The sequence below is a fragment of the Castor canadensis genome, chromosome 3 (genome assembly GCF_047511655.1).
Source record: "Castor canadensis chromosome 3, mCasCan1.hap1v2, whole genome shotgun sequence".
NCBI lineage: Eukaryota > Metazoa > Chordata > Mammalia > Rodentia > Castoridae > Castor > Castor canadensis.
In genome coordinates this window covers 147,556,673-147,700,851 of record NC_133388.1, presented here as the reverse complement: position 1 = coordinate 147,700,851, position 144,179 = coordinate 147,556,673, and the positions used below count along the sequence as shown (strand labels likewise).

Sequence of the window (144,179 nt, the reverse complement as noted above, 5' to 3'; positions counted from 1 at the left end):
GTGGAGCTTCCATTAATGGCTGAATTGAAGGTGATGAAAAGGAAGGATTCCTGGCTCATGCCACAGGCTTTTGCTGTTCTGAGATTTGAGGTTTTGTTGAACATGTTTTTTCACTTGCTGTCTGCCATTAGGATAATTTCTAGAGATCTTAAATGTTTGTTTTGCTCAAGAAGCAGGTCTGCAAATCTCATTGAGTTGCCATTCCAGAAGTGGAACCTCTATTGCTGAGTTTTTAACTGCATTTTTTTGTTATTTTTTAGTGGCTATTCTAGTGACCATATTATGCATTTTAATTTAACAGTCATCTTTAGCTTAATACTAGTGTAATTCAAAAATACATAAAATTATTCAATATAGCAATTTCATCCCCCCAAATTTGTCATTTATCTTACATCTATGGTATATATTCAACAAGTTATAATTACTGTTTTATGTATGTGTCTTCTAGTTAAAATTAGTCTTATATAAAAATTTATCCCCCAAATTGACCTTTTATAATACTCATCTTCCAGGATGTGAGTTACTTCCAGGTGTAATTTCCTTTAGCAATTCTGTTAGAGCAGGTTGACTAGCAAATTATTTTCTGGGTCTTCATTAATGTAGGAATCTTCACTTTGCATTTGTTTTGAAGACCAATTTTTGCCAGATGTAGAATTTTTGGTCATTTTCTTCCAATTACATCAAACACATCAACCATCTTCTGGTCTGCACTGGTTCTGCTGAGGATTTTCTTGTGTCTTTTTTATTTTGGATTTTATTGAACATTGCTTTTATCTGTAGGTTAATCATTTTAAATCAAATTTAGGAAGTTTCCAGCTATTGTTTCTAAAGATATTTTTTATCTCCCTTCAAGACTTCCATTTCACGTGCTGGTATGTTATGCTGTTTCCAGAACAAAGCTTTCTGGTTCCATTTACTTTTAAAAACTGAGTTCACTATTGATATTAGTTTATAAAAATGTGGTATTTTCTTCTCAGAAATAGTAGGGTGGGAAGATTCCAAGATGGCGGCTAGAGGGAGGAAGCAGAAAGCAAGCCTCCTATAGTGAAATCTTGGAGAGACGCCGGAGACACACTTTGCAGGCATAATCACTGAGAAGGGGCATAACTTTGACCCCTCCACACCTCCAGCCGGCGCAGAGAATCTCCACTTCACGTTAAATGGAGAAACAAGGAGGGCCGCCGGTGCCCAGATGGCTTAAGACGTGGACCAGGTAACCTTTGCGGTACTGCGGTACTCCCACAGACAAGCCTGGGCCAGAGCAGCATAGCCCCCTGGACAGACTGACCTCCCCCTGGGGAAAAAAGAGAAACTGAGTAATAAGCAATAAGAACAATAAAGACACACAGGAAAGAGGGTGGGGCGCACTGAGCGCCGAAGATTGGGGGAAGGGAATCCTTCCCGGGACTGTAAATAAACAAGCCGGGTGGGCCAGAGAGGCTCTGGCGGGAGCAGGGGCGGGGCGCAACCCAGCAATCAGGAGTGGGAAAGCTGGTGAGAGTGGTGGAGGGAGGAAAACTCCACAGGAGAGGAAGGAAGATCCACTTCCCACACGAACTGTAAACAAACATGGCGGCTGGCAGGAGCAGCAGCACCGCACAGTAATCAGGAGCAGGAAAGCTTGTGAAAGTGGCAGTGGGAGGAAAACTTCACAGGAGAGGGGGGAAGACCCACCTCCCACATGAACTGTAAATAAACACGAAGGCCTGACAACACGGGTGCAGTGTCATCTTTCCCAGTGCTTGGAAAGGGGAAAGCTTGTAGCAGAGGCTCCTGCACAGGAGGACTCTGAACAAACAAAGCCTGTGGGGGCCAGGTGAGTGCTAAGCTCACCCCAGAGATCTGCATAAATAACGCCTCCAGCAACAGCAGGCTGACAGCAGTGGGCAGGCAAGCCACAGCTGCAGATACCATTCTCAGAACTGTCTCCAGACTATTTTTTTTCTTTTTCTCCCTACCTTTGATGAAAGAACAACCGAATTACACCTGCAAGTGGAAAAACTTACTGAAACTGTATTGCATTTGAACTTGGGACACTTGGTGGGTTTTTGTGTGTGTGTGTGTGTGTGTAGTTTTGTTCTACTTTATGCGTCCCCTTTGATGAGACAACTACAGAACAACATCTGAGGCACCATCTCCAAGATTGGAGACTGAGACGGACACCCAAATTATTAAGACTGAAACTTCATTGCATTTGAACTTGGAGGTTTTTTGGGTTTTTGGTGGTTTTTTTGTTTTTTTTTTAATTTTCTATTTTATTTTAATTCATTTTTAATATAGATATTTCTTTCATTTACTTATTTTGTGTTTTTATTCCTATCTTAATTTTTTTATTTTTGATTTTCAATCCTATCTCTGTCCCTCTAATGTCTGTTCAGCTTACTGTCAATTAGTACACTAAAGCTCCCTATTTATACCTTTGAAACTTTCTTGTCTGAAACCTTGTTCTGCTTTCTCCCTCTTGTCTGTGTATTTTTTCCCCTTTTCTTTAACTTCTTGCTTTCCATCTCCTCTCACCCTTCCATTCTAAATATTACCATTGTTATTATTACAAGCAAGAAAATACTTAATTGCACACAGTACAGGGACAGTAACAACACCAAAGACAATGATGGGAAGACAGAAAAAACAGGGAAGCCAGTTTCCCCACAGCAAAAAATTAGTACAGGAACCAGAGGGAAATGAAGAAAATAGAAACTCAGATGCAGACTCCAACAAAATGAAGATAAACTATGCCAAAGGACCCAATGAAGCACACAAGAATAATTTAAAAGAAGAAATACTACAAGTACTCAATGAGAATTTTATAGAGATGATACTGGAAAGGGTCAACCAAAATGTACAGGAGACACTCAAGAAATTCCAAGACAACAAAAATAGAGAATTTGAAAAAGTAAAAGAAGAAATAAAGGAAACCATAGAAGCACTGTATAAACACCAAAGTGAAAGAGAGAACATGATGAATAAACGGATAAATGAACTCAGGACAAAAATAGACAAAATTAAAGAGGAAACCACCCAGGATATGGAAAACCTCAGAAAAAAGAATGAAACACAACTGCAAAACAAAACAGAAAGCCAATCCAGCAGAATAGAACAAACAGTAGACAGAATCTCAGAACGTGAAGATGAAACGGTAATTAAAGGACAAACCGAAGAACTATTAATTAAACAACTCAAGACCTGTGAAAAGAAAATGCAAGAACTCACTGACTCCATCAAAAGACCAAACTTGAGCATCATGGGCATCAAAGAAGGAGAAGAGGTGCAAGCGAAGGGAATGCGTAATCTATTCAACAAAATAATAATGGAAAATTTCCCAAATCTAGAGAAAGATATTCCCGTAAAGATGCAAGAGGCCTCCAGGACACCAAACAGACCAGATCAAAATAGAACTACTCCATGACATATCATCATTAAAACAACAAGATCAGAAACTAAGGAAAGAATATTGAAGGCTGTAAGAGAGAAAAAACAAGTAACACACAAAGGTAAACCCATCAAAATCACAGATTTCTCAACAGAAACATTAAAAACAAGAAGGGTATGGGGTGAGATCTTCCGGGCACTGAATGAAATAACTTCAACCCCAGGATACTCTACCCAGCAAAACTACCATTCAAAATAAATGGAGCAATAAAAGTCTTCCATGATAAGCAGAAACTAAAACAATATGTGACCACAAAGCCATGACTACAAAAGATTCTGCAACGATTCTGTACACAGAAAGTGAAACCCAACTTAACCATGAAAAGACAGGCAGCACCAAACCACAGGAAAAGAAAAAGCAAGACAGTAGAGAGTAACCTCAAATTAGGTACACACAATCAAACCTTCAAACAACCAAGACAACTAAATGACAGGAATCACCACATACCTATCAGTACTAACGCTTAATGTTAATGGACTTAATTCACCCATCAAAAGGCACCGCTTGAAGAAATGGATTAAAAAGGAAGATCCAACAATTTGTTGCTTACAGGAGACCCATGTCACCAACAGAAATAAGCATAGGCTTAGGATGAAAGGCTGGAAGAAGATTTACCAAGCCAATGGCCCCCAAAAACAGGCAGGAGTAGCAATACTTGGACAAAGTAGACATCAAACCTACATTGATCAAATGAGATAAAGAAGGACATTCCATACTAATAAAAGGGGAAATAGACCAAAAGGAAACAATAATCATCAATCTGTATGCACACAATGTCAACACACCCAATTTCATCAAACATACCCTGAAAGACATAAAAGCATACATAAACGCCAACACAGTGGTTGTGGGAGACTTTAACACCCCATTATCATCAATAGATAGGTCATCCAAACAAAAAATCAATAAAGAAATCCAAGATCTAAAATATGCAATAGATCAAATGGACCTACTTGATGTCTACAGAACATTTCATCCAACCTCTACACAATATACATTCTTCTCAGCAGCCCATGGAACCTTCTACAAAATAGATCATATCCTAGGGCACAAAGTAAGCCTCAGAAAATATAAGAAATTAGAAATTATACCGTGCATACTATCTGATCACAGTCAGTAAAAGAACTCAACAATAAAAGTAAAGACAAAAAACATGCAAACAGCTGGAAACTAAATAACTCATTACTTAATGAAGAATGGATCATCGCTGAAATAAAAGAGGAAATTAAATAGTTCCTGGAAGTCAATGAAAATGAAAACACCACCTAACGGAACCTATGGGACACAGCTAAGGCAGTCCTGAGAGGTAAGTTTATAGCCATGAGTGCATATATTAAAAAGACTGACAGATCCCAAATTAATGACCTAATGATACATCTCAAACTCCTAGATAAACAAGAACAAGCAAATCCTAAAACAAATAGAAGGAGAGAAATAATAAAAATAAGAGCTGAAATCAATGAAATAGAAACCAAAAAAAACCATACAAAGAATTAATGAAACAAAAAGTTGGTTCTTTGAAAAAATAAACAAGATCGATAGACCCCTGGCAAACCTGACTAAAATGAAGAGAGAAAAAACCCAAATTAGTAGAATCAGGAATGCAAAAGGGGAGATAACAACAAACACCATGGAAGTCCAGGAAATCATTAGAGACTACTTTGAGAACCTATATTCAAATACATTTGAAAATCTTAAAGAAATGGACAGATTTCTAGATACATATGATCATCCAAAACTGAACCAAGAGGAAATTAATCACCTGAATAGACCTATTACACAAAATGAAATTGAAGCAGTAATCAAGAGTCTCCCCAAAAAGAAAAGTCCAGGACCTGATGGATTCTCTGCTGAATTCTATCAGACTTTTAAAGAAGAACTGATACCAACTCTCCTTAAACTGTTCCACGAAATAGAAAGGGAAGGAAAACTGCCAAACACATTTTATGAAGCCAGTATTACACTTATCCCCAAACCAGGCAAAGACACCTCCAAAAAGGAGAACAACAGGCCAATCTCCTTAATGAACATTGATGCAAAAATCCTCAAGAAAATAATGGCGAACCGAATTCAACAACAGATCAAAAAATTATTCACCACGACCAAGTAGGCTTCATCCCAGGGATGCAGGGGTGGTTCAACATATGAACATCAATAAATGTAATAAACCACATTAACAGAAGCAAAGAGAAAAACCACTTGATCATCTCAATAGATGCAGAATAAGCCTTTGATAAGATCCAACACCATTTCATGATAAAAGCTCTATGAAAACTAGGAATAGAAGGAAAGTACCTCAACATTATAAATGCTATATATGACAAACCTACAGCCAGCATTATACTTAATGGAGAAAACCTGAAACCATTCCCTCTAAAATCAGGAACCAGACAAGGATGCCCACTATCTCTACTCTTATTCCACATAGTGCTGGATTTCCTAGCCAGAGCAATTAGGCAAGAAGAAGGAATAAAAGGAATACAAATAGGTAAAGAAACTGTCAAAATATCCCTATTTACAGATAACATGATCCTATACTTTAAAGACACAAAAAACTCTACTGAAAAGCTTCTAGACATCATCAATAGCTACAGCAAGGTAGCAGGATATAAAACCAACATAGAAAAATCATTAGCATTTCTATACACTAACAATGAGCAAACTGAAAAAGAATGTATGAAAACAATTCCATTTACAATGGCCTCAAAAAAAAATCAAATACCTAGGTGTAAACCTAACAAAAGATGTGAAAGACCTCCACAAGGAAAACTATAGAGAAAAATCAACTTTTCATGATTAAATCCCTCAAGAAACTAGGAGTACAAGGTTTATACCTCCAACTTCTGAAGGAAGAGATTGAGGAAGACTATAGAAAGTGGAGAGATCTCCCATGCTCATGGATTGGTAGAATCAACATAGTAAAAATGTCGATACTCCCAAAAGTAATCTATATGTTTAATGCAATTCCCATCAAAATTCCAATGACATTCATTAAAGAGATTGAAAAATCTACTGTTAAATTTAAATGGAAACACAAGAGGCCACGAATAGCCAAGGCAATACTCAGTCAAAAGAACAATGCAGGAGGTATCACAATACCTGACTTCAAACTGTATTACAAAGCAATAACAATAAAAACAGCATAGTACTGGCACAAAAACAGACATGAGGACCAGTGGAACAGAATAGAGGACCCAGGTATGAAGCCACACAACTATAACCAACTTGTCTTTGACAAAGGAGCTAAAAATATACGATGGAGAAATAGCAGCCTCTTCAATAAAAACTGCTGGGAAAACTGGTTAGCAGTCTGCAAAAAACTGAAACTAGATCCATGTATATCACCCTATACCAATATTAACTCAAAATGGATCAAGGATCTTAATATCAGACCACAAACTCTAAAGTTGATACAGGAAAGAGTAGGAAATACTCTGGAGTTAGTAGGTATAGGTAAGAACTTTCTCAACGAAACCCCAGCAGCACAGCAACTAAGAGATACCATAGATAAATGGGACCTCATAAAACTAAAAAGCTTCTTTTCATCAAAAGAAATGGTCTCTAAACTGAAGAGAACACCCACAGAGTGGGAGAAAATATTTGCCAGCTACACATCAGACAAAGGACTGATAACCAGAATATATAGGGAACTTAAAAAGCTAAATTCTCCCAAAATTAATGAACCAATAAAGAAATGGGCAAGTGAACTAAACAGAACTTTCTCAAAAGAAATTCAAATGGCCAAAAAAACACTTGAAAAAATGCTCCCCATCTCTAGCAATAAAGGAAATGCAAATTAAAACCACACTAAGATTCCACCTCACCCCGTTAGAATAGCCATCATTAGCAACACCACCAACAACAGGTGTTGGCGAGGGTTCTGGGGAAAAGGAACCCTCTTACACTGTTGGTGGGAATGTAAACTAGCACAACCACTCTGGAAAAAAATTTGGAGGCTACGTAAAAATCTAAACATTGATCTACCATTTGATCCAGCAATACCATTCTTTGGGATATACCCAAAAGACTGTGACACAGGTTACTCCAGAGGCACCTGCACACCCATGTTAATTGTGGCACTATTCACAAAAGTCAAGTTATGGAAACAACCAAAATGCCCCACCACTGACGAATGGATTAAGAAAATGTGTTATCTATACACAATGGAATTTTATGCAGCCATGAAGAAGAACGAAATGTTATCATTCACTGGTAAATGGATGGAATTGGAGAACATCATTCTGAGTGAGGTTAGCCTGGCCCAAACGACCAAAAATCGTATGTTCTCCCTCATATGCGGACATTAGATCAATGGCAAACACAACAAGGGTATTGGACTTTGAGCACATGATAAAAGCGAGAGCACACAAGGGAGGGTTGAGGATAGGTAAGACACCTAAAAAATTAGCTAGCATTTGTTGTCCTTAACGCAGAGAAACTAAAGCAGATACCTTAAAAGCAACTGAGGCCAATAAGAAAAGGGGACCAGGAACTAGGGAAAAGGTTAGATCAAAAAGAATTAACCTAGAAGGTAACACCCACGCACAGGAAATCAATGTGAGTTAATGCCCTGTATAGCTATCTTTATCTCAACCAGCAAAACCCCTTGTTCCTTCCTATTATTGCTTATACTCTCTCTACAACAAAATTAGAGATAAGGGCAAAATAGTTTCTGCTGGGTATTGAGGGGGGGAGCGGGAGGGGGTGGAGTGGGTGGTAAGGGAGGGGGTGGGGGCAGGGGGGAGAAATAAACCAAGCCTTGTATGCACATATGAATAATAAAAGAAAAAAAAATGATTTCCAAGGTCTTCTGGACAATAAAATTCTATTATCCTAAGACACTAAAAAAAAAAAAAAAAAAAAAAAAAAAAGAATTAACCTAGAAGGTAACACACACGCACAGGAAATCAATGCGAGTCAATGCCCTGTATAACTATCCTTATCTCAACCAGCAAAAACCCTTGTCCCTTCCTATTACTGCTTATACCCTCTGTACAACAAAATTAGAAATAAGGGCAAAATAGTTTCTGCTGGGTATTGAGGGGGTGGGGGGGAGAGGGAGGGGGTGGAGTGGGTGGTAAGGGAGGAGAAATGACCCAAGCCTTGTATGCACATATGAATAATAAAAGAAAAAAAAAAGAAATAGTAGGGTGGACACAGAATTAGATTTCTGCTTTATATACACAGCATAAGCAGTGATAGAAGTAAAATAGCAATATATGACTATATGAAATGGTATGTTTCTAGTTTCAAAGGAATAACTCTATAGAGGGAAAAAGGGGGAGTAAGAGTGGAACAGTATTATTCTTCTTCTGGAACAATGCTTATAAAATCTTAAATGTAATCCTTAAGGAAAAGTCATGCAGTATAAAAAAGGGGTAACTGTGAGTGATGGATACATTATGCTTTATAAGAATGCCACATCTTGGGGCAGTAGGAGGCATCTGTGCAGTAAAGGGGGCTTTCGGGCTGAGTTCTCATTAACCATGGTTGCAGAGGCCACACCATGGGCATGGGATAGAGGGTGGGTGGGGGAGGAGTGAGCAGGGGCACATCCGTGGCATTTAAACACAGACCTACCAGGAAGCTGCCTTGACTGGCCTAGACATGGAACCTGACACCACAGCCACCACCATTCCAGCTTCTGTTAAGGAACAGAACCTGCCCTAGGACTCCCTCTTTCCTGAAAAGCATTGGAACATTCTGTAGTCTAAAAATAGTCTTGTGATTATTCTGAAAGAGCTCTCTGCTGGATTCAAGAAGCCAATGATTGTTTTGCAACTATAGCTGTGATTAAGTACAGGGGTAGGTTTGGATCAGTCTTGGATGCCATGGAAGCAATCCATTATGTTCTAGGTATTGATACCCTCATAGGACAGAAGGGATCTTATTTAGTTTCCCAGGCTAACCTTAACCTCCCAATCCTTCTGGGGCAGTCTCGCAAGTAGCTGGGATTACAGAATAATGCTCTCCTCCGCAAAAACATGATCCCAATGTCTGGTGCCTGTCAATGTTATCAGAGGATCTTTCTAGATGCAATTAAGGATCTTGAGATGAAGAGATTGTCTTGGATTATCCAGAAAACAGGAATGGAGATGGAATTATACAGTAATGATCCATGAAGAAATGCACAGCAGACCCACAAGACTTGAGAATCTTACATGAATAGAAAGACTTCTGACTTGAACTGAAAGAGATAAAGACAGGATGAAGTATCAAAAGGTTGTTGGATTTCCAAAATCTCAATGTCTTTTTTCTCAGAAATAGAAAAATCAATCCTAAAATTCATATGGAAACATAAAAGACCTCAAATATAAGAGCAATTCTTTTTTTTTTGAGTTGATAGATTTTTTTATAAGAGCAATTCTGAGCAAAAAGAGGAACTCTAGAGGTATCACAACAGTGGACTTCAAATGTACTACAGAGCCATAGTCACAAAAACCAGCATGGTACTGGCACAAAAAAAGACATGAAGACCAAGGGAACAGAGTAAGACCTGGAAATAAACCCACACAGCTAGTCATCTGATTTTTGACAAAGGAGCCAAAATAGACATTGGGGAAGACAGCCTCTTTATGAAATGGTGCTGGGAAAACATTATCTACATGGAGAAGACTGACACTAGACCCCTATCTCTTACCCTATACAAAAATCAATTCAAAATGGACCAAATAATGTAAGATCTGAAATTTTGAAATTACTGCAGGAAAACACAAATAATTGCCTACACCTCTGTCTTCCATAGGTGTAACTGCCTATGGAATAGGGCTCTAATTGCCCAGGAAATAAGAGCAAGAAATGACTGAGCCTGCATTAAATTATAAAGCTTCTTTACATCACAGGAAACAATTACTAGAATGGAGAGACAACCACAGAACAGGAGAAAATAAACGCCAGTTATTCAACAGGTAGAATTAATATTCAGAATATACAAAGAGCTCAAAAAATTGAACACCAAATGAATAAACAATCCAATTAATAAATAGGCAAGAGTATTAAACAGACAGTTCTCAGAGGAAGTATGAATGACTAATAAAAATATGAAGAGATGACATCCTTAGTCATATAGAAAATGCTAGTCAAAATTACACTGAGAGTTTATCTCACCCTTGTCAGAATCACAATCATTAAGAAACCTAACAACAAATGCTGGGAAGGATGTGGGGGAAAAAGAAACCCCCATACATTGCTAGTAGGAATATAAACTAGCCCAGACACTATGGAGGTGTGGAGGTTCCTCAGAAAACTAAATATAGACATATCTCATGACTACACTCAGGCATATATTCTAAGGAGTATAAAACAATATACAATAGCGATTCCTATATACCCATGTTTATCACAGCTCTCTTCACTATAGCTAAGTTGTGGATTAGTTCAGGTGCCCCAAAACTGCTGAATTGATAAAGAAAATATGGTATATACACACAATGGAGTATTTTTCAGCCATAAAGAAGAAATGATGTCCTTTGTAGGAAAATGGATGGAACTGGAGACTATCATGTTGAATGAGCTAAGCCAACCTCAAAAAGTCAAATATCATGTCTTCAACTCATGTGGAGTCTAGACCTAAGATAACGATGATTATGATAATGGGAAATTAGTGTAAAAGTGTCTCAGCGGGAGCGAGAGTGGGGGTGGGGGCGGAAGATCAGTGAAGGGATGGGAAGAAGCAGATACAAGGGCTGACAGATATCAAAGTATTTTACATATGTAAGTGTGTATTTATGTGTATCTTCTTATAGAAAGAAATCACCAAATACTGTTTGAAAAAAGGGGGAAGGAGGGAGAGGGCGTAAAAGTAATATAATAAGAGGAGGAGAACTTGTTCAAAGTACACTGTATGCATCTATGGAATTATCACAATGAAACCTCCTTATACTATTAATTTATGTTAAGAAATAAAAAGGAAAACAGTCTGAGAAAAAACCCAAAAAGAATGCCACATCTTTCAAATTCTAGTACTATTCAAAAAAGAGTGCCACATCTTTTATCGGACAGCCTTCAAATACTTTTTGGCTACACCTTATAAGCACTTTAAAAGAATGGAGCTATGTTAACTAAAGGACAACCAATAAATATAATTAGTTCTTCATCAACACAATAAGGTTAATAACAATGATTAAAATATTTTCCCTCATATAGCCAAAATATTAATCTTCAGTTACAAATTTGTAGGCAAATTTGGTAATTACCAAAGTATATAGAACAGAAACAAGAAAAAGTGTTTTGAATCTAGTTATTATGATAGGTTTTTCTAATAGAAATAATTATCAACAATTTATTATAAAAACCTACATATACAATAAATTTGATCAAAAGTCTCTAATATATATTCATGATGAAATGTGTAGAAAGAGACATTTCAAAGTCGTGGCAGTTACTACTATTACAATATTTAATCATTTTTACAATAGGTCTGCCGGTCCGTTTCAATTAAATCCATTTGCAGAACCATCACACTTCTTGCTGAACATCTTTTAGAGCATAAGCAAGTTGTTTAATTTTTTCTTCCATTACTTTTTTGTTCTTAGATGTTTCTTCAAGAAGTTCACGCATTTCCTCTTCAACTCGATGAACCTAAGTCAATGTGTAAATTTTACATTTTAATTTTCTAAAGAAAAGATATTTTAAAAATGCATTCTGGAAGAAAAGTCACAATTTATTCTTATGCATTTTGTAACTGTGATTCATTTAATACACAGTAAGGTTAGTAAAGTGTAACTTGTTCAAGTGCTAATGGGAAAAAATATAATGTTTATAAAGTATACAAAGTATTTTTATGGATATGTTCTCATTAGACTCTTCTGGAAAGAGACAGAGCAATGTATTTTAGCTATACTTTAGAGCTTAGAAAATTTGCTTAAGGTTGTGCAATTTCTGTGTATTGCAGTGAGCACAGAAACCCAGCTTTCTGACTGTATCTTTCTATTGTCCTGTGTTGCTTGTAAAAGTCCTAAATTCAACTTAAACACAAGTTCCTTATAGATTTTCAAAATAGAAATAACCTCCTTACCCAAAGAAATCTTTTCAATGTAACCTCTGCTACATTTTAAAAAATGTTGATGGTTAAAGATTGCCACCATTTTGATATCATTTTATCATTTATTCCTAACCTTATTTCCCTATGATATCTGTATGTGATATTGTTAACTTTTGCTTGAAACACTTCCTCCTATAATACCACAGCATTTCTAATGCACCACCACTGTGATCATACTTTTCTATTTTATTCTTCCTAACCCCAAAAACAGGTTTCCTATCTCTTTTTCCTTTGAAAACTACGATTTATTCTAATTCCTAACATCTGTTTGTGATTTCTCCAAATTCCACTCCCCCCATACATATCTGATTATTGTATTCAAGCTCTGGTTCTAGTTTCCAACTCCTTAACAGATACCCCAGGAGGTCCAACAAAGAACTCAATAACCTTTCAGCGAAGGGCCTTTTTTTACACTTCATTTGGTATCACCTGAGGTATACTTGCTAAGAACTTGGTACATATTAAATAAAACACCTGAAATACCTGTTGACTTGACACTAAATAACTAAATTTTGGATAAATTATACTTTTCTTTTTTCAAGTTTTAGCAAAGACTCATTTCAGTGTAATAGGGTAAAGTATGTAGAAGCTGGGTGGGTGGGTGGGGGGAGGGCAGAGAAAGACAAAGAAACAGTTCCTGTTTCCCCACACAGAAAATGGGATCAAAGACCTCTATGTTTCTTATTCATTGTGATTACTGTCTTCTTTAGTGGTACTGGAGTTTGAACGCAGGGCTTCATGTTGCTTGGCAGGTGCTCAACCACCTAAGCCACACCTGTAGCCCTTTTTGCTCTGGTTATTTTGGAGAAAGGATCTTGGTTTTTGCACAGGGCACCTTGTACATGATCCTCCTGTTTAACACTTCCAGCTCTGCTCTTGCTGGGATGACAGGCATGTGCCATCCCATTGTTTTTCTGTTGAGATGGGTTATGCAAACGCGCAGGCCAACCTGGAACTGTGATAGTCCCCATCTCAGTTTCCCAAGGAGGATTACAGGCATGAGCCCTGGCGCCTGGCTCACTGTAATTATTTCTTAAGAGACTTGAAGGAAATTTCATTTGAACACACAACTTAAATTGCATTGTAGATGGAAATTACTCTGCACTTTTTTTTCTTTTGCTTTTTTGAGTTAGGGTCTCACTCTGTAGCCCAGGCTAGCCTTCAGCTCTAGATCCTCTTTCCTCAGCTTCTCGAGTGTGAAAGTTACAGGTGTGAACCACCACATCCAGGTACATTGTCTTTCTGTCGAATTCTTTTCCAGGTGCTCATTTCTGAATATCCAGTCTTAGATACCTTAGAATTTTTTTTTTTTATTACCACTTGAAAATCAAGGAAAAATGGATATTCACATGTATCCTCAAATCTAACAGAGCTCAATAGAGGGCTAACATCAGAATCATCTGCAGAATCTTAAAAATATGGTCTCTGAGGGGAAGTTCATTAATGTATATTACTAAAAAGTTTAATAGATAATTCTGATGTTTTCCTTTGATTTAGCATTACCCGAAACTCATTTTTTTGGTCAATATTATCAAGATAAAAAAGCTGATATTCTTAAGGCCAAATTAATAATGATCTCTGAGAAATTTTTTAAGGTAGTGATAGAGTATCTGAATACATTCACATTCTCACCTTGGGCATTATGTGTAACCAGAGACTTCCATATGACGTTGGTTAGACATGAACATTTTTATCCGGGGATCATGGAGCAGGTGCAAAGTTGGAACAAATTTAAATTTTAGGTTTCATTAGAACTATATTTCACAATGAATCTAAGTGTTACCAGGCCTGGTTTCATGATAGTTTTGGAAACATCTTTCATATATCCATTAGGTCATAAAATCATGCCAAGTTTTCTAATTTCCAAAGATCTAATTTATGTAGCTACAATAACTCAATACTGATTATCACAGTGAATTTTATTTTAGTACCTTTAAATTTGCACAATCAATACATTTCTGCTTTTCACTTGACAGTTGTATCATTTCAGCTTGATGAGCTTCAACAATTGCATCAACTTGTTTTTTAAAGGCATCGTCCATAGTAAGAAGCTTTTCCATTGCATCCCTTTAAAAAAAAGAAAAAAAAAAAAAAACCCCAAAAAAGTCAACCAACAAATTAAAAAAAAATATACACACATTAGTTTTTTTTTTTTGACTATCCATTTGCCATGCTATTGATAACACTGTAACTTGACATGAAAACTGATGACTAAACTATATTACTTATTTTTCAAGGAACTTCAGCCTTATAAATTGTTTCAAGAAGGCTATTTACATATAAGATAAAACCTTATTTCCTCTTGACTATTTTATAGAATACACAAATGACAATGGCAGCCAAGTATACATTTTTTCCCCTCTATTTAAAATCAAAATCAGCTCTCATCCTCGGTTTGTGCAAGCTGACTGCTATCTAATTCCGTTTAGACTCTTTTGGAGCTCACTGTCCTTGACAGTCAAATTCAGGAGCTCACCACACCTGTCAAGTGACTTTCTTTTCTAAGGAGAAGTTTAAGTGTAAATTAACAACACCCAAAGATATTACAAGCTCCTTTCATTCAAAGTTTTAAAACAATACTGACAGCAATGAAAACAATGCTCATATAGCAATTACTACTTAGTAGGTACTATTCTAAGAATTACATATTTCATATAAGCCATACATATTCATAAATAAATACGTATGTCAACTTCGTATCTAACACTGAAGGTGGGAACTATTATTTCACTTACAGCTATAACGGAACTACAGTTCTTAGCAAATAATTTCTATGTCCCACATAGTTTTGGCACTTCTTTCTTTACACATCTTTCGCTTGCCCAAATTCAGTGATCATGTTTAAAGAGATCCCATGTCCTTCAGGACTTAATGCTTACTTTTGTAGTTCAATACTTTTGTCTCTTTCTGCTTTAAGTTTTCTTTCCTTGGTTTCAAATTTTTCTTTCACTTCTTTTACTTGTGTTTCAAGATGACATAGAAGTTCTCCTTTATCATGCCATTTCTGATTAAGTGTACTAAGAAAAGTAATTTTAAAAGTAAATTAAGTATATGAAATTTTTAAGACATATTTTGGTTTTTTGGTATTGGGGATTAAACCCACAGGGCCTTGCATAAGCTAAGCAAACATTCTCTCATGAAGCTCCACTCCCAGACTTTTTATTTTTATTTTTTAAATTTTGAGATAGGGTCTAAGTTGTCCAGGTAGGCCTTAAACTAACAATCAAAAGTCTCTGCTTCTCCAAAATCTGGGATTACAAACATATGCCACCATACCTGGCAAGCCACATTTTTTTCTCCCCCAGTGGAAAGTAGTATAGAATACCTGTAGGCTTTTCTAATTTCCTCAAGTTCTACTTCCTTTGATTTCAGCTGCTGTTTCAGTTTTTCCTTTCTTTCATTGTGCCTTTCCAATTTCTCCATTACATTATCCAGTTGTAAAGACTTTTCCTCAAGTTGTTGTTGAGCACATTTTTCTACTTCAGTGATCTTTTCTTGTAACATTTTGATTTGTTCATCTTTTTCTTGTAAACACTTTAAGAAGAAACATCAGTGTTTTATTTTTATTAACCTCAAATGTTTCCTATCTGATTAATTAGATATGTTTTAAATGATTATTTAAAGGATATTAATATAAAATGCTAAATTTTTTTTTATGACTTCTAATCCTTTATTGACACTGAGTATGTCAGGTTATTTCAAAGGCCATAATAAAATTTTTCATAAAATTGTGAAGTAAATTCAAGTTAATAAATATCAGGTACCACTTTCAATTGCATAGGGGAAAACATTATAAAAGGGAATACATGATGTTAAGTTTTAAATTCTACAACTGTTGGGAAACATGCAGAAAAATTATTTTTTAGATACTTTGATTCACAAATTTTTAAACTTGTATTTGCTCTTTTCTCAAAATAAAATGTCAAACTTACACTTTTTAATTTTCTAATTGTTTCAGTTTGGTCTTCCATGATTTTACTCTTTACTCTTAATGTATCCTTATCATTTTCAGTTGCTTTTTTCAGAGATTCATTCTCTCTACATAAACTTTCAATTTGGGCCTCTAATTTTCCACGATTTTGGGCTAGGGATGACCCTATAAAAATAAGCACCATCAGTTAGAAACTTTTATACCTTTGAAGGTGTTGTATTTTATGAAAACCATGTAAGATATAGTAAACTGAATAAAAAACTAAAGCACATAATAATACAATATAAAGAACAGAGGGGAAGCAAACAAAAGCCTTCTAAATAGCTGGGCTATTTAAAAGTCTAAAAATCATGAATAAAATCAAACAATCATATTAAAATTTCTATAGGGAATGGATAAATGAGCAATGTTCCATTAAGATCAACAATTAGCTATTCACACTTTTTAAGATATCTATAAATGACATGAAACAGTGTATTTTCCCTTGTTTATATAGTGATTGGAAAGAGAATGAAATTAAAGGCTTACCTAAGCCTAGTGGTTATCACTAACACACTATTTTATATTTCTGCATGCATGATAGAATATATATATTATAAATATTTCAATAAAAAAGGAATACTGCATACCATACAAATAATTTAAAATCATTATATAAGAATTATTTTTAATGATTTATTTAGCTGCACCACTTTAAAATATACAACAAAGTGGCCAAATTACATAGGAAAGAAAACAGTCAAAAATAATGGTGATAATGCATTTTGGGTATTTTCAACATAAAAAGCTGATAAATATTTGAGGATTCACTTATTTTTACCCTGATTTAAACATCAGGAAATATATACATATCAAAACATCATGGTATTCCATGAGTATAATTTTTATGCTTTTACATCTTTATTAAAAAAATAAATTTAAGATGGGTATAGTAGAGTTCACCTGTAATTCCAGCAATCAGGAGGCTGAGACAGAAGGATCAAGTTCAAAGCCAGCCTCAGCTACATAGTGAGACCCTGTCTTAACAATCAAACAAAAATAAATAAATTTAAATAAAAAATTAAAGTATCAGAACTATCTTTTCTGAAAAAAATTTTGCTTTTTTTGTGGGACTGGAGTTTGAACTCAGGGCTTCGCACTTGCAAAACAGGTGCTCTGCCTCCTGGGTCACTTGCCACCTGTCCTGTCCATTTTTGCTCTCATTATTTTGAAGATGGGGTTTCAGTCTTAAAGAATTATATGCCCTGGCTGGCCTCAAACAGGATCCTCCTGAACTCAGCCTCCCAAGTAGGTAGGATGATAGGCATGAGCCCCCAGCACCCAGTTCTTTTTGTTCATATGTTGCCTAGGCTGGTCTCAAACTCCTGGACTCAAGTGATCCTTCTGTTTCAGCCTTCTGAGTAGTTGGGACAGGCATATGCCTCCATGCCTTGTTGCTATAACTTCTTAACTAATGTAATAATTTCCAGTTCCCTATGAGGCTTTCATTCCTGTTTGGCTGCCAAATGCCTACTTATCTTTCCAGACAAAGCATCATCTTTTTTCTTGGCATATATAGGCAATTAAACCCTTTTCCCTCCAATGCCCAAACCGACTGGTTTTTATTGATGGTTATTATCCCTTTGAAAATTTGAGAATTTTACCCTGTTTTGCCAGTTCATGTCCCCATACTTTTCTTTCTGTTCTTAAACCATAAATCAGTGATTCCTTTGCTGCTAGCTCGGAAATAAGCTGGATTTTTTCATGCTTGAGGAGTTCTATTTGAATACTCTTCTGCTTGTCATCTTCAATCAAAATTTCAAGAGTGTTGATTTTATTCTGTATATCCCACAAAAAATTTTAAGAAAGTAAAATAATTATCTATTTAAGTATTTTGCTATTTTTTCATTTCTGCTTCTTATAATGAAAAAGATGTTATCTAAGCAAATAGAGTACATTTTATCAAATTTTGTATCAGAAGTTTTGTTTTATTAATGACAGTTAAGTATAGAATATAAAATAAATATTCAAATTTTAAGCGACTCCTTCAAACTCTGAATTTTATTCTAAAATTATAAAAGAGAAACTGTACCTATAATATTCAAAATTTTTCATGATGCATTTCTGTCAAAGGTCTAAAGGTTACTTCCCGGAAGTTAATCTTTGACAAAATAGTACAAGTGTTTAAAAGTGAGACAACAGTAATGAAGACACTATTATTTATTTTTTTGGGGGAAGTACTGAGGTTTGAATTAAGGGCCTCATGCTTGGTAGGCAGGTACTCTACCACTTGAGCCACTTGCCAGACCTGTTTTGGGTTATTTTTCAAGATACTATCTTGTGAACTATTTTCCTGGGCTGGCTTAGAACTATGATCCTCTTGATCTCTGCCTCACAGTAGCTGGGATTACAGGCATGAGCCACTGGCGCCCAGTAAAGACATTAATTTAAAAAATATTATAGTTAAGCATATTTAAAAATCACCACCACCACACCACACCATCACAAAATTACTATTGACAATCCAAGCAGTGTTTTCTAAACTTCAATACGAGTATCATTTTTCTAATTTTTAGATTATCACTGTACAGTTGTTATCTATTTAACGTTTAAAAAAATGCATTTACTAATTTTTTTACTTAAATACTATTTTAATGTAAGCAATACAATTTGTGATATTGTAAATTTAATCTCCTTAGCTGTACTTTTCTCATATACATCAAAATACCTAATACAATCTAAAAGTTCATTTTGTATACTTCCTAAAATCATTATGACACTTGAGGCTATCTATATAAAAAATTCAACGGAAACATGTTATAAAGTATCACCTGTAAATTTGCTGCTGTTTCCTGTTTCAATTTGGAAACTTCTGCAAGTTTTGTTTTTTGTTCCTTCACCATACAGGTCAGATCTTTAATTAAAGAGGAAGATTCATTTTCTTTTCGTTGAGCCCAAATAAGAGCATGTTTGCTCTTGGCTAACTCAGTTGCAACATTTTCAAAACCATCTTTAACCTGTATTTTAAAATTGCATTATAAATGGCAGTTTTATAAATAATTAGAAAATATCTGCTTATGGAAACAGTTTGTATCTTTCATTTTTAGAGAGTTTTAGCAAAATAATACAACTTAGAGATAGTTTATCTCAATCTACAAATTTCAGCAATGAAAAAGACACAGGAAGGTTACTCATTGGTCTAAAGTTATCCAGGGAATTAGTGAATCTAATTCATTCATTTGACAAATAATTCTTGAGTGCCTATTGTGTGCGAGCCATTTTTCTAGACATTGTAATATATCAATAAATGGCGCAGACTAAAATCTCTTCCTTTGTAAAGGTTATATTCTAGTGGGTAGGGACTAACAATATAGCAATAAGCATAAATTATGTTATCATGTTAAACACTACGTGCTTCAGCACAAAAAAAAAAGGTTAGAAGCATGTGAACTGTTAAGGGAGATAGGTTCAATTTTAAATAGCGTAATTATTGAAAACCTAACACTACAGTAATGATTGATGGAGGTAAGGAAGGGAGCTCTACAAATATGTGGGGAAATATTCTAGGGAGGAATGTACCTGGCAAGTTGGAGGAAAAGCACAAAGGCTGATGTCACTGGAGTGACAGTGGGTAAAGGGAGAAGATAATAGATGAAATCAGAGGGTAAAGTTACAGAGAGTTTTGATTACTCTGAGTAAAACAGAGGGATAATAGAGGCCTCTGAGAAAAGGAATTATGTATCTAACTTACATTTTAATAGAACATTGAAGATGCTGTGGCCAGCATAAACAGGAATTGGTGTGTGTAGGCCGGGGAGTTCAAGGATAGTAAGAGGAAGATCAGTTAAAAGGTTCTTAAAATAAAACAGATGGTAAGAAATGATCATATGTATATTAAAATAATGGTGATAATTTAAGCACTGGGTATGAGGTGTCCAGAGAAAGAATGATGCTAATGATGACTATTTTGGCCTAAGCACTTTAAAAGCTGGAGGTGTTGTTAACTGAGATGGGAAGACTGTTGAATGAAGTTGTAGAGAAAGTCAGTAATTAAGCAGAGATACTAGACAGAGGGTTATACATATAAGTTTGGAATTTTGGTGAAAGGTCCAGGCTAAAGATATAGTAAATGATGATAGAAAACTACCAAAAGACTGAGTGTGTCTAAAAGAAAAGGAGTTCCAGGAATGAAGTTTCAGAGAAAAAGAGTCTTGAGGGGAGGCAGAGATCAACTCTGTTCCTAGGCTGATCTTAGGTCAAATCAAATGAGTACTAAACTGATGACTTTCACCAGTGTGGATGTTGCTGCTTTTGATTACAGCAGTGCTATTAGAGCAGTACAAACAAAAGTCTCATCAGAGCATGAGATAATACAGAAGCAGAGAAATCAGGGACAGCAAATGTACATATTGACAAGTTCTGTTGTAACTGAAAGCAGAAAAACAAGCTAAATGGGATCAGGACAGTTTTCTTAAGATGAAAGAAATCACGGCATCTATGTATCCTGAAGGAAATGGCCCAAAACGGAGGAAAAACTGCTGATATAAGAGGGAAGATTTGTTGAAACCTCATACTTAAGTAGGTAAAAGAAATGGGATCTAGTTTATACTTGGTGTGACTGGCCTCAGGAGCAAGACTGCTTTTTTACAGCAGGGGTTGCCAAATTTTTTCTGTCAAGAGCCAGACAGGTCAGGCCACATGGTCTCTATGATAAATACATACTCTGCACAGATAATATAAAAACAAATGAGCATGGCTCCTTTCCAATAAAACTTTATTAAAAAAATAGGTGGTGGGCCATATTTGGCCCTGGAGATTTTTAGTTTTGCCAACTCCTGCTGTACAGCAATAGGAGAGAATTCAGATTTCCCAGTTCCTATTCCAGCACTCTCTTTACTTCACCATTTGTAACTAACTAGTTTCTGCCACATTTTTTATTTATGTGAATAAACCAAGGATCTAAGGTTTTATGTAATTTGTTTAAGATCATATAAGCAACATAAAAATAGAGCCGGGATTCTCAAATATAGTCCTCTTAACAAATTAATATTTGGCTAATTCTATTTCCATTAAAGACACAGATGCCAATTCTTACATCTCTAAATCTTCTGGCTTCAACAGTTAAAGCAATGCGAAATTCATTTTCCAAATCCAAATACTGTTGGTTTAATACATCAATCTTTTCTTGGTATTCTTTTATTTCTTCCTCATGCTTTCTCTCTTCTTTGGCTATTTCCTTAGCTAAGGCATCCTGGAACTCAGCATCACTAAAAAACTCCTTTGTTTCAAGTTCCTTCCTGGAATGAAAAACAAATACAAAGAATGATGCCCAAGTAAGAAGACCGGAAGGTCTTTAAACAGTTCTTAGTATTTTACATGTCATATATATATATATATATATATATATTTTTTTTTTTTTCTTCTTTTTTTGGTGATACTGGGCCTCATGCTTGCTAGTCAAGGCACTCTTACCTCTTGAGCCACTCTGCCAGCCCTTTCTAATATTAAGGTCAGTTCTTCGCTTTAAAATAGAAATTGGGCATGGGTACGTACAGAAAAAGTATGAGTTTTTGTGTATAATTTCTATGTGGTCCTTTACATAAAGAGTTCACAGACCCCTGCGCTTCAAGAGGAAGAAATAATATTGATTAAATTAACAAGTAGTTACTTGGAGGCCTATTAAACTAGTTTCCTCTGAATACAAGGATCAACTTTTGGTTGTATTTGGAGAAATGCAAAATCAGATTCATTGTTATAAGTCTGTATCTCAAATGGTGACAATAAAGTCATTTGTTTTTTAGCTACTGATTCTTTTTATAGAATTGATTCTAATGCATACATAAACATGGTACTTTCCTTGAGTTAATTATGTTAAGACTTCATTAATAGTCAATTACTATCTTTAAATAATTGGGGCGGGGGAACCTAGTAGCTTTCTTTTTCTATTTTTAAAAGTTATTATTTTTCTGATGTATTTTTCACTTACCTGTGTTCCTGTTCTTTCAATGCCAGAAGCTGATGAAGCTGTTGCACTTGTTCCTTTTCTTGGTGCAGGGAAGTTTGAAGTAAGCTTATTTCTCTATCAGCAGCTGAAGCTTTGAGTTCTGCCTCTTGGATAAGTCTCATCTGAGTGAAGTACACAATTACAGTACTTAGATAATAATCTCCCCTGCTTCTATTTTAATGCCAGTTTCCATAATAAAAGTGCCATCTAAATGACAGGACCTAGAGAATAAGTTGGTTTTCAAAATTTATTTAATTAACAATACTATGATCACATAAGTCTTGGAAGCACACATATACTGGCATAACTCCTGTTTATTTGCGTAACAGATTTTGATGAGAATTTTCATTCAGAAAGAATAAGAATGAAATTCCTTTAAGCAGTCCAAAGACTCAAAACCTAGCTCTCTCTAAACACAAACCTAGCTACCTGCAATACTTCCACTTGTTTGTATAAGTATTGGTAACCTTAATTTAGACACTGCTCAAAATGCCACATGATCGTTCTGTTTAAACTAACAATAATTTAATTTTTGCATATAGCCTAACATCTTTTAGGTTCACTATATGGTATAATTTGTTTCAGGATAGAAACTATGAATTTGTATTAACCCATGTCATTGATATATTAAGAATAGAGAAATACCTGTGCCAACTGCTGCTGCCCTTTTTGTCTCTCCATTTTTTCTAATGCTTTTTCCAGGGTTCTTAAGTGTCTAATGTGATCCTCTTGTTGATCTCTTGCTTTCATTAATTCAACAGTTAGTTTTTTAATTTCATTTTGAAGTCTGTGAACCATAACTTCAAGTTGTGCCTTGGAATTTCTCTCTCTAAAAATAATGTCCTTTAGTCTAAAGCAGAAATTACACATGGAGGTAAGTACATTATACACATAAAAATGATAAAAATTATAGCCAATGTTATAGCTTACAGCAGAGAGGAAGGTAAGTATAGCTAATAAGTAGTATATGCCTTATCTGAAACTAATATTGTGCCTACTACTTAGCTAAATATGACAGTTAAGGAGTTGGCTCAAATCTAGTTTTCAAAAAAGACAAAGTCATATGAAGGAATTACTGAGCCAGGCAGCTTCCCAGTGTGTTGCTATTGTAATTTTCAGGCCATACAAAAACAACAACATACACAATCAACTTCTATATTATGGTCATTTCTTGTCCTTACCATCTCCCCTCGTCTTTAATGGGAGTAAAAGTCTTTGTTTACTCTCAACTACAGTTTGACATGTTATATGAGAGAGTGCTAAAGAGTTTATTATCTTTGGACTATGTGGGATTGAGGCAGAGAAGCTACAGATAAGTAGAACAGCAATTAATCTAGGCAAGAGATAAGGCCTAGATTAAAACAACAGTTTTGGAAAAGTGAAGGGACAGTTCATCTTCTGAGAAGTAGAATGAAAATATTAATGTTGATGGCTGTAGGATATGAGAAAGACTACAAAAAAGCCAAACAATTATTCCTGGATTTCTTATTTCAATGGCTGACTGGGTACAAATTTATTAGGGCAAACAATATGGAGTAAAGAGGCAGGATATGTCTGTCAAAGGATATGCCAACCTTAAGGGACTTATGAGAAATATAGATAAGCATTTTCAGTTGGCAATTAGATAAACTCATCTGTCTATCAAGGAGTCCTGGACAATAAAGATATCATACTAGATAAGATTTATTTTTTGATATAACAAATATGCATAGTTTAGCACCTAGATGCCAGACCCTATACTAAGTACAGGTATATAGAGTTTATACCAAGGCACATACAGAAATTTTCAAGATTCCTGAGTGTCTAATCTCAGGAAGTGAGTGGTGGTGATATGACCAGAAAAGCACAATGTGTCATAGGTTGCCTAACTTACACAGAGGTTTTCACAGTGTATGTTAGGTATCAATAGTTTTCTTTATACAACATAAGTACAACATATAAGAGAAGGTAGAATGTAGAAAATACTAACTCAGTATCACAAAACGTTACCAGATAAATGCTTAAACTGAGGACTGGGCTGGGAAATGTGCACATTAACTTACTACTCAAATAAGATCTTATGAGAATTATCTTACTGTACAGACAAAACCTGTGTTCCTTCAAGGGTAAGTTGAAACAATTATAAAAAGAACTCTGTGGAAAAACCTTACAGTCATTTGAAGAAAGGTATAACTTTAAAAACAATTATAGAAAACAGAAGGGAAAATTACTTTTAGAAAATTGTCATTTTTCTTAGAATGGAGTAAGACAGACTTGTATTAAAGAATGCCATTCAGGGGAAAAAAAAACAAATAAAATGGGAGATGGTATGGAAAAATAAGAACAGAAAAAAGAAACCCAGGCTATTTGGTACGAAAGGTCATTGCAGAAGACAAGTATGTCACAAGAGCTTGGATAGGACCCAAAAAACTTTAAACCCCACCCTTTATAGAATCCGGCTCTTTACGGAAAAAGCTTGCCAATCCCTGCTCTAGTTGCTTGTTTTTCTTTACTTATTATCTACTTGATACTTTCCAGTTTGAAGGCTCACATAAATTTATTCAGAATTCTTTATTTATGTAATGAAAGAACACGAAGACATCAGATCAAATTTCACTACAGCAAACTTAAACTAATGTATTTCAATTATAAATTCAGTATTCTTTATGCTACAAGATATTTTAGGTTTATATACTTTTGCTTTACCTGTCTGTGGTAAGTAGAGCCAGGCTATGAACATCTTTTTTTTCACTCGCTTGTTTATGCAGTTCATCAATATAATCCATGAGTTTCTTTTCAGCTTGTTCGGCTTTCCATCTCATCTCTCTCTCTTGGTCTAGTTGTTCAACAAGGGACTGAAAGAAAACAATGTTACACGAACTTGGAAGTTTCTCACTGCCCCAATTTTTTCATTTATATATAGAAATAATAGTATCTATTTCAAAGAGCTATGGTGAGAATTAAATTAATAGATGTAAAGCATACAAAACAGTGCAGAACATAGTGCATGGCACATAACTACTCAATAAATGTTAGCTGCTACTATTATTGTCAAAATACTTTGTATTTTTTCTCAATATTAAACTCTCCATAGTTGAGAATAAGGGGAGAAAACCAGTAGCAAAAATTGTGTGAAGGCAACTCTATTACTGTAATTCTATTATTTTCTGAGACTTTGTAGCTGTAATTAAGGTTTTTCGCATACATTTTTTTCTTAATTTCCTAAATCATACCCGGTAAGTGTTGTCATCTGAGCCGCTTTTGTCTACTTTAATTATTCCAGTCTTCTGTTCTTCTAATTCTGGTAATATATTGCAGTTTGCTAAAGATGATCTTACATACAGATCTTTAAAGTAAGGTTGTTTCATTTTACGATTACAACTGCAGAGAATAAAACACAGGGATACCAAACAAAAGTACATTATTTATACTGTTTTCTAATATTAACGTTTTCAGTACTATATGCAAATAGCTTTGAAAAAAGGTATTAAATTAAGTGATGTAACCTGGAAACACTGCTTCATGGATTTTGTAATGGGTGTGCTTTGTTGATTAATGCCAACCTCAAGATTGAAAAAAATAATGATTTTATAAATGTTCAGTGTTCAACATATTCAGATGAGGTATAAGCCTTCCATACAATAGAATAATTTAAAAGAAACGTCAGTACCCGGGACTATGGTAAGATAATACGGAAGAACTGGAAAAATGGTAAATATAATTACCCTATGAAAGTTAAAAATCTAAAATTAACATGTAATAGAACAAAATAAACACATTACATCACTATCTAGAGACTGAAGAAATTCTAGGGTATGCCCTGACTTAAGTGAACTGATTGACTTTATACATAAAAGTGTAATTGGATAGCTATGGAAGAATTAAAATAATAAAAGAATATTTTTTTTAAAAAGGAGAACAGATAAAAAGTTGATCATGCCCATCCTAGTGTAGCTTTTTAACAACTGTTATGGTAAGTTCAATTATGAAAATACAGACAGGAGATGCCCTTATCCTCATGGCATTAAACACAATCATCGTATTCACCTTGGATTCTAAGCTTAGCAGGTACCACTTAAGGAAGGCTTGGCTTCTCATCTCGATCTGCATACACAGAGAGAAAAGGGTAGTCATATAGACTCAAAGTTATCAGTCTTACTTCCTACTGTTAAATGAATAGAGTGGAATTTTGGTTTTATAAATTAATTTCTCAACTTCAGAAATAAGACAGAGAAAATAATCCTTTACATGAGTGTACAGCTTTCCACGTTTTTGTGGGTACTGGTTCCAGGACCCCTTTAGAAACCAAAATCTACAGATTTTCAAGTCTCAGCATATAATGTATGCATATCCTTGAGTATACTATAAATCACTTCTACATTACTTATAATACCCAGTACAATATAAGTGCTATGAAATAATTATTATAGTGTATTATTTAGAGAACACTGACATTCAGTATGGTGAGCCATTATAATAACAATGCAAACTTTTGTAAAAAATATTTTCCATCAGAGGTTGATTGAATCCATGCATGCAGAACCTGTGGATGTGGAGGGCAGGCTATATGACAATCTGAGACAACAAGGCTGAAAAGGAAACTCTCTAATGTCAATAAACTGATAAATTTAACACTATGAGACAGCTTTAAGGAAGAAGACAACCATATTAACTTCGATTTTTGTGACTTATCTGGAATACTAAAACAAATACCTTAAAAAAGTGTTGTTGTTTTTATTGTGGTGCTTAATAGTTTGAATAGTTCTGGCATAATATGGAACTTTTGATCTTCTAGGAACTTTTTTATTGCATTCTTTTCTGTTTCCATAGTCACTTTCAGAAGTTATATCTGTGTCTCTTTTTGGTCTGAGGTCTTTCTCAGGAACATTATCTATTAAAGAATTTGAAGTCTAGGAAAAAAAGTTTGTTACAAGTTCAATTCAGTATAAAAGTATAAATTTAAAATTTTCTTAACTATTAAAATATAAGATTAAGAATAATCTAGATATGTGTGAAATTAAAGATAGGAAATTCAGTTTCTAGTATGGACAAGCAGGCTTCTATCAAGTTGACCATGTAGCAGACAATTATAAACTCGAGGAAAATACAAATGCAGCAGCAAAAAAAGAAATAACTTTCTCCCCAAGAAAAACAAAAACAAACCAAAACACTATCTCAAGGTCTTCAAAAGTGAATAAAGTAGGATTATTCCAGATAGGAGCTGACACTTGGTAAAATGGACCGAGTGGGATCAATTTTAGCTGACACTTGGTAAAATGGACAGAGTGGGATCACAATCATACAGGAAGTCTAAATCTCAGGTAAGAGAAAAAACAGACTTTTGGGCCTGAAAAACCACAGGCCAATATGGGGCAGATGACAAGTAGTTCAGTGAAGGATAAAGGAAATGAAATATCAACTGGTACCTAAGAGACAAGAATATTGTTTAAGTCAAATCAAATTAATGCTAAAACAAAAATGTAAACACTTTTTGGAAGACTGTAAAAGAATCCAGTCTCCACAATGTAACATTTGCAATGCCTAGGATACATTCTGAAATTATTCATCATAAAAAGAACCATGAAAATAACCTATTCTCAAGAAAAAAGGTAATCACTGGAGACCAAACCCAAGATCCAAATGTTTGAAATAGCACACAAGAAATTTAAAATAGTAGGCATAACTGTGTTCAATCAGATAATAAGAAAATATACCTGTCATAAATGAAAAGAAAATTCAGTTTAGAAACAGAAACTGTAAAAAATAAAAATTCTGTAGTCAAAAAATACAATGTATGAAGTAAAAACTAGCTGGGATTACTGCAGCACAATGAGGCAATATAGAAAGTATAAGTGATCTTGAAGATAATAGTGCAGTGGAAATTATTCAACATGAACATTACAAAATAGAGAGAAATAAAGATAAAACGTACAGAGCCTTCAGAAATTGAGGGGGAATACTGAAATGTCTAAGTAGAATCTGAAAAAGAGAGCAGAAGACAGAATGGGTAGAAAACATATTTGAAGAAATTATGTTCAAAAACTTCCCAAATTGAGAAAAGACATAAATTTACAGATTCAAGAAGCTCCGAAGAACCGCAGTTAGGATAAATATGAAGAAAATTATCCTTAAGGCACATGTAGCCAAACTTCTGAAAACCAAAGATAAATTCTAGACAGCAACCAAAGAAAACTGACATTATTATATGTAAGAAATCAAGGATGTGAATTAATGCTGTCTGTACTCAAAAGTATGAGGCCAGGAAAAAGTATGGAAAGAGAAAAAGTTGTCAATCTAGAATTCTATAAGCAACAAAAATGTTCTTCAAGAGTAAACGTGAAATAGAGACGACAGTCCACAGATATACATTATAAGTGTCAGGCTGGAAATCCTGGCTGAAGGAATTAATACCAGAAGGAAACTTGAATTATCCAGAAGAAATAAAGAACACTGTATATTATTTATCCCCAGGTTAAAAAATGCAGTTTAAATAATTTTTCTCTTAATTTCCTTAAAGCAAACATTAAACATTATTTTGTGGAGTGTATAATGCATCCAATAAATGCAACATACAGATGACTACAACAAAGTAAAACAGATGCAGATTTCTACACTTTACATGAAGCAATAATAGTATTAACTATAAGCAGACTTATAGTTTTGTTAGAGAAACCAAAAAGCAAAACAAAAAACAAAAACAAAACCCACAGAAATATGACTAAGAAATTAATATGTAAATTGAAACTGAATTCTGAACAAATATTGAGCCCATAAAGAAGAAACAGAAAGAAAATAATAAAGTAGTAGATCTCAACTCAACACCATCAATGATTATGGTACATTTTAACAGGCTCTTAAAAGGGAGTGATGGCCAGATAAAAGTAAAAAACAAGATCTACCTATACATCATCTGCAAAACTCTCCTTAATAAGAAGAAACAAATAAGTTAATAGTAAACACATTGAGGCTGGGGATGTAGCTTAGTGTGACATAGTGCTTGCCTAAGATGTGCAAGGCCCTGGGTTTCATAGCACAAAAAAAGTAAACTGATGCCTCAATAAAATAGCAGTTTATACCTATGAGGATGACTTATAACCCAAAGTTGGGCATGGTAGTATACACCTGTAATCCCAGCAGTTGGGAGGTGGAAGCGGGAGGATTTTAAGTTCAAGGTCACCCTGGGCAACACAGAGACCCTGTCTCAAAAAACCAAAAAAGCAGATAACAAGAAGTCAGTGCGGCTGTGGAAAAACTGGAACCCTCATGAACTGCTAATGGGGATATAAAATGGTGGAACTACTTTGGACAAGTCTGGCAGTTCCTCAAAAGGTCAAACATAGGGCCCAGCAATTACTCATCTAGGTATACACCAAGACAAATTAAAACATATGATTATAAAAACTTATATATGAATGTTCATAGCAGTATTAGTCATAATAGCTAAAAGGGATACTACTCAAATGTCTATAAATTGATGAGCAAACAGGTAAAATGTGGTATTTTCATACCATGAAATATTGATACATGTTATAACATGGATGAACCTTATAATTACCATGCTAAGGGATAGAAAGCAGTTACAACAGTCTACATATTATAGTGGTCCTTTTATATGAAATATTCAGAGCAGGCAAATCAGTAAGGACATAGATCACCTGAAAATACCATCAATCCTCCTAACTTCCTTGCAGAGTACATATTCTTTATAAGTATACAAATAGCCACCTACACAGATCATAAGCTTGGCTATAAAATAAGTCTCAATATATTTATTTTTTATTTATTTATTTATTTTTTACTTTTTTATTTTTATTTTTTATTTTTTTCATTTTTCTTTTATTATTCATATGTGCATACAAGGCTTGGTTCATTTCTCCCCCCTGCCCCCACCCCCTCCCTTACCACCCACTCCACCCCCTCCCGCTCCCACCCCTCAATACCCAGCAGAAACTATTTTGCCCTTATCTCTAATTTTGTTGTAGAGAGAGTATAAGCAATAATAGGAAGGAACAAGGGGTTTTGCTGGTTGAGATAAGAATAGCTATACCGGGCATTGACTCACATTGATTTCCTGTGCGTGGGTGTTACCTTCTAGGTTAATTCTTTTTGATCTAACCTTTTCTCTAGTTCTTGGTCCCCTTTTCCTATTGGCCTCAGTTGCTTTAAGGTATCTGCTTTAGTTTCTCTGCATTAAGGGCAACAAATGCTAGCTAGTATTTTAGGTGTCTTACCTATCCTCACCCCTCCCTTGTGTGCTCTCGCTTTTATCATGTGCTCATAGTCCAATCCCCTTGTTGTGTTTGCCCTTGATCTAATGTCCACATATGAGGGAGAACATACGATTTTTGGTCTTTTGAGCCAGGCTAACCTCACTCAGAATGATGTTCTCCAATTCCATCCATTTACCAGCGAATGATAACATTTCGTTCTTCTTCATGGCTGCATAAAATTCCACTGTGTATAGATACCACATTTTCTTAATCCATTCGTCAGTGCTGGGGCACCTTGGCTGTTTCCATAACTTGGCTATTGTGAATAGTGCCGCAATAAACATGGATGTGCAGGTGCCTCTGGAGTAACAGTCTTTTGGGTATATCCCCAAGAGTGGTATTGCTGGATCAAATGGTAGATCGATGTCCAGCTTTTTAAGTAGCCTCCAAATTTTTTTCCAGAGTGGTTGTACTAGTCTACATTCCCACCAACAGTGTAAGAGGGTTCCTTTTTCCCCGCATCCTCGCCAACACCTGTTGTTGGTGGTGTTGCTGATGATGGCTATTCTAACAGGGGGGAGGTGCAATCTTAGTGTGGTTTTAATTTGCATTTCCTTTATTGCTAAAGATGGTGAGCATTTTTTCATGTGTTTTCTGGCCATTTGAATTTCTTCTTTTGAGAAAGTTCTGTTTAGTTCACATGCCCATTTCTTTATTGGTTCATTAGTTTTGGGAGAATTTAGTTTTTTAAGTTCCCTGTATATTCTGGTTATCAGTCCTTTGTCTGATGTATAATTGGCAAATATTTTCTCCCACTCTGTGGGTGTTCTCTTCAGTTTAGAGACCATTTCTTTTGATGAACAGAAGCTTTTTAGTTTTATGAGGTCCCATTTATCTATGCTATCTCTTAGTTGCTGTGCTGCTGGGGTTTCATTGAGAAAGTTCTTACCTATACCTACTAACTCCAGAGTATTTCCTACTCTTTCTTGTATCAACTTAAGAGTTTGGGGTCTGATATTAAGATCCTTGATCCATTTTGAGTTAATCTTGGTATAGGGTGATATACATGGATCTAGTTTCAGTTTTTTGCAGACTGCTAACCAGTTTTCCCAGCAGTTTTTGTTGAAGAGGCTGCTATTTCTCCATCGTATATTTTTAGTTCCTCTGTCAAAGATAAGTTGCTCATAGTTGTGTGGCTTCATATCTGGATCCTCTATTCTGTTCCACTGGTCTTCATGTCTGTTTTTGTGCCAGTACCATGCTGTTTTTATTGTTATTGCTTTGTAATATAGTTTGAAGTCAGGTATTGTGATACCTCCTGCATTGTTCTTTTGACTGAGTATTGCCTTGGCTATTCGTGGCCTCTTGTGTTTCCATATAAATTTCACAGTAGATTTTTCAATCTCTTTAATGAACGTCATTGGAATTTTGATGGGAATTGCATTAAACATGTAGATTACTTTGGGGAGTATTGACATTTTTACTATGTTGATTCTACCAATCCATGAGCATGGGAGATCTCTCCACTTTCTATAGTCTTCCTCAATCTCTTTCTTCAGAAGTGTATAGTTTTCCTTGTAGAGGTCTTTCACATCTTTTGTTAGGTTTACACCTAGGTATTTGATTTTTTTGAGGCTATTGTAAATGGAATTGTTTTCATACATTCTTTTTCCATTTGCTGATTGTTAGTGTATAGAAATGCTAATGATTTTTCTATGTTGATTTTATATCCTGCTACCTTGCTATAGCTATTGATGATGTCTAGAAGCTTCTGAGTAGAGTTTTTTGGGTCTTTAAGGTATAGGATCATGTCATCTGCCAATAGGGATATTTTGACAGTTTCTTTACCTATTTGTATTCCTTTTATTCCTTCTTCTTGCCTAATTGCTCTGGCTAGGAATTCCAGTACTATGTTGAATAGGAGTGGAGATAGTGGGCATCGTTGTCTGGTTCCTGATTTTAGAGGGAATGGTTTTAATTTTTCTCCGTTAAGTATAATGCTGGCTGTAGGTTTGTCATATATAGCTTTTATAATGTTGAGGAACTTTCCTTCTATTCCTACTTTTCTTAGAGCTTTTATCATGAAATGATGTTGGATCTTATCAAAGGCTTTTTCTGCATCTATTGAAATGATCAAGTGGTTTTTGTCTTTGCTTCTGTTAATGTGGTTTATTACGTTTATTGATTTTCGTATGTTGAACCACCCCTGCATCCCTGGGATGAAGCCTACCTGGTCGTGGTGAATAATCTTTTTGATGTGTTGCTGAATTCGATTTGCCATTATTTTGTTGAGGATTTTTGCATCAATGTTCATTAAGGAGATTGGCCTATAGTTCTCCTTTTTGGAGGTGTCTTTGCCTGGTTTTGGGATAAGTGTAATAGTGGCTTCATAAAATGTGTTTGGCAGTTTTCCTTCCCTTTATATTTCATGGAACAGTTTAAGGAGGGTTGGTATCAGTTCTTCTTTAAAGGTCTGATAGAATTCAGCAGAGAATCCATCAGGTCCTGGACTTTTCTTTTTGGGGAGACTCTTGATTGCTGCTTCAATTTCATTTTGTGTTATAGGTCTATTCAGGTGATTAATTTCCTCTTGGTTCAGTTTTGGATGATCATATGTATCTAGAAATCTGTCCATTTCTTTTAGATTTTCAAATTTATTTGAATATAGATTCTCAAGTAGTCTCTGATGATTTCCTGGACTTCCATGGTGTTTGTTGTTATCTCCCCTTTTGCATTCCTAATTCTACTAATTTGGGTTTTTTCTCTCCTCATTTTAGTCAGGTGTGCCAGGGGTCTATCGATCTTGTTTATTTTTTCAAAGAACCAACTTTTTGTTTCATTAATTCTTTGTATGTTTTTTTTGGTTTCTATTTCGTTGATTTCAGCTCTTATTGTTATTATTTCTCTCCTTCTATTTGTTTTGGGATTTGCTTGTTCTTGTTTTTCTAGGAGTTTGAGCTGTATCATTAGGTCATTGATTTGGGATCTTTCAATCTTTTTAATATATGCACTCATGGCTATAAACTTTCCTCTCAAGACTGCCTTAGCTGTGTCCCATAGGTTCCGGTAGGTTGTGTTTTCATTTTCATTGACTTCTAGGAACTTTTTAATTTCCTCTTTTATTGCATCGATGATCCATTCTTCATTAAGTAATGAGTTAGTTTCCAGCTGTTTGCATGTTTTTTGTCTTTACTTTTGTTGTTGAGTTCTACTTTTACTGCATTGTGGTCAGATAGTATGCATGGTATTATTTCTATTTTCTTATATTTGCTGAAGCTTGCTTTGTGCCCTAGGATATGATCTATTTTGGAGAAGGTTCCATGGGCTGCTGAGAAGAATGTATATTGTGTAGAGGTTGGATGAAATGTTCTGTAGACATCTACTAGGTCCACTTGATCTATTGCATATTTTAGATCTTGGATTTCTTTATTGAGTTTTTGTTTGGATAACCTATCTATTGATGATAATGGAGTGTTAAAGTCTCCCACAACCACTGTGTTGCCGTTTATATATGCTTTTAGGTCTTTCAGGGTATGTTTGATGAAATTGGATGCGTTGACATTGGGTGTGTACAGATTGATGATTATTATTTCCTTTTGGTCTATTTCCCCTTTTATTAGTATGGAATGTCCTTCTTTATCTCATTTGATCAATGTAGGTTTGAAGTCTACTTTGTCAGAGATAAGTATTGCTACTCCTGCTTGTTTTCAGGGGCCATTGGCTTGGTAAATCTTCTTCCAGCCTTTCATCCTAAGCATATGCTTATTTCTGTCGGTGAGATGAGTCTCCTGTAAGCAACAAATTGTTGGATCTTCTTTTTTAATCCATTTTGTCAAACGGTGTCTTTTGATGGGTGAATTAAGTCCATTAACATTAAGTGTTAGTACTGATAGGTATGTGGTGATTCCTGCCATTTAGTTATCTTAGTTGTTTGAAGGTTTGATTGTGTGTACCTAACTTGATGTTACTCTCTTCTGTCTTGCTTTTTCTTATCCTGTGGTTTGGTGCTGCCTGCCTTTTCATGGTTAAGTTGGGTGTCACTTTCTGTGTGCAGGATCCCTTGCAGAATCTTTTGTAATGGTGGCTTTGTGGTCACATAGTGTTTTAGTTTCTGCTTATCATGGAAGACTTTTATTGCTCCATCTATTTTGAATGATAGCTTTGCTGGGTAGAGAATCCTGGGGTTGAAGTTATTTTCATTCAGTGCCCGGAAGATCTCACCCCACGCTCTTCTTGCTTTTAATGTTTCTGTTGAGAAGTCTGCTGTGATTTTGATGGGTTTACCTTTGTATGTTACTTGTTTTTTCTCTCTTACAGCCTTCAATATTCTTTCCTTAATTTCTGAACTTGTTGTTTTAATGATGTTATGTCGTGGAGTAGTTCTATTTTGATCTGGTCTGTTTGGTGTCCTGGAGGCCTCTTGCATTAGTCTCAATATATTTTAAAAGACTGAAATTCAGAATGCATTCTCTGAACAAAATGGGAGGAAAATGAAATAAAATATTAATAACAAATCTATAGAAGCACAAATATCTGAAAATTAGTAAAGGCATTTCTAAAAATCCTTGGATCAAGGAAGAAATCACAAGAGAAATCAGAAGATATTTCTAAAAAATGAAAGCAAAACATATAAAAATTTGTGGAATGCAGCAGAAGGAGTACTTAAGAGGAAAACAGATTGCTTTGAACAATTACATTTGAAGATAGGTATCTGGGGATGATGGCTCCTTGGTAGAGAACTTGCCTACCATGTGTGAGGTTCTGGGTTTAATCCCCAGCTCGTAAAAGTGAAACAACCCTCAGTCCCTGAAACCTCTACTGAAGTATAAAACTATGAAGCTGGGTATGGTGATACATGCCTGTAACCCCAGCACTGTGCAGGCTAAGGCAGGAAGATTACAAGTCAGCCTGGACTACATTGTGAGACCCTGTCTTAAACCGCTCCACCCCTCCAAAAAAAAGGATAGGTCTAAAATAAAATGACATACACACCTATTTTAAGAAGCTAGAAAATGAAGACCAAAGTAAACTCAAAGTAAAAAAGGAAATGATGAAAAACAGAAAACAGTGATGTAGAAAACAAATAGATAAAATTAACAAAGCAAGTTAGTTCCCCTTAAAGATCAATGAAATTCGTAGCTAAACTGATTGTGATGAGAGAAAGAAGGGATGGGAAGAAAAGAGACAGAGAGAGGGAAGGGGGAGGAAAAGAGGAGGAAAAGGAGAAGACACAGATTTGGTGATACTGGAAATACGGCAATGTTCACAAACCTTGAATAACCTAGTAGTTCATCAACAAGATATGAAAAATAAAACAATGGTGTATTCACACAAAGGAATACTACAAAGAAATAAACTATTGAAAGAAAAAATACAGATGAATTTCAAAAACATTAACTGAGTAAAAGAAGCCTTATACTGAAAAGTACATATGGCTGGGATTCCATCTTATTGGTTCTAGAACAAATATTAAATGATTTATGGTGGAAAAAAAATCAGAAAAGTGATTTCTTCTGAAATGGGAGGAAGAACTACTTGTAGAAGGAAGCACGAAGGAAGATTACATGTTTGTCACAGTCTGGGTACCAGGTAGATGCACTGCCAATTCGGGAACTCCATCTGCATTTTACATAAGAAGGAAACACTTAAAAGTGTTTAGAAAGAAGTACACTGATGTTTGTAATTGAAATGTGGCATAGGACAGTTTGATAGGCAATTAGATGGATAGATCTGTAGGATGAAATAAGGGTAGTAAAATCTTAATGGAAGAATTCATTGGTGGGTATCATGGTATTTACAAGAAATTCTTTAAATTTGCTCTGTGGATGAAAACGTTCAAAATGTAATGTTGGGAGAATATTTAAAAGTAAAAGCAAAACAGCTTTTCATAAACAGAATTTCACAAATCAATGGGAGAATTATGATTTCAAGTCCCATGGTTAAGAAAAAAATTCCTCATTATACTCTATTGAAATAAAATTATTTGAACTTCAAATTATACATTTACTCTTTATACCAAGTAAGCAGTAAACAAGAGGTCATTCTCTTACACATTTTAACTATGCAAAGCATGAGTCACTTTTTTTCTCAGGATGCTAGACTATTTTCATAACTGATTAAGAAGCATGACACTGGAAAAAAAGTGCAACTGGATACCAGATTTGGGTTTTTAGCTCAATCCTGTCTTACAAATGAAGTACTCTAGGTAAATGATTTTTAAATGCCTGGGTTTCTTTTCTATATAGCCAGGATAACAATGCTGAAGGGTTTTCTTTAAATTTAAGTTATTAAGCTTAAATCTAAACAATAGTGGTAGAAGAGTCAGCCATTAGATAAGATAGAAAACAAAAAAATCTGAGGAAATGGAGAAGTCTAAAAGTTCATCTATATTATATCAGTAACATCAAAAAATGTACAGGCCAACATTCTTGTCCTAATTTTATTACTATCTACCTATGTGGCTGAAGTTAGGTATTTTTTTTTACACAGTCCTCATATCCTTATATTCACTCTCATTTAAATAAAGTAGACTTCTTGTTTACCCAGTACTACCGGTGTTATAGACAGAGTAATATAGTTCAGGATTATTGAAAACCTGCCTAAACCAGTCATCCAAAAGCATTTTCTACTCCTTCCCTCCCTTCCCCATTTTGAGAAAAAAATTGAAATTTAGTTACAGTCTGGGAGTGGTGGCACATGTCTGTAATTCTAGCTCTGTAGGAGCAGGGGGATACCATCAAAAGAAAAGAAAACAAAAATACCATGCTCCCTAAAAACAACTAACAAATAAAATTTATTTACAAATTCCTAGTTAAACTGACATTGAATTAACAGCCTGTATCAAAATCTATTCTACATCTAGGTAGAAGACAAACAAAGCAGTAATTCACTGCATTCAGGGAGATATAGTATGGTGGGGGTGGGGAGCCACTGGGGGAAACCACCACTGTGGATCAGTACAAGAATGCTGCCCTGAGGGCTGAGACCTGAATAGCAGTAAATTCTATGAACTGTAATTCATTCACTTAATTCACAGATTTTAGAATTATTAGCTGGGGCAAAAAGTGATTAACAGCTTAGGAAAGTAGAGATTAGGTGATGGTCTTCTGAAAACCGAAATTGAAGCAGAAACGATCTAAATTAATTTGCCATTCAGCTGTGAATTCTAGAAGTGGTCTTGACCAGTAAGCAACTTAAGAGAGAACAGAGGCTAAAAGTAGCTCAGGTATACTTTATATTAATAAACACTGAGTCCAAAGAATTCTTAGCTAACTTAAAAGTTGAAATACAGGGTGAGTGAATGGAAGCCATGTGAAGTACTACAGAACAAGACAAAGGAATTATATAATGAAATTGTGAAGGAAGGCAATAAAGAAAATGAAAAATGTATGGCAATGTTTTCTACAACTATTACTATATATAATCCTATTTCTGTAAGGGAAAAAAACTGCATACAGTGATACAGTCAATTGTTTATGACTGCTAGACTTTGTACATAATTTTTATTTTATATGTTCTTGACTACTTTTTCCTCAATCAACATACAACAGGCTTTAGAAAAGTAGGAAAAAGTTACTTCATCGAGAAGCTGTAAAATTTGACCATCTAACTTCTTTAGTTTCATTTCATTCTGAAAATCATTTTCATGATTAATTTTTTCTGGCTCAGAGGATGGACATACAGATAAAAATGACGTCAAAACAGTATCTGTTGGTGTACTTGCAAACTGCTCCAAGGGAGGTAATACATCGTCGTCGACAGGTGGTGCTATCACTGGCATATTATCAATGACCTATGACACAGAAAAAAACAAACTCCTTTTAAATTTACATTCATTTGCTAATTAAAATTTGAAGGTATATTAGGAAAAATAACCGATATTATACCTCATCTTCACTTATATTTAGGGGAGAATCAGGAGAAACTAAATTATCCAAAAGACCTTCTAAGCACTGCAGGCATGATGTATTTATTTCTTCCAAATTTACTGGTTCACCAAATATGTTCTTGCAATCTAAAATTCTCAGCTGTGGCAAAGTTTGGAGAATAATTGCTCTGTACCCTTAGAAACAAATCATTCAAAATGAAAATCTAAACATTTTAAAAAGGAAGCTAATTATTTCTAAAGCAAACTAAGCTATATCACCCAAATGACAAAATTAGTCCCAGAATATAACTAATAAACTTGTAATAAACATGCTTTTTCAACTTTTCTAGCTTGTAATATTACATACAAAAGAAACAAAGCACCCTCTTCAGCCTTCTCAAACAATTCTTCTGATGAAGGTCAGAAAGTTAAAATCATCAGCTCTGAAAAATTACTTTAAAGCTACCAATGCATGAAACTAACAGCAATTTATCTCAGGAAGGTTGCTAAACAGGTCTTTATTTTTAATATGAATAGCATAACATAAATCACTATGATGTAATGATGACCAAAGTACCAAAGTTTCCTTAGTGAGATATTAGTGAAAAATCTTCCTTTCTCCTCTTAAATTACACATAAATAATACTGAGATGTGGATCAATCAATATTCAGTTATAATGTATTTATCTTATTTTTCCTAAAAGCAATTAAGTATGAGAAACCTGACATGTTAACATTAATTTGATATTTAAACCAATCCAATTTTGCTCAAGTAATCTTAAAACTAGATATTGCTCACAAAGACCAATTAAGTGGTTTGAAGACTTCAAAAAATAAGAAAGAAACCTGGCAAATCAGTATTAGAACTTTTGAGGGGGGAAAAGTAATTTCAGTAGTAAGTTTTCCTTTAGTCCTGGAAAGGGGACAACTGGTTGAGAGAAGTCCTAAATTTAAAAAAGGAAGTGAAACACAAAGATTCAAACTCTAGAAACTTGAGATTCTTGAAACAAAATTATTAGGAAAAAAATTCTAATCTTAAGGTTAGAGAAGAAATATGCAAAATTTCAGAAATAAAGTTTTCTTTTAAGAAAAGGGTTTCCCCCCCCAAACTCTCAAATCTGTTCTGATTTTCAGGCAGACTTTATTATTACATGATCTTAGAAAAAATAATTGTTAGGTACATTCTCTTCTGAAATAATCAAAAGAGGTTGCCATGCTGTACAAAGCCTTCTCATAGTCGCGTATGAATGACAGTGGAGCCTGTGAAACCAACTTATACCCAAGAGATCTTCAGAAGGTATACTCACATTCTACACATTCCTCTCTTATTGTGTGGTTAAACAACATGAAATAACTGAGTTACAGAAATGGCACCCTGGTCTGTCATTGCCAACTTGACTGATTGATCAAATGATATTTCAGTATTATCTATATAAAAGTGTAAGTTGTTTAAAAAATTATTTTTCCTAGGTATTTTATACGTATATGTTGTATTCACACTTTTCACCCAAGGGGTAACCTATTATGTAAATACTTTGCAAATTTCTTTTCTCCCTCTTAATATATCTTGAAGATAGCTGACCATTAGTAGATAGGGATTCACTTTTTATTGCTATACAGTATTATATTATTAGAATATACTACAATAAAATGTAATTTTGAGGCATTCATTTATGAACTACAAAACTATTTAAATAGGAGAATTACTGATCTGTTCATCCTGTGTTCTTTTAACAAAGAAGCGATTTAGTTTTCCTAAATAAAATATTTGTATGTTTTTTCCAAATACAAAATAAAACACTGCAAAGTTTAAGACAAAAATAGGAGGTTATAAACTTCAACTTCAGGAAATGAAGGGGCTTTGATTATTAACTTTTACAAAAGTATTAAATTAATTGTTCATACCTGGTGCATGACAGACAGGATTACCCTCTCCATCCTTCTCTAAAATAAGATTGGTCAAGAAGTGCAATCCTACCGTACACTGAAGTAAGTGATGGATACTATCTATACAATTACTATGTAGGTCAATATATCTAAGTTTGTATTTCAGTCCATGAAGGGGCATCAACCCTGCAATAAGAAAAAAAATTTTTTTTGAGGTAAAGGAGAACCATTAATAAGAACTTGCTGTGAAGAGATACATCTAATGAAAAGGGTGTCAGTAAAGTCAGTTGTTTTGAAGAAACAGGGGTTTAGCATCTCTTTGAGATCTTTATCCCTGAAGTTCCTGAGCTTTGGTTCAAAACCAACCAAAACAAAACAGAACAACCTTCCAAAGGCAATGCATGCACTTATATGAGAATAAGCACAAAGCCCAGGTTTAGGCTCTCTCAATATAAAAGCTGTAGTTGGCAAATGTATGTAAACACTGTAGAGCACTTAAATTTGGTTGGTTTAAGTACAGAATGCAAACAACACTCATCTTAGTGCCCTGGTAATATTTCTTGTATAAGTATATCATTTTGTAGCTGATACTACTGGTGCCTGGTCTATCTCAGACTTCAGTAGTGGCTGATGTGCACAAGTGCTACATATACCATCAGGAAGTTTCTCTCTTTTCTTGCCTCAGAACTTTTTTCAAAGTGAAGGAAGCTTTTTGATCACAAGTAAAGCCTACATGAGTGAGGAAGGTAAAACCTCCATGAGCTCCTCTCTATCAAAGGAGACTTGTTTACCTTTTTTTCAGTTTCTTTGACCTGACTGAAATATCCTTTTCTTGTCAGTGCTCACTTTACTCATATTTCTGTCACATCCTCAGAAGTCTTTGATCACCTTTTATGAGGTCTGATTTTCCTGTCACACATTTGCATAGTACCCAGCATTTCTCCTTAATACTTGTTATGTAACTGAATGTGTTTGCTAAAACACGCCAAACTTTACACCTAAAAAGGGTGTGCTTTAGCGAGTAAATATCAGATAGTGATGAGGATTATAAAGAAAATTAGAGGGTAACCCAGTAAAGTTCTTACAGATGATTCTTAGAGTGTTAAAATTTTGTATGTTCAGAAATACTTCAATAAATAATGACTTATAATAGAGTACAAATACACTAGGCAAGATCAAGCTAGCCATATAAGAAACAAGATGAGTTTGCATACGTAAGTGACAGGTTAACACACTGAAAAAAGGAAGACAAAAGTCAGCAGAGACCAGGTCAATACAGCTTTATAAATAGGATAAGGAGTTTTATTCTAGGTATGAGAAGAAGTCATTAGAGGATATTATGCAGTCTACGGCCATACCACCCTGAACGCGCCCGATCTCGTCTGATCTCGGAAGCTAAGCAGGGTCGGGCCTGGTTAGTACTTGGATGGGAGGATATTATGCAAGGAGTGACATAATTTATATATTTAAAAGCTCACTGGCTACTGAGTGGTGAGTAGGTTTTAGATGGGCAGGAGAGGAAATAAAACAGAATCAAAGATAAGAACAAATTTTCTCTAGATTAACAGGTGAATGGTGGTACTATTTATTGACACGGGATGGATTGGGAGGAGGTTTAGAGGTAGGGGATGAGAAATAGATTCTACCTTAAATTTGGGAACACTATTGAACATATGTGTATGCATATTACCAGTAGTTTGGAGATTGTGGTGGGAATCATGGCTGGAGTTTATATTTGGCATTCAAAAGCACTGAATGGTATTTGTAGCCATACAACCAGGACAAAAGGACCTAGAACAAGTCCTGTTGAAACATAGAGGGAGAACTAGGAACAGGAAACAAAGTCTTAAAAGTTGCTCAGGATTCACATAGTAGTGACCCAGCTAGGTTAAAACTCTTTTAACATATTATCTTTTTCTAATGCTTTCATGTCTTTAGGGGAAAAGAGGTTTAATTAAAAGAATTAAAAATATAGTTGCCACTTCATCATAAGAGTCGAGATTAGGTCTCTTTATTTTTTGTGTATTAAGCATGTGGCATAAGGTAATGTTTTTCCAGGGGGCAAAAAAAATACATCAACAAATGAGTAATATGGTTTTAATTACTGGTAAGTATAATTAGTGAAGTTTTGCTACCTCTAATATATAATTGTAAGAATAATCATGAAACATTTTATCAGTTGCATTACTTTAATCAATAAAAAATTGTAACAATTTTTAAATCTCCTTATAATACTACAGACAGAAGAAAAAAATAATTATCTGACACTCAATTTTCAGGACTCTGTAATTTGACATTATCTACACTATTCATCATTGTAGCAACTAGTTGCATGCGACTTTTTACATTTAAATTAAAATTAAACAAAAGTAACATAAAATTATATTGCCCTAGCTACACTTCAAGTGCTCAATAGCCACAACTGGCTATTGACTGCCATACCAAAGAACACAGATACAGAAAATTTTCATCACTGAAGAAAAAGTTCTACTGGAACTAATCTTCTCTACATAATAGTACATTAATTATATAAGAGTAAAACATTATTACTCCAAAGTGGGTTCTTCTTGTCCAAGCTTTTTCTGCTACTGGTCATTGTCATTTTTCTACTTTTCACTCAGTTATAATTTTGGCAGCAATAAAAGAGAATTATGACTCAAGCATATTCTTGTGATGAGACCTCTGGTCAAAATGTGGATTATAATTTGGACTTTTCCAACATTCTTAGCTAACTCATCACAAGCTGCAAACATTCAGCATTATACAAAATATAAATGTATCTACTTACCACTAAGATCATTTATGTGGTTATAAGATAAGTTCAGTCTAGTCAGATTAATTAGTGCTTCAAGTCCTAAAAATAAGGCAGAACAAAATAAGATATAGCTTTTATAGGATTTAAAGAATTAGAGAAATACAGTATTATATTATTTCAGCCTATTTTGGAAAAAATCCAGTCTGCTAACAATGGAGTTACTTTTGCTGGTATTTTGAATGCTTCATTTTTAAAAATTGATACTTTTTTGTAATAAAACTTTTGTATAATGAGTTTTATGGTCAGGTTTCAAAAGTTTATGACAATGTTGATTTTATCCTTTCCAGAAAAATAGACATAAGTCACCTTTATGCGAGTATTATGTGAAAATCACTTACAAACCTTCTATTCTTGTGATCAAATTGCAGGACAAGTTTAAAGTAGATAGTTTTGTCAGTGTGTTTAGTCCTTCAATTTGACTTATTTGATTAGATGACAGATCTAAATGTCGTAAATTCCAAATATGATCAATGGCTGTGATCTTGGAGATGTTATTGCAATGCAGATTGATGGCATGAAGGGTTGAATTTAAAGATAATTCTGATATGCTACAAAAGAAAAAATATATATTATAGAAAACAACAATAGAATTAAGCACAATACATTTACTAGTAAAATACCGAGGCAAAATCCTATGAACAACAAATCTAAACAATGAAGGACAAGGACAATGAAGGTCACACTTAGGGAAGGGCATCAAGGGTAGGGAGTAAGTGAAGGAAGTAAAGAAGGTGAATATACAATAGCCACGGTATGGAAATAGCCAAGATGCCCCACTACCGATGAATGGATTAAGAAAATGTGGTATTTATACACAATGGAATTTTGTCATTCGCAAGTGAATGGATGGAACTGGAGAACATCATCTTAAGTGAAGTCAGACAGGCTCAGAAGCCCAAAAATGGTATGTTCTCCCTCATATGTAGATTATAGACCTAAAACAAATGCAATAGTATTATTAGACATGGGTCACACACTAAGGGGAGAACGCACATGAGAGAAATAGGGAAGGGGAAGGAAACCTAAAACTTGAATGTGGTGATGTACTCACTATATAGCAGTGAATACAGTAATCTTAAAATGGCAGAGGCCACTATGGGAAGGTGACCAGGAAGTAGTAAACAGGTATGGGAGAGATGAACTAATGTGGGTTGTAGTACACATGTGCATGGAAGCAATGCTAGGAATCTCTCTGTATAGCTATCTTTATCTCAAACTAACAAAAATGCTATGTCTTTCTTATTGTCTTTTATGTTTTCTCTTCAAGAAAATTGGAGAACAAGAGGGCAAACAGGTTCTGCCTGGAAGCGAGGGGGTGGGACAGGGAGCAGGGGTGGCCCAAACAATGTATATGAATAAATGTAAAAGCAATAAAAAAAAAAGAAGGTAAATATGGTTGATGTACTTTCTTTACAAGTATGAATACGGAACATTCAAACTTGTTAAAAATCTCCATAAGAAGAGGATCAAGGTAGAAGGAGAATAATGGAGGCAATGAACTAATGTAGGGTATAATACATATATTTGAGGAAATGTCACAATGAAATTCTCTGTATAACCATCATAAACAAAAATGCCTTCCCCCCTCCCCCCAAAAAAGGACAGAAAGGTAAAACAAGTCCTGTCCAGGGGTTGATACCAGTGGGAAGGGGAGGATAAAGTAAGGAAAGGGTGAAGGAGGGTGACTATGGTGAAAGTAGTATGTATTCATGCATGCAAAAAACACATGAAAAAACTGTTCTAAAAAAGGAGTGAGGGGGAATAAAGGAGAAAGATGGAGGATATACTGTAAGCACTTTTGTAAATGTCACAATGTACCCCTCATGTAACTATAATATGCTAATAAATCAAAAAATTAAAAAAAATCTAGATTCTAAAAGCAAATCAAAATGGATTTTAAAAGCATGGGCAAATAATTAAAATTAAGCAAATAGCATAAAAATAAGCAGGTGCTCCATTCATTCTAGAATGAATCCTTCCTATTTGTGCCTCGAAATGTTTCATAAAAGACAATACTTCTTACCATATAAACCAGTATTTTGGACCATTTATACAAACATGAAAGTACTAAAGAAAGGTGATTGGCCCTGGGTATTTCTACGTTCTCTGGGCAAAGTCACTGTCATATAATGAAGGCAGTCAATAATTTAAAAGGCTCTGGAATCCTAATTCCCTTGTTCAAATCTCCACATTCCCTCCTGCCACCACTTTTATTTGCTGTGTTTCTTGAACAACTGGCAACCTATGTAAGCCTCAGTTTCCTTATCTAATTTTCACAACTCTTATGCAGTTCTTAAATCAAGGACACTAATGTTTATGGAAATTAATTGACCAAGTTCTTGCACTTATGTTAACAATGACCAGCGCTCAAACAGGAATTTATTATATTATGGTCTTCACTGTCTACCATGGGCTACTTAGATCAGAATGTAGTAGTTGATTTCTAAAAAAAAGTCCTTGTCCTCCCCTATTGCAAGTCACAATGCACCACCCCTCAACAGAGCTCATCTTTTCACTCTCTCAATTCCTACTTATAATTGGAACCCCTCCAGTAAATAGTAGTAGTAGCAGTAGTTCCAGGAACAAAAACTACAGGGCACATAGTTTAAACAATGTATAACAAGTAAAAAAACAGATCTTAAAAGCATGACCAGATTAATTAAAATTAAGCAAATAGCATGAAAATAAATATGTGCTCCATTCATTTTAGAATGAAATCCTTCCTATTTGTGCCTTGAAATGTCTCATAAAACACAATACTTCTTACCACATAAACCATAGTTTAGAGGTGCTGGATGGGAAGTACAGTCAGGAATAGGGACACATATTATGGACATCTGTGGTAGGTTATTGCAGCTACTATAAAACTGTAGAAAACCTAACTCTGGTAGTAGGGAAGCATTTGGAAATCTCAAGCTTGTAACTTCTACAGGTGTCTGAAGCATGCTCTTTAGGACAGCCATTTATTTTCTGATACATTGCAGTTCCTGGAAATTAATACTGTGCAGACAAACGTGAGATAGCAGAAAAAGCATGCAGTGAAATTAGAAACGGGTTTGAATCCGTATTTAATTGCTCATCAGCTGCATGAAGTCAGGCAATTTACTTAGATTCTCTCATTCTCAGTCTCACCATTTATGAGAAAAATCATCAGCTTGCAGAACTGCTGTGAGGATTAGTAATCATGTACATAAAGTGGACAGATAGATGGCATTCTGGAAATGACAGCTATCACTGTACAGAAACGCAAGCATCCCTTTCAGAAGCATTTCCCCTAACAAATTTTCGATCAGGACTTAGAACAAAATGATTAATTATCAGCAGCAAGGTTCGCATTGAGAAGGGCACACTCCACAAGCAACAGCAGGTGCAAAGACACGGAGTGGTCTGCAGTGCAGCTGCCTGAGGCTCAGCATGGCTAACCATAGTGTCAAGGAAGAGACCAAGAACCCCGTGTGCTCTGCACAAGTTCGGGCAGCATGAGGAAAGGGGGAATTAAATAAGACAAATGCAGTACTTTCGGAGAGAGAATATAATTGTGTTTTACAGTGCTTTTAGCAGAAGAAATTAAAATGGGTAAGGAGAACTGAGGCAAAAATCAGTTAAGGGATAGCCAGCGCTCTTTTTCGGGGTAGAAGAGAGGCAAAAGAGAACACGAGAAAACCAAGAACTAACGGGCAAGCAAAACAACCACTGAACACAGGAAGAGCAGCGGCAGGGCGCGGGGCAGAGCCGGGTTCGAGGCTACGCAGAGCCCTGGGAAGTGCCGGGGGCAGGACGCGTCCACGCCGCCCTTCCGCGAAGTTCCCACAGGGGCATCCGGGAGCCTGACGGCGTCCGAACGACGTCGGAGAGCAGTCAGCGCGCCGCAGCGCCTCCGCTCGGCTCCGAGAGGCCACACAACGCGTTCGCCGCTTCCGGCTACGGGGTGCCCTTTACCTCTGCAGGCCTTTGTCCATGAAGCACACATCCCCGCAGCTGCTGTCGCCGTCCTCATTTTCCACTTCTGCTTCCACCGCCGCTTCCATGGTATCGGCGACGGGCAGCGGGAGATCTTAACCGGCGCCCAGCGCTGGGTCGGAGATTGGAACACGTCTCCTCGGGCGCGGCAGTACAGACCCAGGGGGCGGGGTGAGGACTCTCCCTCCAACCGACCGCCGGGCACTTTCCCGCCCTGAGGCTGCCGCAAAGCAGGAAGCCTGGGCGCTCCGAAGGGCTTCCTAGCCTTTTACGACATCTGTGGCGCGACTCTTGGGATTTGCCGTAGAGCGAAGCCTTTGTCTGGACGTGTATGTGAAAATGAATGGATCTATTCGGTTTGATTTTTTTCGTGATAGTTATGAAGGTGGATTCCCAGCAGTTTGACTTTACATACCTTTACATAGTCTTACGTAGCATAAATTGTTCCTTCAAATGGCCACTGTATCTTTTGCTGATTCATTGAACGCTTGTGGAATGTGTTGGTGTATGTCACCCACTGTGCAAGGAAGAATAAGATAAAGCCCATTCTCGTTTGTGGAAGCAATTCATAGTGTAGTGGAAGAAACAAAGAATTTTCCCATAGCGCAACCAGTGCCGGGAATAGTTCAGGACGTCTAAGACAATTTAAAGTGATGTGGGTAGTGGGTTAAGTGTTGTGAAACAAAGTCATGGAGTAGACTCTTCCTGGGTTAAGGGAAATTCTGGAATGATGGCCTTGGAAGTGGGGAAGCACATGGACTTTCCTGGCTGTTTAATACTGTTTCTCTACGATATTAAAAATCACAGGGAAATGATATCCTAAACTAAAATCTGCAGTAGTACATATTAGGAACCAACTAAGATCCTCAATCTTTCCTCTTAAGAATTTTTAGATGAAATAAATAGAGAAAAAAGTTTAAAAAAGAACAAAAAAGATAAGATTTTATATTAAAATACGAAATACTTCTAGTGTCATAATAGCATTACATATCACATGAAGCTGCCTATTTTATTGTTTAGACACAATGTGGAATAATTAGGGTTGATATGCCAAAAAAACTTAAAATTGTTTTAATTATTGTTTAATTCTACCTTTATATTCTAGTTTAAAAGGTGATACATCTCTCCTAGTGGTTAGTAACGGTTTCCTATACACAATTTCAAGGGGACTTAATTCCATTTTGGGGTGCTATCCTAATTTGGAGTAGAGCAATAGGTAAAATTTTAACCCATTTTAAATAGGTCTTGTGACAAAGTTTAGCTAGTGTCTTTTTAAAGGTATGGTACATCTTTTCTGTTTTTCCCATAGATCGTGGTCTTTATGAGATAAACACAGGATTCTCTCAATGTCTGTGTCTTGTATTTGAGCCTGCAGGTATTTCTGACCATAGGTGGCACTCTAGGTTTCTGCTATAGAATTAGAACCATATAAAAGAGGAGTTTCTTAGGGGGGTAGTTAGTGGCTTCTGGGGGTTAGGTAGAGTCTGGGTGACAGCTATTTGGGAGATACCGGACCAGGCCAAGTAAATATAGTTCCTCATAGTAATTCACTGTTCCATAAGCAAACCCCAGTTTGAAGGCACACAATTCTTCCTGAGAAAATTCATACAACACCATCCAAAATCTTCAGATATAGCACTCATATAATATTTTGGTAGAGTAGGATGAACATCCTGCCCAACGTCCTTAATAGCTCTCAAATCCTGAACAAATCTATGTGCACTCGTGAGAGATTTCCTTACTTTTCTTTTTTCCCCTTTCGTTTCCTTCCCCTTCTTCTCTTCCCTCCCATCTCTTTCCTCTACTTTCCTTTCTCCTCCTCCTTCTTCTTCTCTCTGTTTCTCTCTTCTCTCTGCCTTATATGGCCAGACTGGTGCTGCCATTTTCTGCCAGCTGTGGGGGTTACAGGTCAGCAAGACCTTGCTCTATGTCAAGAGTCATCCCACTAATTTCAGCAGGCCAAGATGTGAATGATTGTCTAAGCAATCATTCTTAGCCATCAGGTTTTCTAACTCCCTGCCAAACCCATATCTGACCAAGTTGGTCACATTAATTAGGAAAGGAAGATTTCAGAAGTTCTAGACGGAGAAGTTTCCTTTCAAAACTCTGAAATAATACTTTGTGGATTTATACTAGGAGAAGAAAACATATTTTAATGGAAAAACAAATTTTGGAATGGAATGGGCAGAGATTTGAGTTTTGCTTTCCTAGTTACTGGTCACATGATATTTCTTCTTTTAAAAAATAGCATACAAAGGGGTTTCACCATTGATAATTCCATTGATGCATACATGCATACAGTGTACTTTGAACAAGTTCACCCCTTGTTATTTCCTTAAGCCCCCTTCCTTCTCACCCCCTTTTAAAACAGTATTTGGTAGGTTTCATTATGCTATACTTTAATCCTCTTCAGCCTCCAGTACTCTCTTGTTTCCCCCTTTTCTCCCTGCTTATTGCCCCTACCCATACAGACTCCTTTTTACACTCAGGCCTCATTATTATTATTAGTATCACTTTAGGTCTAGATTCCATATATGAGTGAAAATGTGATATTTGTCCTTTTAAGTTTGACTTATTTCCTTCGACATAGTGACCTCCAGTTTCATCCATTTTCCCACAGAAGAAATGATTTTGTTCTTCTTTATGGCTGAATAATAATCCATTGTGCATATATGCCACATATTCTTTATCTACTCATCAGTTGCTAGGTGCGTAGTCTGATTCCACAGCTTAGCTATTGTGCATAGAGCTGTGATAAACATGGGTGTGCAGGTATCACTTTTGTATGTTGATTTATACTACTTTGGATATATACCCTGTTAGGGTACGAGGCTGGTCACCTTCTGAGAGGACAAAGGACACTCGAGACAAAGGAAGTCACAAGGCAAAGTTTATTTTCTAGCTAGCTAGGGTCCGAGCATCCGCCTGATGCAGCAGGTTTCAACAAGGACCCTGAGAGCAAAGTTTAAGCAGGTCTTATACTCTTTAAAGCATCAATCATCATCACATAGGAATTCCTCATGCCCCTGGGGTCACATTTTCCTGATCTTGCCCACATCCTGGTGGTGGGGTAATATTATTTATTGGGAACTGGGGAAACACCAGAGGTTTACTTATCAGGTTACAAGGAATGCATTCTCCCATAAATTAGGGGCTAGTAGTGGAATAGGTTTAGATAAGAACAGCAGGGGAGTCCTGTTTTGGAAAGTTTATTTACAAATGGAGACAAAGAAAGGCAGGAATGGGTGCTTATCTCTGCATGGTGCCTTTCATCTCAGTCCCAAACTTTTGCATGGCTCTAATGGGCAATTCCTCACAGCTCTGTCCGAGGTTACAGCTTTTAATTGACAGTTTACCATGTTTTACAACCCTGTTTCAAGGCTATCTTCCTCTTCACGAGGTTACCCAAGGGTCATGCCAGTTATAGTTGATTTTTAGGCTAGGTGGGCTGCAAGTTAAAGTACCCCAACATTCCCCCCTTTAGATGTTCATAATGAGGAATCATGCTCATTTGGATGATACGCATAAACATTTTCAGGGCTAGGTATCCCGGGGGCAATAGGGCACTCCAAATTATGTTCCCACCTTGGTCCACCACTGCTGCCCCCGCCTTAAGCACCCCATCCAAGACAAAGCTACTCCCATCTGTATATCATACCAGCTCACTGTTGGGTAGGGCTAGGTCCTGAAGATCGGGGCGCACTTGGGTGATTTCAGCTATGATCTCTTGACAGTCATGTAGGGGGGCTTCCAGGTCCGGATTTGGCAGCAAGGTGGCTGGGTTAAGAGAGACTGGTTTGGGGAAGAGGATTCAGGGGGCATCCAGCAAGAGCCCTTGGTAATGAGTCTGTCAGGCATTGGTCACCCATCTACCTGGAGGGTGCTTTAAGACCCCCTCTACTGCATGGAGGGTTACCACCTTCAGATGTTGTCCAAAAGTGAGCTTATCTGCATCCTTTACCATTAGGGCAACTGTCACTATGATCCGCAGGCATGGGGGCCAGCCTGCTGCAACTGGGTCCAACCTTTTGGATAGATAAGCAACTGGATGCTTCCAGGGCCCTAGGCGCTGCGTTAGTACCCCTTTTGCTATTGCCCTCCTTTCATCTACAAAGAGGGTGAAGGGCTTTAGAGGGTCTGGCAGCACCAGGGCTGGAGCTCTTAGGAGGGCGGTCTTGAGCTCCTCAAAGGCCTTCTGTTGATCTGGCCCCCAGGCCCATGGGGCCTTATCTTTAGTTGCCTCATATAAGGGTTTGCCAGTTCAGCATACCCCAATATCCACAGCCGGCAGTAGCCCGCCATCCCCAGGAACTCACGAACTTCTCAAGCTGAGGTGGGGATGGGGAGTCTGAGAATAGTTTCTTTCATAGCATTAGTTAACCATCTGGTTCCCTCTTTTAATTCATACCCCAGGTAGGTGACTGTTTGTCTACAAATTTGGGCCTTCTTTGCACTGACCCGATAGCCCAATTTCCCCAGCTCCTGGAGAAGGTCTCCAGTGGCTTGCCAGCATTCAGCTTCAGATGCAGCTGCCAGAAGCAAGTCATCTACATACTGCAAAAGTGTGACGGAACTGTGGCTCCAGAGATATGAGTCCAGATCCTGATTAAGAGCCTCATTGAACAGAGTAGGGGAGTTTTTGAAACCCTGTGGAAGTCTAGTCCATGTTAACTGTCCGGGGGTTCCTGTATTTTCATCATGCCATTTGAAGGCAAAAATGTGTTGACTGTTGGGTGCCAGGGCTATGCTAAAAAAAGCATCTTTCAAGTCCAGAGTGGTACACCAAACATGGGAAGGGGGCAAATGGCTCAGCAAGGTATAGGGGTTGAGGACTGTGGGGTGGATGTCCTCAACCCTCTTATTTACTTCCCTTAAATCTTGGACTGGCCTATAGTCTTTTCCCCCAGGTTTCTTAACAGAGAGGAGTGGCGTGTTTCAAGCAGAATGGCAGGGCCGTAACATTCTGGCCTCCAGGAGACAGTTAATGTGAGGGGCAATCCCCCTCCATGCCTTGGAAGACATGGGATACTGACGAACTTGGATGGGCTGAGCCGAAGCCTTGATTTCTACCATTACTGGTGCTCGATGTTTCGCCAGCCCCACACCTGTTATTTCTGCCCAAGCCTGGGGGAAGGTTTGAATCCAATAAGTCATTTCAGGGGACCACTCAATAGGTTTCGGGGGAGGGTCCCGAAAGGAGAACAAGCGATGTTCATCCTCGAGAGACACAGTCAAGACTTGGAGGGGCTGTCCTCGTCCATCCATCACTTTGATTCCATCCGGCTCAAAGTGAATGTGAGCCCTCACCTTAGTTAGCAGATCACGTCCCAGAAGGGGGGCAGGGCACTCAGGAATGACCAGAAAGAAATGGGTCACCTGATGCTGGCCCAAATCCACCTGACACTTGCTAGTCCATTGATATGCCTTGGATCCAGTGGCTCCTTGCACGAGACTAATTTTCTGAGACAGTGGCCCAGTAGTTTTATTTAGAACTGAATATTGAGCCCCTGTGTCCACCATGCATCTCACGGGCTTCCCCTCCACATATATGGTTACCCAAGACTCAGGGAGGGGTTCTGAGTCCCGTCCCCTCTAGTCATTGTCCAATTCAGTTAACAGGACCTGGGTGTCATTGTTGGGCCTGCTGTTTGGCTTCAAGCGACCCTGGAGCTTGGGACATTCTCTCTTCCAGTGTCCGTATTCCTTACAATAGGCACACTGTCCCTGGCCTAACTGGGGCTGATTTCTTCGGGGATGGGGGGGGCCAGTCTGTCCAGAGCCTGGTCCAGCCAAACCTTGGACCCCTGCTAGCAATATTTTAGCCATTTCCTTCTGCTGTTTCTTGTTTTCCTTACTCTGGTGTTCCTTATCCTCCCTCCGAATCCTTTCATGTAGTTCCTGATTTTCTTTCCTGATTCTATCCTCTTGCTCTTCCGGGGTTTCTCAGGTGTTAAAAACTTTTTCGGCTACTTTCATCAGATCCCGGATAGTCATTTCCCCAAGTCCTTCCTGCTTATATAGTTTCTTCCTAGTATCGGGGGCAGCCTGATTTATGAAGGACATTATCACGGCTGATTGATTCACCTCCGCTAGTGGATCTAGGAGGGTATACTGTCTGTATGCATCATAAAGGCACTCAAGGAATGTGGCCAGGCTTTCATTCTCCCCCACACTACCATCTTTACCTTAGTCAGATTGGTAGGGTGGCAAGCTGCCGCCTGGAGGCCTGCCATAAGAGTCTGGTGGTAGACCCGGAGACGCTCCCTACCTTCTGTGTTCCCATAGTCCCAATCTGGTCTGTTTAAGGGAAAACGGTCATCAATCAGGTTTGGCAGGGTAGTCGGTCATCCATTGTCCCCGGGGACATTCTTTCTGGCTTCAGTGAGAATCCGCTCCTGTTCCTCAGTGGTGAATAGAGTCTTAAGGAGCTGCTGACAGTCATCCCATGTAGGACTGTGAGTATGTAAAATGGACTTGAACAGATCAGTCAGGCCTCTAGGATCCTCAGAAAAAGGATTCTGGGCTTTCCAGTTTTATAGGTCACTACTTGAAAAGGGCCAATACTGATAGACGTGTCCCCCATCAGGACCAGCACTGCCCAGAGCCCGCACTGGGAGGATGGGGGTGGTGGTGGAAGTGGAGGAGGGCTCCTCCTCTGGAATTTCTTCTCGCTGCCTACGGGGCCTGAGTCCCCTTGCTGGTCCAGAGACCAGGGCGGGGGGTGCAGATGGGGAGGCTGATGGATGGGGAGGTTCAGGGTGGTCAGCTGCCTCTGGCTGGAGCGGCACAGCAGCGGCATATGGCGGGGGGCTTGCCTCAAAATCTAAGTCTATCAAGGACGGATGGGAAGTTGGTTCTTCCTGCAGAATAGGCTTCTTAGGGGAATTAACAGGAGTGGGGGTGTTCCCCAACACAGCCAGTATCATGGGCCGGTCTGTAGGTGCCTCATGGATAAATGGCTGCTGCCAGGAAGGGGGGTCCTCTACTAAAGTCTGCCACATAAGGATGTAGGGATATTGATCAGGGTGGCCATGAAGACCAGGTTTATTAATGACATCGTGGACCTTCTTAATCGTGTCCAAGGAGAAGGTACCCTGAGGAGGCCAGCCTACATTAAAGGTTGGCCATTCCACTGAGCAAAGGGCATCAAACTTACCTTTCTTAATTTCCATGCCATAATTGTGTCCCTTAGCACGGATTTCTGAAAAATGACTCAGAAGAAGGGTCTTAGGAGTTACCTGGGCCTGTCCCATGATGATCAGAAGAGATGGACAAAGGAGACAACAAAGAACAAAAGAGACAATTCCAGCAGACAAATTCACACAGGACTCTCCAACATACACAAGTACTGGCCGGTCAACCAGACTACTCTCACAGGCGCACTTCCATTCACACTAGATTCAGGATCCTTACCCAAAGACTGCCCAAATGGCGTCCACTGAGGACGTCGGTGCGGCTCCTGACTGTTGGGGACGTTTCCCATGACTTCCAATAGTGAAGCCTCCAGGGCTGTAACCCTTTCCCTCCACTCAATGAGAATTTCCAACCAAATTCAGATGGGGACCCCAGGTCCCTCCAAACAGAGGTGGCCAATCCTCCTTCTGCGGTCTTTCCCAATTAAACCTCGGTATCGGAGGCTGTTTGTTCTTCTCAGGGAGGGGCCGATTTTGCTGGGGCCTCCAGCTATTAGGGTATGAGGCCAGCCACCTTCTGAGAGGACAAAGGACACTCGAGACAAAGGAAGTCACAAGGCAAAGTTTATTTTCTAGCTAGCTAGGGTCCGAGCATCCGCCTGATGCAGCAGGTTTCAACAAGGACCCTGAGAGCAAAGTTTAAGCAGGTCTTATATTATTTAAAGCATCAATCATTGTCACATAGGAATTCCTCATGCCCCTGGGGTCGCATTTCCTGATCTTGCCCACATCCTGGTGGTGGGGTAATATTATTTATTGGGAACTGGAGAAACACCAGAGGTTTACTTATCAGGTTACAAGGAATGCATTCTCCCATGAATTAGGGGCTAGTAGTGGAATAGAAACCTAAGGTTTAGATAAGAACAGCAGGGGAGTCCTGTTTTGGAAAGTTTATTTACAAGTGGAAACAAAGAAAGGCAGGAATGGGTGCTTATCTCTGCATGGTGCCTTTCATCTCAGTCCCGAACTTTTGCATGGCTCTAATGGGCAATTCCTCACAGCTCTGTCCAAGGTTACATCTTTTAATTGACAGTTTACCATGTTTTACAGCCCTGTTTCAAGGCTATCTTCCTCTTCACGAGGTTACCCAAGGGTCATGCCAGTTATAGCTGATTTTTAGGCTAGGTGGGCTGCAAGTTAAAGTACCCCAACAACCCAAGAGTGGTATAGCAGAAACACAGGTTTTTAGTTTTTGAGGAACCTCCATATAATTTTCATAGTGGTTGTGCTATTTTATATTCCTGCTCTCAGTGTATGATGGCTCCTTCCCATCCCTCACACCCTCTCCAGCTGTTGTTGTTTGTTTTCTTCATGATAACCATTCTGATGAGGTATACAAAATCTCAATGTAGTTTTGATTTGCTGTCCTTTATGGCTAAGGATGTTGAACATTTCTTCATGTATTTGTTAGCTATTTGTACTTTTTGTGAGAACTATCTGTTAAATTCATTTGCCTATTTATTAATTAGGTCATTCCTTCTTTTGGTGTTTCATGTTTTGAGCTCTTAGTATGTTTTGAATATTAATTCTTTGTCAGACGAATAGCTTGCAAAGATTTTCTTCCATTCTCTGGGTTGTCTTTTAATTTTGGAAGTTGTTTCCTTTGACGTGCAGAAGCTTTTTAATTTGGTGTAATCCCATCGGTCAATTCCTGTCCTTATTTCCTGGGCAATTGGAGTTCTTTTCAGAAAGTAATTGCCTATACCTATATGTTCCAGTATTTTCCCCCAAGTTTTCCTATAGTAGTTTCAGATCTTACATTAAGATCTTTGATCTGCTTTGAATTGATTTTATACAGGGTGAGGGATAGGGGTCTACATGTAGACAACCAGTCTGGGTCCTTTGTCAACGATTGAATGAGTATAGTTGTGTGGTTTATTTCTGGGTCATCTATTCTGTTCCATTCATCTTTGTGTGTTTTTGTGCCTGTATCATGCTGTTTTTGTTAATAAGGCTGTCTTGTACAATTTGTGATACCTCCAGCATTGCTCTATTAACTCAGGAATACTTTTGCAATTAAGGTTCTATTTTGTTTCTATATGAATCTTAGGATTGATTTGTCTAATTCTGTGAAGAATGTACTGGGATTCTGATGGGGATTGCATTAAATCTGTATATTGTTATAGGTGGTGTAGCTGTTTTCATAATATTCTACTGATCCATGAACATGAGAGGTCTTTCCATTTTTAGTGCCTTTCTCAAAGGTTTTATAGTTTTCATTATAGAGATCTTTCACTTCTTTAGTTAAATTTATTGCTTTGTATTTTATTTTTTTATTGTGAATGGAATTGTTTTCCTTATTTCTTAGCCTGTTCATTGTTGGTACATAGAAAAATACTGATTTTTGTATGTTAGTTTTATATCCTGGTACTTTGAGAAAGTGTTTATCAAAACTAGGAATTTTTGGTGGAGTCTTTAGGGCCTTTTAAGTATAGGATTATATCATCTGCAAATAGGGATAATTTGATTTCTTCTTTCCCTATTTGAATCTCTTTTATTTCTTTCTCTTGCCTTATTCTTTAATGTAAATTCTTAGATATTCAAGGACTATGTTGAATAAGAGCACAGAGAGTAGAAACTTTTGTCTTGTTTCTTACTTTAGAGGAAATGATTTTAGTTTTTGCCCATTTATTATGATGTTGGCTATAGACTTGTTATATCTAGCCTTTATTATGTTGTACATTCCTTCTATTCTTAGTTTCTTCAGAGCCTTGATCATGATAGGATATTGAATATTATCAAAGAGGTTTTCTGACTTTATTGAGATGATTGTGTGATTTTTGTACTTTATTCTGTTTATGTGCAGTATTACATTTATTGATTTGCATATGTTAAAGCAATCTTCCATCCCTGGAATGAAACTAGCTTGATTGTGGCATATGATCTTTTTAATGTGTTGAATCTGGATTATAAGTATTTTACTCATAATCTTTGCAAATAAATTCATCAAAGAAATTGGTCTATAATTTTCTTTTTTGCATTTTTTCCTTATCTTGTTTGGTATCATGGTAATACTGGCTTCATAGCATGAGTTTGGCAACATTCCTTCTTTTTCTATTTTGTAGAATAGTTTGAGGAGCATTGGTGTTCTTTAAAGATTTGGTAGAATTTAGCAGGGAATCCATGCAGTCATGGACTCTTCTGTGTTTGCAGATCCTTTATTACTGCTTTAATCTCATTATCTGTTACAGATCTGTTTAAGTGGCTCATATTATCTTGGTTCAATTTTGGTAGGTCAAATGTATTTAGAAATTTATCCATTTCTTCTTGATTTTCCATTTTATTAGAATATAAGTTTTTGAAATATTCCCTAATGATCCTATGGACTTAGTTGGTATTTGTTTTGATATCCCCTTTTCATCTCTAATTTTATTAATTTGTGTCTTCTCCCTTCTTCTTTTGGTTAGTCAGTCTTACTATCTTTCAGGCCCCTCCAACTCATAAACTATCGTTCTCTATACTAGTGCTATAGGTGCCCAGGTCTGATACTGCTGTGCTGTGCTCTGGGTTTTTAGCGCTTTCCCCAGTCACCCCACTTAGGTCCACATCATGGAGATTTCCTAGATGGAGAAGTTACTACAGATTAGTTACTACTAATCTAGTGCTGAGGATTCTATCTTTGTGATGCAGTACAAATGGCTTCTCCAGTTTTCTCCCTGGGCCTGCCACCTACAGCTTCTATTACTGGATCTTTCCCTACTGTGTTGGAGTCCATGCACAGGTCCATACCACATTGTCCATGGATCCGTGCTGGCCAACAATTGCTGGTGAGCTAGTAAGATGTTCATGGAATCAAATATACTGTACTACTAGCACTGATTCCCTTAGCAGTTCTGCAGGGAATTTGGTATGTGCATAGCTGTTCAATAAGGTGTGTACATGAGGAAAGATGCCAGGTGATCTTAGCTATTATTTTGTCTCCTGGTTACATGCTTTTTAGTATGTTGTATTTTTAAAAAATACATATTTCCTTGTGTTTAAAAGGATTATAATAATTTTTATTATAGAATCAATTTCAGGATATTGAATGAGATAATATATGTGAAGCACCCATTGGTTTATATCACATAATAAGATTAAATTCATGGAATTACTGTTATTTTGCTATAATTAGTATATCTTTATTTCCTCTGAGGTTAAATGCAAGCCAGTCTTGTATTAAATGTAGGCCACTACTTTTTCCCCAATTTTTCTTAATTTATGGGTATTAACCTACCCAATGTTGTTATTAACTTGTGAACTTGTGAATTTATTCATCCATTAATTTTGTAGCATATAAGCTATGCAGAAATTAACTTGTGAGGTAAAAGCAGGTATTAAAGTTAGGCAAGGTATGAGGAATAGGGTATTTGAAGTAATGAAGTTACCTTGATAATTTCTATTGAATTAGCATACCATTTTCAATTTATCCATTTACTTGATGATGGACTTTTCAGTAGTCCCCAATTTTTGCCATTAAATTTAAGACTGAAGTGAATATTCACTAAAAATTTGAAATTGTTTTTATTAGATAATTCCAAATTGTTCACATCATTGCTAATAATTAACATTGTCAAATTTAAAATTTATAACTTACCTTATTTTGCATCACTTTTATAATTAATAACAGGAAGTGGAGTAGTGGAGTAGAGGTTATTAGGGATGGGGATGGAGAAATGAAATTTATTGATTTTTAGAGTTATAGAGCTTCTATTTGGGGTGATGAAAACATTTTGGAAACAGATAATGGTGATGATGTGAATCATGAAATGTAATTAATGCCACAAGATTGCACACTTAAGTTGTTAAAACAGCAGTATTATATTATAAATACTTAGAATGATTTTGGAGTTAATTATGTAATATACCAAATCCATTAGAATTTTTTTCATAAAGCAAGTATAGTGGTGATGAACTCTCCCAGCTTTAGTTTTCCTAGAAAATTCTTGTTTTCTCTTTCCTTTCTCTGGGACAATTTTGAATACGTAAAGTACTTTGGTTGGCATTTTTTTGTTGTTGTTGTTGACAGCACTTTGAAAATATCATCCCACTCTCCTGGCCTGAAAGTTTCTTATGAATATTCTCCTAATAGCCTTAGTGCTCTTTCTTTGTATGTGAGGAACCACTTTTGTCTTGATGCTTTTAGGATTGTGTCTTTGTTTTTTAAGAGATGGGTTATAGTATATTTTGGAAAAAATTTTTTTTGGATTCTGAATGGGGGAATTTTAAAAAATTATTGCTGTGCTGGGGGTACATTGTAACATTTATAAAAATTCTTATAATATATCATAGTTGAACATACCCCCTCCATCATTCTCCTTTATCCCCTTTCCCCCATTTCTGGAATAGTTTCAACAGGTCTTATTTTTCCATTTACATATATGTGTACACAATGTCAGCACCATATTCACTCTCCTACACACTTTCCCTACATCCTCCTCCCTCTCATTGGCCCTAACCTCCCAGGCAGGACCTGTTTTGCCTTCCTGTTTTTCATTTTTGTAAAATACAAAATGATATTTTTGTTTACCTGAGATAGCTATACAGGGAGTTTCCTTGTTAGGGAATTTAGATTTGAGTTTTTGTCTTTCTCTAGTCATGGGAAATTTTTGTAATTATTTCCTTAAATAAGCTCCTTACCACTCCATCTCTCTCTTATCCTTCTAGAATAGTGATAATGAGAAAATTAGCTCACTTCATACTGTCCCTTAAATCCTGTAGTCTTTATTTTTCTTTCATTGTTTTTTTTCTTACCTAATTGGAAATTCATAAATGATCTGCCTTCATTTTCAGTTTCTTCTTGATGAGTTATGCTGTTGGCACTCTCTATTTTTCTTTTCATTTCATCCATTATATTCTTTTGCTTCAGAATTTCTTTATGATGCTTTTATGTGGTTTCTGTCTCTCTGCTGAGGTTGTAATTCTATTCATATGTTGTTGTGTTAGTATTCCCTCACTATGACAGAATACTTGAAGTAAACAAGGAAAAAAGATTTATTTTGGCTCACTATTTTAGAGATTTCAGTCCATGGTTGTTTGGCTCTATTATTTTTAGGCCTGTGGCAAGGCAGAAAAACATCATGGTGAAAGGACATTGTGGAGCAAACATGGTTACCTCATGGTACCCAGGAAGTAGAGATACAAGAAGGGAGTAGAGACACGTTCCTAGTGACACACTTCTTCCAACCTATAAGTACACACATTTTTGTACGTTCCAGCACCTTTCATTAATGACATCAGATTATGAATCTAATAATGGGGAAATCACTGATTAGGTCAGAGCCCTCATAATGCAATCACTTTTCCAAAGCTTCACCTCTGAACATTGCATTAGAGACCAAGTCTTCAATACATAGTCTTTTGGGGAGCACTACATATCCAAATCAGCATTTGTTCTCTTAATTTCATTGAGTTTTCAGTCTGTGTTTTCTCATTGCTTGATGAGCTTCTTTAAAACAATATTTCTGACTTTTGTTATGTTATTGTAGATTTCCATTTATTTGGGGTCAGCTATTGGTAAACTGTTTATTTGGTGGCATCATGTTATCTTGTTTTTCCATGTCTTGTCTCCTTGAATTAGTTTCTGTACATTTGCTGGATTATTTACCTATTTCCAGATTTTATGGAGTATTTTCAGTGGGAAAGACTTTCACCTACACATGGGTGTGAGGGCACTGGCTTGGTGATGTGGGGTAGTTCTGGTTCCAGAGGGAGCACAGCACTGTGATCCCCTTGTGAACCTATCAGCTGAGATAAACATTGCCAAAAGATCGGTGGATTCTTCAGTAGTCAATGCTGTGTGTTCCTTAGTGAATGTAAGGGCTTTTGAGGTTTTACTTGGGGAATTCTGCTGGGTCCTCCTGATCTCTTTTCTTCACTGTGGGAAGTCATGGCTGAGCACATCCCTCTTGGTGCTGGGCAGGGTTACAGTGCTGTTGGCGTTAGTGTCTGAGATGTAGCATCTCTGGAGTGACTGTGGAACCAGAATAAGTAGCTTGAGCACACGTGGGACATCACAGCTCAGGAGTCTGAGTGGTAGTGGTGCTGGTGCCTGAGTGCAGGAATCTACACTGTTGTGTTGGCTAGCATGTACAAGCCATGTGGGGTTTAGAGAATGGGCATATGTAGAGCTGTCACTGCCCTGGAGACCAGAAAACAGAAAAGCTTTTAAAAGTGGTAGCTCTCATGTATGTGGCACAGCGGAGTTATGGAGTTGGGATCTGGAGTGCCAGCACACAAGGAATAAAAGCCATTTTGAGATTTGGGGAGAAGGACTAGCTGTGTCATAATAAATATTCTGGAAGGTGCCACATGGTAGTCTTATTCACAGCCCATTGTGTAGGAGTTAATCTAATTATAAAACCGAATCTTCCTACAAGGAAGAATAACAAATGTTTTGAGTTTGGATTAGATACATATGTAGCCAACAATTTTATTGTAGAAGAATTTGTTGAATGGGAATTGAGGATCAATTGTTGATGCTTAAGATCAATTACATGAATACAATTATTTCATATACTTCTGGTGTGATAAGATAAAAAGTTCTCTGCAATAAAAATCTTTGCTTTGTTCTGATAGTTCACAGTATATTGTATATATGTTAAATATGGTTATATATGTGTGTATACATATATATACTTATCATGTTATGAACATATATTTCCAAAATAAACTTTTGTGTGAAGCAAAATGTTGCTTGAAAAAAGTTAACATTTGATTTAAACCTTTGGATTGATTTACTTTTATAATAAACTGTATTCATGGTTAGATTCTTATTTTGTCTCATATTCTCCAGTTTTTTATTTCTTGGACTGATACAAATTTATCTTGTCTTTCCTGACATGCTGAGAGATTTCCTTGAGATTATCATTTTATTATACCATTACCTCATAAATTTCTAGCATATTTTAACTCTCAACAGTTCATTCTTGTTTTGACTATGCATATTTTTGGAGCATTCTGTCCCTTTCTTGTAGACAAAAATGTCTTATATTTTTCCCTGAAGGTATTAATTGCTGTAGATACATATAGTGTTATTAATATCTCAGTGTATATTAAATTGCAGTAACATTGTAGTTGTTTTTTATATACTCTATAGTTATCTCTGCTTATTCAGAGTTTTTTCCCTGCTTTAGATGGAAAAAATTCTGTCTTTCATTTTGATATTTTCTCTCTAGTGTTTAGTGGTTTTGGTACTTTTTCACATTTAGGCTTGAGGCACTAAAAAGTGGTTTGGAGCTAAGTGCCAGTGGCTCATGCCTGTAATCCTAGACACTTGGAAGACAGATCAGAAGGATCCTGTTTCTAGGTCAGCCTAGGCAAATAGATTGTGAAACCCCATCTCCAAAATAATCAGAGCAAAATGGACTAGAGATGTGACTCAAGTGGTAGAGTGCCTGCTTTGCAGGTACAAAGCCCTAAATTCAAGCCCCAGTCCCACTAAAAAAAAAAGAAAAGAAAAGAAAGTGGTTTGGAAACTCAGTGTCTGGCTTGGGCCAGTCACAAGAGTAGAGTACTTCAGGCTCTAACTGTTTGCCACAGTTTCTTGATTTCCAGAAAACATGACTATGTTTTTCCATGTTGAGTATGGTTATTTTATATATTTCTTCCATTTTGTAGACCCATTAGTAATTTTATTCACCAATCTGGCTACGGTAAAATGTCCAGTTGGTTGGTTGGTCAAACACTAGTCTGAATTCTACAGTGAAGGCAATCTTTTGATGTGATTGACATTCAAATTTGTAGAATTTGAGTAAAACAAATTACCCTCTATAATGTGAGTAAGCCTTATTTAATCATGTGAAGGCCTTATGAACAAAACTTGGTGTTTCCTGAAGAATAAATTCTGCCTCATGACTGCCACAGTTTCTAGCCAATTAGTCTTGCTGTATGAATTTAGATCTAGCTGCATCATAAACTCTTACTTAATTTTCAGCCTACTGAGTTACCCTGTGGGTTTTAGATTTGCCATGGTCCACATTTTTTTACTATTCATTTATTCACATGTGCATACGTTGTTTGGGTCATTTCTTCCCCCTGCCCCTGCCTCCACCCTCTTCCCCCCACCCCCCTTGCTTCCAGGCAGAACCTGTTCTGTGGTTTTCTCCAGTTCTGTTGAAGAGTAGAAATAAGCAATAATAAGAAAGACATACCATTTTTGCTAGTTGAGATAAGGATAGCTGTTCAGAGATATTCCTAGCATTGCTTTCATGTACAAATGTGTTACAACCCAGGTTGATTCATCTCTAACTGATCTTTATACTGGTTCCTGATCCCCTCCTTGTGTTGACCTCTGTCGCTTTAAGGTTTCTGTATTAATTCCTCTGGAGTGGGGACATCAAATGCTTTCATGTTTTGGGTTTTCTACCTAACCCCGTACCTCCCGTATATGTTCTCCCCTTGTCATGTGACCCAAGTCCAACAACATTGCTGTATTTGCCCTAGATCTAAAGACTGCATATGTGGGAGAACATACAATTTTTGGTCTTCTGAGCCTGGCTAACCTCGCTCAGAATGATGTTCTCCAGTTCTATCCATTTACTTGCAAATGATAAGATTTCATTTTTCTTCATCGCTGAGTAAAATTCCATTGTGTGTAAATACCACATTTTCTTGATCCATTCATCAGTAGTGGGGCATCTTGGCTATTTCCATAACTTGGCTATTGGGAATAGCACTGCAATAACCATGGGTGTATAGGTGACTTTGGAGTAACCTGTGTTGCATTCATGGCCCACATTTGCATGAGTTAAAAACCTCTCTTGTGGAGTCTTTGCTCCCATTTCCTGTGTTGGGGAACAGGAAATGCTTCTCTTTCTCTTTTCTCCCCACTATTCCTCTCCTAATAAACTTAACTGTTACTTTTACTATATCTTTGTGTTTTGATTGAATTCTTCTCCTGCCAGACACAAGAACAGAGATAATTTTCAAGATCATTTTTCCAGTAACATACTTGGTGTGCTGTGACTTGGATACCAGTTGTATCACAATGTGACTCAGATTCCAGATCGCATGTTTGTTTCATTGAGAGGTAAGATCTGTCCTCTTTGTCTCTCTTCAGGCTGAGGACATGGCTATTCTCACCATGCTGCCTTTGCCTTCTTACCTGGTTACTAAGTGCCAGCTACTTCCTTTTCCTACTGGGTGCTCACTTGGATCTCTCGCCTACTTTTCCTGGGCTCAATGCTTTATTTTCCTTTCCTCTCTCTGGGTCTGGACTTCTTTCTTTTAGACCACTGCCTGAGAGAAGCTTATTCCAAGTATGGTTTTTCTACCTTTATTAGGGCATTTCCTTGCTGTTAGGGTACTCCCCCAATATTTTGTGCTATCCAGAATGGCATAGGCCAGGAGAAATAGGTAAAGCAGGACTATTTCTTGGGACAGATCAAGAACCCAGTGTAGCTGACAAGACTGCTGGCCACACACAGGTGCCTTCACCTGCAGACCCAAGCCAGATTTGAGGGTCATTTCCAGAATCTAGGTATTTTGGAAGCCAGGTGGCAGGAAAATGGCACTAGGTTATTTAGTTTTCCTTTTCTTCACTCCAAATAAACTAGGATTTGGAGGCCAGGTGGCAGGAAAATGGTACTAGGATACTTTGACTTTTTTTAGTTTACGCTCCAAATGAAAAAAACTAGGATTCCTTTGACCTCAAACACTGGCTACTCCAAAGTCTCAATTTAAAAATAAAGGTGCTGGAAGGGGATTGGACTTTGATCACATGATAAAACGAGAGCACACAAGGGAGATATGAGGATAGGTAAGACATCTAAAAAACTAGATAGCATTTGTTGCCCTCAACGCAGAGAAACTAAAGCAGATAACTTAAAGCAACTGAGGAGAAGGGAACCAGGAACTAGAGAAAAGGTTAGATCAAGAAGAATTAACCTAGAAGGTAACACACATGCACAGGGAATCAATGCAAGTCAACTCCCTGTATAGCTGTATAGCTATCCTTATCTTACCTAGCAAAACCCCTTGGTCCTTCCTATTATTGCTTATACTCTCTCTTCAACAAAATTAGAGATAAGGGCAAAATAGTTTCTGCTGGGTATTGAGGGGGTCGGGGGGAGAGAGAGGGGGTGGGGGGAGTAAGAGAGGGGGTGGGGGAAGGGGGAGAAATGACCCATTGTATGCACATAGGAATAAAAAAAAGTAAAAAAAATAAAGGTGTTGGAAGAAAAAGAGATGCCAATGGGAGAAAATTAGACAGGCACACTACACTAATTTCCTGGTCACAAGAAGGATGCTTTGAAAGTGACCACACAGGTTTACCTAGCTCATGGGCTGGAGGACGCTCTTCCTATGACCTAGACTCAGATACTCAGAGGTTTAACCTAGGCTCAAGGCTTTGACTTAGGCTCAAGGCAGTCACTCCAGGAGGGGACGCACTGCCTGGATGACAGTTGGCTCTCTTTTCATTTCTTCCAGATAGGAAACATGTTATCTATTCCTGCAGAAATGTGTAGCCTGCACTATCTTGATACACCCCCAGGAGGATTATAATCTGGCTAAACAATCTAAGAGTACTCTAAAATGAATATAACTACATAAATGTGTACATTAGTCTATCAAGCATTGAGCAAAAACTTATTTTGCCTCTAGAATTCCAGAAACAACTAACCAGTGTGCTTGTGGCCACTTAGTTAATTTTTGCATGTTCTTGAATTCTTAAATCTTTGCATGCTTATAAGAGTTAATATAAGGGAATTGTTGCTTCTGTTCTCTTTCTCTCCCCCACCTCTTCTGCTACTGCTTTTTTTTTTTTTTTAGAAAAACCAGTTTTTAAAGAATTTATGTCAACCAGGCCTCACTAAAATATGGGCATTATTTGATGGACTGGAACCTTTATCTGTTTCATCTTGTCATAAGTGTAATTTACACTGAACTCTTTTATAATTGAATCTATTAGCAAATGTGTTTTTAAGTGTTTTGCCATCTACAGTTTAGATCCTTCTCTAAGGCACTTACAATCAAGCTCCCAGAATATGTCTGTAACAAGTATCTATTTCTCAAATAGTTGTCTGTTTAAGTATTTGCAATCATTGGTTTTGTTTTGTATTTTCCTTGCAAAACTTTAACTGTTCTTTGTTGACTTAAAAATAGATGACTTAAAAGCCCAGCCTAGGAGATTCCAAGATGGCAGCTAGAGGGAAGAAGCAGAAAGTGAGCCTCCTAAAGTGAAATCTTGGAGAGATGCTGGAGACACACCTTGCAGGCAAGGCCACTGAGAAGAGGCAAAATTTCAACCCCTCCACACCTCCAGCCTGGGCAGAGCATCTCCACTTCATGTTGAATGGAGAAACCAGGAGGGCCCCTGGGCCACCAGACAGCTTGGGAAGACATGGACCATGAGGTGAGCTAAGTGGCACGTGGTACTCCCACAGACAACCCTGGGCCATATCAGCATAGCCCCCTGGACAGACCGACCTCCACCCAGGGAAAAAAGAGAAACTGAAAATAAGCAATAAGAACAAAAAAGACACATAGCAAAGAGGGTGGGGACCCTGAGTGCCAAAAGGGAGGGAGAAGAATCCCTCACAGAAATGTAAATATACAAGCTGGGCCTGGCCAGAGAGGGCGAAGCGGTGGCACGTGCCCAGCAACCAGGAATGGGAAAGCTTGTGAGAGTGGCAAGGGAGGAAAACTCCACAGGAGAGGGGGGAAGACCCACTTCTGACGTGAACTGTAAAGAAACATGACAACCTGAGAAACTGGGTGCAGTGTCACCTCCCCAGTGTGCTTGGAAAGGGGAAAGCTTGTAGCAGTGGCTTGCGTACAGGAGAACTCTGAGTAAACAAAGCCTGCAGGGCCAGGTGAGTGCTAAGCTCACCCCAGACATCTGCATAAATAATGCCTCCAGCTACAGCAGACTGACAGCAGCAGGCAGGCAAGCCACAGCCACAGATAGCCATTCACAGACCTGTCTCCAGACTTTTTTTTTTTCTCTCCCTACCTTTGATGAGAAAACAACTGAACTACACCTGCATGCTGAAAAACTTATTGAAACTGTACTGCATTTGAACTTGGGACACTTTGTGGGATTTTTGTTTTGTGCAGTTTTTTCTATCTTATTTTTCACATTCATGAGACAACTACAGAACAACATCTGAGGCACCATCTCCAGGATTGGAGGCTGAAAGATGAACACTAAAATTATTAAGACTGAAACTTCATTGCATTTGAACTTGGAGATTTTATTTTTATTTTTATTTAATTTATTTTTTTATATTTTTACTTTTTATTTTTTTATATATATTTTTCATTCATTTACTTATTTTTTATTTTTATTCTTATCTTTATTCTTTTTATTTTTTTATTTTCAATCCTCTCTCTGTCTCTCTAATGCCTTTCCAGCTTACGGTTGATTAGTACACTGTCTCTCCTTGTTTATATCTTTGAAATTTTTTTGTTTGTTTCTTTGTTTTGTTTTTTTCTACTTGTTTATTTGTTTTTCTCTTTTCCTTTAACTTCTTTGCTTTCCATCCCCTCTCACCCTTCCATACTAAATATCACTACTGCTAAACAAGCCAGAAAATACTTAATTGCACACAGTACAGGGACAATAACAACACCAAGGGCAATGATGGGAAGACTGAAAAAACAGGGAAACCCATTTCCCCACCGCAAAAAATTAGTACATGAACTAGAGGGAAATGAAGAAAACAGATACTCAGATCCAGACTACAACAAAATGAAGATAAATTATGCCAAAGAACCTAATGAAGCCCACAAGAATAATCTAAAAGAAGAAATACTACAGGTAATCAATGAGAATTTTATAGAGATGATACTGGATACGGTCAACCAAAATGTACAGAAGACACTCAAGGAATTCCAAGACAAGAAAAATAGAGAATTTGAAAAAGCAAAAGAAGAAATAAAGGAAACCATAGAAGCACTGTATAAACACCAAAGTGAAATAGAAAACATGATTAATAAAGAGATAAATGAACTCAGGGCAAAAATAGACAACATTAAAGAGGAAACGACCCAGGATATGGAAAACTTCAGAAAAAAGAATGAAACAGAATCGCAAAACAAAACGGAGGCCAATCCAGCAGAATAGAACAAACAAAAGACAGAATCTCAGAACTCAAAGATGAAATGGTAATTAAAGGAAAAACTGTAGACATATTAATTAAACAATTCGAGACCTATGGAAAAAAAATGCAAGAACTCACCGACTCCATCAAAAGACCAAACTTGAGAATCATGGGCATTGAAGAAGGAGAAGAGGTGCAAAAAAGGGAATGTGTAATATATTCAATGAAATAGTAACAGAAAATCTCCCAAATCTAAAGAAGGTTTTTCCCATACAGATCCAAGAGGCCTCCAGAACACCAAACAGACCAGATCAAAATAGAATTACCCCATGACATATCATCATTAAAACAACAAATTCAGAAACTAGGGGAAGAATATTGAAGACTGTAAGAGAGAAAAAACAAATAACATACAAAGGCAAACCCATCAAAATCACAGCAGACTTCTCAACAGAAACATTAAAAGCAAGAAGAGCATGGGGTGAAATCTTCCAGACACTGAAAAAAATTACAACCCCAGGATACTCTATCCAGCCAAACTATCATTCAGAATAGAGGGAGCAATAAAATTCTTCCATGATAAGCAGAAACTAAAACAATATGTGACCACAAAGCCACCACTACAAAAGATTCTTCAAGGGATTTTGCACATAGAAAGTGAAACCCAACATAATCATGAAAGGGCAGGCAGTACCAAACTACAGGAAAAGAAAAAGCAAGAAAGTAGAGAGTAACCTAAATTTAGGTACACACAATCAAACCTTCAAACAACTAAGTCAACTAAATGAAAAGGAATCACCACATAACTATCAGTACTAACACTTAATGTTAACGGACTTAATTCACCCATCAAAAGGCACTGCTTGATGAAATGGATTAAAAAGGAAGATCTAACAATTTGTTGCTTACAGGAGACCCATCTCACCGACAGAAATAAGCATAGGTTTAGGATGCAAGGTTGGAAAAGATTTATCAAGCCAATGGCCTGAGAAAACAGGCAGGAGGAGCAATACTTATCTCTGACAAAGTAGACTTCAAACCTACATTGATCAAATGAGATAAAGAAGGACATTCCATACTAATAAAAGGGGAAATAGTCCAAAAGGAAATAATAATCATCAACCTGTATGCTCCCAATGTCAACACACCCAATTTCATCAAACATACCCTGAAAGACCAAAAAGCATACATTAACTCCAACACAGTGGTTGTGGGAGACTTTAAAACCCAATTATCATCAATAGATAGGTCATTCAAACAAAAACTCAATAAAGAAATTCAAGATCTAAAATATACAATAGATCAAATGGACTTACTTGATGTCTACAGAACATTTCATCCAACCTCTACACAATATACATTCTTCTCAGCAGCCCATGGAACCTTCTCCAAAATAGATCATATCCTAGGGAACAAAGTAAGCTGCAGCAATTATAAGAAAATAGAAATTATACTGTGCATACTATCTGATCACACTGCAATAAAAGTAGAACTCAACAACAAAAGTAAAGACAAAAAACATTCAAACAGCTGGAAACTGAATAACTCATTACTTAATGAACAATGGATCATTGATGAAATAAAAGACAAAATTAAAAAGTTCCTGGAAGTCAATGAAAATGAAAACACAACCTACCGGAACCTATGGGACACAGCTAAGGCAGTCCTGAGAGGAAAGTTTATAGCCATGAGTGCATATATTAAAAAGACTGAAAGATCCCAAATCAATTACCTAATGATACATTTCAAACTCCTAGAAAAACAAGCACAAGCAAATCCCAAAACAAATAGGAGAGAAATAATAAAAATAAGAGCTGAAATCAATGAAATAGAAACAAAAAAAAAAAAACCATACAAAGAATTAACGAAACAAAAAGTTGGTTCTCAATAAAGAAATGGGCAAGTGAACTAAAGAGAACTTTCTCAAAAGAAGAAATTCAAATGGCCAAAAAACACATGAAAAAATGCTCACCATCTCTAGCAACAAAGGAAATGCAAATTAAAACCACACTAAGATTCCATCTCACCTCTGTTAGAATAGCCATCATCAGCAACACCACCAACAACAGGTGTTGGCGAGGATGTGGGGAAAAAGGAACCCTCTTACACTGTTGGTGGGAATGTAAACTAGTACAACCACTCTGGAAAAGAATCTGGAGGCTACTTAAAAAGCTAAACATTGATCTACCATTTGATCCAGCAATACCACTCTTGGGGATATACCCAAAAGACTGTGACACAGGTTACTCCAGAGGCACCTGCACACCCATGTTTATTGCGGCACTATTCACAATAGCCAAGTTATGGAAGCAGCCAAGATGCCCCACTACTGACAAATGGATCAAGAAAATGTGGTATCTATACACAATGGAATTTTATGCAGCCATGAAGAAGAAGGAAATGTTATCATTTGCTGGTAAATGGATGGAATTGGAGAACATCATTCTGAGTGAGGTTAGTCTGGCCCAAAAGACCAAAAATCATAAGTTCTCCTTCATATGCAGACATTAGATCAAGGGCAAATACAACAAGGGGATTGGACTTTGAGCACATGATAAAAGCGAGAGCACACAAGGGAGGGGTGAGGATAGGTAAGACACCTAAAAAACTAGCTAGAATTTGTTGCCCTTAACACAGAGAAACTAAAGCAGATACCTTAAAAGCAACTGAGTCCAATAGGAGAAGGGGACCAGGAACTAGGAAAAGGTTAGATCAAAAAGAATTAACCTAGAAGGTAACACACACGCACAGGAAATTAATGTGAGTCAACTCCCTGTATAGGTATCCTTATCTCAACCAGCAAAAACCCTTGTTCCTTCCTATTATTGCTTATACTCTCTCTTCATCAAAATTAGAGATAAGGGCAAAATAGTTCCTGCCAGGTAGGAACTGGCGTAGGGGGGAAAGGGAGGGGGTGGAGTGGGTGGTAGGGGAGGGGACGGGGGCAGGGGTGAGAAATGACCTAAGCATTGTATGCACATATGAATAATAAAAAAAAAAGCCCTGCCTTAGGGCCACTTCTTCTAAATCTCTCCTAAATTGGTCCCAAAAAGGGTTTTATTGGCACTGATTCGGAACCTATCTGATGCTTGTTTCCTGATATGGGATCACAGATCACATCAGAGTATCCAGGGGATCCTGGGAGGCTAAAACAGGAGGATACTGAGTTAAGGCTAGTTAACATAGTGAGTTCCAAGTCAACTTAAATTATATGAGACCCGTATCTAAACTAACGCAAAATGGAGTCATTTCTGCCAGCCCTTCCAAGTAAAGACAAGAGGTTAAAAAGATGGGTCCTTATGTGTGGGTATTTTAAGTAGGCAACTTAATTAGAGGATATAATCTGGCACATGAAAACTATGACTAAATATACCCCAAAAGCATTAAATGACACAGCATGGGGTATAGGTATTCTCAATTCTGAGGTCAAAATGCTGCAACAAGCCATTTGTGCATTAATAGAGACCTACTTTCCTCTGGTTTACAGGATTTACTTGGTGGAAAAAGCATTAAGTTCATCGGCATCATCATCTTAATAGGCATCTCACTCCTGAAGGGAAAGTGAAGAAGTGGAAAAGAGACATACGGAGAAAGAATCTGGGACTTTCATAAGCAGCAGGCCTTTGTTAGGGGTAGAAGACCTGAGAGGGACCCTCGGCCATCAGAGTAACACTCTAGGAGGAATGAGAGCACGCTTTCTTACAGGCTGGGGATTTTAAACATCCTGTGGTGGGAAAAGGGTGAAAAACATGTACGTTCAGAAGTAGTGAGCTTGATTCAGTTTAGATGATCACCATTTTGTTGGCAACATACAAAGCATCATAATCAGGAGTCAGCTGAACATGTGTCTTCTTTTCCCTTTTAGACATGATCAGGGTATTGACTTTTGCCACATCAGTCTCCTAGAGTTCCTTCACAGTCTGTTTGATCTGGTGTGTTTTAACCTTAACATCCACTGAACACAAGTGTGTTGTTGTTTATCTTCTTTATGACTGACTCAGTGGCATATCGGTCAAGCTTGTCCCTCCCTGATATACTCTTTGGAGGTTATTTGGGATGCTTCAGGAGCCACAGCTTCTTGGGTGGTGGAGAAGAGACTTGTAGAGCTTTTTCTTTTTGTTGTTGTGAATCCTTTTCAGCCCTTCCTTTTTGATTTTTTCTTTGGCCTTGGCTTTGGCTTTGGGAGGGGTCAAAGCTTCCTTATTTGCTTTTGGTGCCATCTTCATGGAAAAAAGTCTGGGGTATTTTCTAAATGCTAAAGACAGAGGTATGAAACCAAAGTATATTCTTTTAATTGGTATTACTGTGAAGAATTTACACCAGTGAGTAAGAAGCAATTGACTAATTAATTAATATAATTTTATTTGTATATTAATGTAGTTATTAGCATAAATTTCAGGCATCTGCCTTAAACAGTATGGGCGTGTGTGTGTGTGTGTGTGTGTATGTGTGTCTGTTTATGTGTATGTATTTAAATTTTTTTGAACTGAGGGGGTGAACTTGTTCAAGGAATACTGTACAGATGTGCAGAATTATCACAATGAAATCACCTTGTATTATTATTATTATTATTGTTATTATTATTATTGTGGTACTGGTGTTTGATTTCAGAGCCTCATGCTTGCTAGGTAGGCACTCTGCCACTTGAGCTACTTCACCAGCTCTTGCCTCATATTATTATCAAAAATCAAACTAAAATTTAAAAATTAAAAAACTTTTTGAACTGTAGGAAAGTGTTGAGAAAGAAATTGAACTAAGCTCTCATGACAAACAAAAGAACTTGAATTATAAAGATAGGTACTATGTATCCTTTTGGAATTTTAAAGTTATTGTTTTATTGTACCAGTTTATGGCATATAATGTGATTATTTGATATATGTATACATTAGGTAATGCTCAAATCAGGATTGTCAATATTTCTATTTCACATACATTAAAAATTTTGATTAATGAATAATAGGTATATATGTTATGTGATACAGTGTGATGAAATTAAATTTTATATCTTCTTATCATTACTTTGAGTTTGGAGCCCTAAGCACATTTCTTTTGGTTCAAAAAATTATGTAGCTCAGAGAGTCAGTTTGTTCTATATAGTCTGAGGTATGCAGTAAATGGGAAGCTTTGTGTTTATGAGTATATGCATTTTAAAATAAAGATAATCATTGAGTTCAAACCCCAGTCTTACCAAATGTATTCATTTACTACAATTTTACATATTAAAGTTTTTAAAATTTAAAACATATTTCTCAACTATCAGTTTTTCTCATCCGAAATACATTTATCATTTTCTGTAGATTGTGAAATGTTAACCAACAGTTGTCAATAGCATGTAATTTTGTCAAAATAAACAGAATATTGATTAAGGTGAATATGAAGCCAGTAGCACAGAAGTCCACAGCAAAGAAACATAATCTGACAGATATGCTCTGTATTAGGAGAATGAATCACTGGTACAAAAATTAGAAGCAAAGATGATGCTAAAGATGCAAATACAAATGGCAGCCACACCTGAAAGTAAAAAGAAAATTAAGATTAGTGATGGCTTTGTTCTAAAAATTTCTATGAAATACAAGAATGTCATAAATGTTCTAGAACAGAGAGACGATAACTGCAAATAAAAATTTCAAATTTATTTAGAGGGACGGTCTCAGTGTTATGGCAATAAGTTCATTGTGGACTGAACAATGACAAAACAGTGGAACTGCATTTGTGTATTCACTCTATAGTTTACATGATTTGCTCTTCTATTCATCAGATTGTGCCATTCATTCACTAAGGTCAGTGATTTATTTTCCAGCACAGGAAAAGTTATGACATCATTGGCATAAATCAAACATTAGAAATGTTTTTCAAATATTAGGCTTGAAACATTCTTCAGTTTGGGAATTAGGAGACCCAGCTGTATCATAACTGCAGTATTTTTTTCATATTACTGCTTAAAAGTATTGTGTATTGGTTACTTTTCCTATCCCTATGACAAATACCAGAGAAAAACCACATAAAGGGAGTAATTATTTATTTTGGCTTATGATTTCAGAGGTTGCAGACCATCATGGTAAGAAGGATGTGACACAGCAGAGTGGCTCACACCATGGTGATCAGGAAGGAGAGAGGAGAGAGAAATAGAGATACTGGAAGAGGCCAGGGCAAGGTGTAGTGGCAAGGAAATAATCCCAGTTGTCTACTTCCTCCAGGTAGGCCCCACCTCCTAACATTTCCAGCAACTCCCAAAATAGTGCTACTAGCTGAAGATCTAGATTTCAAGACATGAGTATGTAGGCACCATTTCATATTCAAACCACAACATAGAGTGTACCAATTTACCCTAGAGCAGCACCATCAAATAATGGAAATTGTAGAAAATTAGAGTCAGACAACTATGATAGGAAATAAAAGAATTACTAATTACCAAATTAATCTTTCAGTCTTTCCAGAAATACTCACTGAATTACTTCGATGAACCACTTACTATTTTAGATATTTAGGACAGATAAAGATTCTTTTCCATGTAGCTGGCTGTCACTATCCAGCAGTATAACCATGGGCTAATTAACGGACATCAGATTATTCGTTTGAAAAGTGGTGTCTGATATAATCTTCATCTTTAGAGTTTTTCTTAGAATCACATTCATTACACTTCAGGAAAATGTTCTTAACAAAATGGCACTTCTTAATTCACTTTGTAACAGTTTTATACATTCCATTTCTTACTGTGCTGTAAGGCTAATAAAATACACTATGAATAGATGGGACCTTATTTTCCTGAACTGACTAGATGAGTGCCTGAAACGCAGCAGGTTATCACTGCCATCTATCATCATTCGCTCTTTTCAGAAAGGGTAATGATTAAAGAGGAAGCCATTTTTTGGGAAAAGAAAAATTGAAGGTGTAGGCTATTGTTTTAAAATATGATCAGTGAATGTCTTTGTATATGACTCCCCAAGATAATCAATATTAATACATATTTCTATGGTTCAATGGGGACTGAATCAGAATCCCTAGGGTTGAGCCTGAGAAGTTGAATTTCAGTAAGCTCATTCAAAAGCTTGTTATAATCGCTGGTATGAATTGTGGGATTCTCATTTTACTTTCCACATCATCTTGATAACCAAGAAGTATCTTTAATGGGCCACCTTGATTATATTTATAAGAGAATTAAAGCATAAAACAAAGACCATGGAAACTCCTAGAATTTATAACATATTCTTAGGTATGGCTTATATTATATGAAAAGAAATAACTGAAAATGAGAAAGAAATGATGGAAATAGACATGGATAAGACATAAATTTGTTTACATTAATGCAGGCTACAAAGCCCTCTGTAGATTCAGAAAGTAAGCCATTACAAGATATACATAAATCAGTTATTTAGGAGTGTTCCAAGTAATTCTTAATGCTAAGTTCAGAAAAGTTTTTCCCAATGAGTTCTTTACAAAACAAAGACTCATCACTATATACATATAATTTTCTGATACCAGAATACCTGGTTCCAATTTCAGGAATGCTCTTTTTACTTAGGGTAGTCAATGTGAACCCTAAAACTGTCTTAAACACAGTGGGCTTATAAAAGAATACACATCAGCTGCTTGGCCTTGCATTTACTTATTACTCACTTGTACTTACTTTCTCTGCTGCTGTTGTAACGTTCTTTTTTTTTTTTTTGGCAGTAGTGGTGTTTGAACTCAGGGCCTCATATTTGCTAGGCAAGTGGTCTACCACTTGAGCCATTCTGCCAGCCTCTGCCCCTTTTTTGGCATTGGGTATTTTCGAGATAGGTTCTCAAAAACTGTTTGCCTTGCTTACCTATCTTCCTTATCTCTGCCACCTGAGTAGCTAGGATTATAGGTATAAGACACGGCTACCCAGCTTTTAATGGTCTTTTTGAACAAGAGTCTTATTTTAGGTCTGTTGCATTTGCTTGCTGTGTAGTACTCTCTACATACAAATGCACTGAAATAGTGGGGCAAATAGTGGAAGACATCCAGCTTGTGCTCTTCTCACCAGGCTTTATGCCTGGGCATGGGACTGTGTCTTCCTGGTGGAGGGAATATTTAAAAATGTTTTGTAATGGTTGGGAATATGGTTCAAGTGTAAAATACATTGATAAAACACTTTCCTAGTCTGTATGAAGTCATGAACTCAATTCCCAGTATTAAAAAGAAAAAAAAATTGTACAAAGGCCCCCTAGAATCTTAAGATAGTGATTCTGTCTTAATAGTCAATTTCAACTTCAAAGTCATCCAAGCTGAGGCATTGATTAAAATCTTCTTGTAGGAAATAAAGCCTCTATTAAGGACATGAGGGAAAAGGCTATGTCATGTATGTTTTGTTGTGAGCTGGGTAGATACTTTTGAGTAGGGACAATTCTTTCTCCCCTAAAGAATTGTCACCTAGCTCCTGAAAGATGATGGAGATGATATCTATCTTCTTTTCGAAGAGTCAGTTTTGATCTTTTACACCATAAAAATCAAGCCAAAAGTGTTCCATATCGCAATGGAGGCACAAATCCTATATTTCATACATTGTGCTCATGATTGGGTAGAAGCATTTCACAGTTTAAACAAATTTTAACTATATAAAGAGAATGGAAATTTAATAATGACATTTAAACATTGATTTACCTTATAAGGTCTAGGTAGATCTGGATCCTGGTACCTTAGTTTAAGTAAAGCTATCATATTTAGCCCATCTTTTAAGCAGGATTCTAGTTCCATATATTTTATTAAATAGATTAAGTTTGAAAGTATTATAGCAATAGAAGATAAAATGATAATTGGGTAATAGCTACAACTGGACAAGAGTGTTCATTTAGCGTAGAATAGATCAAAGGTAATTGTCCTTCTTGGCTTATAGAGTAGAATATCCTTGATGTTGAAAGTATTCCAGAAGAAGTAGCATGCAATATTGCAGTTGAAATCCCCAAAGAAATGACCCATTGCATGGAAGGGAATGAGTCACTTTTGCTTGATTGTAAATATGGTAACAATTCTCTACTTCTTCCTGCATCCACACATTTTATAATGTGACTTGCAGCTCCTTTTAAGAGAGGGATTCTCTTTATTTAGTCCTTGAATCTGTTTGGTCTGTTTTGTGCAGTAAAATTCATTGGAAATGGTTGTTGGCCAGCTGTGAGCCTACTCCTTGAGAAGTCTGCAGAGTTATGCTCGCTCTCTTGATTGGTACAGTGCCTATGTGCTATGTTAACAAACCCAGCCTACTCTTAGAGGAAGAGTCAAGACAACCTCTACTAACTGTGGACCCCATGACTCTCACAGCCTTGTTTTACTTACTTACTGTTTTCTCCAACATAAGCATTTGCCCTAATTCATTCATTACAAATATAATCTTGTTTTGTTATTTGCTTCTGAAAGGAGTTGAATCAACCACTATGTGAGACCCCAAAGTACATGGCTAGCCTCAGGGTCATTGGTTTTCCAAAGCACAAAATTCTGTAGAGATATTAATGACCTCAGTAGAGATCAGAACTGCTCTGAACTTATTCCAAGTTGCCAAACTGAAGAATTGTGAGAAAAATAAATGGTTATTTTAAGCCATTAGATTTCAGAAGATTAGATAGCAATAGAATAATAATATAGTCACTAAAACTATTACAAAATAAAAACAAAAGAGGGAAGATATTCAGTAAGGGTAGATAATACATTTTTAACTAAGACAAATGACATGAGAAACATAAGAAATTATGTTTAATTTATAAAATATACTACAAATTGCTCTTAATTATGCACTAAATATTGATTGTAATTAAAATGGAATTAAAATTATATGATACAGCTGTGTTTTCTTGCAATGCAGGACATGATAGTATCTTTCCAATGGCCATTTGTTGAATTAATAGTTTGATTATTTTTATCTCAAGTACTGAGAGACCTACAAGTTTGCCTCTGTATATTTGAAAATTAAAAGTGTTAAGCTTTGTTTTTCTAGGTATCACTGATCAAAAACTGAAATAACTTAGTAGTTGTGTTGTCAATGTTAAAATCTACAGAGATGCCATTACTATCTAATTTTGAGTTTGTTCACTCTACTCAATTTCATGATTTTAAGCTGCAGCTCAAACGCTTCAGGACTATATTTGTACAGGTTTTGGAAGGCACTTGGGATCAAGGAATATTGACATTAGAATCAATCTTACCATCAAGCAAGATGCAAGCATCTAAATCAGGCTGAGAGCATCCAGGTAGCATTGTGGGGGATGCAGAGATGATAGTGTCTATTCAGGAAATGGCATGTTATTTTGAAAGGGTGATGTGTCTGTGTGCAGGAAGATGATATCAAAGAGGATAGAAAGTGGGGTTTGAATGAGATCTTGTTCTGACCTGGCTATGGTCAGCTGGGAAGTGGATATTTGATTTGAAAACATGTGGCATTGAGGTGATCGTGTTGTGGTTGAAGCAGATATGAGTGAGACTGGGAAGAGATGAAGAACAAGACAATGGAGAATTTAAGCAGGAATGTGACCTCATTGGATTTGTGTTCTGTGAAATAACCCATAGAAACAGAGGAAGCTTGGATTGGAGGTAGTGTGTAAATAGGAGGTAATTGTGAGAAAAATGAAGGTAAGAAAAGTGGAGCATGGACGAAGGCACAAGGAGTGGGAATGACTGGGAGAAAATACTTGGACAAATGTTAATAAGGTAAATTTTCACAGAACTTGTTGACTGATTTAAAACATAAATTGTAATTCCTCCCCTCATTTTGATAGTTAATTTCCTTTAGGATATTTCAGTATTATTGTGACATTTTATATTGGGAAGATACAATGGTAACAAGTTTTTGCTTACATTTTGCAACTTATGTTTGTGTTTCAGTTTTTTAATCAATTATTGCAAGTCTCAGAAAAGATGTATAAAGCCAACTTTTCAGATTTTGTACTATGTTATATAATCCTCTGTTGGTAGAGAGAAATATACCTCTGAGTATATCTGGATAACCACTGCCTTTGTAATTTGTGTTTTTGCTGTTGTACTATTTAGGCTTTTCTCAGAATCTTTTTTAGTTTCTTGTTTTTCCAGATAACTGTATTTATATATTTTCAACAGTAGCTAATTTTTAAAAAAGTGTATTTTTTCTGATTTTTTTCTGATAAACTTCAAATGCTGTTTTGTCCTTTTTAAACTAAATTGAAAATTTAAATGTCTATCTGTTCATGTCTGTAGGTATGTGTCACGTGATTCTATATATTAATAAGACTTGTTTATTGCATGTATTTATTGATACTTTTGCATTGCTAATAAGGCCTAATGGAGGTGGTAATGCTTTGATCTGGTTTACATGAATATAGCATTTTAGCATGATGGTTTATAAATGGGTTTTAGAATCAGACAACCTTGATTTGAATGTTGTTTTTAATCAATTACTCTGAGACTTTGAATATCATACTTAGTGGAACTGTGAAGAGTACTTTTGAATACTAGATTTTACAACTTGCTGTCACATTTACAAGCAATTATTAGCAATATATTAGAAAAGCGGTAATTTTTTTTATAATGAGAAGAGTATGATTGATTGTAGATGGATGCCAATGAATACATTGCTTAACTTCTCTGAGCTCCAATTTCCTCATCTAAGAAATGAAGGTTGTCTGGTTTATTTTAACAGTTATTTTGACCATAGGTATGTGGGTATACCCTAAAGTATGATACATCTAAACAAAGTACTTCCTCCTTGCTTTCTTGCCTTGTTTGATCATGTTTCTCCTCATCATTTTTCAATTCCTTCTTCCTCTTCCATGTTTTTAGCGGTAACAGGGTTTAAACTTAGGGCCTTGCACTTGCTAGTCAGGGGCTCTATCACTTGAACTATACCCCCCCAGGCCTTTTTTTTTGCTTTTAGTTATTTTTCAAATAAGGTCTCATATTTTTGCTGGGTCAGCTTGAACCATGATCATACTGTTTATGCTTCCTGCATAGCTGGAATGACAGCCGTATGTTAAAATGGCCACTTTTTTATTGGTTGAGATGGGGAGGGTCTCACAAACTTTTTGCCTGGACTGGCCTTGAACCTTGATCCTTCTGATCTCAGTTTCTTGAGTATCTAGTATTCACATTCTTCTGTTGTTAGAACTTACACTTAGTATATGTTTATTTTTCATTTATAGTTTAGATCATTATTTTTCCTTAGATTCTTTGTAAAGAAAGACCAAAGCATGAAGAGATTATGTTTTCATTACTGTGGGCATTTCAAACAAATCTGTACTATATAGGAGTTCCCAGTCATTCTGAGTATGGTGGTATGACTATTTTCCCCTTGTTTATGCACATCATACCCAAGGAGATGATTTCTTGGGGTGTCAAAACTGTCAGGTAGGATATGTCAGTCAATAAGTATATTGTAACCAGGATAGACAGGGAGGAGAAAAAAGATTTGGGAATCGTCTCAACAGGATATTTTACTTCTATGAAACACAAATTAACTCATTAGAAGAAAGTTATATCATTGTGAAATTTTTGAACACTTTTTATAATCAAAATGGGATATTATTATTCATGTATCTCTGTTCCTTTATTTTCTCAGGTGTACACTTGCTTGTACAAATTTTGCCCAAAAGCTTGCCTTTTCTATGATCCTGTAGTAAACAAAATTATACAAAAGTCCCACTGGTCCTATTATGGAGGCATTTGGTCCTTCAGCTGATGAATGGGTTGAACTTGAGCCCTGGCACTTCTTTTTGTCACTAAAGATTGCTTTGATTATTGACAGATCTGCTACCGAGATGGATGCATTGGTGGTTTTTTTATGTTGGTAGTATTGGGGGTTTGAACTCAGGGTCTCACATTTGCTAGGCAGGTGCTAATCACTTGAGCTGCTCAGTCAGCTTGCATTGATGGCTTTGAGACCCAATATAAATCCTTATATCAGAGGTAAATCTAAAAAAATGTATAGTGGTGCTTGGGAACCAATGCTGTTCCTTTGACATAAGAATTTAGAAATAAGCCATCACTTTTCATTGTGCTTGGTCAAGAATGAGGCAGATCTGTGGCACTATTCACAATAGCCAAGTTATGGAAACAGCCAAGATGTCCCACCACTGACGAATGGATTAAGAAAATGTGGTATCTATACACAAGGGAATTTTATGCAGCCATGAAGAAGAACGAAATGTTATCATTCGCTGGTAAATGGATGGAATTGGAGAACATCATTCTGAGTGAGGTTAGCCTGGCCCAAAAGACCAAACATCGTATGTTCTCCCTCATATGTGGATATTAGATCAAGGGCAAACACAACAATGGGATTGGACTTTGAGCACATGATAAAAGCAAGAGCACACAAGGGAGGGGTGAGGATAGGTAAGACACCTAAAAAATTAGCTAGCATTTGTTGCCCTTAATGCAGAGAAACTAAAGCAGATACCTTAAAACCAACTGAGGCCAATAGGATAAGGGGACCAGGAACTAGAGAAAAGGTTAGATCAAAAAGAATTAACCTAGAAGGTAACACACACGCACAGGTAATTAATGTGAGTCAACTCCCTCTATAGCTATCAACCAGGAAAAACCCTTGTTCCTTCCTATTATGGCTTATACTCTCTCTATAACAAAATTAGAAATAAGGGCAAAATAGTTTCTGCTGGGTATTGAGGGGGTAGGAGGGAGAGGGAGGGGGTGGAGTGGGTGGTAAGGGAGGGGGTGGGGGCATGGGGGAGAAATAACCCAAGCCTTGTATGCACATATGAATAATAAAATAAAAAAAAAAGGATGAGATATTTTGAAAAAAAAAAAAAGAATGAGGCAGATCAAAAACTTCTCAGGGCCAAATTTAAGGGAAAGAGTTCTCTATGCCTAGGATCACTGCACTTTGACACACAAGAGCTCAATTCTATAATCTATGGTTTTACGCTTTCAAGTAACATTAATGTAGGGTTGATTATGATAGCAAGCTGCTTTCAGTTCAATAATCTGACAGCATTATTGCACACATCTCATTCACTTCCTACAGCTTGCACAGATGTGTCATCAGATAAGGCAAACTTTAAATTAAAACAAGAGATTCATAACTGGCACTGAGCACAAAATGTGAGTGACTCCTGATCCAATGTGACAATGATAGTTGTTTGAAGGGTCTAGTGAAACTTTCTTATTGGCAGACATTCTAGTAGAGCAGAAGGTCAAGGTTTTCATGCAGAGATGGATAGCTAGCTCATTCACTATCTTTGCTGGAAGAATATTCATATTTTATGAAGGAAAACTTATCAGATTGATTTTTAAATGCTAAAATGGCTTTCTAATGAATAGAAAGAAATTCTTTCCTAAGTGAAAGTACAAAACTGACATCATGGTTTAATTATGTTTTTAGGGAATAATAAAGGAAGTGACACACAGATATACACACAAAGAAAAAAAGACAGATTAAGATATAACTATCAAAATCAACATAGAAAAATCATTAGCATTTCTATACATTAATAATGAACAAACTGAGAAAGAATATATGAAAACAATTCCATTTACAATAGCCTCAAAAAAAATCAAATACCTAGGTGTAAACCTAACAAAGGATGTGAACGACCTCTACAAGGAAAACTATAAACTTCTGAAGAAAGATATTGAGGAAGACTATAGAAAGTGGAGAGATCTCTCATGCTCATGGATTGGTAGAATCAACATAGTAAAAATGTCTACACTCCCAAAAGTAATCTACATGTTTAATGCCATTCCTATCAAAATTCCAATGACATTCATTAAAGAGATTGAAAAATCTACCATTAAATTTATATGGAAACACAAGAGGCCACGAATAGCCAAGGCAATACTCAGTCAAAAGAACAATGCTGGAGGTATCACGACACCTGACTTCAAACTATATTACAAAGCAATAACAATAGAAACAGCATGGTACTGGCACAAAAACAGACATGAAGACCAGTGGAACAGAATAGAGGACCCAGATACGAAGCCACACAACTATAACCAACTTGTCTTTGACAAAGCGCTAAAAATATAAGATGGAGAAAAGACAGCCTCTTCAACAAAAGCTACTGCTGGGAAAACTGGTTAGCAGTCTGCAAAAAACTGAAACTAGATCCATGTATATCACCCTATACCAAGATTAACTCAAAATGGATCAAGGATCTTAATATCAGACCCCAAACTCTTAAGTTGATACAAGAAAGAGTAGGAAATACTCTGGAGTTAGTAGGTATAGGTAAGAACTTTCTCAATGAAACCCCAGCAGCACAGCAACTAAGAGACAGCATAGATAAATGGGACCTCATAAAACTAAAAAGCTTCTGCTCAACAAAAGAAATAGTCTCTAAACTGAAGAGAACACCCAGAGTGGGAGAAAATATTTGCCAGCTACACATCAGACAAAGGACTGATAACCAGAATGTACAGGGAACTTAAAAAACTAAATTCTTCCCAAATTAATGAACCAATAAAGAAATAGGCAAGTGAACTAAACAAAACTTTCTCAAACGAAGAAATTCAAATGGCCAAAAAACACATGAAAAAATGCTCACCATCTCTAGCAATAAAGGAAATGCCAATTAAAACCACACTAAGATTCCACCTCACCCGTTAGAATAGCCATCACTAGCAACACCACAAACAACAGGTGTTGGCCTAGATGCGGTGAAAAAGGAACCCTCTTAGACTGCTGGTGGGAATGTAAACTAGTACAACCACTCTGGAAAAATTTTGGAGGCTACTTAAAAAGCTAAACATTGATCTACCATTTGATCCAGCAATATCACTCTTGGGGATATACCCGAAAGAATGTGACACAGGTTACTCCAGAGGCACCTGCACACCCATGTTTATGGCAGCACTATTCACAATAGCCAAGTTATGGAAACAGTCAAGATGCCCCATTACTGATGAATGGATTAAGAAAATGTGGTATTTATACACAGTGGAATTTTATGCAGCTATGAAGGAGAATGAAATGTTATCATTCGGTGGTAAATGGATGGAATTGGAGAACATAATTCTGAGTGAGGTTAGCCTGGCCCAAAAGACCAAAAATCATATGTTCTCCCTCATATGCGGACATTAGATCAAGGGCAAACACAACAAGGGAACTGGACTTTGATCACATAATAAAGCAAGAGCATACAAGGGAGGTATGAGGATAGGTAAGACACCTGAAAAACTAGCTAGCATTTGTTGCCCTCAACGCAGAGAAACTAAAGCAGATACTTTAAAGCAACTGAGGCCAATAGGAGAAGGGGACCAGGAACTAGAGAAAAAGTTAGTTCAGGATGAATTAACTTGGAAGGTAACACACATGCACAGGAAATCAATGCGAGTCAACTCCCTCTATAGCTATCCTTATCTCCCCTAGCAAAAACCCTTGGTTCTTCCTATTATTGCTTATACTCTCTCTTCAACAAAATTAGAGATAAAGGCAAAATAGTTTCTGCCGGGTAGTGAGTGGATGGGGGGGAGAGTGAGGGGGTGGGGGAGTAAGGGAGGGAGTGGGGGATGGGAGGAGAAATGACCCAAACATTGTATGCACGTATGAATAATAATAATAAAAACATATAACTGTCAATCTGTAGGTGTGGCTCAATTGGTAGAACACCTGCCTAGCAAATGTGAAGCTCTGAGTTCAAATCCTAGTACTGCTCCAAACAATCAACCAAACCACACCAAAAAATAACTGTATCACTGGGAGGAAGAGGGGAAACTGAAGCTATAATTACAAGATAACCTAACCCATAAAATCCTTGGAACAGACTGGCAATTCTAGCTGTAAAATAAGCTCATACTTCCTGCAAACCTTAAACCCAATGTTGGATTTGGTTTGGCAGTAACTGTTCTGGGTTGGAAGTCTAGCCTCCATGAAGAAAGAATTTTGTTTTTCTCTTTATCTTGGAGGACTGTAGCAAGATGTCATCTCAAAAGAGGGCCTATTGTTTGATACTGTGATATTTGGGGACTCAAAATCAATAAGCAAACCTGGCTCAGGGAGTCTTGTGACACCCTGCCATAGTGTCAGGGAGGAGATAGCCAGGAGAGGTGGTCATGCAGAAGGAGAGGGTCTGACAATAGGGCACTCTAGTAGTGAAGGGCATGGTAGTTAAAGGCCCTGTCTTCCCAGAGGAGAGTGGCAGAAACAAAACATTGAGTCCTGTGGCTGGTATAATATTTGGACTCTATGGCCTGCCTCCTGGCTGAGTGTATTGACTGTTGAATCACCTGATACCCACAGTCTACTTCTCCCAACTAGGATGCTAAGTGTTGGGCAGGTCCTGAAAGTGTTGAGACCTTCCCTTAGGAACTGTATCCTGGCATGTGCTTGTTGCTAGGTGAATCTAAGGGCCCACATCTTAGGTCTCTGTGTCACATGATTTCCTCAGCTCTTCCCCTACTATCCCTGCCCTCTGACTGCTGAGCAGGGTCTGAAAGCACTGAGGCTTGCCATCAGGAGCTACACACTGGCATGTGTCTGTTGCCAAGCAAGTTCAAGGGCCCCCAGCCCAGGCCTGCCAATGCATATAATTTCTTCATTCTTCTCTGTACAAGAAGGTGAACTGATAGGCAGGATCTGTAAGCACTGAGGTCTGCCACTTTGAACTACATCCTGGAATATGTTAGATGCCAGGCTGGGTTGAGGGTCTTAAATCCAGACCCTCTGATTCATGAGATCATAGTTTCCTCCTCACCACAAGCAGAAAGAGCAACGAGGATCTCAATTCTCTCCTAGCCAGTACAGAACTTAGTGCTCTGTTTGCTCCTTTCACTCTCTGATTGATTTGGGGGTTACTCTGAAGCTTAAATATTAACAAACTGGTGAGTTTGTAGAAAAAGTCAGAACCTGCCCAGCCAACAAGTTATAAAGCCCCCTGAAGCCAGCAGCAGCTCCCAGTACAAAAAGAAGGGAAACTTCTATTGTGAAAGTAGCCCAGTATTGGATAACTGGTGTTTCTGTGAGACTCAGCTAGATTACTTTGATCTGAGGAGTGCTTGGGATTGGGTAAATGCTTGGCTTCTGAGCCATACACAGAGTTCCATTATGATAAATCACACCTCAATCTGGACACTATACTGTCCTGCTTAAACATTGAGAGTATTTCAACTGAAAGACCACAGGGGATTAACATTTCCAACCAATGACTTGGTTTTAGATCTGCAAATCTGAATACAGAAAGGCAAGAAACATGAAAAATCAAGGCAATATGACTTCTCTAAAATTCAACTACTCTATAGAAACAAATAGCAATGGCAGTGAAGTAGATGAAATTTCAATCAAGAATTAAAAAGAAATGATTATAAGAATGATCAGGGAAAATTAAAAAGGACAGGTATAAATGAACAAATTCCTAGAAAACATTTAAAAAGATGAATGAAATGAAAAAGACGATGTAGGCCATGAAAGAGGAATTCCATACAGATACAGAAATTCTGAAAAAAATGAGATTGAAATTCTGGAAATGAAAAACTATTATTTGTTTATTATTATTTGTTTGGATATACCCAAAAGACTGTGACACAGGTTACTCCAGAGGCACCTGCACACCCATGTTTATTGCAGCATTATTCACAATAGCCAAGTTATGGAAAAAGCCAGGATGCCCCACCATTGACGAATGGATTAAGAAAATGTGGTATCTATACACAATGGAATTTTATGCAGCCATGAAGAAGAACAAAATGTTATCATTCGCTGGTAAATGGATGGAATTGGAGAACATCATTCTGAGTGAGGTTAGCCTGGCCCAAAAGAACAAAAATCATATGTTCTCCCTCATATGTGGACATTAGATCAAGGGCAAACACAACAAGGGGATTCTCCCTCATATGTGGATATTCTGATAACCAGAATATACAGGGAACTTAAAAAACTAAATTCTCCCAAAACTAATGAACCAATAAAGAAATGGGCATGTGAACTAAACAGAACTTTCTCAAAAGAAGAAATTCAAATGGCCAGAAAACACATGAAAAAATGCTCACCATCTCTAGCAATAAAGGAAATGCAAATTAAAACCACACTAAGATTCCACCTCACCCCTGTTAGAATAGCCATCATCAGCAACACCACCACCAACAGGTGTTGGCGAGGATGCGGGGAAAAAAGAACCCTTTTACACTGTTGGTGGGAATGTAGACTAGTACAACCACTCTGGAAAAAAATTTGGAGGCTACTTAAAAAGCTGGACATCGATCTACCATTTGATCCAGCAATACCACTCTTGGGGATATACCCAAAAGACTGTTACTCCAGAGGCACCTGCACATCCATGTTTACTGCGGCACTATTCACAATAGCCAAGTTATGGAAACAGCCAAGATGCCCCAGCACTGACGAATGGATTAAGAAAATGTGGTATCTATACACAATGGAATTTTATGCAGCCATGAAGAAGAACGAAATGTTATCATTCGCTGGTAAATGGATGGAATTGGAGAACATCATTCTGAGTGAGGTTAGCCTGGCTCAAAAGACCAAAAATCGTATGTTCTCCCTCATATGTGGACATTAGATCAAGGGCAAACACAACAAGGGGATTGGACTATGAGCACATGATAAAAGCGAGAGCACACTAGGGAGGGGTGAGGATAGGTAAGACACCTAAAAAACTAGCTAGCATTTGTTGCCCTTAACACAGAGAAACTAAAGCAGATACCTTAAAGCAACTGAGGCCAATAGGAAAAGGGGACCAGGAACTAGAGAAAAGGTGAGATCAAAAAGAATTAACCTAGAAGGTAACACCCACGCACAGGAAACCAATGTGAGTCAATGCCCTGTATAGCTATCCTTATCTCAACCAGCAAAACCCCTTGTTCCTTCCTATTATTGCTTATACTCTCTCTACAACAAAATTAGAAATAGGGCAAAATAGTTTCTGCTGGGTATTGAAGGGGTGGGGGAGAGAAGGAGGGGGCAGAGTCGGTGGTAAGGGAGATGGTGGGGGCAGGGGGGAGAAATGACCCAAGCCTTGTATGCATATATGAATAATAAAAACAAAACAAAACAAAACAAAAAACCAAATAACAAAACATGATTGAAGGGTGTAAGAGGATGAATATGGTGGAAATATTATGTACTCATGCATGAAAATGGAAAGATGAGACCTGTTGAAACTATTCCAAGAATGGAGGGAGGGGAGAATAAAGGAGAAAAATAGTGGGGGGTGAATACAACTATGATATATTGTAAGAACGTTTGTAAATGTCACATTGTACTCCCAGTACAACAATAACATGATAATACAAAAGAAAAATGTAAAAAAGAGAAAGGCTCCTCAGTAGACTGGATGAACTGAAGACAGCCTATCAGGGCTTGAAGACAAGGTAAATGTGTCAGAACATACACATGATGATAGAGAAAAAACCTGCAGTATGAAAGGAACAAATAAGATCTCTGTAGACCATTAAAAAAAAGAACAAACCTACAAATCATGGCCATAGAAGAAGGAGAAAAGGTGTAAACTAAAGGCAATGAAAAATATTCTATAAAATAATAGCAGAAAATTTCCCAAATCTTGAGAAAGAGCTGGTCTCCCAGGCCCAGGACACTTTTAAGACTACAAAAACACAAAAAGAGTAAAGAAACTTCCCTATGTCATCATAGTTAAGACATTAGGTATAAAGAAGAAAGAAAGAGTACTGAAGTGTAAAAGCAAATTCATTAGAATAACAGCTGAATTCTCAACTGAAACTCTTAAAGGCAAGGAAGGCATGGAATGGTGTATTTCAAGCCTTGAAAGAAAATAAATGCCAAACTATATTACTGTACACAGCAAAACTATCATTCACAATGTAAAGAGAAATAAAAACCTTCCATGACAAACCAAAAAGCAATTCACAATCACTTAAACAAACACTGCAGAAGATTCTTAAAGGAATCCAACATACAGAAGAGGAAGATAAACGCAATTATGAAAATATGTAATATAAGAAAGAATAAATCTCTCTAGGTGAATAGGTAAGAGCTTAGCACCAAAAAGCTGATAAGATGGTAGAAATTACTACATACTTTTAAATAATAACTCTGAATGTTATTGGGGCTCCATTCTCTAATTAAAAGTCATAGACTGAATTAAAAAACAAGACCCAGCCATTTGTTGTCTCTGAGCAATGCACCATGCTAGCAAAGACAAGATTAGAGTGAAAGGATGGAAAAGGATTTTCCAAGCAAATGGAGCATAAATGTAAGCAGGAATAGCTATACTCATATCTGAGAAAGTAGGTGTTGAAGCAAAATTAGAAGAGACAAAGGTCACTTTATGTCAACATAGGGAACAGTCTATTAGGAGGAGATAATAATTGTAAGTATCTATGAATCAAATGTTGATGCACCCAATTTCATAAAGCAAACATTACTGTACATAAAAGCACAGATAAACCCCAATACAATAATACTGGGTGAATTTAATATACCACTCTCACCAAAAGATAGGTTATCCAGACAAAAAAATCAACAGGGAATCAGAATTTATTGGCACTATAGATCAAATGGACTCAATACTCATCTACAGAATATTCCTCCCAAAGCTAAAGAATACACATTCTTCTCAGCAGCCCATGGAACTTTCTCCCAAATAGATTATATCTTAGAACATAAAGTAAGTTTTAACATAAACAAGAAAATTGAAATAATTTCTTGTATTTTATAAGACCACAATGGAATGAAACTAGAAATCAATCACAAGAGAAAGTCCAGAAAACACCCAAATGCATGGACACTGAAAAATTCACTCTTGAGTGATCAGTGTGTCATCAAAGAAATAAGAGGGGGATAAAAAAATTTCTAGAATCAAGTGAAAATGAAAACACAGCTTACCAGAAACTTTGGAACATAGCAAAGGTAGTGCTAAGTGGGAAGCTTATAGCTATGGGTATCTTCATTAAAAAATCAGAGCGATCCCAAATAATAAACTTAATGATGTACCCCAAGCTCACAGAAAAATAAGAACATGACAAAACTAAAAGCAGCAGACAGAAAGAAATAATAAAGATCAGAGCATAGATTAATGAAATAAAGATTATAAGAATAATACAAAAATTATATGAAGCCACACAACTATGAGCAACTTATCTTTGACAAAGGAGCTAAAAATATACGATGGAGAAATAGCAGCCTCTTCAACAAAAACTGCTGGGAAAACTGGTTAGCAGTCTGCAAAAAACTGAAACTAGATCCATGTATATCACCCTATACCAAGATTAACTCAAAATGGATCAAGGATCTTAATATCAGACCCCAAACTCTTAAGTTGATACAAGAAAGAGTAGGAAATACTCTGGAGTTAGTAGGTATAGGTAAGAACTTTCTCAATGAAACCCCAGCAGCACAGCAACTAAGAGATAGCATAGATAAATGGGACCTCATAAAACTAAAAAGCTTCTGTTCATCAAAAGAAATGGTCTCTAAACTGAAGAGAACACCCACAGAGTGGGAGAAAATATTTGCCAATTATACATCAGACAAAGGACTGATAACCAGAATATACAGGGAACTTAAAAAACTAAATTCTCCCAAAACTAATGAACCAATAAAGAAATGGGCATGTGAACTAAACAGAACTTTCTCAAAAGAAGAAATTCAAATGGCCAGAAAACACATGAAAAAATGCTCACCATCTCTAGCAGTAAAGGAAATGCAAATTAAAACCACACTAAGATTCCACCTCACCCCTGTTAGAATAGCCATCATCAGCAACACCACCACCAACAGGTGTTGGCGAGGATGCGGGGAAAAAGGAACCCTCTTACACTGCTGGTGGGAATGTAGACTAGTACAACCACTCTGGAAAAAAATTTGGAGGCTACTTAAAAAGCTGGACATCGATCTACCATTTGATCCAGCAATACCACTCTTGGGGATATACCCAAAAGACTGTTACTCCAGAGGCACCTGCACATCCATGTTTATTGCGGCACTATTCACAATAGCCAAGTTATGGAAACAGCCAAGATGCCCCAGCACTGACGAATGGATTAAGAAAATGTGGTATCTATACACAATGGAATTTTATGCAGCCATGAAGAAGAACAAAATGTTATCATTCGCTGGTAAATGGATGGAATTGGAGAACATCATTCTGAGTGAGGTTAGCCTGGCTCAAAAGACCAAAAATCGTATGTTCTCCCTCATATGTGGACATTAGATCAAGGGCAAACACAACAAGGGGATTGGACTATGAGCACATGATAAAAGCGAGAGCACACTAGGGAGGGGTGAGGATAGGTAAGACACCTAAAAAACTAGCTAGCATTTGTTGCCCTTAACACAGAGAAACTAAAGCAGATACCTTAAAGCAACTGAGGCCAATAGGAAAAGGGGACCAGGAACTAGAGAAAAGGTGAGATCAAAAAGAATTAACCTAGAAGGTAACACCCACGCACAGGAAATCAATGTGAGTCAATGCCCTGTATAGCTATCCTTATCTCAACCAGCAAAACCCCTTGTTCCTTCCTATTATTGCTTATACTCTCTCTACAACAAAATTAGAGATAAGGGCAAAATAGTTTCTGCTGGATATTGAGGGGGGGAGCGGGAGGGGGTGGAGTGGGTGGTAAGGGAGGGGGTGGGGGCAGGGGGGAGAAATGAACCAAGCCTTGTATGCACATATGAATAATAAAAGAAAAATGAAAAAAAAAATAAAAACAAACTTTCTAAAAGCAAAAAAAAAAAAAAAAAAAAAAAGAACATCCTGTGACCCACCTGTGACTCCCCATAGCCAAGTCTGACCGCTACTGGCCTAGAAGGGAGGGCGGGCTCCACTGCAGAAGGAGTGTGGAACAGTAGAAAGGGCTGCCAAGGAGGTGACAGGAGCCCCTCCTCCCAACACGAGGTACCATACATCAGTGGATAATCTAAGTTGGACTTTTGACTCTAAAACAGCTAGAATTCAAGAAAGTTAAAACTCTAATGAAGTGAAGAACCTCTTGACTAATTATACCCTCTGATGTCCAAATAAGGGACTATTGTGAGTGCTTGTGCTACACTTACAAGAATGACCTTGTTTTTTGTCTTTCTCCTGGGCTGGGTAGTGGACTATACTTTGTTAAGATTTGAAAGACATCTGTAATGTTGCATAATAGATTGTCCATATTAATAACTTAATAAATAAATAGTATATCAACTAAAAAAAAAAAACTAACCAAAAAAAAGTTGGTTCTTTGAAAAGATAAGACTGATAAACCGTTAGTCAAACTAGCCAAAAAGAAGAGGGAGACCTGGGGTGTGGCTCAAGTGGCAGACCACCTGCTTAGCAAGAACAAGACCCTCAGTTCAAACCCCAGTGCAGCCAAAAACAGAGAGAGAGAAGACCCAAAAATAAAATTAGAGATCAGAAATGGGACATCACAACAAACACCAATGAAATTGAGAGGATCATTTGGGGATACTTCAAAAATTTATATTCTATAGAAGGAAAGTTCCTCAACATTATAAAAGCTATATATGACAAACCTACAGCCAGCATTATACTTAACGGAGAAAAATTAAAACCATTCCCTCTAAAATCAGGAACCAGACAAGGATGCCCACTATCTCCACTCCTATTCAACATAGTACTGGAATTCCTAGCCAGAGCAATTAGGCAAGAAGAAGGAATAAAAGGAATACAAATAGGTAAAGAAACTGTCAAAATATCCCTATTTGCAGACGACATGATCCTATACCTTAAAGACCCAAACAACTCTACTCAGAAGCTTCTAGACATCATCAATAGCTATAGCAAAGTAGCAGGATATAAAATCAACATAGAAAAATCATTAGCATTTCTATACACTAACAATGAGCAAACGGAAAAAGAATGTATGAAAACAATTCCATTTACAATAGCCTCAAAAAAAATCAAATACCTAGGTGTAAACCTAACAAAAGATGTGAAAGACCTCTACAAGGAAAACTATACACTTCTGAAGAAAGAGATTGAGGAAGACTATAGAAAGTGGAGAGATCTCCAATGCTCATGGATTGGTAGAATCAGCATAGTAAAAATGTCGATACTCCCCAAAGTAATCTACATGTTTAATGCAATTCCCATCAAAATTCCAATGACATTCATTAAAGAGATTGAAAAATCTACTGTGAAATTTATATGGAAACACAAGAGGCCACGAATAGCCAAGGCAATACTCAGTCAAAAGAACAATGCAGGAGGTATCACAATACCTGACTTCAAACTATATTACAAAGCAATAACAATAAAAACAGCATGGTACTGGCACAAAAACAGACATGAAGACCAGTGGAACAGAATAGAGGATCCAGATATGAAGCCACACAACTATGAGCAACTTATCTTTGACAAAGGAGCTAAAAATAGACGATGGAGAAATAGCAGCCTCTTCAACAAAAACTGCTGGGAAAACTGGTTAGCAGTCTGCAAAAAACTGAAACTAGATCCATGTATATCACCCTATACCAAGATTAACTCAAAATGGATCAAGGATCTTAATATCAGTCCCCAAACTCTAAAGTTGATACAAGAAAGAGTAGGAAATACTCTGGAGTTAGTAGGTATAGGTAAGAACTTTCTCAATGAAACCCCAGCAGCACAGCAGCTAAGAGATAGCATAGATAAATGGGACCTCATAAAACTAAAAAGCTTCTGTTCATCAAAAGAAATGGTCTCTAAACTGAAGAGAACACCCACAGAGTGGGAGAAAATATTTGCCAATTATACATCAGACAAAGGACTGATAACCAGAATATACAGGGAACTTAAAAAACTAAATTCTCCCAAAACTAATGAACCAATAAAGAAATGGGCATGTGAACTAAACAGAACTTTCTCAAAAGAAGAAATTCAAATGGCCAGAAAACACATGAAAAAATGCTCACCATCTCTAGCAATAAAGGAAATGCAAATTAAAACCACACTAAGATTCCACCTCACCCCTGTTAGAATAGCCATCATCAGCAACACCACCACCAACAGGTGTTGGCGAGGATGCGGGGAAAAAGGAACCCTCTTACACTGCTGGTGGGAATGTAGACTAGTACAACCACTCTGGAAAAAAATTTGGAGGCTACTTAAAAAGCTGGACATCGATCTACCATTTGATCCAGCAATACCACTCTTGGGGATATACCCAAAAGACTGTTACTCCAGAGGCACCTGCACATCCATGTTTATTGCGGCACTATTCACAATAGCCAAGTTATGGAAACAGCCAAGATGCCCCAGCACTGACGAATGGATTAAGAAAATGTGGTATCTATACACAATGGAATTTTATGCAGCCATGAAGAAGAACAAAATGTTATCATTCGCTGGTAAATGGATGGAATTGGAGAACATCATTCTGAGTGAGGTTAGCCTGGCTCAAAAGACCAAAAATCGTATGTTCTCCCTCATATGTGGACATTAGATCAAGGGCAAACACAACAAGGGGATTGGACTATGAGCACATGATAAAAGCGAGAGCACACTAGGGAGGGGTGAGGATAGGTAAGACACCTAAAAAACTAGCTAGCATTTGTTGCCCTTAACACAGAGAAACTAAAGCAGATACCTTAAAGCAACTGAGGCCAATAGGAAAAGGGGACCAGGAACTAGAGAAAAGGTGAGATCAAAAAGAATTAACCTAGAAGGTAACACCCACGCACAGGAAATCAATGTGAGTCAATGCCCTGTATAGCTATCCTTATCTCAACCAGCAAAACCCCTTGTTCCTTCCTATTATTGCTTATACTCTCTCTACAACAAAATTAGAGATAAGGGCAAAATAGTTTCTGCTGGGTATTGAGGGGGGGAGCGGGAGGGGGTGGAGTGGGTGGTAAGGGAGGGGGTGGGGGCAGGGGGGAGAAATAAACCAAGCCTTGTATGCACATATGAATAATAAAAGAAAAATGAAAAAAAAAAAGTATGCTACATGCATGTATGGAAATATCATAATAAAACCTGTCATTTTGTGCAATTAATATACACACTAATAAAAAGTGAAAAAATCCGTTAAAAAAATTTATATTCTAATACACTGGAAAAGCTAGAAGAAATGGATAAATTAATAAATGCATATGAACTACCAAAATTGAGCTGGGAAGTTACAAACCACTTAAACAGATCTATAACAAGCCATGAAATTGAAGCAGTACTAAAGAGATGCCCAATAAAGAAAGGCCTACCACTATATGAATCCACAACTGAAGTCTGCCTGATATTTGAAGAATAACTCACAACAATGCTTTTCAAATTTTCCTATAAAATAGAAAGGGAAGGAATACTGCCAAACTCATTCTATGAAGCCAGTATTAACCTGATACCAATTCAGATAAGGGTACAACAGAACAAAATTATGGACAAGTTTCCTTGATGAACAGAGATGCAAAAATTCTCAACAAAATACTTAGAAACCAAATTCAACAGTACATTAAAAATATCATATATCATGGTAAAGTTGATTTTATTCCAAGGGTGGATGAACATATGCAAACAAATTCATGTAATATAGCATATAAATAGAACAAAATATAAAAATCATATAATCATCTCAATGGATGAAGAAAAACCTTTTACAAAACTCAACAGCCTTTCATGATAAAAGCCCTGAAGAAACTTGGAATAGAAGAAATGTACTTCATAATAAAGGCTATATATGATAAATCTATGGCCAACATAATAATATATGGGCAGAAACTGAAACCATTTCCTCTAAAGCCAGGAACAAGACAAGAGTGTTCTCTCTCCTTTCACTCTTATTAAATATAGTACTGAAATTCCTAGGCAGAATAATATGGCAAGAAAAAGATATAAAAGGAATAGAAATAGGAAAGGAAGAAGTCAAATTATCCTACATTTAAAAGGCCATCAAGATTCCACCAAAAACTCTTAGATCTGATAAACACTTTTGGTATAGTTGCAGGATACAAAATCAACATCCCCAAATCAATAGTTTTTCTATATACTAATAATGAACAGACTGAGAGAAATTCCAGGAAAATAATCTCATTTACAGTGGCATAACTAAATTAAATGCCTACTCACAGCTTAACAAAGGAGGTTAAAGACCTTTTACAATGAACACTTTAAAACACTGAATAAAGAAATTGAGGAAGATACCAAAAGATGGAAAGATAACTCATGCTCATAGATTGGCAGAATTAATATTGTGAAAATGGCTGAAAGCACACTGAAAGCAATCTACAGATTCAATGCAATCCCCATAAAAATTTTAATGCAATTTTTCACAGAAATAGAACATTTAATGATAAAATTCATATGGAAGCACAATAGACACCAAATATTCAAAGGCAAAACAATTTTGAGTAAAAAAGTGCAATGCTGGAAGATCTGAGCTCACATTATATTACAGAGCCCTATTAAGAAAAATAGCATGGTGCTGGCACAAAAAGACACAAAGTCCAGTGGCATACAACAGAAGATCCAGAAATAAACCCATACAGCTAATGCCATTTTCTTTTTGACAAAGGCATCAAAAACATACATCAAAAACATACATTGGAGAAAGACCACTTATTCAACTGGATATCCAGATGTAAAAGACTGAAGCTATCTCTCACCCTGTAAAAAATTCATTCAAAAAGGATCAAAGATCTAAATGTAAGGCTTGAAACTTTAGAACTACTAGAGGGAAACAAGGAAAACTTCTGAAGATACAGGTATAGGCAATACCTTTCTGAATAGGACTCTAGTTGCTCAGTTAAAAGGAGTAAGAATTGACAAATAGGATCGTATTAAGTTAAAAAAGCTTCTGTAAAGCCAAGGAAACTATCAACAGAGTGAACAGAGAGAATATCGTCAGATAAAGGAGTAATATCTTGACTGTATATAAAGAGCTCAAACACTTAAGCCCCAAAAGAACAAACAATCCAATTAATAAATGGCAAGTAAATGGGACAGTTCTCAAAAGAAGAAACACAAATGGCCAATAAATGCATAAAGAAATGTTCAGCATTCTTAGCCATAAAGGAAATGTAAATCAAAACTACACTGAGATTTCATCTTACCCCAGTCAAAATGGGAATCAAGAAACCAAACAACAAATGTTGGCAAGAATGCAGGGAAAAAGGAAACTTATTCACTGTTGGTGGGAATATAAATTACTGCTGCCACTATGGAAATCAGTACAGATGTTCCTCAAAAAATGCAAAGTAGAGCTACAATATGACCCTGCTATACCACTTCTGGGCATATATCTGGAGTATAAATCAACATATAAGAGAGATACCTCTGCATTCATGTTCATAGTAGCACTATTTGCAATAGTTAAACTATGAAATCAGTCATGTGTCCATCAACTGATGAATGGATAATGTGATATATATTTGCAGCCTAGTGTTCCTGCACCAGTGATCAAAAACAGTAAAGAACATGCTAGGTCTGAAAGTACGGGATGCTGGGTACATGACGGGTTTAGGACAATGGTTAACATGATTTGTTGGCATTGGCAGCAGGGTCCCAGCTGAACACTTCCACTCTTCCTCCTTTTCCATGGAAGGCTAGACAGCATTTCTATAGGAATATATCTCTAGACAGGACTTAAAGAGGTCTTTGGGTTGGAGCGACCAACTGGGCTCCAAAGCCCAGCTCAATCCAAGAGCACCATGAATAATTGTGTCCATATGGTTGCGAAGGTATTCATGGAAGGTCTGTCAAATCTCTCTGGAATGGTTAGGATGGAGTAGATAAAAACCTAGGACTCAAGCAGATTTCAGGCATTTTAACAGTCATTTTCAGCTACAGTCATGAGAAAAAAAGTTTAAAAGAATCACAGCCATTTTACTAGAATATAAACACCATGATAACAGGGAGTTGTTCACTGTTGTGTCTAGAATAATGTCTGGATGGCAGACAGAAGTGCTTAGTAAATATTTGTTTAATGTATGAAAGATGATTGAATGCCAAGACTCCTCTAAAGAGTTAAAACTCAAAATTGGAGGAACTAACACCATAAGAAGGAGAATTAAAAAGCAAGAAAAAAGAACTGTAGAGTAACAGGTCACCTCCAAGAGCTTCACACTTTACTGTCACTTTACCTTTAATGTTCTCCCTAGGATATGTACCTCAGTCTCTCCCTTACTACTCTCTTAATCTTTCCCATGTTATCTCAGAAAAGGATGTCCCTCACTACCCTATGCAAAACCTTGTCCTTCCTTCAAGTTTTTATTTCTTGTTATGTACTTATTACCATTAGATGCTTGTGTGTGTGTATAATGTACTTATTTAATAATTAATAATTGATGTACAATATATTCTCCTTATTTTGTTTCATTTATTTATTTACTTACTGATTTTGTTTCTCTCCTTTCACAAAAATATAGCTCATAAAAGCAAGGATTTTTGTCTATTATTTTTGCATTGCCGTGTTACCAGTTTCTACAATAATACATTGCATTTAGTAGGCACTAAGCAAGTACTGAATAAATAAATGGATGACTTTGTTAATGACTGATTGATTGGGACTCAATAATAAGTGTGGAAATTCTTTAGTAACTGGAGATGGGACTATTACTGTATATTTGATAAAAAATTAGATTCTTACACTAAAACAAATTCTTGATGGGTTCTGACCTGATTTTGAAAAAAAACTGAAATTTGTAAAGGATTATAGAAAAAAATATCTTGAAAATGTTCTGGCAGAGAGGATTTTTTAAACAAAACAAAAAGCATGGATAATGTAAAGGACTTATGAAAACTGAATAAATTTGAGACTGTTAAAATAGAAAAATTTCCATTTGTGTATAAGCAACAACCAAAAAAAAGGGAAAAGTATGTGAAAAGTAAAAGATATAACATGGGAGATAAAATATGAAATATATTTATATGCAAATATAAATGTGTTTATATTATGTATAATATATGATAAATATACACACACACAAATGTTTCCCAGATGTATATAGAGTTACCACAAATTAGTGATAAAATGGTAAAGTAGGCAATTCGTAAATGAAGGACTATGTATGGCCAAGGAAATAAAAACAAATACTCAACCCCTGTTACAGAGGGAAATAGACGTATAACTTAGTCAGAATTGATTTAATCCATGATTAAACTATTCAGATTTAAAAATATTTAAAAATCTGAGAACACATTAGAGAGTATGAACAGTAATGGGGCATACTAACTTATTGGTGCTTATTTTACAACCCAGAGAGTTCACTCCTATGTGCATACCAGATAAATTCTCCATATATATACATTAGAAATTAGATACATGAATTCACTGTAACTTTGTTTAGCAGGAAGCATGGACAGGACTTAATTAGCCCTCAGAAAATGGGAAATGATGATTTATTTCTATTGTAGAATGTTGTACACAGGTAAAAGGAATGAACTAGTAAATGTTAGTAGTATAGATAAATTAGAAGATGTTGCTGAGTCAAAACAGCAAATTGCAGAATGATGTATAAGTACAGTATTTATATCAACTTACAAAAAAGACAACTGTTATTAAGCATAATGCAATACATTGGAACTACAAAACAACTGCCAAAAGTAAAATTTTTATGGCTACATATTTTTTGTGTGTTTGGACTAAGGGCTTCTTGCTAGCAAGGAAAGCACTCTACCACTTGAGCCAATCCTTCAGCACCCCTCAACTCATGTTTTTTATGATTACATATTTAAAACCATACTACTAACTGAATGCAGAGGCCCACATCTGAAATCTGAACTGGGAGTGGGGCAGATGGAGGAGGATCACAAGTTTGAGGCCAGGCTGGGCTATAAACAGAGATCTTGTCTGTAAAAAACAAAACAAATATCAACAATGACAACAATAAAAACATTATTCTAAGTAAAGAGAAATTAAAGAACTTTAAATGAATTTATTGCAGGAAAACAGTGACAACAAAGACTGAAAATATTCATTTCAATAAGCATGATATGAAGAAAGGTTATCCAACTTCTTTGATTACTTATAAATGATATAATTCTAATGAACAAAAAACTACTGATAGTGCAATATTTTTTTCTATTAAAAAGTCATAGCAATTTAGAAACAAAAGAAGTTATTGTAACTTTGTAAGGGACATCTTAAAATGCCTACAGCAGTCTTACTTGAGAAATCATTAAAATATTCCTATTGTTATTTAAAAATGATCCCCAGCCAGGTGCTGGTGGCTCACACCTGTAATCCTAGCTACACAGGGGCAGATATCAGGAAGACTGCAGTTCGAAGCCAGCCTGGGCAAATAGTTCATGAGACTCTATTTTGAAAAAACCCATCACAAAAAAGGGCTGACTTTTTGTGGAGTAACTCAAGATGTAGGCCCTGAGTTCAAACCCCAGTACCGCAAAACAAAATAAATAATGATCTTCAGATTGCATATCATCATAACTGTGTCCATATCAGTTGTCTCAAACCTTGCCTTAAATATTATTCAAGCACAATAAAAGTCCAACAGAAACTGTTCTGGAACTTTACTATTATTTCAAAATGTATACTATCTCAAAAATGGTATTTTGAAAAACAGGAAGATTAGACATACCAGACATATAAAAATATTATAAATCTATAATTATCATGTCAAGTTAATATGGACAAACCAATGGAAGAATTGAGTCTAAATATGAATCTTTTAAAATATGGAATTTGTTGTATAATGTTGATGTCATTTCAATTAATGAGTAAAGCATAAAGCATGTAATAAACGGCAGTCATTTGGCTATCCACTGGAGAATATTGAGTTAAATTTCTCCCTCAAATTTGTCAGAAATTTTTCAGAATTCATTTCAAATGAATTAACATGAAACATGTAAAAATGTCTCTTATACACAGAAAATGTTAGAAGAAAATACATAATAATAATTTATGACATAACAATGTCAAAAATATTTTTGACATTGAAATAAGTATTCCTTAATAATATTCCAAATCCAAAAAAATAGAAACTATTAAGAATAGAATTAAAATTCTGTGTACTGAAATGGACACTATGAGCATAGTCAAAGAAAATTGAGATATTCAGAAACTATCTGAATAAATTAAAAAATGATATCTGTGCTTTAACCTACAAAGCATCTTCACAGCAAAGGAAATAATCAACAGAGTGAAATGACAGTCAAGAGAATGGGAGAAAAGAGGATCAGCTCCAGGCAGTTAGCTATGAAACTCTGTGTCAGTTAGCTTTAGGATACAATAACAAATACACAAGACAATCAACTTATAAAGAGGAAAGGTGTGTTTTGACTCACAGTTTTGTAAGTTTAATCCTCACCCAATTAGACTTTTTGACCATGGCCTATGTAGCACAGTACATCATGGAAGGTGAATGACTGGGAGGTCTGTTTACCTCATGGTGGCTGGGAAGCAAAGAGTGAGAGCAAGAAAACAAGACTTTTACAAATTCATTTGAGAACATGCTCTGTTGAGATGAAGCCTCTAGCTTCATCTCACTATGTTCCATTTCTTTAATGTTTCACCACCTTTCCGTGGCCCAAAGGCCTGGGAACAAAGCCTTGTTTAGCTCAAGGCCTCTGGGAAATATTAAAGATCTAACTTATAGCATTCTGTATTCATATACACTAAATATTTCTGTTTTTGATTCATGCACCATTTTATTGTCCAAGGTATTGCAAAGTGACTGCACTAACAATTCATGGTACTAGGTAAACTAAAGCCTTATACATGGAAAAACTTTATTTTGGGTTAAAATTAATCCTTTTCATTGCAGGAAATTCCAATGTTACATTAATCAATGAGTAGAAAAGAACATGTTAAAATACTTAAAATCATATAGCTTATAAATTTTAATAATCTATATTCATGATCAGAATGTCTGATTGAGATCATCAAAAATTTTGGAAATTTTTTTATTAGGATTTATTCGTTATACAGGGGGAGAATCACAGCGACAATCCAGAAATTTGAGAATCAAGAATTTTGAGAAATTAAATCTGCTGGGTCAGATTGCTAGTTTCCCTCCACTTTCTCCAAATCTGTTCTTTTCTTCTGGAGAACATAGCTGTCTAGATAGAAATTTCCCAGCCTCTCTTGGAGATAGTATGACCACATATTTAATTCTATCCAGTGGAATGTGAGCAGTCATCTTTCCCTGGGCTTTGGCTTTTCCCATGTTGCTATTGACTAGAAGATGGATATAACAGTGGCTCTGCTCTGACAGAAGATAAAAATGACACCCAAGGGTTGGCAGAGCAAAGTAGAGTCTCTTGGTTTCCTGAATGATCTTGTGGAGAAGAGGCACCCTGCCAGCCTAGATCAGTTGCACTGCCACATGAAAGAGGAACATCTTGTATTAAGATCCCATGTTTAACTCAGCCTTTACCCTAATACACCAGTTCATGGTATAGCCCCAGAAGTTTCTTCTGAAATGTAAAACAAATAAAACAACCTGGTCACATTTTCAGATTCCCCTTAAAAAAAAGAACTTTGAGAAATTGTTAAATGTTTTGATACAATATTATAAAAATTTAATGCATAAAATTTATAAGACTAGTGCATTTAGGAAAGCAAGCTCAAGTTTTTCATTAAAAGTTTTGCAAAGATATTACTTGAAAGTTTTATACAAAATAAATAGTTAATTGTTTCTTAATATTCTGTATTTTATTTCTTCATAATTTAATTATGTAAATGAAATATAGTACATTGATTTCTTTGAAAACTTTCATATATTACAGGGTGCTGTACCATTATTACTAAATTCTCTGGGTGCTGTGATATCAGGATGGGAAGTGTTGATCTATAGAAACAACAGTGAGTACATAGAATATCCATTGTACCACTTTCTTAGCATGCAAATATCAGACAGGCTCTTCTCGCTGCAGTGAAATGCAAATCAGAATAACATTGAGATTCCACCATACTCCAGTCAAAATGGCTATCATCAATAACACAACAACAAATGTTAATAAGAATGTGGAGAAAGATGATCACTTCTACACTGTTAGTGGGAATGTGAATTAGTGCAACTGCTGTGGAAAGCAATATGGAGGTCCCTCAGAAAACTAAAAATAGAACTACTGTACAATCCAACAATACTACTCCTAGGCATATACCTGAAAGAATGTATTCCAGAATATGATAGAGCCCCTTGCACACTCATGTTGCAGAATTGTTTGTAGTAGCTAAGCTTTGGAAGCAGCCCAGATGACCCATGACTGATGAATGGAATAAGAAAATATGTATTTGTACACAATGGAGTTTTATTCATTCTTATAAAGAAGAAAGAAATTATGTTTGCAGGTAATGGATGGAACTGGAGAACTTCATGTTAAGCAAAGTAAATTAGGCTCAAAAATTCAAAGGTTGCATATTTTCCCTCATATGTGGAAGCTAGACTTATAAGTTAAATGTGTACATAGAAACATATATGATCACATATATGTTTTATATATATAGTGAGAGAATAAAAAAATTTTGTGTGTATTAGTAGTTTATTCCTTTTTATTACTGAGCGATATTCCATTGTGTGGGTATACTACACTTACTTTTTTTATTGATTTTTGGTAAGATATGCCTTTTGTTTTTGTTATTGTTGTGCTGGGTGGGGGTATATTGCAACATTTACAAAGGTTCTTACAATGTATCAAATATATCATACTTGAATTCACCACCTCCACTGCTCTCTTTCATCCTCTTTCTCCTTATTCCTGGAACAGTTTCATCAAGTAACATTTTTTGCATTTACATAAATGTGTATACATTATTTGCACCATATTCATCCTCCTACCCCTTTCCCCAATACCTTCCCCCTCCCAAAGTCTCCCCCTGCCTCTGCAGAACCTATTCCACCCTCCTGTTCTCCAATTTTGTAGAAGAAAAAATATAGAAGATAATAAAAGAAACATGATGTTTTCACGAGTTTGAGGTAAAGATAGCTAAACAGAGAGATTCTTTGTGTTGTTTCCATGCATATATGTATTACAACCCCAACTAGATCATTTCTACAAGTCCCCTTACTCCTTCCTAGTTCCCTTCCCATGGTGGCCTCAGCCAGTTTAAGATTTCTGTATTCATTCCTGAACAGTGAACACATCAACCACATTCAAGTTTTTGGTAACCTTCCCTTGCACTATACTTCTTGTGTGCATCCTCCCCTTAGTGTGACCTGTGTCCATAATATTGCTGCATTTGTTTTAGGTCTATAACTGCATATGAGGGAGAAATGCAGCTTTTTGGCCCTTTGAGCCTAACTTCACTTAAGATGTTATGAGAGAACAAAATTGTATTACTGAGTTCATCAGAAGGGACTATGGGAAGTGGGTGAGATAAAAAGAAATTTTTCATGTTACAGAATGAAAAATATTGAAAAAACCCATCTATAAATAAATATAATATAATACACTGTATAGTAAGCTGTTGACTATTACAGGAGCATGATGATAGAGAATGAGTAAGTAATGGGGGAGGAGGTTAATTTGATTAAAGCACCATATATACAGACCTGAAGTACCAAGGCAAAACCCCCTTAGACTATCAATACACACTTAATTTTTAAAAAATGAAGGGCAGAGGGAAAAATAAATCTTTCCCAAGGGTGAGTACCAGTGGGAAGTGGTAGGCACAAGGAAAGGGTGAATGAAGGTGTATGTGGTTGATGTATTTTGTTTTCATATATGAAAATAGAAGAATGAAAACTGTTGAAATTGTTCTAAGAAGAGGAAGAACAATGGAGGGAATAAATCCAAATAAGATATATTTTAAGCACATATGTAAATATTACAATGTATTCCCCTATAAAATTATTATATGCTAATAAAATCATAAAAAAAGAATGCTCAAGATGACTACATACTAACATGGGAAGGTCTGTGAGATGTATTGTAGAATAAAAATTAAGCTCAGCATTTACTAATCCTGGTAGTATAATGTTTTCTCAATGTAAATACATAAATAATGAAGAGGACCCACACCAAACTTGAATTTGGTTACTTCTGGGCAGAGGACTATGTTTTGGCAGTCACTGGAAAATGGAGCCAAAGTCTTAAATCTGTGATAGTTTTACTTTATATAAATTGCAAGTGTTATTCTATTTCTTATGCATTTACTACTCACCTCAAAATGCCCGAATATGCTAGAATCATATTCAATAAAATCTTAGACTACTGGAAATCTTAATTCTGTCTTGAAAACTTTTAAAACTTCCAAATTTTATATATAGGATATAACTTGAAGAAAACTATATCTATATAGTCTACATGAATGATTATACATGGAGGTTTAATGACCATATAGTAAAGAGCAGATTGTTTCATTTAAAAAAACCAAACCAGTCAGATTTATTTTTCCCCCTAAATTCTGGATAACCCTTTTTACATACTACCAAGGATTTTGAGAAATGAATTTACCTGCTATGTTGATCAGGATTGAATATCCCAAATATGCATAAACCCCTTGGAGAAGGGCATCTGCAATTTGTGAGGCATCAGGAAGTTCAGCATCCAAAGCATTCTCAAACCTGGACACACTCTCCTTTCTCCCCACCCTAACAGAACAATCCCAGTTACAGAAATGAAACAAAGAATAGCCATCTTCACCAAACCACTGATAGTCTGAAACCAAGACACTACTGTCAACCCTCAAGCACGTAGAATTCCTTATGACCACAAAACAGCCAAAGCTAGACATTTCTTTGGAAGTTCTGGAGCTAGGCACCCAGCATAGAAGGGCTGAATTAGATAATTAGCTATTAACAAGCTTTGAGTAGCCAGTCCTAGGCAATAAGCAAAAATTTCAACCCAAAGGCTGAGGAAAGCAATAGAAGTTCCAAGAGATCTTTTGAGGAAATAATAAGATGCTGCACTTACAGGGAATGTGGTCTCCAGCTCTGCAAGACAGAGAGCATTTATTATACTGAATATGGCACAAACTGCCCAGGTATTCAGAGAAACAGGTATGTTCAGTGCAGAGTATTTCAATACCCCTTTAGGAGATATAAATATTCCTGCCCCTATTATGGAACTAAATTCAAAAATGTTTCCATAGAAGAATCCTCTACTGCCCTCAAAAGTCTCATGTTCTTGCCTTTTCTGGTTTTCAAATCTTGAAAAATAATTTTAAAGCTTTGGATGGGTTTCTAATTTCTATTCTTTCCCAACATCTGCAAGGCTGCCTCAAAAGCAATCTTCTCTTGATTCAGCATCTCACCCTTACACAAGATTTTATTTTTGCACTTAACTTGGTTTTGAAAATTATTGGCTTATGAATTATTCTAGGATTTTGTGACTTTGTCCTAAAAGCACAGTGGAAATGTTTCATATGTTAATTATTCTTTAAAAACCACCTATGCTGCTACCAAGTTAGTCACTGATAATTAGGAAAGTAAGATTTCAGAAGTTCTGAACACAAATTTCTTTGGAAGTATAACACTGTCACCAGACTGAAGTCCGTTTGCTTGTCATCGAAAAGTCAATAGTCAGAAGAGAATTGGTAGAAAGGAAATCAGGTTTATTCAAGTACCCTGAGAAGATGAGGGGAAGCTTTCATCTCCCCCACAAAAGACCACCTTTGGAAATGACCATAAGTGAATGGGCTTTAGAGGGAGTAAAAGGAGGTATAGGAGGCAATAGACATGGAGACTGCATACGAGGCTGAGCTCATCATCCAGGCCATGCTTGCTTATTTATTTATTTATTTGATTTCTGTCAGGAGCATTGCAATCTACCTTGGCCTCCTGGGCCTAGTTTATGCAATTCTTTAGCCAGACACTTAGCAATTTAGAGGCTTTCTATTAGTTGATACAGAGGACATCAGCCATTCTGATGTTTTCTGTTCTCAGTTTGTAAATCTAAGGAAAGATTACTTAACAGTGACATCTTAATCATTAATTGTTGCTCTCCTTTATAATTAATGCTGCAGAGAGAGAGGGGAAGTTATTGTGTCAAGAAAACTCTGAATGGGATGGCGGCTACAGGGAGGAAGCAGAAAGCGTGCCTCCTATAGTGAAATCTTGGAGAGATGCTGGAGACACACCTTGCAGGCAAAACCACCGAGAAGAGGCAAAACTTTGACGCTTCCACACCCCCAGCGAGCACAGAGCATCTCCACTTCATGTTAAACGGAGAAACCAGGAGGGCCCCAGGGCCACCAGTTGCCTGTGCCCAGATGGCTTGGGAAGACGCAGACAATGTGAGCTTAGCGGTACCATGGTACTCCCACAAACAACCCTGGGCCAGATCAGCATAGACCCCTGGACAGACTGACCTCCACCTGGGGAAAAGAGAGAAACTGAGTAATAAGCAATAAGAACAATAAAGACACATGGGAAAGAGGGTGGGGTGCACTGAGAACCAAAGATTTGGGTAAGGGAATCCTTCCTGGAACTGTAAATAAACAAGCTGGGCCATCAGGAGTGGGGGCGCATGCCCAGCAACCAGGAGCAGGAAAGCTTGTGAGAGTGGCAGAGGGAGGAAAACTCCACAGGAGAGGGGGGAAGACCCACTTCCCACATGAGCTGTAACCAAACACAGTGGCTGGCAGGAGCAGCAGCACTGCCCAGTAATCAGGAGCAGAAAAACTTGTAAGAGTGGCAGTGGGAGGAAAACTCCACAGGAGAAGGGGGAAAACCCACGTCCCATGTGAGCTGTAAACAAACATGCAGGCCTGAGAAAGCAGGTGCAGTGTCACCTCCCCAGTGTGCTTGGAAAGGGGAAAGCTTGTAGCAGAGGCTCACACACAGGAGAACTCTGAGTAAACAAAGCCTGCTGGGCCAGGTGAGTGTTAAGCTCACTCCTGAGATCTGCATAAATAACGCTTCCAGCAACAGCAGCCTGACAGCAGCAGGCAGGCAAGCCACAGCCCCAGATACCATTCACAGAACTGTCTCCAGACTCTTTTTTTTTTTCTCTCTCCCTACCTTTGATGAGAAAACAACCGAACTACACCTGCATGCTGAAAAACTGAAACTGTATTGCATTTGAACTTGGGACACTTCGTGGGTTTTTTTATTTTTGTGCAGTTTTATTTTCTTTATGCATCCCCTTTGAAGACACAACTACAGAACAACATCTGAGACACCATCTCCAATTGGAGACTGAGATGGACACCAAAATTATTAAGACTGAAACTTCATTGCATATGAACTTGGAGGTTTTTTTTAATTTACTATTTTTCATTTTGTTTTATTTTATTTTAATATATATATTTCTTTCATTTACTTATTTTTTAGTTTTAAACTTATCTTTTTTTTTATTTTTTATTTTCAATCCTCTCTCTGTCTCTCTAATGCTTGTTCAGCTTACTGTTGATTAGTACACTAATACTCCCTGTTTATACCAATGAAACTTTTTTGTTTGAGTTCTTGTTTTGGTTTTTCCTACTTGTCTGTTTATTTCTTTTTCCCTTTTCTTTAACTTCTTGCTTTCCATCTCCTCTCACCCTTCCATTCTAAATATTACCATTGTTATTATTACAAGCTAGAAAATACTTAATTGCACACAGTACAGGGACAGTAACAACACCAAGGACAATGATGGGAAGACAGAAAAAACAGGGAAGCCAGTTTCCCCACAGCAAAAAATTAGTACAGGAACCAAAGGGGAATGAAGAAAATAGATACTCAGATCCAGACTCCAAAAAAATGAAGATAAACTATGCCAAAGAACCCAATGAAGACAACAAGAATAATATAAAAGAAGACATACTACAGGTAGTCAATGAGAATTTTATAGAGATGATACTGGATATGGTCAACCAAAATGTACAGGAGACACTCAAGAAATTCCAAGACAACAAAAACAGAGAATTTGAAAACACAAAAGAAGAAATAAAGGAAACCATAGAAGCACTGTATAAACACCAAAGTGAAACAGAGAACACGATTAATAAACAGATAAATGTACTCAGGACAAAAATAGACAACATTAAAGAGGAAACCACCGAGGATATGGAAAACCTCAAAAAAAAAAAGAATGAAACAGAACTGCAAAACAAAACGGAAGGCCAATCCAGCAGAATAGAACAAACAGAAGACAGAATCTCAGAACTTGAAGATGAAATGGTAATTACAGGAAAAACCAAAGAACTATTAATTAAACAACTCAAGACCTGTGAAAAGAAAATGCAAGAGCTCACCGACTCCATCAAAAGACCAAACTTGAGAATCATGGGCATCGAAGAAGGACAAGAGGTACAAGGAAACAGGAATGTGTAATATATTCAACAAAATAATAACAGAAAATTCCCCAAATTTAGAGAAAGATATTCCCATATAGATGCAAGAGGCCTCCAGAACAGCAAACAGACCAGATCAACATAGAACTACCCCATGACATATCATCATTAAAACAACAAGTTCAGAAACTAGCAAAAGAATATTGAAGGCTGTAAGAGAGAAAAAACAAATGACATACAGAGGTAAACCCATCAAAATCAGAGCAGACTTCTCGACAGAAACATTAAAAGCAAGAAGAGCATGGGGTGAGATCTTCCGGGCACTGCATGAAAATAATTTCAACCCCAGGATACTCTACCCAGCAAGACTATCATTCAAAATAGATGGAGCAATAAAAATCTTCCATGATAAGCAGAAACTAAAACAATATGTGACCACAAAGCCACCACTACAAAAGATTCTTCAAGGGATTCTGCACACAGAAAGTGAAACCCAACTTAACCATGAAAGGACAGGAAAAGAAAAAGCAAGAAAGTAGAGAGTTACCTCAACTTAGGTACACGCAATCAAACCTTCAAACAACTAAGACAACTAAATGACAGGAATCACCACATACCTATCAGTACTAATGCTTAATGTTAATGGATTTAATTCACCCATCAAAAGGCACTGCTTGATGAAATGGATTAAAAAGGAAGATCCAACAATTTGTTGCTTACAGGAGACCCATCTCACCGACAGAAATAAGCAAAGGCTTAGGATGAAAGGCTGGAAGAAGATTTACCAAGCCAATGGCCCCCGAAAACAGGCAGGAGTAGCAATTCTTATCTCTGACAAAGTAGACTTTAAACCTACATTGATCAAACGAGATAAAGAAAGACATTCCATACAAATAAAAGGGGAAAGAGACCAAAAGGAAATAATAATCATTAACCTGTACGCACCCAATGTCAACGCACCCAATTTCATCAAACATACACTGAAAGACCTAAAAGCATATATTAACGCCAACAGAGTGATAGTGGGAGACTTTAACACCCCATTATCATCAATAGATAGGTCATCCAAGCAAAAAATCAATAAAGAAATCCAAGATCTAAAATATACAATAGATCAAATGGACTTACTTGATGTCTACAGAACATTTCATCCAACTTCTACACAATATACATCCTTCTCAGCAGCCCATGGAACCTTCTCCAAAATAGATCATATCCTAGGACACAAAGCAAGCCTTAGCAAATGTAAGAAAATAGAAATTATACCGTGCATACTATCTGATTGCAATGCAGTAAAAGTAGAACTCAACAACAAAAGTAAAGACAAAAAACTTGCAAACATCAGGAAACTAAATAACTCATTACTTAATGAACAATGGATCATTGATGAAATAAAAGAGGAAATTAAAGAGTTCCTGGAAGTCAATGAAAATGAAAACACAACCTACCGGAACCTATGGGACACAGCAAAGGTAGTCTTGAGAGGAAGGTTTATAGCCATGAGTGCATATATTAAAAAACTGAAATATCCCAAATCAATGACCTAATGATACATCTCAAACTCCTAGAAAAACAAGAACAAGCAAATCTCAAAACAAATAGAAAGAGAGAAATAATAAAAATAAGAGCTGAAATCACCAAAATAGAAGGCAAAAAAACCATACAAAGAATTAATGAAACAAAAAGTTGGTTCTGTGAAAAAATAAGATCGATAGACCCCTGGCAAACCTGACTAAAATGAGGAGAGAAAAAACCCAAATTAGTAGAATCAGGAATGCAAAAGGGGAGATAACAACAAACACCTTGGAAGTCCAGGAAATCATCAGAGACTACTTCAAGAACCAATATTCAAATAAATTTGAAAATCTTAAAGAAATGGACAGATTTCTAGATACATATGATCATGCAAAACTGAACCAAGAGGATATTAATTACCTGAGTAGATGTATAGCACAAAATGAAATTGAATCAGCAATCAAGAGTCTCCCCAAAAAGAAAAGTCCAGGACCTGATGGATTCTCTGCTGAATTCTATCAGACCTTTAAAGAAGAACTGATACCAACCCTCCTTAAACTGTTCCATAAAATAGAAAGGGAAGGAAAACTGCCTAACACATTTTATGAAGCCAGTGTTACACTTATCCCAAAACCAGGCAATGACACCTCCAAAAAGGAGAACTATAGGCCAATCTTCTTAATGAACATTGATGCAAAAATCCTCAAAAAAAATAATGGCAAACCGAATTCAACACCACATGAAAAAGATCATTCACCACGACTAAGTAAGCTTTATCCCAGGAATGCAGGGGTGGTTCAAATATGAAAATCAATAAACATAATAAACCACATTAACAGAAGCAAAGACAAAAACCACTTGATCATCTAAATAGATGCAGAAAAAGCCTTTGATAAGATCCAACACCATTTCATGATAAAAGCTCTAGGAAAACTAGGAATAGAAGGAAAGTACCTCAACATTATAAAAGGTATATATGAAAAACCTACAGCAAGCATTATACTTAATGGTGAAAAATTGAAACCATTTCCTGTAAAATCAGAAACTAGACAAAGATGCCCACTATCTCCACTCCTATTCAACATAGTACTGGAATTCCTAGCCAGAACAATTAGGCAAGAAGAAGGAATAAAAGGAATACAAATAGGTAAAGAAACTGTCAAAATATCCCTATTTACAGATAACATGATCCCACACCTTAAAGACCCAAAAAACTACTCAGAAGCTCTTAGACAACATCAATAGCTATAGCAAGGTAGCAGGATATAAAATCAACACAGAAAAATCAATAGCATTTCTATACACTAATAATGAACAAACTGAGAAAGAATACATGGAAACAATTCCATTTACAATAGCCTCAAATAAAATCAAATACCCATGTGTACACCTAACAATAGATGTGAATGACCTGTACAAGGAAAACTATAAACTTCTGAAGAAAGAGATTGGGGAAGACTGTAGAAATTGGAGAGACCTCCCATGCTCATGGATTGGTAGAATCAATTGGTGTGGGCTGGGACTGGCATAGCTGCCAATTTGCTCACAGGAAATCCACTTTTCTTTTCTTTTTCTTTCTCTTTCTTGCTTCCCTTCTCCAGGGAAAAGCAAAGGTGAAACACAGAGAACTGTAGAATGAGTTGAGAAAACATCTGAGATGTCCTGGACCTGACGTATTACATGCAGACACAAAATGACAGAGTCCTGCCTACCTGTGCCTCAAGGAACTGACTTAATTCCACCTGAGTGAATCTGCAAACCTGCCAGGTGAGGACCTTCCCTCGATGGAACCCATAGTCCAGTGCAGCTGGTGGGCAGATGGTACCCCCTGAACAAAACTGAGGGCCATAAATGGAGTATATAATTCACCTCTGCCTGGTGGCAGTGGGGTGGAATGTTAAGCTGCCTTACCCTGAGTGGCAGTGTAGTGACATAGCTGCCATCTGGTGAAATCAGCAACATATTTGACACTTCAGAGAACTGAAAAGTGATCCATCAAAAAGCTCCAGTTCAGCTTGCCCTGTAGGTGGCACTGGCTTCTGCTCATAACCAGTTTCTGGCTAGACCACTTCAGAGATCCCACCTGCACCAGAAGATTCATCCCACCATGGAAAACCTGTGCTCAAAGACCCTGAGCCAATTTACCCCTAAAGCTGCCCGATATGGGGGGCAACATCCATTGCCACACAGCCTAGCATACCAATCTTGAGAAGGGACAGAGACACTGAGAAAGTCCCTGTCAAAAGTGTCAACACCTGGATTTCAAAGGAGAGTCCAGAATTTTCAGCAAACTCAGTTTTTCTTTTTTATTTAGTATTTTAATTTTTGTTATTAGTTTTTATCTTTATTTGTACATTCTTCATTTTCTCCCATCCCCCCCTTTCTTAAAAAAATAATCTGTTGTTACTTATCTCCCTCTTCCATTCTGTACAAATATCAATTGGCTTAGCTTTGTCTTCCCTTTCCCTTTTTTCTCTCCCCCAAGCATTTTTTTTCTTCTTTCCTCTCTTTCCGCCTCTATTTCTCCTACCTTCCCCCTACTGTCCCTACTTCCTTCACATTCACCACTTACTGAATATCCTACTGTACCAACTTTACACATTGCCCCCATTCTTCTTATACCCCTGCAATCCCTAATAATAACATTTTCACCCCAAATGACTGAATTATACCTTTGCACATTACCTATACATTACCCATTACCCTACAAACCCCACAACTCACACCTCTTTTGGCCCTCGTCCATCCCCTGACTGCACCTTCCTCTAGTGCTATCTTTTCAATTACCCAAGTTTCTATCTTTATCCAAACAGCTGTTGTGTTCCCAATACCCACTGTTGATAGACAATATCATCAAGGGATTTATTATATATTATGTGAATAACTGGCTTGGCATTGAATTTGTGAATTTTTTACTGCCTAGTTATACCTCCAGGTTAGGGAACAGAAATATTACAACAACCTACTTAACAACTGACCTAGTCAGATTACAGAAATTAAGTCAAGGGAGAGAACAAAGGTTAAAAACCCCAACTAACTAATCAACAGCACATAAGCAAAGCACAAAATAGAAACATGGGGAGAAAAAGAAGGCAAAGGAATTTGACTCCTCAAAAGGCTAACAATAACATAAAAATTTAATGGAAAGTGAGGGGGATGAATCCCCAGTTGCTGACCTCAAAAGAATGATTATGAGAAAGTTCAACAAGCTTAAAGAGGAGCTTAAAGAAAACATGCAAAAAAAATTCAATGAATATCAAGAGAACATGGACAAAAGAAAACTTGTGAAAACACAGAAACAACTAAATGAACTCAGAGGATTTCAACAAACTCTAAGGTGATATGAAGGAGACTATACAAAAAAGAGGTATAAGAAAAAAAAGGTTTCATATCTAACACAAGATATGAAAGAGGAGTTGGACAAAGGAGATGGAAAGTCTCAGAAAAAAATTCAAACAGAAATCCTGTAAATAAAAAGTCCCTTAAATTAACTAAAACATACAGTTGAAAGCCACTCCAGCAGACTGGAACAAGTGGAAGACAGAATTTCAGACCACAACACAATAAAACTAGAAATCAATAACCAAAAGAAACAGCAGAAAATAAAAAAATTGAAGACTGAACAACACATTACTCTATGGTGAGTGGCTCATAGAAGAAATAGGGGAAGAAATAAAAAATTTCCTGGAATTTAACAAGAATGAAAGCACAACCTATCAGAAACTATGGGACACAGCAAAGGTAGTCTTAGGGGAAAGTTTGTAGTCATGAGTGCATATATTAAAAACACATATAGATTTCAAATAAATGATCCAATGCTGCATCTCAAACTCCTAGAAAAAAAGAACAAGCTAAACCCAAAACTAGCAAAAGGAGAGAAATAATAAAAATAAGGGCCAAATTCAATGAAATAGACCATACAAAGAATCAACAAAACAAAAATCAGGTCCTTTGAAAAAATAAACAAGATCAACAAAACTCTGGCAAATTTGACTAAAATGAGGAGGGAAAAGACCCAAATTAATAAAGGGAGATAACAACAAACACCAAGGAAATTCAGGGAATCATCAGGGATAACTTTGAAAACCTATATTCAAATAAATTGGAAAATCTAGAAGAAATAGACAAATTTCTAGATACATATGACTATCTAAAACTGAACTAAGAGAATATTAATCATCTAAACATATCTATAAAACTCAATGAAATTGAAGCAGAAATTGTCTCCCAAAAAAGGAAAAGTCCAGGACCTGACAGATTCTCAGCTGAATTCTACCAGACCTTTAAAAAAGAACTAATACCAACACTCCTCAAAATTTTCCACAAAATAAAAAGGGAAGGAACACTGCCAAGCTCATTCTATGAAACCAGTATTACACTTATCCCCAAACCAGACAAGGGTACAACAAAAAAAGAGAATTATAGGCCAATCTCTTTAATGAAGACAGATGCCACAATCCTCAATAAAATATTGGCAAGCTGAATTCAATAGCATATCAAAAAGATCATACACCATGATCAAGTTGGTTTCATCTGACTTGCAATGGTTCAAAATATGCAGATCATTAAATATAATACAAAACCACATAATAATCTGAATGGATGGAGAAAAAGCCTTCAATAATTTAACATCCTTTCATAATAAAAGCTTTGATGAACTGAGGCCAATAGGAAAAGGGGACCAGGAACTAGAGAAAAGGGTAGATAAAAAAGAATTAATCTAGAAGGTAACACACATGCACAGGAAATTATCTCAACCAGCAAAAACCCTTGTTCCTTCCTATTATTGCTTATACTCTCTCTTCAACAAAATTAGAGATAAGGGCAAAATAGTTTCTGCTGGGTATTGAGGGAGTGGGGGGGAGGGAAGGGGCAGAGTGGGTGGTAAGGGAGGGGGTGGGGGCAGGGGGGAGAAATGACCCAAGCCTTGTATGCACATATGAATAAAAAAAAAGCTTTGATGAAATTAGGAACAGAAGGAATTTACGTCAACATAATAAAGGCTCTATATGACAAGCCTGTAGTCATATCATACTAAATGAGGAAAAAGTGAAACCATTCCCTCTAAAATCAGGAACAAAACATGGGTGTACACTCTCTCCACTCTTATTCAACATAGTCTTGGAATTCCTAGCTAGAGCAATAAGACAGGAAGGAGAAATAAAAGGAATACAAATTGGAAAGGAATTAGTCAAAATATCCCACTTGCAGATGACATGATCTTATACCTAAATGATCAGAAAAGCTCCAACAAAAAACTCCTATAAACCATAAACAGTGTCAGCAAATTTGCGGGATAGAACGTCAACCTACAAAAATCAGTAACATTTCTATACACCAACAATGAACAGACTGAGAAAGAATATAGGAAATTTATCCTATTACAATAGCCTCAGGGAAAAAAATACCTAGGAATAAACTGAACAAAGGATATGAAAGATGTCTACAAGGAAAACTATAAATCAATGAGGAAAGAAACTGAAGAAGACCACAGAAGACAGAAAGATCTTCCATGCTCATGAATTGGCAGAATCAATATTGTGAAAATCAGGAACAATTACCAAAGGTAATCTACATGTTCAATGCAGTCCTCATCAAAACTCTAATGACTTTCACCACAGATTTGAAAAATCATTTGGAAGCACAAAAGACTGCAAATAGCCAAGGCAATATTGAACAAAAAGAGCAATGCTGAAGGTATCATAATACCTGACTTCAAACTATACTACAAAGCCATAGTAATAAAAACATCATGGTACTGGCACAAAAACAAATATGAAGACCAGCAAAACAGAATAGAAGACTCAGATATGAATCCATATGGCTACACCCACCTGATTTTTTGACAAACTCACCAAAAACATACAATGAAGAAAAGACAGCTTCTTCAACAAATGTTGCTGGGAAAACTGGATATCTACATGCAGAAAACTGAAACGAAATAAATATTTGTCACCTTGAACTAGTATCAACTCAAAGTATATTAAGGACCTTAATGGGAGACCTGAAACTTTGAAGCTAGTGCAGGAAAGAGGAGGGAATACATTGGAGTTAATAGGTATAGTCAATGACTTTCTAAATAGAACTCAAGTGGCTCAGCAACTAAGAGAAAAGATTGACAAATAGAACTACATGAAATTAAAGAGCTTTTGCACAACAAAAGAAATGGTCTCTGAATTGAAGAGGCTGCCCACAGAATGGGATAAAATCTCTGCCAGCTATACATCTGACAAGGGTTTAATAAACAGAATACAGGGAGCTCAAAAAAAATAAGCTCTCAAAAATTCAATAACCCACTGAAGAAATGGGCAAAAGACCTGAATGGATCTTTTCCAAAGGAAGAAATCCAAATGGCTTAAAAACATATGAAGAATTGTTCAACATTCCTGGCTATAAATAAAATGCAAATCAAAACTACATTAAGATTCCACCTCACTGCTGTCAGAATGGCTACCATCAAGGACACAAACAACAACAAATGTTGGTGAGATGTGGGGAAAAAGCAGCCCTCACACACTGTTGGTGGGAATGTAAGCTAGTGTAACCACTATGGAAAACAGTAATGGCAGCTCCTCACAAAACTAAAAATAGAACTTCCATATGATTTAGCAATTCCACTCTTAGGGATATATACAAAGGAATGTAAATCATGTCACAACAAAGGCAATTGCACACCCACGTTTATTGAGCATTATTTACAATAGCTATGCTATAGAAACAGCCAAGATACCCCACTACTGACAAATGGATTAAGCAAATGTGGTATTTATACACAATGAAATTCTATTAGGCCACAAAGAGGATTGAAATTTTGTCATTTTCAGGTAAATGGATGAAACTGGAGAACATCATCTTAAGTGAGGTTAGCCAGGTTCAGAAGGCCAAAAGCCATATGTTTTCTCTCTTATGCTGAATATAGAACTAATACAAATACAAGCAATATTATGAAAAATAGGACAAGTCAAGGGGAAGTCACACATGAGAAGGAGAGGGTAAAAGAAGGAAGTTAAGGTGAATGTGGTTGATGTATGTTCTATACAAGAATGAATATAGAATTTTTAAAGTGGTTGAAAAAAACCGTAAGAATGGATTAAAGAAGAAAGAACAAAAATAGAGGAAATGAACTAAATTGGGCTAAAATACATATATGCATGGAAGTACTACAATGAAACTCCCTTTGTAGCTTTCTTAAAGTAGCAACAATGTCATTTCTTTTTCCTTTCTTTTGCAAAATCAGAGAACAGAAGGGTGGAAAAGGTCATGCCTGTGGGAGTGTTGATACCAGTAGAAGGGGGAGGAGGTGAGAAAGGGTGTAAGAGGGTGAATATGGTGCAAATACTATGTACACATGAATGTAAACAGAAAAAAGATACCTGTTGAAACTGTTTCTCTATAAAGTAGAATGATGGGGGAGTGAATTGATGTATGATATATTTGATATCTTGTAGGAACCTTTGTAAGTGTTACCATGTACCCCCACCTAGCACAATAATAAAATAAAATAGAGTTAGATTTCTTCCTCAAATCTCTCAGAAATCTAAATTTCAAATAAATTAGCATAAGACATAAAAAAGTATCAGGTACATGGAAAATATTACAAGACTATATAAGAGATTATGAAATTGAAATAGGTGTTTCTGAATAACATTTGGAAATCCATATGCAGGAACTATTAGAGATTGTCCAGTGGACAATTAAAACTGTGGGTACTGAAATGGACATTATGAGTATAATCAAAGAAAATTGAGAGATTTAGAAACTATCTGAATAAATTTTAAAAAGTGCTTTAAACTACAACGCTTCCATACAGTAAAGGAAGTAATCAACAGAATGAAACGACAACCAAGAGAAAAGGAGAAGAAGACATTTGTGACTAGTTTAGTTCACAACATTGAAAAGCACCAGTTAAGAGTTTTCTAAATAACTACATGTTAAAATATAAGGTCTCTAAGAAGTATTGCAGGGTCAAAACCAAGTGATGGTATTTTATTATTCCTAGAAGCACAGGTGCAACAAAATACAATGTTTTCTCATGTAAGTACATGAGAAGTACATCCTCTTCTAGGCAGAGGATGAGGTTTTGTGGGTAACGGTAAAATGAAGCAAAATTCTTGAATTTTTAATAGTTCTATTTAAAAAAAAATTAGTGTATTTTTTAATGTAATGAATACTTAACTCAAAGTGCCTCAAATGTTGACATTATGGAAGAAAGGAAAGATGGCAGAAGGGTAGAAGCTTTCTCCATCAGATCTCATGAATAAGAGTTTGGACAGCAGTCTGGCCTACTGGTTCTGTGTGAGGTCTGTGGAGACAAACCCCATAGTGGCCCCAAAGGGTTACTAAACACATGACTTTAGGGCCTGCCAGCATAATGTCCAGGCCAGTGCTGTCTACCTTGCAGTCCACCGCTTTTCTAGTACCAGAAATTTGTGAAAACCACAACATCTCTGTCCTGTGTTAATGCTAGTATTGCAATACCTGATTTGGATAGAATGTAATGAAGATAAGAATGACTGCTCACATAATCCAGAAGTTAGTAATTGTACCCTGGGGAACAGCACTGACTTTTCTGTGCCTACTCTCACTTCAGTGCCATCCAGTTCTAAAGCTAAAATTCAGTTTCTGCATTCACTGTTACAGTTTCCACAGCAGGTGCAACAAACAGCACATTGATTCTGACCTCACAACCTGTGCAGAAGTCTACCTTTGATGTAGCCAGTATCATTGGAGGAATTGTCCTTGCTTTGGATATGCAGGCTGTAATTTCTTTCTCTGTAAATTCTGAAAATCTAAAGAATGAAATTGTGACACTCTTAACAGGCTCACTAAATTAATGTGGACTGGCAATTCATTTGTGTAACTCACTACAACCAAAATATTATCTTTTAAAAAGTCCCACATAGAACATGCTATTCCAGGATCTTTATGAAGGATGCATATAGGATATTGTGGAGCCTCATCCTTGAAGAAAAATTAGTTAAACCATTTTTCTTAACAGAAATATTTAAAATATTCTGTATGAATCCTTGTGACTGTCTTTTATTTTAAATGGCTGTTGCTCTGGGATTGTTTTGTTTCTTGAGATGCCAAATGTAACTTTTAAGAGATAGATAATGTTGTTATGTGCAGTTAACTTCCTGACTTTTGGCAGTTTAAATTTCATCTAAAATGATGAAAGCTTGAAACTGCATTATTTTTATCCTAACTCGACTTAGAGACCACAATTGAAGAGTATGCCAAATAAGCAACAGTGCAGATGGATTTTTGGCTATCATTTTAAAAACACAATAAATTTATGAATTTATTACTAAACTGTATCCTTAAGAGTAAAATTTTGTGCTTGGTAATTTATTTTTTTAACATTAGAATTAAGATGCCACACTCAGGGAATTTATAAACAATAATATATATAAATCTTACAAATATAAATTACATATATAAAAATCATAAATATATATTATATAAATATATGTAAATAATATAAATTATTTTATTTAATAATATAAAAATATAAAATGAATATATAAATCAGATTTAATGAAGTGAAAAGATACAAACTATTACTGTATGACAGGTTATGTTCATGCTCATAAAGCATCTTCTATGATTGAGAAAATACAGAAATGCAGAACTGTGCCTTAAAAGACACACTGAACAATTGCCAGTAGCTCACGCCTGTAATCCTAGCTACTTAGGAGGCAAAGATCAGGAGGATCAAGGTTCAAAGCCAGACCAGGAAATAGTTCATGAGACCCGATCTTGAAAAACCCATCACAAAAAAAGGGCTGGTGGAGTGGCTCAAGTGGTAAGAGCACCTGCCTAGCAAGCACAAGGCCTTGAGTCCAAACCCCAGCACTGCCAAAAAAAAAAAAAAAAAGACCAACTGAAAGATAGTCTATAATGTGAAATGTGTATGATTTGTTCTTTCATGTTAAGAGAGGTAAATGTTGGTCTGGGGAAGTAACTGTTTTTTTTTTTTTTCTGAAGGAAGAGAAAGGAGATTTATTACATGGTTCAGGACATGCTGTGGGAAGGGGCAGAGTAACACTTAGCTCATCTTCAGCCACCTTTGGGGTACAGACATCAGTTGTAAGTTTAAGTAGACAAAAGAACTGGGGAAAAGGGACAAAAATATGCACAGCTAAATGGGTCAGTCACAAGGGTGGTTGGTCATTATCTCAGTCTTTGTTTTACTAGAGGTTCTAGAGTTGTTATCTGAAGTCAGGCACATGGTGCATTCAAAGGAAGGTCTACTGTGGGTGTAGTTTCTGTCCCTTGCCATGAAGATGTTATCTGTCTTTCCTGAAATCCAAGGTGATTGCAAAGTAACTGCAAAGAGAATTGCTTAGAGCAAAGTCATTTACAAAATGAAGGCAATGCTAGGAATCTCTCTATATTGTTATCTTTATTCCAAACTAGCAAAAATGGTATGTCTTTCTTATTATCTCTTATGTTTTCAACAAAATAGGAGAAGAGGGCAGAACAGGTTCTCTCTATAAGTGGGGGTGGGTGGGGTTGGGGGAAGGTGGCACAAACAGTGTATATACATGTAAGTAAATGTAAAAACAATAAAATAAAAGGAGAAAAGAAAAAACAAACAAACAAAAAAGCCAAAATGAAGGCAGAGACGCTAAGTTTCTCCTGTTTTTAGTTAATTTGTGGCCCAGTAAGGTGTCAGTGCTTTTTAGCAAAAGCAATTTAAATGCCTCTTATAATTCCCCCCTTATATTTGAACATTCCTCAACCTTCAGTGAATTAAGATTTCTTGGTCAGAGAAATTAGAATAGGAGACAAGGGACAGATAGCTGACAACTAAGTCAATGGTACTTGTTTAAGTCTAAAACTAGAAACACCATTATAAAGCAATCATTTTTGTTCCTACTTAAATAGAAGGCCTTAGCCAAAAATATGAGTTGCTTTCTGTCAGAGGTGCCTGTAAGGGCTTGAATGTCTAGTAGCCATGCATAAGAACACTTTTTTAAAACCTCTTGGGTTTAGCAAATTTTGTGAGCTCTGGCATAGTTGAGTCCATTTGGATTGTGACAGCTTTCCCCACTTATCTCCAAACTGTTTGTCTTTGAACAGTCTCCTCTGGACAGTTTGTCAATTAACCATTGTGGGTAATGAAAGTCCCTGTCACCAGGAATAGTTTTCCCCAGATATTTTAATTAGGTCTCACATTGGAGAGGATGCAACAGGTAGTTTAGGTGGGAGTCAGTGACAATAAGTCCTGTTTGGTCAAATTATAAGCAACTGAGAGAAGTGGCCTTTAGGCTGGCATCCATTTTAAGTTTTTTCTGTCCTAGATGATGTCCTGACATCTTAAAAATGCTGCAGAATGTCAGCAGACAACAGTTAGAAATTTCACAAGAAAAATAAAAAAACCTGACAAAAGCAAATATTTAAAAGACTGAAAAATTAGTTTGATTGTAAATGCTCCAGAAGGACCCAGACTGCTAATGACAAGACTTAGAAAAGGTGTAGTTAAAAGACTGAAAAGCAGTTTAGCAATTTAGCAATCTTGTCATTTCCATTGCAGTCAGCATTTTTGGATAACAATTATGATTGACAGCATAACAACAGCAACACTAAGTGTTCCTTGTTACAGTTAGGAACACGTGGACAAAATAAATTTACTTGGTAAAGATTTTTTCTAAGCTTCACATTTAGAAGGCTTATATTTTTGGGGAGTATAAATACATTACAAAGGAGCTGGCAACAATTAGCATCATACCTGATAGAACAATAATATTGCCATTTTGTGAATCAGCCAAAATGGCAGCCAAGCCCTTAAACAAATTCCCACACTCTAAGACAGCCCCACCCCTACTAGAGACTACTGCACATGCACTAACTTCCTTAACCTCCCCCTTCCATAAAAGCCACTGCTCGCCCAGACTCGGGGCTGCGCCATCTTCTCCCCGGCCAGCCTGGCAGTTTGGGCCTGCCATTAAACTTTGCTCTATGGATGTGAGACATTTTTTGTGAGCTTTCTTTATGAGCGCGTTTTTTCCTAACATTTGGTGCCATGACTCGGATTAGGTTGAGTTCCCAGCACTGACCTTGCTCTCCCAGTCTCCTCCACCCCATTCTGCTCTCTTTCTCTCTCTCTCTCAATTCCCATTCCCTTCCTCTGGGATCTGAGCTGCTTTACTGGGACCCCTGATCCTAGAAAATGCCACTCTTTCACTAGCTCACAGGGAAGTTCCTCTACCCCAGTGTGCCTCCAACCACCATCCACCACTGGCCAATCTTCCCTCAAGGTCCTCTCTTCCTCGGTGAGTCCTCCTCACATGCTGAGCTGTGGTCTCTCTCATTTCCTTGAAAACCCTAGCACTATGTCACAGATCGCTCTGTCTCTGGGAACTGGGTTCCCCACTAGGGACTGTGGACACCCCTGTGGTGAAGATGTTCCCTCTGGGTGTTGTGTTCCACATTTCTCTCTCTATCCTGAGGACCTGATATTTTGGGGATGCCCGCCATATCTCTCCTCAGGTCAGGCCTTCACTTTGGGAGTTGGACTGTCCCAAATTCCTTCAGACTCCCCATTGGGATGTCTCCTGGCCAACCTTGGGGCCCTCTGCCTAATGCCTAATCTTAGGCCACAAAAGCTCATTTTTCTCTATAATCAGGCCTGGCCCCAATACACATTAGACAATACCTCCAAATGGCCACTTAATGGCACTTTTGATCCCCGTATTTTAAGGGATTTATACAATCTCTGTGAACATGCTGGTAAATGGAAGGAACTTTCCTACATTCAATCTTTTCCCTATCTCTGCATCAAACCCTCCCCCTGTACTTTCTGTTCCCCTGTGCAGATTCTATTAGCCTGTAAATCAGTTTCTAAATCAACCAATTCCTCTCCCAAACCTCCTCCTTCCCCATGTAAACAGACTTTTTGCACTGCTTACCATACCTATCTCCTCGTATCTTCCTGAAAAACTTTCCGTCATGGAGCTAAGCAAGCCACTCCTTGCCAACTCTGGCCTCAAGGCAATTCCAGCTCTGGGAGAGCTCATGCTCCCTTCCTCTGGGCTGAGACCAAGCCCGGGGTCTATTCAGAAAAATCTCATGCTACATTGACAGAGTACTGTTTGATTATGTCATCTGATGAGTGCTTCTCTTCCCCCACCATCTATCTTTCCTGAGATAGTGACTGGAGAGTAGAGGTTTCATTTTGCTGAAAGTGTCCCAGTACCAGTCAACAGGAGCAACCTAGAGGCACAGGTGATGACTAATCCCTCAAGTGTGTGTCATGCTTCTAGGCTCTGCCTTCCCCTCCCTTACCTAAGATGTCAGCACACCTTTTCTGCTTCCTCCATGGTCTCACCATGTGTCCTTTGTCTCTGTCTGCCTTCCCCTCCCTGGGCTTACTGGGACCCTGCCTCCCATGAAAAACTTGTAGCATGGTACCTTATGACTTAAGTTATTCCAACTAGTTTGCCAGGCCTCTCAGTCTAAAGTAACTTTAAGTCAGCTGCTTTATAAAAAGTGCTTACAAAAAGCTGTGGCTGCCATGCTCATGCTATAACTCCACCCCCACAAGGGAAAGAGGGAAAGCAAGCAGGTGTGCTAGTGCACAGGATGCTGGCTCCTGGACACAGCAAAAACACCTGCCATAGCTAAGAAAATCCATAGAGAGGACCCAGCACATCCTGGGCTGCCAGCCACATGTGGCGATGGCTGCAGCCCACTGCCACTTCCCCTAGAATAAACTTGAACAGAGTACACAGGAAGGGGGGAGGGGCAATAGGTTGTAGGATCATACCTAGGCATACAGGCTCGCTTGTCCTGGGTGTGTGTGGAGGGCATTAGTGCCTTACACACACCTTGCTCCTAGCCCCATCTCACACCTCGGGGCATCAGACCCAGCCCTTGTAAGTCAATTGTTAGCTCAAGGTTATAGTTCCCAGAAATAACAAAATAGATATTAATGTGGTCTCTAGACTTCTCATTTAAAATTTTCTATACATTTGGCCTCAACATAAATTTTTTCCCTCCCAATATTAACACTAGTTGTCCTGTATGGTACTGTTATTTGTCTGAAATGCCCTCTAAATGCCCTTCTCTAACTTTACAGATGATTTATCCTTTGTTAAAAGTAGACTTTATTAAAGAGGCTGCCTGCTGTTAGCTAAAAGACGGGATCTTAGCGTTTTGTTCTTTCTAGATGAACCTGCCCCATTCCTTTCTTCTGGCCTGTCTATTAAAACGTTAAAAAAAATATTAAAAGCTTTGTAATGAGGCCTGGCCGCAATATGCCTTGGGTGACCAAGAGAAGTCCTTAAATTGCAATACCATACTCCAATTAGACCTTTTCTATAAAAGGAAAATATATATATTTGGGGATAAAGACATAGCTCAATGGGAGAATGTCTGCCCAGGACATGCAAAGCCCTGGGTTCAATTCCCCAGCATTACTAAATAAAAAAAATGGTAAGGAAGATAAACAGCATTAATGTTACTTCAGCCATCTCATAGTGGAAAAACATAGTTTAACCAAGACCAGATCCCTCATTCTTCAAATGAGGAAACTGAGGCCCAGAACAGTTCAGAGACCTGTTCTCCAGAGTGTCAGGTATCAATGTAAAATAACAACTTTACTTTACAGCAACAACCTAAAAAAAAATCTTCTTACCTTTCTACAACATCTTAAGGAGGCTATCAGAAAGCATACCATGATGGACCCAGGTGAGAGAGGTTTTCCTCAAAGATAAATGTCTAACAGTCAGCCTCAGATATTTGTAAAAAACTCAGACTGTGGCTGAAGGGAAAAAGTCATTGAACCAAGTAATACAGCTAGCCATGTCTGTATTTATAGCTATGTCTGTATGTCTGGGACTTTACTAACAGGAGAGAAAAATAAGAGACACCATGGCCTCATTGCTGCTCTCAAAGAGGGCCCCACCCAACTGGGGCCTGTATCCTGAACTTGCTACCATGGTGGACAGGAGGGGCATTTCTGCAGAGAATGCTTAAGGGGGGACAGCCTGGGAGACAACCCCACCCTAACTGGGACCCTGCCCTCTCTACAAGGGTAACAACTGGTGGTCTAAGTGCTCCCATCACCAGATGGAGGGCAAGATGCCACCTCCTATGGATTGATGGGTCCCAGCCCCCTGTCCACACTCCACTTCCTGGCATCGATGTTGGGGAGCCTCATGGCAAAAAAACCCAAAAGATCATTTTCCGGCTAGACAGTGGAGCTCCTTTCTCTGTTTTACCTTTTCTCCTGGACCTCGGTCCAATGACAAAAGTTATCATTCAGGGCAAATCTGGCAAGCCCCTAGAGCACTAGTTTACCTGGCTTCCAGCATGCTCTTGGGAAGACCTCCTCTTCTGTCACTCTTTCCTCATAGTACCTAAAACTCCAGTGTCCCTGCTGGGATGGGATTTACTATCTCAATTAAAAGCTCAAGTTTTCCTACCCCTGGGCAGCTTTCTCTGCTGCCCCCTCCTTCAGGAACAAAGAGATTACACAGTATGGACTGATAAGATGAGTGTAGGGTGAGCCAGGACTGCCCTCCCTATTCAAACAAAACTCAAATCCCTCACAGTTTCCACACCCAAAACAATATCCTCTTAAACCTGAGGGAAGATGAGGCCTTAAATCTATCATAAATTCCTTAAAATAACAAAGGCTACTTGTTATTCAAGTACTTGTTATTCAGCCCCTATAATAAATTTAAAATTCTTATAAAAGATAATTTTAAAATACAAGCTACAAAGTAAACAACTAAAAAGGATATAGATAGGTAGTAAATGTATTTTTTGAGAAGTTAAAGAAAAAAGAAATGTTTTTAGATGAGAAAGGATTGTGTAAAAAAGGGTTTATCCTAAAGATTGTTTCAAATAGGAGGGATAAAGACAAGCCATCAAAGGGTTTAGTATGTTATATGAAGGTCTAAGTAAGTTTTAAAAGTGTATAATAAGCTTCAGTGTGTAATAAAGTTTTTTTTTTTAATTTTATTTTATTATTCATATGTACATACAAGGCTTGGGTCATTTCTCCCCCTTGCCCCCTGTAATAAAGTTAAAGTTGAGTATAATCTAAGAGTTGCTTGAAAGATTTTTAGGGTCATGTCAAACTAAAATAAAATCCTCTATGTCTATAAAATAACAAGGTTATCTTAATATTGTTCTGCTTTGAGTAACATCTACAAAAAACCATTACAGAGAAAGATTTTATCAAAGAAATTATTTGTGTTTTCTGCTGATCTTGTCAAGCTTTAAGTACCACTAAATCAGAGTTCATTTACATATTTGCTTATGTGTCTTAAATGATCACCTTGTAACAGTGTTTTGTTTTACTTTATCTAAATATGGTACAAACATTTACAAAGTTAAAAGTGTCAATTTATATAAAATAATGAGCTAAAGCTCTCTTTTATCCAACAGTGTTACATTTAAATCCTGACAGCCCCTGCCTCTCACAGGTCACCTACCTAGGTGTGGCCTTAAAGGGACAGACTCACTCCTTGAGTCATAAATGCATCAATCCAATCTTCCATTTCCCAATCCCTATGCCATAAGACAGCTTACAGCTTTCCTGGCAGTTATAGGACTTTGCAGAATTTAGATCTCTAGGTATACAGTCCCTGAGCAGACACCTTTTTATGCTCCTCCTAATATTCCTATTTGCATCTTAAATAATGCATGGCCACCCATTTCTCTTAGAAAACTTGCCTCCAACAGACTCTGCTCCTCTGGCTGACTATGTGCCTTCTCAGGGAACTTCTCAGACAGCATGCAGACCAGATCCTGTCCCACCCTATAACAATTTCTGTTAAACCAGGACATCTTGTTCTCCTAAAAGGATCTTCTACTCTCTCCATTGGGACTTCTGTGGACCAGCCCTCATCTGGTTATTCTCATGATACCCACTGCTGTCAAGCTCAATGGGTTCCCCCAATGGTGGCACCTCTCAAGAAACAATTAGAAAAATGGAGAAGGGAATTGGAGGACTCTTGAAATTGTCTAGGGAACATCATTTCACAGTGGTTCTCTTGGCCAATGCCCATCCTAATGCCTATGTTTCTTGCTCTCCTATTCTTAAGCTTCCTCCCTTGTATCATACTACATGTCAGCTACTGCTAATCAAAAGTTTAACCAGTTGTACCTCCAGGGATATTAACCTCTCCAAAACTGTCCAGAGGACTGCTATGAGGGCCCCCACCAGGACACAGAAGCCTGAGGATACTGCCCCATACAATGCCCCCTGCCAGCATTATTAAAGAAAAATGATAGAACAATAATGTTGCCATTTTGTGAATCAGCCAAAATGGCAGCCCTGCCCTTAAATTCCTGAGCTCTAAGACAGCCCCACTCCTACCAGAGAGTACTGTGCTGGAGCTAACTTCCTTAATCTCCCCCTTCTATAAAAGCCACTGCTTGCCCAGACTTGGGGCTGCAACATCTTTTCCCCGGCCAGCCTGGCAGTTTGGGCCTGCCATTAAACTTTGCTCTATGGACGTGAGACTTTTCTTGTGTGCTTTCTTTGTCCTTTGGAGTGAATTTAGAATTTTTGACTATGTAAGATAATAGGTGTGCATTACAGACAAAATGTCAAAATTTTAGATTTTTTACAAATTAGGGGACAGTGCCAGTGATCCCAAATAGTCTTATTTTATTTTTTAATGTACAAATATATCTCTATATTTGGTTAAGACAAATAATTATGAGCAGTAGTAAACATGCTTTTAAAATTTTTTTATTAGGGCATAGCTATTGTACAGGGAGGATTCATTGTGAAAATTCTAAATAGGCTTATATTGTACATTGAATAGATCACCCCCAACATCTCTCCCCCTTGGCCCCTTCCCCACTCCATTCAAAACAATTATAAGAGGTTTCTTTGTTCTATTTCGTATAAGTATATGAGGTCTGTCAACCATAGACCCTCACCTTAATCTCCTTCCTTCACTCTTCCCACTGCCACAAGTACCCTGTACCTATTTAACAGTTCTTTCTTTCATTATTAATATTTAAGTTGATGTTTGAAGGGGTTTCTCAATGTATCTGCACTGTACTTTACTTTGGTCCATTCAACTCCTTCCATTGCTCTTCCTTACCCTTTTATCTACTAACCCCCATTTTTCAACAGCTTTCAACACATATCCTTATATCCTTTACTTTACAGATGCTATGTTTTACAATACTGTTGATGAGCTATCATTCTCTTTTCCTTTCCCTTCTTCCTTAAGTTCCAGAGAGTACTTTCACCACTTCAAATATGTTGTACCTATGAGTTTGTATATGAACATGCTTGTTTTTGTGAATATGTTTATTTTTTTGATCTATCTTCCATATATGAGAGAAAAAATGTGGCCTTTGTTTTTCTGAGCCTGGCTTACTTCACTTACCATGATGTCCTCCAATTGCATTCATTTACCTTCAAACCACATGATTATGGAAAGCAGTAAGGAGATTTCTCAAAAAGCTAAAGATAGTGCTCCTGGGCATCTACCCAAAGGAACATAAATCATGATATGATAGAGATACCTATATACTGATGGTCATCACAATGCTATTCACAATAGCCAAACTGTGGAAGCAACCCCGATGTCCTACAACTGATGAATGAATCAAGAAAATGGTATATATACACAGTGAAGTTTTACTCAGCCATAAGAAATAATGAAATGTGGTTTGAAGGTAAACTTGCTTCTAGATACCATTCTGTTAATATTTAATTAAAAACATAACTCCTTTTTTCAGAGCTGAGAAACTTAAATAAATGAATATACAAAGCTGAAATCCTTCATACATTGAATCTTCCAACATTTTTCTTATGGCTGGTGGAAATAATAGAGATAGAATTGATTTAGTTTTCTTTTCTTTTTTAATCATAAAAGTATCCTTCCTAGTACTGTTACACCTTGAAAAAATTTCTACCAAGCTTTCCTATAAAGTAGCTTCTTTCCTGGGGTAAGAAGAAAATATATTTTAGAATCATTTACTAGGTTTTTTTTTTGTACTGGAGTTTGAATTCAGGGCCTTGCCCTTGCTAGGCAAGCTCTGTACCACTTGAGCCACATCTCCATTCCTCATTTACCAGCTCTCTACTTTTTCAAATGTCAGTTTTATATTTATTTATTTATTTATTATCATATTATTGTACTGGGGGTACATTGTGACATTTATGAAAGTACTTGAAATATATCTTCATTAAATTCACCCCTCCATCATTCTCCTTTATCCCCCCTCATCCTGTTTGTAGAATAGTTTCAACAGGTCTCAGTTTTCCATTTTTATATATGAATAGATAGTATTTCCACCATATTCACCATCTTACACCCTTTTCATATATCCTTCCCATTTCTCACAGGTACCAATTCCCAGACAAGACCTGTTTTACCTTCCTGTCCTCTGATAACTCTGGAGATTTAAAATGTTGCAGCCTAAGGAGTTCCAAGTCTTGGAATCACAGTATCTGCATAGGAGACTGCCACAAGAGGCAGACATAGAGTGGATAAGGTTTTGACTGAGGTAATCTTAAAAGCCAGAAAGCCCAGAGGTCAGTGACCCTACCCTTTCAAGCTACCTGCACTCTACTCAGGGAATGAATGGCTCTCCCTTACTTGGTCACTCCTCCCTGACCCCATCTAAGGAGGACTTGCAGACTACTCAGAGGGCAAAGACCTTTAAGAGAATTGACCTAGAGAGTATCAATCACTGTCCCCTCAGGTGCATTCCCCTGAGGCTCCTGTTACACCTTAACCTATAGATACAACTCCACCCTCCTGAAGCTGTTTCCATGACAACCAGGGCAAGATGGACTACCTTGGACAAAAGCAGTGGTTGCCAACAACACTTCTTTCCAACAAAAAAATAAGTGTTTTTTTTCTTTTGATTGTTTATTTCTGTATTTGTTGTTGTTTTTCATTTATTTGTCTTTTTTCTTCATCCAATTTGTTTTTGTTTGTATTTTTTTCTTTTATTGATTAATTGATTTTTATTTTCTCTTTTTTAAGTTGTTTCTAATTGTTGGAATCTATTTTTCTTTTTCTCTTTCTTTCATCCCATCCCTCAAAACATTCTCTATTTTCCTATTATAAATATGTAGAACTCTCTCATACTATTATTTCCTATAACTTCTTCCTTTTCTCTTCATCATCCCTCTCTTCTCCCTTCCCCACACTAACTCCCATAGTACTCAATTTCCAATTCTAATACCTTTCAACCAGTGTGTTCTCAGATCATATCTCTAGAAACCAGAGTTTTGCTCCCATACAACCTTACTGGGGAGACACATAAAGGGTTCCAATTTTTCCTTACTCAGTCAAATAACTTGATTTATTGCTGAATTGTTAATCTTGTTACTGCAGTAGGTTCTCTACTTACAAAAGGAATGAAAAGGAAACTTACATCTATTAGTAAATCTCAGTGTAGAAATTTAAATACAAAAAAACAAGGCAATGTCTGATCTTCAAACTCTCACAGCAACAACTCAACATTTGAATCCAAAGGTAATGAATTGGCTGAAAGGTCTGAGAGGAATCAGAACCCTACTGTTAAAATGTTTAGTGATCTCAAAGAGGAATCAAATAAACAGGTAAATGAAGATAAGAAACTAATCCAAGACCTAGACAAGAAAGTCAGTAACATGGAAAAGAAATTCAGCAAGGAAATTGAAGTTATGAAAAATAACAAAGTAGAAATGTTAGAAAAGAAAATGTCAATTAAGCAAATACAAACCACAATGGATAGGATCATTAACAGACAAGATTAAACAGAATAAAAAATATCACAGGTGGACAAGATTGAGGGGTTATTGGATTCAATCACAAAGAAAAAAATAGATCATATCAGAACTCTGGGACTTGATCAAAAGACCAAATCTAATAATTCAGGAGGTGAAAGAAGGAGCAGAAATACAAACTAATGGCATAGGAATCCCATTCAATAAAATCATACAGAAAATTTCTCAAATTTATGTAATGATATAGATACCTATGTACAAGAGGAACTTTGAACTTCAAATAGACATGATAAGAAAGGAACCACCTCACATTATATCATAATTAAAATGCCAAAACTAGAGAACAAAGAAAGGATACTGACAGCTGTAAGAGAAAAATGCCATGTGGTACAGAAAATAAACACATAAGAATCACCTCAGACCTCTCAGAACAAACCCTAAAAGCCAGGAAATCATTGAGCAATACAATTCAAACTCTGAGAGAGAATAACTGACAACCAAGAATACTTTATCCAGTAAAAGTGTCTTTCAATCCAATGGAAAAATAAGTATCTTCTAGAATAAAGATGAGCTAAACTGGTCAAGGCCAATTGGTCTGTATTACAAAAGATACTAAAGGAATAAATCATGCAGAAGAAGAAGAAAAACAATCACAAACACAGCAGGCTAGCAAAGAATAACACTCAAAAGGGGAAGTTGAAGCATAATCAACTTAGTAAACTGAAAAACCCAAAGGTGAATAATGCCAAAAGTAAAGAACACTCAACATGAGGGTCAGTCGTCAAAAAAGTGATGGAAACATAGGAATTACTAAATACCTCTTAATCATATTCCTAAGGTAAACAATTTAACTCTAATCAAAAGCACAGATTGGATCAAAAAGTAAGATCCAACAATCCGTTGTCTACAAGAAACACACTTCTCAACAAAGACACACAGAGCCTAAAAGTGAAAGGTTGAAGAAAGGTTTACTGGGCATGAGGAAGCTGGTAATCAATCAGGAGTTGCTATTCTCATATCAGACAAAGCATATTTTAAGTAAAAATCAGAACAGATAAAGAAGATCACTATCTAATAATAAAGGAACAATTCAGCAAGAAAATACAACAATTCTAAATATATATGCAACAAACATCAGTGCCCCTAAGACCATAAAACAAATACTTCTGATTTTAAAGGAACAGATAGGTCAAGATACAATAATAGTGGGAGATCTCAACACCCCATTCTCACCAATAAAACATCCAGACAAAAAATTAAAAAAAGATGTTATAGAACTAAACAATACCTTGGATGATAAGGACTTAACAGACATTTATAGAGTATTTCATTCTACAACAGCAGATTACACATTTTTCTCAGCAGCCCATGGAACTTTCTCCAAAATAGAGCACATCCTAGGTCATAAAGCAAACCTCAACAAATACAAAAAAATCAAAACTGCCCCTTATAATTCCTAACAGACTACAGGGGAAGAAAATTAGAAATCAATAGCAAGGAAAACCATAAAACCCTTCAAACTTTTGGAAACTGAATGAAACACTTTTGAATGATCCATGTGTCATTGAAGAAATTAGGAAAGAAATTAAGTAATTGCTAGATAAGCACCCACGTCAGAAAATTAGGGAAATTTCAAATCAATAATCTGGTGATGTACCTCAAATTCTTAGAAAAACAAGAACAAGCTAATCCAAAACGTAAGGGACGGAAAGAAATTATAAAAATTAGGGCAGAAATCAATTAATTGGTGACAAAAAGAGTGATAGGGGAGATAATAATAGGGGAACAGGGCAGTAGCAAAAGAGTAAGTGATAATGCATTTTAATCTGATTAAAGCATGATATATACTTGTCTGAAATACTAAGGTGAAACCCCCCTGAACTATCAATATACACTTTATTTATTTATTTATTTATTTTTCATTTTTCTTTTATTATTCATATGTGCATACAAGGCTTGGTTCATTTCTCCCCCCTGCCCCCACCCCCTCCCTTACCACCCACTCCACCCCCTCCCGCTCCCCCACTCAATACCCAGCAGAAACTACTTTGCCCTTATCTCTAATTTTGTTGTAGAGAGAGTATAAGCAATAATAGGAAGGAACAAGGGGTTTTGCTGGTTGAGATAAGGATAGCTATACAGGGCATTGACTCACATTGATTTCCTGTGCGTGGGTGTTACTTTCTAGGTTAATTCTTTTTGATCTAACCTTTTCTCTAGTTCCTGGTCCCCTTCTCCTATTGGCCTCAGTTGCTTTAAGGTATCTGCTTTAGTTTCTCTGCATTAAGGGCAACAAATGCTAGCTAGTTTTTTAGGTGTCTTAAATATCCTCACCCCTCCCTTGTGTGCTCTCGCTTTTATCATGTGCTCATAGTCCAATCCCCTTGTTGTGTTTGCCCTTGATCTAATGTCCACATATGAGGGAGAACATACGATTTTTGGTCTTTTGAGCCAGGCTAACCTCACTCAGAATGATGTTCTCCAATTCCATCCATTTACCAGTGAATGATAACATTTCGTTCTTCTTCATGGCTGCATAAAATTCCATTGTGTATAGATACCACATTTTCTTAATCCATTCGTCAGTGCTGGGGCATCTTGGCTGTTTCCATAACTTGGCTATTGTGAATAGTGCCGCAATAAACATGGATGTGCAGGTGCCTCTGGAGTAAAAGTCTTTTGGGTATATCCCCAAGAGTGGTATTGCTGGATCAAATGGTAGATCGATGTCCAGCTTTTTAAGTAGCCTCCAAATTTTTTTCCAGAGTGGTTGTACTAGTCTACATTCCCACCAACAGTGTAAGAGGGTTCCTTTTTCCCCGCATCCTCGCCTACACCTGTTGTTGGTGGTGTTGCTGATGATGGCTATTCTAACAGGGGTGAGGTGGAATCTTAGTGTGGTTTTAATTTGCATTTCCTTTATTGCTAGAGATGGTGAGCATTTTTTCATGTGTTTTCTGGCCATTTGAATTCCTTCTTTTGAGAAATTTCTGTTTAGTTCACAAGCCCATTTCTTTATTGGTTCATTAGTTTTGGGAGAATTTAGTTTTTTAAGTTCCCTGTATATTCTGGTTATCAGTCCTTTGTCTGATGTATAGTTGGCAAATATTTTCTCCCACTCTGTGGGTGTTCTCTTCAGTTTAGAGACCATTTCTTTTGATGAACAGAAGCTTTTTAGTTTTATGAGGTCCCATTTAGCTATGCTATCTCTTAGTTGCTGTGCTGCTGGGTTTCATTGAGAAAGTTCTTACCTATACCTACTAACTCCAGAGTATTTCCTACTCTTTCTTGTATCAACTTAAGAGTTTGGGGTCTGATATTAAGATCCTTGATCCATTTTGAGTTAATCTTGGTATAGGGTGATATACATGGATCAAGTTTCAGTTTTTTGCAGACTGCTAACCAGTTTTCCCAGCAGTTTTTGTTGAAGAGGCTGCTATTTCTCCATCGTATATTTTTAGCTCCTTTGTCAAAGATAAGTTGCTTATAGTTGTGTGGCTTCATATCTGGATCCTCTATTCTGTTCCACTGGTCTTCATGTCTGTTTTTGTGCCAGTACCATGCTGTTTTTACTGTTATTGCTTTGTAATATAGTTTGAAGTCAGGTATTGTGATACCTCCTGCATTGTTCTTTTGACTGAGTATTGCCTTGGCTATTCGTGGCCTCTTGTGTTTCCATATAAATTTCACAGTAGATTTTTCAATCTCTTTAATGAATGTCATTGGAATTTTGATGGGAATTGCATTAAACATGTAGATTACTTTGGGGAGTATTGACATTTTTACTATGTTGATTCTACCAATCCATGAGCATGGGAGATCTCTCCACTTTCTATAGTCTTCCTCAATCTCTTTCTTCAGAAGTGTATAGTTTTCCTTGTAGAGGTCTTTCACATCTTTTGTTAGGTTTACACCTAGGTATTTGATTTTTTTTGAGGCTATTGTAAATGGAATTGTTTTCATACATTCTTTTTCCGTTTGCTCATTGTTAGTGTATAGAAATGCTAATGATTTTTCTATGTTGATTTTATATCCTGCTACCTTGCTATAGCTATTGATGATGTCTAGAAGCTTCTGAGTAGAGTTTTTTGGGTCTTTAAGGTATAGGATCATGTCGTCTGCAAATAGGGATATTTTGACAGTTTCTTTACCTATTTGTATTCCTTTCATTCCTTCTTCTTGCCTAATTGCTCTGGCTAGGAATTCCAGTACTATGTTGAATAGGAGTGGAGATAGTGGGCATCCTTGTCTGGTTCCTGATTTTAGAGGGAATGGTTTTAATTTTTCTCCATTAAGTATAATGCTGGCTGTAGGTTTGTCATATATAGCTTTTATAATGTTGAGGAACTTTCCTTCTATTCCTAGTTTTCTTAGAGCTTTTATCATGAAATGGTGTTGGATCTTATCAAAGGCTTTTTCTGCATCTATTGAAATGATCAAGTGGTTTTTGTCTTTGCTTCTGTTAATGTGGTTTATTACGTTTATTGATTTTCGTATGTTGAACCACCCCTGCATCCCTGGGATGAAGCCTACCTGGTCATGGTGAATAATCTTTTTGATGTGTTGCTGAATTCGATTTGCCATTATTTTGTTGAGGATTTTTGCATCAATGTTCATTAAGGAGATTGGCCTATAGTTCTCCTTTTTGGAGGTGTCTTTGCCTGGTTTTGGGATAAGTGTAATACTGGCTTCATAAAATGTGTTTGGCAGTTTTCCTTCCCTTTCTATTTCATGGAACAGTTTAAGGAGGTTTGGTATCAGTTCTTCTTTAAAGGTCTGATAGAATTCAGCAGAGAATCCATCAGGTCCTGGACGTTTCTTTTTGGGGAGACTCTTGATTGCTGATTCAATTTCATTTTGTGTTATAGGTCTATTCAGGTGATTAATTTCCTCTTGGTTCAGTTTTGGATGATCATATGTATCTAGAAATCTGTCCATTCCTTTAAGATTTTCAAATTTATTTGAATATAGGTTCTCAAAGTAGTCTCTGATGATTTCCTGGACTTCCATGGTGTTTGTTGTTATCTCCCCTTTTGCATTCCTGATTCTACTAATTTGGGTTTCTTCTCTCCTCATTTTAGTCAGGTTTGCCATGGGTCTATCGATCTTGTTTATTTTTTCAAAGAACCAACTTTTTGTTTCGTTAATTCTTTGTATGGTTTTTTTGGTTTCTATTTCGTTGATTTCAGCTCTTATTTTTATTATTTCTCTCCTTCTATTTGTTTTGGGATTTGCTTGTTCTTGTTTTTCTAGGAGTTTGAGATGTATCATTAGGTCGTTGATTTGGGATCTTTCAGTCTTTTTAATATATGCACTCATGGCTATAAACTTTCCTCTCAAGACTGCCTTAGCTGTGTCCCATAGGTTTCGGTAGGTTGTGTTTTCATTTTCATTGACTTCTAGGAACTTTTTAATTTCCTCTTTTATTGCATCAATGATCCATTCTTCATTAAGTAATGAGTTATTTAGTTTCCAGCTGTTTGCATGTTTTTTGTCTTTACTTTTGTTGTTGAGTTCTACTTTTACTGCATTGTGGTCAGATAGTATGCATGGTATTATTTCTATTTTCTTATATTTGCTGTGGCTTGCTTTGTGCCCTAGGATATGATCTATTTTGGAGAAGGTTCCATGGGCTGCTGAGAAGAATGTATATTGGTAGAGGTTGGATGAAATGTTTTGTAGACATCTACTAGGTCCACTTGATCTATTGCATATTTTAGATCTTGGATTTCTTTATTGAGTTTTTGTTTGGATGTCCTATCTATTGATGATAATGGAGTGTTAAAGTCTCCCACAACCACTGTGTTGGCGTTTATATATGCTTTTAGGTCTTTCAGGGTATGTTTGATGAAATTGGGTGCGTTGACATTGGGTGCGTACAGATTGATGATTATTATTTCCTTTTGGTCTATTTCCCCTTTTATTAGTATGGAATGTCCTTCTTTATCTCGTGTGATCAATGTAGGTTTGAAGTCTACTTTGTCAGAGATAAGTATTGGTACTCCTGCTTGTTTTCGGGGGCCATTGGCTTGGTAAATCTTCTTCCAGCCTTTCATCCTAAGCATATGCTTATTTCTATCGGTGAGGTGAGTCTCCTGTAAGCAACAAATTGTTGGATCTTCTTTTTTAATCCATTTTGTCAAATGGTGTCTTTTGATGGGTGAATTAAGTCCATTAACATTAAGTGTTAGTACTGATAGGTATGTGGTGATTCCTGCCATTTAGTTATCTTAGTTGTTTGAAGGTTTGATTGTGTGTACCTAACTTGATGTTACTCTCTACTGTCTTGCTTTTTCTTATCCTGTGGTTTGGTGCTGCCTGCCTTTTCATGGTTAAGTTGGGTGTCACTTTCTGTGTGCAGGATCCCTTGCAGAATCTTTTGTAATGGTGGCTTTGTGGTCACATATTGTTTTAGTTTCTGCTTATCATGGAAGACTTTTTTTGCTCCATCTATTTTGAATGATAGCTTTGCTGGGTAGAGTATCCTGGGGTTATTTTCATTCAGTGCCCGGAAGATCTCACCCCACGCTCTTCTTGCTTTTAATGTTTCTGTTGAGAAGTCTGCTGTGATTTTGATGGGTTTTCCTTTGTATGTTACTTGTTTTTTCTCTCTTACAGCCTTCAATATTCTTTCCTTAGTTTCTGAACTTGTTGTTTTAATGATGATATGTCATGGAGTAGTTCTATTTTGATCTGGTCTGTTTGGTGTCCTGGAGGCCTCTTGCATTTGTATGGGAATATCTTTCTCTAGATTTGGGAAATTTTCCGTTATTATTTTGTTGAATAGATTACGCATTCCCTTCGCTTGCACCTCTTCTCCTTCTTCGATGCCCATGATTCTCAAGTTTCGTCTTTTGATGGAGTCAGTGAGTTCTTGCATTTTCTTTTCACAGGTCTTGAGTTGTTTAATTAATAGTTCTTCAGTTTTTCCTTTAATTACCATTTCATCTTCAAGTTCTGAGATTCTGTCTTCTGTTTGTTCTATTCTGCTGGATTGGCCTTCCATTTTGTTTTGCAGTTCTGTTTCATTCTTTTTTCTGAGGTTTTCCATATTCTGGCTGTTTTCTTCTTTATTGTTGTCTATTTTTGTCCTGAGTTCATTTATCCGTTTATTCATTGTGTTCTCTCTTTCACTTTGGTGTTTATACAGTGCTTCTATGGTTTCCTTTATTTCTTCTTTTGCTTTTTCAAATTCTCTATTTTTGTTGTCTTGGAATTTCTTGAGTGTCTCCTGTACATTTTGGTTGACCCTATCCAGTATCATCTCTATAAAATTCTCATTGAGTACTTGTAGTATGTCTTCTTTTAAATTATTCTTGTAGGCTTCATTGGTCCTTTGGCATAGTTTATCTTCATTTTGTTGGAGTCTGGCTCTGAGTTTCTGTTCTCTTCATTCCCCTCTGGTTCCTGTACTAATTTTTTGCTGTGGGGAAACTGGTTTCCTTGTTTTTTCTGTCTTCCTGTCATTGTCCTTGGTGTTGTTACTGTCCCTGTACTGTGTGTAATTAAGTATTTTCTAGCTTGTAATAATAACAATGGTAATATTGAGAATGGAAGAGTGAGCTGAGATGGAAAGCAAGAAGTTAAAGAAAAGGGGAAAACAAATATACAGACAAGAGGGAGAAAGCAGAAGAAGGTATCAGACAAGAGAGTTTCAAAGGTATAAACAGGGAGTGTTAGTGTACTAATCGACAGTAAGCTGAACAGACAATAGAGTGACAGAGAGAGGATTGAAAATCAAAGATAAAAAAATAAAAAATAAGTATATGAAAGTAATATCTATTTATAAAAATGAATTAAAATAAAATGGAAAATAGAAAATTAAAAAAAAAAACAAAAAACCAAAAAACTTCCAAGTTTATATGCAATGCAATTTCAGTCTTAATAATTTGGATGTCCGTCTCAATCTCCAGTCCTGGAGTTGGTGCCTCAGATGTTGTTCTGTAGTTGTCTCATCAAAGGGGATGCATAAAGTAGAACAAAACTACACTCACACACACACAGAAGGAAAAAAAAAAAAAAAGCCCCACCAAGTGTCCCCAGTTCAAATGCAATACAGTTTCAGTAAGTTTTTCGGCTTGCAGGTGTTATTCGGTTGTTCTCTCATCAAAGGTAGGGAGAAAAAGAAAAAAAAGCGTCTGGAGGCAGTTCTGAGAGTGGTATCTGCAACTGTGGCTTGCCTGCCTGCTGCTCTCAGCCTGTAGCTGGCGGCGTTATTTATGCAGATCTCTGGGGTGAGCTAGCGTTCACCTGGTCCCACAGGCTTTGTTTGCTCAGAGTTCTCCTGTGTGGGGGGCCTCTGCCACAGGCTTTCCCCTTTCCAAGCACTGGGAAAGGTGACACTGCCCTGCGTTGTTAGGCCTGCGTGTTTATTTACAGTTCACGTTGGAAGTGGGTCTTCCCTCCTCTCACAAGCTTCCCTGCTCCTGGTTGCTGGGCGCGCCCCGCTCCCGCCAGAGCCTCTCCGACCCGCCCAGCTCGTTTATTTTCAGTCCCGGGAAGGATTCCCTTCCCCCAATCTTCAGCGCTCAGGGCGCCCCACCCTCTTTCCATCGTGTCTTAATTGTTCTTATTGCTTAGTAGTCAGTTTCTCTTTTTTTTCCCCCCGAGTGGAGGTCAGTCTGTCCAGGGGGCTATGCTGCTCTGGCCCAAGCTTGTCTGTGGGGCTACCGCGGTATCGCGAAGCTCACCTGGTCCGCGTCTTCCCAAGCCGTATGGGCGCCGGCCACTGGCGGCCCGGGGGCCTTCCTCGGTTCTCCGTTTAACATGAAGTGGAGATTCTCTATGCCGGCTGGAAATGTGCAGGAGTCAAAGTTATGCCTTTTCTCGGTGATTATCCCTGCAAAGTGTGTCTCCAGCGTCTCTCCAAGATTTCACTACAGGAGGCTCGCTTTCTGCTTCCTAGCTCTAGCCGCCATCTTGGAATTCCCTCAATATACACTTTAAAAATAAAGGTAAGGAAGGCAAATTAGGTCCTTTCTTAAGGGTGGATACCAGTGGGAAGGGGGACTCCGTAAGGAAAGGGTGGAGGGCAAATACAGTGGATGTATTTTGCATTCATGTATGAAAATAGAATAATGGAACTTGTTAAAATTATTTTAAAAAGGAACGAAGGGCAGATGAAGGAGAAAAATGTAGAGGTGAATCTAAGATGTATTTTAAGCACAAATATTGTGATATTGTAAGTGTCACAATGTATCCTCCTTGAATAATTATTACATGCTAATAAAAAAAGTTCAAAAAATGACTCAAATTCTAAAGTCAGATGCAATAAAATTTGAGACTAGGGGGAGGGCCGTCACTGGGGAGGGCCGTCACTGGGCCGGCTGTGTGCCGCTTCAATGAAGGGCTTGACTACCGCCACCCAGCTTGTTGCTTTCCTGGGCACGACTTTCTTCACCCACTTGACTCCATGCCCAGGGCATGGCACCAATTCCTCTCCGACTCTTGGGCTCTGCTCTTAGCAGCATTGCCCTTTATGCCAGAAAGCTGGCGGGCACTATGGGGAAAAACAAAACAAGAAGAAAGTTGGGGAGGTGCTAGAAGAAGAGGAAGACGAATATGTAGAGAAAAGTCTTAACCTGCAAAGTTGTAAAGGGCAAAGTGCAGTACCTGCTGAAATGGAAGGGTTTCTCAGATGAGGACAACACATGGGAGCCCGAAGAGAACCTGGATTTCCCCATCTCATTGCTAAGTTTTTACAGTCACAGAAAATAGCACACGAGACAGATAACTCAGAAGGAGGCAAGCGTAAAGCTGATTCTGATTCTGAAGATAACAGAGAGGAAAGCAAACCAAAGAAGAAAGAAGAGTCGGAAAAGCCATGAGGTTTTCCCCAGGGTTTGGAGCTGGAGCAGACTGTTGGAGCTAAAGACTCCAGTGGAGAGCTTATGTTCCTGATGAAATGAAAGAACTTGATGAGACTGACCTGGTCCAAATTAAGGAAGCCAATGTCAAATGCCCAAAGGTTGTCATATCCTTCTATGAGGAAAGGCTGATGTGGCATTCCTACCCTTAAGAGGGTAAGGACAAAAAAGATGACAAGAATTAACTCTCCTGAGTACCAGTCCCTGTCACCTTTGACTGTGGATTTCAAGTGGCGAGGAGGGAGTTCTACTTGTCTTGACCCCATAAAGGTGGCTTGAGAAGATGTCATTTGAAGAGCCAGTATAGTTTCTGTGCCCTGCAGCAGCTCAGGTACTTTAAAGCAGTTTCAAGCTGTATAGTTTGCACATCCATCCCAGTGGAGGGGAAAGGGTTAAGTGTTTCAAGGCAACCAGTTCTGCACTTTCCTGAGAAAGGCAAGGGGCCTTCTATGAAGGATAAAACTTGCAGAACTGGGTGTGGGAGAGTACAAGATAACTGTCAATTTTCAAAGAGCATATCCACAACTCACAGCCTTCTTCCCAACATTTTACAGCATAGCATCTGTGTAGTTTTTGACTATTACTGGTATTTCTGGGGATAGGAGGGATGGGGCAGGGAGGAAGAGAGATGGGTAAAATCATTTTGGTTAAAATTTGGGACCTGATTGGGGAAGTGGTGAAACAATGGAGAGAACAACTAATGATTTGGTTCTATGCCCACAATATTTTACTTTTTCAAAAATGTCCTAGGCACCATGAATGAGGACTGTGAAAGACTGCTTCAAAGCTGTGAATGCCAAGGTGTTCCCTGCCTCAGCTTAATATTGTTGCCCACAAAGGGCTAAGCCCAAGTTAGCAAAGCTTCTATTTGGGAGATGGCAACTGACTGAGATGGGAAAGTCTTACTGGAGCGTATACACAGGCAGACCATTCTGTCTTAGAGGTGATAATTCTTGAAATTAGACAGAAGACCATTTTCCAATTGTGAAGTTATAAATATATCAATGTGTCCATCCAAGCCACTGGCTTGAGGTGTTTTGGAAGGGGCTGAGGGGGTATAGGCGAGAGAATAAGAGAGCTTGTGCTCTTGGGGTAGAAACTCTTGGATTCTCTGTTTTTTGAACTTTGAGACCATGAATGGCAGGGTTCAGTCATGCACGAATTTCATTTAATCAATTCAAGGGTGGAATGATTTCAAAAGCCCTATTCTCAGGAGAAGATTAATTTTCATATTGGGGCAGTGGTTCCCTTGAAAACACAAAACAAAACCTTTAAGAATTAACTGATACCCAATACCCAAAATGCTTTTTTTTTTTTTGAGACCGGGTCTTTATAAGTAGCTCCTAGGCTGGCCTTTGAGCTCTCAATCCTCTTGCCACAGACTCCCGAGTACACCATCACATCCAGCTAAAATTCACTGCCTTGAATCATGAGCTCCATCAATCAGTTCTTGACATCGTCTAGACCTGCATCTAGATCTACATTGTAAAATCTTTTTAGGCATGTGTTAGATATTTGTGAAAATTTTGTTTAAATGTAAACTTCATACCATACTGTCAGTTTTTGTCTTAATAAAACTATAGCTTTATAAAAAAAAATCTGAGAATATGGGCAGTTTTAAATTGCCTTTTAAAACTCTTAAAATTCTTAAGTTTTACATAAAGAATATAACCTGATGAAAACTAAACCCTTCACAGTCTATGTGAATGATTGTAGATAGAGATTTAAGGAAGACCATGTAGTACAGAACAGATTAGATTTCATTTCAAAAATCAAATCAGTCAGATTTACCTTCCCTCATAAATTCTGGATGACTCTTTATGCATGCATATTTTTATGACTGGATTTATCAGGAGGGATGATCCAATGTATGCATAATATACTTGAAGAAAAACTTCTGCAATTTGTGAAGCATCAGGAAATTCAGTGTCCAAAGCATTCTCAAACCTAGACACACTCTCCTTTCTCCCCATCATTAACCAAATAATCCCAGCTATGGAAATGAAACAAAGAACATTTTCACCAAACTACTGTTCGTCTGAAACCAAGACAGGGTTGTCATCCCTTGAGCGTGTAGAATTCTCAAAGATCACAAAATAGCCAAAGCTAGACATTTCCTTGGTATGGAGCTGGGCACCCAGCACAAAAAGGCTGAATTAGATAGCTAGCTACTAACAAGCTTAGTGTAGCAAGACCTGTGCAATAAGCAAAAATTTTGATCCAAAGATGAGGAAAGCAATGGAGGAGCTAAAAGATCTTTTGAGGAATTAATAAGATGCTGCACTTACAGGGAATGTGGTCCCCAGCTCTGCAAGACAGAGAACACAGATCATGTTTAGTATAGAACATGCTACCCAGATACTCATATAGACAGGTATGTTCAGGGAAGAGTGTTTCAGTATCCCTTTAGGAGATACAAAGATTCCTGTCCCTACTATGTCACTAAATAAGAAAATATTTCCTTGGAAAAATCCTGATGTTCTTAAGAGTTGCATGATTTTGTTTTTGACTTCTTCCTAAGTTCATCGTTAAAATTTTCACATATTAATTATTTACTAAGAGTCACATCTGCCACTGACCAGGTTAGTCAGTGCTAATTGGGAAAGAAAAATTTCATAAGTTCACAACAGAATTTTCTTTGGAATTGTAACAGTGTTAGGAGACCAAAGTCCTTGTGCTTGGTGTGCCAAAGCCAATACTTGGAAGATGAGAGTTAGTAGAAAGGAACGTGGGTTTATTCATACCAATACCCTGAGAAGATGAGGGAAGCTTTCTTCTCCTTGCATAAAAAAAGGAGTATTTTA

At 37.0% G+C, this 144,179-nt stretch overlaps 1 protein-coding gene and 3 pseudogenes across 2 annotated transcripts; 1 reads left to right on the top strand and 3 right to left on the bottom strand.

Annotated features, from left to right (window-relative positions):
* Nucleotides 1–11,810: 11,810 nt before the first annotated feature.
* On the bottom strand, nt 11,811–47,341 carry Lrrcc1 (leucine rich repeat and coiled-coil centrosomal protein 1). Of its 2 annotated transcripts, XM_074068786.1 has the most exons (19): nt 47,085–47,341; nt 43,488–43,693; nt 43,119–43,184; nt 40,349–40,516; nt 38,463–38,638; nt 38,258–38,368; nt 27,080–27,276; nt 25,600–25,747; nt 25,073–25,221; nt 23,033–23,237; nt 22,370–22,509; nt 21,479–21,680; nt 19,215–19,400; nt 18,048–18,222; nt 16,406–16,569; nt 15,799–16,007; nt 15,353–15,490; nt 14,405–14,540; nt 11,811–12,010 (listed from the first exon to the last, which is right to left on the bottom strand). In XM_074068786.1, exons 1-19 carry the CDS (start codon nt 47,171–47,173, stop codon nt 11,888–11,890), a joined length of 2,988 nt encoding a protein of 995 aa, XP_073924887.1. In that variant the 5' UTR covers nt 47,174–47,341; the 3' UTR covers nt 11,811–11,887. The 2 variants fall into 2 exon arrangements, with proteins under 2 accessions (XP_073924887.1, XP_073924888.1); XM_074068787.1 differs by lacking the exons at nt 38,258–38,368; nt 38,463–38,638; nt 40,349–40,516; ... (1 more) ...; nt 43,488–43,693; nt 47,085–47,341 and adding an exon at nt 26,414–26,470 and having other exon boundaries at nt 27,080–27,161.
* A 26,237-nt stretch (nt 47,342–73,578) lies between these two features.
* Nucleotides 73,579–78,531, bottom strand: LOC141421446 (solute carrier family 7 member 12-like; annotated as a pseudogene).
* Nucleotides 78,532–80,559: 2,028 nt separating this feature from the next.
* On the bottom strand, nt 80,560–143,870 carry LOC109680471 (solute carrier family 7 member 12-like; annotated as a pseudogene).
* Nucleotides 118,066–141,560, top strand: LOC109680470 (chromobox protein homolog 1 pseudogene; annotated as a pseudogene).
* Nucleotides 143,871–144,179: the final 309 nt, after the last annotated feature.

Excerpts from the sequence above, each read along its gene's own strand:
- Lrrcc1 (XM_074068786.1), bottom strand. The coding sequence starts at position 47,173 with ATGGAAGCGGCGGTGGAAGCAGAAGTGGAAAATGAGGACGGCGACAGC. Across the intron at positions 43,185-43,487 it reads TTTGATCACAAGAATAGAAG|GACTTGAAGCACTAATTAAT; the intron begins GTTTGTAAGTGA and ends CCTTATTTTTAG. Across the intron at positions 38,639-40,348 it reads TCCTGTCTGTCATGCACCAG|GGTACAGAGCAATTATTCTC; the intron begins GTATGAACAATT and ends TTTGTTTCTAAG.